The following is a 144179-nucleotide window of genomic DNA, read 5'->3' on the forward strand; positions in this document are numbered from 1 at the left end:
CAGTATCTCCTGCAGTTTCTGTACATAAGAGATAATGAAAGAGATACCTTTGGCCTCTACTTGTAAGAGTGGGTTGTTTGCACAGAATGAGTCATCTGGTGGGTGGCAAACATGGTGTTTCTGGAATTCCCTGTGTGAAGATTTGGAGAGGCATGAGATTCTGGCAGCCATCTACCACCAGGAGAGGGATGACATGGAACACATGGAGAGAACATGGACTTAGATTGCTGGGACATGAGAAAGCAATGGCACCGAAGATGGCATTAGAATAGAAGAAGGTAATGAGACAAGAGATTTTGATGGGAGAGGAGCAGGCTATGGGACAGGAGAAGGCAATGGAACAAGAAATGGCAATAGGAAAGTGTTATGGTTTGGATGTGAGGTGTCCCCCAAAAGCTCATAATGTAATACAATACAAGAAGGTTCAGAGGAGAAATTACTGGGTTGTCAGATTCTTAACCCAATCAATGAGTTAATCTCCTGATTGAGATTGATTGAGTGGTAACTAAAGTGGTAATGTATGGTTGGAGAAAGTGGTTCATTGGGGGGCATAGCTATGGGGTATATATTTTGTATTATGAGAGTGACTGTCTCTCTACTTCAGGATCACCATATAAGATGCTTCCCTCTGCCACATGATTCAGTCATTATTTTCTGCCCCACCTCGAGCCCCAAGGAATGGAGCCAGCCTCCTATGAACTAAGCCCTCTGAAACTGTTATCTGTCAAATAAACTTTTTTCTTCTTTATAATAGTTCTGGTTGAGTCCTTTTGTGTGAAAAAAAAAGATAATTAAAACAGAAAGCCTCATGTTTGATAAAAATATTTTAAAAGCTTCTAGTTAAGTCTTCAATTAGTTCAGCATTTTTAAATTAGTTCTTGACTGATTATCTCAGTCTCATTAACCTATCCATAATTCCATGGAAATGACTTTCCTTCATATTTGAAAGGACAGCAAGGAAATAAACAGGAATAGGTATAGTATTTTTTCTGATATTAAATAAAATAGACACTGTCCACAACATATGAAGTTCATGATTATTATTCATGTTAAACTGTGCTCATAGTTTGGATTGCTAAAATCCAAAAAATTACCTGCAACATGAACTTCCCATCTTGTGATAGCTGTGCTCAGTTCCAGTAGAGCAAGTTTGCTGACATTTTAAAGCAGCTGTCCTGGTCATGAATCATAGCTGATCTCCATTGCCTAAGACATTCCTTTGAAATGATGCCTTTGCCGGGAAGGCCAGCACCTGCTGCAGCTGTGACTCTGAAGTGCTTTCCTTGAAATACTCCTTTAGATAGAAGGGAACAGAAAAAAGCTTAATGGAGCACAAGTTACTGCTGGTAGTTACTTAATTTCAGTTTATTCTATAGGTCTATTTGATGCACCAAGATGCACACTCCAGGGAAAAATCCTCTAGCAGAGGCCTCTGCACCTAGGGCCTGAGGCTCTCCGTGGTGGTTCTGGGTCAGCTGAACACTCATGCCTCATGGTCACACACTCAGGTCCTCACTGTACATGGCCCAGAAGTCAAGGGCAGAGTCTGGGGAAGATGCTGAGTAAATAATAGGAAAAACAATAGCTGCATAGGCATTCTGTAGAGTCATTGAGGGTGAATCTCTGAAGGAACTGGATTTCTCAAACTGTAAAAATGGATTGGAAATAAAATCAAATGACAATAAGGAATAGGATAAAGTTAATTTGCAGAAGATGCAGAAGTTTATCAAAAACCCTGAAGAGCCAGGAACTCTCTATAGGGAACTAAAAATAAACTCAAGGAAACCATGCACAACCTTCCCCACAGAAGGAGTCTGCCAGGCCCCCATGGTGTCCTTGTCTTGATGACCAGGAGCCCTGCAGAGCCACCCTTCCACATCTGGATCTGGGTCCTCAGTTCACAATCCCTCTGGGGCCAACTTTTGACTGTAGGGCTCCTGTGGAGAGAACAGTGCAGTTAGAACATACTGAGCCCCCAGTAGCTTGTGTGCTATGAAAGAGCTGGGCTCGGAGCCAGAGGACTCGGGGCACAGATAAATCCAGGTCATCACTATTCCTTTGTCCCATGACCTGAGCAGTTCAGGGCATAAGGGGAAGCTGGGCAGTGGCCTAGGGCATTTCCCATCAGGACTTGACTCTTGGGATGCATCAAAGGCCTGTGCCAAGGGCTGACTCCCCCCACTTTACCCTGACCTCTGAAGCCTCAATACAGTGACTTCCAGCTATGCCCACTGCCTGCAGGTTCTCTGCACTTGGACTCAGCCACCCTGATCATCCTGCAAAGGGGTGACTGAGACCTCATGGGACAAGCTGGGATCTTCATGGGCTCACTGGGCACAGAAAGCAAGAATGGTCACCATAGCCTCCGAGGACCTAGAGGATGGAGACAGAGAATGGCAGATAGATCTGCCAGCAAAGCTGGGCTCTTCCAGGACACTAGGACCAGGCCCCACTGATCTTGATGACAAACTGGATGCACAATTCCTTCAGTTCCCCAGGCCTCTCTGCCCACACTCTACAGCTACTCAATGGAGTAATATAGTATCCCACAAATTCAGCAGCCTCTGCACAATGGCCTCACAAAATCTCCTGCCTCCAGAAACCAGCATCAGTCCAGGCTGATAGAAGGTTTCTGGGTTCAGGGAAATGACTTATTAAAGTGGTTCTACCTGGTTTCAAAGGACAAATTCAGGTCATCTCTAGCCCCAAGTTCCCACTTCCCATGGAATCCATTCATGCACTCATCAGTCTCTTGTGGTCATATTCCAAGTGCCTTTTTCTGTCACACACATTTCCATGATCCTGTATTTGGGACAGGAAGAACAGACCTGGCCCTCCTGGGGACCATGGGAGATCTGTGGGATGGGCACTCAGGAATAAGCCCATTGAGAAGGGAAGGAGCCCTGTAGCATTGAGGGAAGGGTGGGCATTCTAGGCACAGGGAAATCAAGGAGGGTTTCAGAAAGAAACAACATCCAAAATGGTTCAGGAAAACCCTAGCATGAGTGCCTTGCCATGGGAAAGGGGCATGATGAGAGAAGCCACAGAGGTCCCCAGGGGCCACACGCTGCAGGACTTTGAGGTACTAGGTGAGAACCACGGGAGGATTTTGAGGAAGGCATTGATCACTTGGCTTTCTATGTAGGGATTTTTGGGGTTCTGAACAGGAAAAAAAGGAAGGAGGAGGGAAGGGAAGGATGCTGCCTATTGATGAGGAGAATATTGCAGAGGATCCAGGGGGGTCTCTCTGTCCCAGTTGTATTTCTGACATTCTAATCTGTTTCCAGGTATGGGAGATTGAGCCATGCCCTCTGTCTCCTCAGAAGACTGTGATGTGCTCTAGGGCTGCACCTGTGGGGCACTGTTCTGAAGGATGAGGGCAGAGGGTGAAGTCTCAGTGTAGAGAGGGTCTGACAGTTCTCTTGCTGAAGCCAGTGGTTATGGCCCTTGTTGTAGTTGCAGCTGGATGAGGCTGTGCCTATTTTTGTGTTTTCTGCCCTGCATTATATAATTCATAGCAGCAGAAAATTTTTATCTTTTAATTCACAACTTATTTCACTTTAACTACAGTGCCTCGTGTGTAGCACTTCCTCAACATGGTGTGTGTGTGTGTGTGTGTGTGTGTGTGTGTGTGTGTGTGTGAAAGAGAGAGAGAGACTGCACACTTTCTGTTAGTGGAAGGCTTCCCTTTTTCTTTCCTACTTTCTCACTTTCCTTTTGTAACTCCATAAAGTCTTCTCCATCTTTTCTGCATATTCTGTGTTTGTGTGTGTGGATGGCTAGAAAAATGTGTGGGTGCCCAGCTCCTGGGAGGTGGCGTTTGTCCAGATGCCTCTTTGCTGGTTTATTACATTTCTTTTTTTTTTTTAAGTATTTATTTTTAGTTGTACACAATACCTTTATTTTGTTTATTTAGTTTTATGTGGTGCTGAGGATTGAACCCAAGGTCTCGCATGTGCTAGGCAAGTGCTCTACCACAGAGCCAAAACCCCAGCCCTGGATCATTACATTTCTAGAGTCCTTTTACTGTAGGTATTTATTGTATTTCCAAACTAATCAACTATCCTGAATTCAGTTCTTGTCTCCCATGAGATAAAGAAATGACATTTAAAAATTTGAAAAGTTAACTAAAACTGGGCAAATAAGGAAATATCTGTCACTGGAGGCTGGCAGTGTTTTATTCATGTTTAAAATTTGTGATTCCCTAAACTCTGGGTTAAAGTTGAAGCTAGTGAAAACCTGTAGAAGTAGAAATTTTGCAGGTTTACATTTGGAATCTGTAGTTTTGTTCAGAGGCAATGGCATTAGAAAGTAACAGAATTTCCCAAAGATTTTCCCAAGGAGAGAACACCATTTGGGAGACCATATTTACAGTGTCTCAGTGTCTTGGTATTCTGGGGGCAGGAAAAGGCTAGTGGTGTCCCTCTTGTGCTTCCAGTTGACCAAGTAGTTTCAGAGGAAGGAAGAGTGGATGTGGGGATTCTGTGGAAAGTCTCTGTGAAATGTCTCTATGTTCAGTCCCTGTGGGAACTCTGTGAGGTGCCTGTGTAACATCTTTGTGTGACTCTCTCAGAATTGGTAAAGTATGTATAAAGTCTCTGTGTGAGGACCCTCTATGAAGTCACGTGTTTCTCTGAGATATCTTCATAGTATATCTCTTCATGGTCTCTGTGATAATTCCTCACTAAGAAAATCTGTAGGACATCTCTGTGGAGATGTTTCTCCACGGTCTGAAACTCTGTGGGAGGTCTCAGTGAAAAAATCACTGCATGAGGACCATGTGGCAGTGAAAGGTTGTAGTGGAGGATCTCTGTGTTATGTCTCTGAGGTTTCTCTTGGTACAAGTCTCTGTCAGAGGTCCCTCGGAGAGGTCTGTGCGAGGAGTTCTGTGTGATCTCAATGTGAGGACCCTGAAGTTGGTGTTATTTCTAAGGGAGTTCCTTGTGTTTCTGTGACTGCTGTGTTGGAGGTTCTGTAGTGGTCTCTGTGGGAATCTTTTAGTTGGGTCTCTGAAGAGCTATGTGTCTGTGGGTTTTGTGTCTGACAAAATTCTGTGAAAAGTTTCTGTGAAGAGTCTCTTCATGGGTCTCTGTAGAGTCTCCTGATTGTTGGCATTACTGCTCCTCATAGATGAGAAAGCTGGCAGCAATACAGGGTACAAGAGTTTCTCCCTCATGTTTCTTGCTGTCCATCAGTGTCACTGTCTGTGGCATTATCCACTCTGGATTCCTGGGGTCTCTGTCTAGCTCCTCTGCATGGAGAACCTGCCTCTCTGGGCTCAGATAGGACCCAGCAGGATCAGAGTTAATTACCTGTCTCTCTTCTAGCCCATTCTTCATCTGGGTCTGTTCTTGATGCTAAGCCCATCCTGGGGCGATTATGATCAAGGAAGGGACAGGACCTGGCTCAGGGGTTACACTGGGAGGGACTTCCTAGTTTTACATATGGAGTTCTTTCAGGCATAAGAGCAGGACCACACCTATATCATCTGCATTGGTGGCACCTCCCAGTATGGGACTCTCTGTCAGGAAACAAACAGGGCAGAGGACGCTGGAGTGGTGCTGCTACCTTCCCAGGTGGGCCATAGCTTCAAACACTCTGCAGGCATGGCTTCTCCTCTTCCTTCTGTGGGGCCTGCCTGCTTTCCCATGTGGACCCGCCCTGGGAAGAAGCAGCATGTACTGGAAGCAGAGTGAGATGGAGGAAGTCTCCTTCCTGGTTGTTCCCCCCCCCCCACCATCCAGCTTGCTCCCACGTTTTGGACAAGTCACTGCTCTGATGTGACAAGTTCTAACTGAACCATCTCTTCTCTAGTCTATGGATAAGTTCTGGAAACCTAGAAAAACTTGCTTTGTGACCCCAGGCTACCCCCTGTGGTCTTTTTAGGTCCCATCTTTCCACTGCAGAGGAAGTGATAAAACCATGTATGTGTCTAAATATCACCAAATTGGGAGTCACAGCTAGAGTTCCCTGGTCCTGGCAATTTTGCCAGTTGTTAACTCATCCCTTCTATAAATAGAAAAAGCCACCCAGCCTCATTCAGTTAATGTCAGGAAATGAATCTTCTCTACCAAAGGGTTTGCTTCCTCTCTAGCCTATGTCATTGCTAAAAAGGCTTCTCCAGGCCTGTGGTCTGGGAGCCAGAGCAGGGTGCACAGGGGCGCAACCACGGTGAGTCTGTGATGTGTCCTCCCCCCAGGTTGGTGGCTGGTAGTGGGAGGGTGTGTTCCTCTGCCTCTTTCTTTGTCTCCATTTCAATCCTCCATGTCCCACTCTCTGCCCACAGTGCCCCACTGTCAGATGGTTATTGTGTGCATATTTGTGCAGGCTGGGGGCATTGGAAGGGTGCTATAAATGACACAGCCCTTAGCAGCCAACCTGCAGTTCCTGCCGAGGTACTCCCACCTGGACCTAAAATTTCCATCCTGATTATGGCTCTACAGAGTGATGATGGCAGGAGCAGAAAGAGGTGACATGGCCACATCATGGAGCCAGAGCTAAAAGGAGTTGACAAGACCCATCTCCATGTTAGCCTCCATAAGGCAGGGTTTCTAAGGGCAGGTGTCCCTGTTCCCCACCAAAACATCCAACAGCCAGGACTCTGACTATCTCTGAACTCAGGGCCAGGAAACAACCCTTTCCCCAACTTTCCTGAGCCCATTTTTGGCATAGGAAGCTACTAAGTCCCATGAGAACCCTGTACACCAATCTCTACAGCCTCACAAAACACAGGATGGGGGGAAAGGCTGACTCAGACCTTAGAGTGGGGTCCTTGTGAGGTTGCCTCATCTTGATGAATCCTAAAGGCATTCTATTATTTCTGTAATGATCAAGTCATGAATTCTTAAGGTATATTGATGGGATCTGGCATAAGGGTGGGTACTCAATGTCACCTCCACGGCTGCAGTCTCTTCTAATGAATAACAGACACAACCACCTTCCCTATGACCCAGCACAACACAGACAGAAGCCTGTCTGAGTAAACAATAACAACAACAAAACAGTATCATTAAGCAATTGTCACCTTATTAGGAAAAAAGCCTTTATCAAACAAAGATTAGGCTCACATGGGGACAGTTTTTCTCAGTATGGTTTGAATTATGGGAAAAATTTCTTCTCAGAAGGATAGGAGTGAGAAGCATATTGATATTGACCAGACAACATAGGTCTCTGAAGAGCACAGTGTCTTGGACAGTGGATATTATGGCCTGCTATGCTTGCAACCCGGGGCCTATGCTGGCAGGGGCTGGGCAGAGGTGCAGATTCCTTGGTCAGGAAGGCCTGGCTGTTTTCCTTGTTTCTGATCCACAGGATATCTGTCACCCCTGAGGCTGGCCTGGTGACCATAAGCCTTATGTCCCATAACTCTCCTTTGTTCCATGGAGGAGGGACCCCTGAAATAATGGGATTGCCTACCCCACAGGGGCCTGGGATACCTCTTTGACCATGTTTTTATTTGAGGCAGAATGATCATGATTAAACCTCATTTTCTGCTCTTTGATTCATCCAACAGAGGTCATGGGTGGCTGGGCTTCCAATGCCCTGTTGCCTGTAAATAGTCAGCCTGAGACTGACCCTCAGCTTTAGGTAGAAGTTGATGAGGGTCATGATTTTGGATGGGGAGTTTGTCTGCCCCTTGCCTTTACTGGAGGAAATATACTGTGGAAATTTCTTTATCCGTCCCAAGGTGCCTCTTTGAAGGAGCCTGGGAGAACTTGCCCTGCATAGTGTCTCCTACCTCCATGACTAGGGCAGAGGGGCCCAATTCCCCAGCACAGGATGGCCTTCTCCTGCAAACATTTTTTCCTGTGTTTCTGACCTTGCCCAACTCTGTCTTCTATCTTGGCAATTGACCTGCACTTATTTCTGTTGCTCTTCCATGGATCCTGGAGTTCAAGGATCTTGGGCTCCTGCAGGTCCTCGCTGCTGTCTTCACTAGTTAAGAGTCCATGCAGCCCCCAAGAAGTTGATGCACTGCTGCTGGACATGCTTAGAGAGCTTGAAAATCTCTCCTGGAAAGCTAGGATACCTGTGGCCAAGAGCACCTCAGGGGCAGTCTTGTAGGATGATGCCCTTGGCCATATCTTAAAGCTGGTTCTCTGGATCAGTCTATGTTTTAGGGCATGAGTATCTTTGGCCCTAGGAATTAGAACTTCTATAAGGGAAGGAGTTTTTACTGGTCCCCAGAGATTCTAAGTTCCCCGGATTAATATGTACATTTTGGAAGTTTGATATCTTCCTGATTTCCATGGTGACTCCCCAGTCAGAAGACTTGTCATCCCCTCTCTCTCTAATTTCTCCACCTTTTCAAAATTGGGACCCTACACAAAGTGATGAAATGCTGTGTCATGAGTCTTGTAAGCTCACACCTCCACTCCCCAGTGACTCATATCTTCCCGTATCTAGGTTTAGATTTGGTTCCATGCTCTCTTCCAGCTCTCATGACAGCATTGCTGTGCCAGGTTTTACCCACAAAAATATAAGTGTGGGGCTGAGAGGGCAAGCTGCCTTCTTGTGAAGTTGAAGGAGCATTTCACAAGATGAACTTCTACTCAGGGACTCAAAAGAGGGGCCAGAGAGAGGACTCTTCAGGGTGGGAACTGGAGTTTGTGCTACCTTCTTCAGTCCTGAACTTTCTGGGTGGTTTTTCCCAGGACCTTGGCATCATGGGCATTGGGGTCAGCCCTGGAGCCATAAGAGGCTGAAGAGGGAAGGGCAGGCTGTGGAGGTGGTGAAGCCTCAGAGTTCCTCATCTTCAAGGTATTAACATGCTTGAGGACCCTGAGGGGTAGACCCTACCTGTGCCTCACTCTTAGACTTATAGCATGTGCCTCCAGCACTTGCCGAGTGCCAGCATTAAGGAGGGGGAGCTCCTGGGAGTTGTTCCTGAAGGTTTCCTTACCTTTTATGGATTGTCCCTTCCCAGTTTTCTTGTGGGTGTTTGAATTTCCAGGCAGGGCAGAGACATGATATGTGCCCAGCCCAGAATAGCAAACACCCACAGGAATCATGCCCTCTTGGATTATTTCTCACCTCTCTGAAGCAGTTTCCTGTACAGTAGGGTTTCAGGGACTGGCTTGAACAGGAGTTATGAACACCTCTTTAAGTCCTGAACAAGGAGGTACTGGACTGATATCATACCCATTGCAATTCATGTGCACAACCAGTAGAAGAGGGTGGTGGCTGGGTGGGTGTGCTTTGGGATTCGTGGGTTAGGGAAGAGCCAAGGCCTGCCATATTGACCTCAACCTGGAGTGGCCGTGACTCTCTCCCTAGTTGGATGCCACATGGCCAAGGAAAGGAGTGATCCTCCATAGATGGCAGTGTCCCACCAGATATTGGGAACCCCAAACCCAACCCATTAGCACAGGCTGACCTCTGCCAGAAGCGGTGCTCAGCCAGAGGTGATCATGTCCACTAGCACCACTCTAGTGCTATAAAGCTGTCCCTATAAGACTCACCCAACCCTCCCCTGTGCTTAGGGCTACTTATGGGGCAGCTGTCTTATCCTCTATCTCAGGGGAGCAGGGTGAGATACTAAGGCACCCATATTAGGCAGTGACACCCAGCTCCAACCTTGCTTTTCAAGCAGCTCTACACACTTCTGTGGGCCACTTGTGTTGGGCCAAGGTTCTGCCCTTGCTGCTACTCCACCCAAGTCCCCCTGCCCACCTACCCCAAGTTCTCAGTGCTTGTCTGGGGAAGCTGGCCTAGCCTGCAGTCTGAGCTACAGTCTTAGATTGCTGGATGGTGGCAGAGACAGAGAAGGGAGTGTCTTCTGCATGGAGGGGGATCCAGGGCAGAGTGGGACTTGGGATGGACCGGTGGCCATGAGCAGTCACAGGGGACCCACTGCTGCTGGGTGTCAATTGACCAGGGGAACTTTCTGATTACAGCAATCTCACTTTTTTAGAAACTGAAACTGAAATGGGACTATAGTCACCTGAGAAGGAGGCACAGTTTATAACAACTGCCTTGGGGAGTTTTGCTCATCCTTTGAGACCTGTAGGGGAAGGGACACTGAGGTGGAGGATCTTCCCCAGCTAGAGACAGCACTTCTCCTGTGAGGAGGCCCCCAAATTCTGCAGCCAGTGTGGAGAGAGGCTGCCTCCTGCAGTCCCAGGACCAGGGAAGTTGCAAGGAGTGCTAGAGTCAGGTGGGGAATGCCTTCTAGGCAGATGGGAGCAGGGCAAGCTTGCAGACTCAGCAGGGGCCCAGCTCCTGCTTAAAGTTTCCAGTCTCTTTTCTTTGAGGGAACTGGAATTTAGTCCCTCTTGGGGATGAGAAGCCTCCGGCTGAGCTGAAGGGCCCTGGACATTCCAGAGGATGTCTGGGAAGGTTTCTGAGGCTGCTGGAGGTGGAGGGCTCTGTGGGTTTGCAATGCCCTGGGAGAGGTCCCTGCAGCCTGCCCAGGAGGACAGGAGGGGGCAAGCTGTCAGATGGGCCTTCCCTGCTGATAGTCAGAATAGATCAAGTGCCTCCCCTGCTCCTGTCTTGCTGCCCTAGAGCTCATGGAGCACAGTGCTCCCAGAGGGCAGCACTGCTTTCCCCCAGCCCCAAGGATGCCCTGAGCATCTGGGACTTGTGGACCCTGAGTGGCTGTAGATTCTTTGCCTTGTGAAGATGGAGTTGTGGAATGGTGGAGCCACCTGCCAGGGCTCCCCCCCCCCTGGGTACCAGGAAGAACAAATGCCAGCTGGCACCTTGGGAGGAGAGGGTTTGCAGTCCCAGGGGTTTAAAAAAGCCAAGCTGCTAAGCTGTGACATGCCCAGCATTGTGCTATACATGAAATTATCATAAATCCCTGTCCTACAGATGTTGAGAGTAAAGCACAGAGAAGTTAAGTAACTTTCCCACTTCCTCACAGCTAGTGGCAAGAAGAGACAGGATTTGAAGCCTCTGGAACCCAAGTGCAGGTTGAACTGTGGTTGAGGTCTTGCTGGTCTGGTTTGAGTGCAGAAAAGGGGTCTGAGTGTTGAGCAGCACCAGCCTGTCTTCACAGGCTTGCTGTGAGGCCAGCATTAAAATTAATTATGGAATAAGATAGGGTGGTCCCTGACAGTGGCCAGGAAAGGGCAGGTGGGACAGACACAGCACTCTTAGGGGCTTCATTTAGTCCCCAAACCTTTGGGAAGTGGCAACCCACATTCATCCTGCTGCAGGGCCTCCCTGAAAGGCCACTGCCCTCTGCCCCTCTTTTCATTTTTGGTGAGGGGCTGGGACTGGCCAAGGGCAACAGAACCACTTGCCAGCAGAACCAGGATCTGCCTGAGAACACAACACAGGCATGAGGCCTTTTTACCAAATGCCACTGATTCCTACTGTTGCTGGGAATCAGACAAGAAGCAGGAGGATCAGAGCCTCGGGAACTTTTTTAGAAACTGAAACAGGACACAAGGGGCTTGGCTTCCCAGCAAAGGAAGGCCTCTCCTTTCAGCCACTTGGAGGTTCTCCAGGTGGTTCCACCTGCTGCAGGACCAGGGTAGGAATCCTAGGAATCCATGGGGCCAGCAAGGTCACTGTGTGCTTTGCCAGGAACCCAGGCCTGGAGGTCCCATGGATGAAGGCATGGGGGAGAGGCTGGGATCTCTGCACAGACAGGTGGTTGGGTGAGGGCTTTGAGAGCTGTGGACCACCCATCTCTGCCCTAGGTCCCCCAGGGACCCAGGCGGGCCTCCTGCTGGGAGGTTCCTGGATGAGGCACCAAGGTCCAGGCAGCATGTTTCCTTTTTCTTCTGTTTTCCTGGAGGATGTGTGTCTCTACAATGGAGGAAATAAGTTCAGAGTCTCCAGAGCATCAGGCCTCCTGGGAGGCTGGGAGTGTGCAGCTTGGAGCCTGGATAGTGGGCGCTCCCTGCAGGAGGAGCAGCCTTGCCTCTTGGGCCCAGGGTCAGTGGGGTTCAGCCAACCCCTGGCATGGGTCTGGTCTGTCCCCATAGGAGTCTACAGGCTCCAGGTCCCTGGCCTCCACCTTCCTTTCCCTGCCCTAGACCCAATACGCATGTGTCTCAGGAGCTGTGGCCGGCAAGGTGTGGGTCCCACTCTCCTCGGGGTCTCTGTGTTGATGTACAGGGCTGGGTGCTCCTCCACTGTGCCACAAGACCCATGTGTGAGTGCTTGTTGGTTGGCAGGTGCTTTCAGGTGCTCTTCCTTGGAAGTGAGGCCCGATCAGCTTTTGGGAGGCATTAGACATAGAGGAATTATTCTATGGTCAGGGACTCCCACTGGAGCCCAGGGAGAGCTATGGGAGGGAGCTCCTTGCCAGTGTTCAGGAGCACAGGGCGGCAGGGGAGAGGGGACTCCCTGGCTCAGTTCCAGCTCACAGACACCCAGAGTGTGGTGCCTGCTCCCAGGCTTCCTCCTGGGCAATGCAAGACCTCCTCCACATACATTAGGATGGCTGCAATAAAAACCATCAAATCACAGGTGTCACTGAGGAGGTAGTCTGTGTGCCTGGCTGCTGAGCCTCCCACTAGCCCTGGATCAGCTGGTTGCCCTCATGCTTCTGCTGAAGGGGCTGAGCTGGGCCATTTGTGAGGTGGCAGCACCCACTCAGGTTTTGGGCCTCGTGGCAGGTCATTTGGGGGGGGCACCATCTTTCTGTTCTGTGCTGCACATCCTGCCTGCCCACCCTGACTCCCAGATTTTCTTTCTTGTGAAAGTCTCTCTATTGACATCCACAAGCCACCCAGGGTTCTTCTCACCAGGCAAGTGGCATCCAAGTTGGGTCTGTGCCAATCAGCAGGCTGTTCTTGAGACACTAGTGGTGTGGCGGGCAGCTTGGTGTCTGCTTTTTGGGGTTCACTTTCCAGGGCATTGGTTGGGTGTGTTCCAGGTTCACTATAATACCAGTAGAGAAGCTCGCTCATGTAATGAAGGTGCTGTGAACATGAGGAAAGCAGGGCCGCTTCATCCCTGTAGAGGGATGCTGTCACTCACAAAGGGCTATGGCTGTTCCTGAGTACCATGGTCGCACACTATTTCACATGTGGGTTGGGCTGGGCCCTGGTGAGTTTGGAAACAAGGTGCCTGGTGTGGACCTTCCTCCAGGGCCATGGGTGTGCCAACAGCTCCCTGCTGTGGTGTTGATGGGCATAGCCACATCAAATCAGGTTAGACTTGCCCAGGCCAAAGTGAGCTCTTCATGTCAGCAGCACAGGTGCAGTGGAAGGAACTAGTGTGCCCAGGAGTGAGGGAGGGAGGAGGGGCCAGGCAAGGTTGGGGAAGGGTCCTCAGAGGCCATGGGAGTGGACTGGAAGGACTGGACAGTCCACCTGGGATGCTGTGAGATGCTTGGCTTAGAGGTAGCCTTTCAGGCTGGGGCTTGGTTGCTCTTTTCAGGAGGGTGAGACCAAGGACGGGTTGGCTGCTCCTGGAGAAAAAACAGGTGAACACAGCTCAGAACCCAAAGACCTAAGGAAGCCTGAAGGGAGTGACAAAAATTACACAGCTGCTATGACAAAGGAGAAGGAGCAGAAGAAACAGAAGGCCAGAGCATGGGCTGTCCCCACAAGGTACCAAGTCGCCAGCCCAGGCCCAAGGCACAGGGAGGACATCTGTGCCTGTTGAGGGCCGCTGGGATGAGTTCAGTCCAGGGGTTTCAGGGGAGGCGGGCTGGCTAGGCCAGGGACTCACACCCTACTCTCCACTTCTTGGCCGCTTGTGATGGGCAGCAGCCAGGGGTGATACCAGTAGAGAAAGAGGAGGTGGGCTGGGCCAGGAGCAGTTGGTGACCACAGTGCTTCCTTCTCTCTTCCAGCTGGCTGAAGCCCAAGGAGGGGATCACTGTGCACTTCCATGCCATCATCCCCCAGCATGTCACCTTGGACCCCGAGCTCCACACGGTGTTCATCAGGGGAGGAGAAGAGCTCGGATGGCCCGAGTGGAGAGACGCTTGCAAGATGTACTATGTTGAGTGAGTCCCGCGGCCCCCATCCCTCTGAGAGTGTGTTAGAGTTGATCAGTGAGTTCCCGGTGTGACCCTGATCCCTGGATGAGCGTGTGTTTTATATTCCCAGCATGCATGTCTTCGTTTCGCTTCGCTATGGCTCTTTTTTCTGTTCTAACTGGAAACAAAGCCCTGCCCTGTTCTAGACATGCTGTCTTGGTCAGTGTCTGTTATAATTTTGGGTCTATGTTCCCAGTGTTTGAGACCTAAATCTTCTGATGTAAGACTTCCAGATAACTGGCCAGTGTCTGTTGATTTGCAGGGACTTACATGAGCACGGGTCCCTCATCGAAGGCAGCATTGTCATTCCCAGGCAGAGCCTGGATAGAGCCATCCCTTATAAGTATGTCCTTCACTGTGGCCAAGGTTCCAACTGCACCGTGGAGTATGAGTACATCTACGAGCAGCCACAGAAGGCAGGCGAGCACGTGAACCGCTGCCTGTATGTCAAGTCCTCCCTCCTGTGCTCCGGAGGTAAAGGGCCTTTCCTGTGACACCTGTGTCCTGGCTTGTATGCTGCTGTGTGGAGTAGACTGCCTGGTCTGCATGGGTCCTCTGCTGTGCGCTGCCCCTGCTGTGGTTTAAATTATGCGAGAGAGGAAATGGGAAGGAGAGAGGACAAGCCAGAGGAAGGACTTGGGCAGTAGGAAGAGTGGTCCCCAGGTCCCAGGCAGACTCGGGGACAAAGCAGGGAACAGGGAGCTGCTGGTTGGCCCTTTCTGGAGGCAGCTAGGTGGTGACTGGAAGCAGAACAGGGTGTCGAGAGCTTCCTTGTGGTTCTCTGCTATTTGTCACGTTTTGTTGGTGGCATTTGGTTGGCTTCCACATTTGACTTGCTGAATCCTTGGAAAGAACCTTCTGCACCACTTCAGGCCCTCTAGCAGCTCTTTGTATGTGACCTTTTCTGTAGCTACTGGCTGTCCTGGCCTGCCTGGGCACCCAGTCCTGTCCTCAGCTCCCCCCAGGGCCTAGGATTAAAAAAAATATATATGTTTTTTGGGCTGACCTCAAGCACCTGGGCTCCAGAGGTCCTCCTGCCTCATCCTCTTGAGAGGCTATATGTCCACCATGCCTCCTGGCTATGTACTTAATATTTAATAACAATAGTGTATTCCGAGGACTTCAGCTTTTAGGGGAGACTGGACTTCATCAGATAATTCCACAAGCAAAGATGGAATTTCTGCTCTGACAAGTCCCACAAAGCAAGGGGCTGGAGTAGGGTCAGGAGAAGCTCCAGAGGAGGCCATGCCTGAATCAGCATATGAACCCTGGCCAACTGTCACCTGGCAGGGACAGGGTAGAGCTGGGGTGGCCGGACCAACCAATGGGACAGTAGTGTGCACAGTGCCTGCTTTGGGCCTCAGGAGTCCTGCTCAGCACCTGTCTTAATATTTCACTGCTATTTGTGTGTGTCTTTCTACACATAGGGCTTTTTTTTTTTTTTTTTGGTAGTAGGGATTAAACCCAGGGGCACTTTACCACTGAGCCATGTCCCCAGCTCTTTTTATTTTTTAATTGGCTTAGGGCCTCTGAAGTTGCTAAGGTTGGCCTTGACCTTGCAATCCTTTGCCTCAGCCTCTAGAGTCACCGGGATTACAGGAATGTACCATGGTGCTCAGCTACCTCTGACCACTTTATAAGTTTTCTGTCTTTTTTCTTCTCTTTCTTTTCTTTTTATTTCTTACTTTTTTTTTTTTTTTTGACAATGCTGGGGCCTCATGCATGCTGGATAAATCCTCTACCCCTGAGCTGGATCCCTAGCTCTTTTAAATTTTGAGTCAGGTTTTGCTAAATTACCCAGCTGCCCTCAAAATTTTGATCCTCCCACTTCAGCCTCCTAAATTGCCTGGAGTACAGCCAGGCATCATGGTGCTTGGCTAACTACTTTTGTCTTCTAATATTTTACAGTTGACGTCACTGGATTTTCTAGGTCTATAATTTTGTCTCTTGCAAGCTGGATTTTAGAGCAGACTTGAATTCAGTGCTTGCCCTGTAGTGGGCACCTGCTAGTATCTCTGTGTCTGCTGGGTAATCTTCACTGTCCTCTTTGGAGTGAGTGTTTCTGTTCCCAGTAGGTACTCTGAAGTCATTTACCAGAACAGGACTCACTTGCTAATGAGAGATGCAATTTTGGAATAAATGTTTAACCTGCATGTGGTCATGTTTAAAGCTTTTACCAGGCTTTCTGAACTGCATGTCTAAGCAGAGACTTGGTTTTAAGCTCATCACTGTGGGTTGTCTGGGATTTCTGTCTCTAGGGGCATGGCCATGGTAGTTGATGGAGTGAGTTCTGATTGCCTCAATTTACCAGAATCCTCTTGTTTTCCTTCCGTTCTTTCATCCTCTGACTGTGCTCCCCAGTTTCCTGTCTGTTTATATTTTAGTCAGGGCCTCCCTAAGTTGCTGAGGTTGACCTCCAACCTGTGATCCTCCTGCCTTAGCCTCCTTAGATACTAGCATTAAAGACATGTACCACTGTGCCCAGCTACGCCCCTGTGTTTGTCTTCTGGGATGGTGCCTTGGGCTGGTGGGTTTTGAGATCTTAAATGTGACATTTTTCTTGCTATCACCCATAGACTGGCATCAATATGATGATATAATTTGCACAAAGCCTCCTGGGACATTCCAGAAATTTCAGAACTTCTTCACTAATAATATGAAGAAGGAGGTGGTGAAGGGGAAGAAGATAGCAGCTGAGATCATGCTGGGCCGCGTCTTCAGCCACCTTCAGACCTGGAACCTCGTCAACTTGCAGAAATGCTTCACCCAGTTCCGGCAGTTTTATCATGTTGTCCAAGTGCCTATGATTTACGAAGGGAAAGCACAGCCCTGGCACAGCCCTGGCACAGCCCTGGCACAGCCTGGGCCTCGAAGAGGAAGAGGTATCAGGCTTCCCCTGGTTACCAGCAGCTCTGGTGTGGGTGGGTAGGGTCCCCTGACTACTACCGGTAAGGAGACCCTGTGACTGACTGGGGCAGGTGCTGAGGGGGCAGGAGGACCTTTCCTTTCCTTCTTTTCCTGCTCCACCTCTTGGGAATCCCCTGCCCCCATGTCCCTCCTCCTGATTGCACTTCTGAGCCTCACTCCCAGCACTGATCTTGAGTTCTTTCAAGGCCTAGGCAGAGTTGAAAGAAAGGGTGGAGCCCATCATTGCCCCTTCAGCCACACTGTGGCTTGGAGACAGAGATGGCGCTCTCTCTGAGTTTGACATTGAGCTCTCAGGAGCATCCAGGGGTCTCCCAGACCCACCTCACTGCAGGGTTTGGGACTGAGCATCCCTGTGCTTCTGCTGTTCCAGAACCTCAGCGTGCCTGGGAGTTGGGGAGGCGAGGGAGGTGGGACCCTCCCCAGAGCTCCCCTTCCTCAGGGCCTTGATCCCCTGCCCAAGAATCCTTCAGCCTCCAGGGCATGCACTCCATGGTGCCTCTTTTTTCCCCTGCATCAGGTGAGAAAACACCTATGGGAGTGTTTGAAAAAGCAGATTAAACCGGTTCTGGAAGGAAGAAGTGGGGATGCCCTGCCTGAAGGCTGGCCTGTGAGGAGCAGAATGAGAATAGGCTTGGTCCTCCTTTTCCTGGTGGAAGATACCAAACTTTGCTTATCAGAGGGTGACCTGACCTCACTGTGCTCCATCCTCTGCCCCAGCACCTGCTTTCCAGATGTCCTACACAGTGAACTCCACCACATCCTGGGCACATCTGAGAGGTATCCCATGTTTTTGTTTTTGTTTTTTTGGTCAGAGGTTTCATAGGCATTTATCATGATTTTTATCTGATTACAGAGCTAAGTGCTTGTTAGAGAAAGGCTGTGCACACACTGGGAAAAATAAAACCACAGTCATGTCACCATTTGCTCCTGTCATTTTCCTGGCATTGTTTCATTGCTAGTGTTGTTAAATTCTGTGTTCTCCCAAATATCCTGACTTCAAAAAACTTCACAGAGCCAGGCACCACGGCAACACTGTCATCCCAGATACTTGGGAGGTTGAGGCAGGAGGGTTGCTTGAACCCAAGAGCTTACAGCCAGCCCGGGCAACTGGAAAAAATAAATGAATATAAAATACATGACAAAAGTGTTCCTGGGAGGACCTTCCTCTTCATGCTCAGCATGCCTTAGCACTGGGGCCCAGGCCTGCCTGCAGATGTCACCTAGGAATGCTGCAGAAACCACAGGGTTGCTGTTCCTGCTGTCCCACCTGTGTTGGTAGCTCTGGAAGCATACTGCCCCTGCTGGGTCAGCCACAGCCTTTTATGTGGTTGAGGAGACCTCTTCTGAGCTGCTATGCTCAGACAATCAGGGTCTCCTCTGCTTCTGCTTGGTTTGAGCTTGGGTAAAATCAGACAGCCTTTCCTGAGCTCTTAGTACCTGTTGGTTTCCTAAGTTTTAAAGACCCAGGCAGTTGCTGTGGCCTCTGTGAAAGAGAGACATTGGTTAGGAAATCTACAAACAGCTGTGTGAGGGTGTGAGAGAAGGAAGAAGCATCTATTTCTGTGCCTGTGAGACACACACCATGAATTGTTCCTTTTAAAAAGTGGCTTTGTAGCTGGGCACAGTGGCACATGCCTGTAATCCCAGTGACTCAGGAGGCTGAGTCAGGAGGATTGCAAGTTTGGGACCAGTCTCAGAAACTAAAGAAGACCATGTCTCAAAATAAAAAAGGCTATAAACATAGCTTAGTAGTAGTGTGTCCCTGGGTTCAATTCCCAGTTCAAAACAAAGAAAAAAGTTTGCTTTGTGTTTAGGTTCACCTTTGCCAGACTGCCTGGTTTAAACCCTAGGCCCTGTGTGAATTCTTGGCTGGAAACCAAGGGCCTCAATACCTCAGCTGTTGTGTAGGTGGAAACGACACCCATGGGAGTTTGTTGGGATTCATGACATTCTGGTGCACTGGGATGGGGTCTAGGGAACTTGTCCCCCTTGCCACCCTATGTCTCCTGATCTGGAACTCGGTTCAGGTGCGCCACTTGCTACTTCTGCTGGTTGCTCTCCTGAGACATTGGACCACAGGGCAGGTCAGACACAGCCAACCACAGGTCACATTAGGTCTTGGTTCCCTTCCAGATGGCAAGAGTACTTGGTCAACCTGTGCCAAAGGTGCATAGACGCAAGAGTCGTCCACTGGCTGGGCATCCTCCCTGTCCTGCACTACTGTATGCAGCTGGTTCCTCCAAGAAAGGACTTTGTGAGCCAGCCTGAGGACATCTGGGCTGCCCTTAAGGGAATCTCCTTCTCTCAGTTTCAGGAAAAATGGCTAAATGAGTAAGTTGTAAAGCTGCATTTATATAAGCGCCTCTTGGAATAATGATTCTTTAGCACTTTGCCACTGAGCTACATCCCCAGTCCTTTCTTAAATTTTCAACTTTTGAGACCAGTCTTGCTAAGTTGCCTGGCCTGGCCTGAACTCATGATCTTCCTATCTCTGGAGCAACTGAGATCACCGGTGTGGCTACTGTGCTGGGCAGTCTTTCTCTTATGACTGTATTAATGTGTGTTTACTCATATGTGTGACAGACACTTAGCACCTCTGTGTGTCCCAGGACACAGCCCCCAGTACTGCAAACCTTAGTTCATGATCTTGCCTCTGACCTTGCCTTTTACCTGAGGTGAGGGGTGGTGATTGCATTTTTGCAGGGCTGGAGCAAGATCCTCTTTTTGCTGGCCATAATTCTTAGGCGAAGCAGAGGACTTCCACACTCTCTGCTCTCTAATTGTGAGAATGATGTGCTATCCTGTAGGTGGGAGGCTCAGGCCTCCTGGAGTGTGGAAGTCTTGGTGGGCAAGAGTACAGAGACAATGACCATGGGCTCACTGGGCCCTGCAGTGTGTACAAGACAGTGGCCATCCAGTGGGGAGAGGGACTGAAAATTGGAAAAGTCACTGTTCCTGAGATGTGGATGCACAGAGCTTGCTGAAGGCTGAAGCAGGAGATAGGAGCCACTTTCTGTGGACACTCAGATTCTGGCTTCTGCCTGGGGTACTGTGGCCCTTCTGTCAAAGGATTGAAAACTTTCATGATCTGAGTCTCGCTAAGCTACAGCAAAGCCCTGGCTCCTCTCCCTCATACTGCACAGCCAGGGAGGAAATAGGGGGGTGAAACCCACAGATAGCCCCAAACATGAGGAATTTATTAAAGGACCTTCAGAAAAATTGGAACATGTTCTGAACAGTTGGGAAATTTCAGAAGAGCATTGGAAACCATGGGTATTAAGAAAATTGCCAAGTCGGAAGGCCACAGATGACACCTGGAGGACAGAAGGAGACTCTTCTTGATGGCTCAGCAGCCACCTGGAGACAGCAGCGGGGAAGGGGCCAAGAACCAGAGGACTGGGGACTGGGCAGTAGAAATATCATGCTCACACAGAGAAGGAGCAGAGGGGAGAAAAGTAGAACAGAACTTCTGAGGTCTGTGGGTGAAAACCAGGTGAGAAAAGAGGAGAAAGAGGAGAAAGAGGCCAGAGGAAAGATGGAAAGATTGTGCTGGGTTTCCCAGAACAGAGAGTGCTGCCTAAGACTCCCCATTACCTAAAGACTCCAGGGAGGACAGGGGCAGGCCATTCACATCCAACACAGTCATGGCTGCTGGGCACAAAAGAAAGACTTTCTCCAAGGCAGCTGGAGAAAAGACTCAGTGAATCCAAGGGACTGTGGAAGGGTGAATGGAGGAGGGAGAGGTGGCACTCATACAGAGTGCTTAGCCTTCACATGGAGACAGGTTCAGTCACATGCTGCAGTGCAGACCTGTGCTGAGGACATTGAGCTAATGAACCAAAGCAGACCACAAAAGGACAATTACCATGTGATTCCACCCATGAAGTCCCTAGCATCCTCACACTCAGAGTAGTGTGGCTTGCCAGGGGCCAGGGATGGGGAGTTAGTCTTTAATGGGGATAGAGTTTCAGTTTTGCAAGATGAAAAAAGTTCTAGAGTTTGGTTGTGTGACAATGTGATGTCATTGACACATTGCAAATACTGGAAAATGGTTGAAATGCTAAAATTTAGGTTATGTTTACTAGAATTAAAAAAAAACCTAACTTTTAAGCCAGGTGTGGTGGTACATGCCTGAAATCCCAGAGACTTGGGAGGCCAAGTCAGGAGTATCATAAGTTCAAGGCCAGCCTGAGCAACTTTAAAATCTCAAAATAAGATTTAAAAAAGGGCCATGGATGAGGCTCAGTGGTTGAGTGCACTACTCCCCATTACTAAAATAAATAAATAAATAAATAAATAAATGAATAAATAAATAAATAAAATCATGATGATAATTAATTTTAAAAATCCACTGTCTAACGTAATTCTAGGCATGATTTCTTGACTTTTAGCACTGTTGTATTTTTGGGACGAGGCCATTCTGTGTGGTGGAGGCCATCCTATGCACTGTAGGGTGTCAAGCAGTGTGCCTGGCTCCCACCTGGAAGGTGCTGCTGGTCTTGCCCCCTCCCCAGTTCTTAAAGGCACATGTGTCTCCAGGTATTGCCAGGGCCCCAGGGTGGGCGAGGGAAGGGCTTGAACACCCCTTTCCCCACTTAGAACTGCACTTCAAGAGGCTAAAGGGGACTCAGAGATGCAAAACTCCAAGCTAAATAAATGATAAACTGAAATACTAAGCAATATGCATTCCACCAATTTAAAAAGCTGGCTGAGGCCCTGGGTTCCAACCCTAGCACCACAAAAAATAAAAAAAGTCAGAGCGGGAGTTATAGAGGAATAGGTGGAGAATCAAATCCAGTCCCCAATCAAGAGTCTGAGAGGAGGAACAGGCAGATCTGTACCTCTGTGGAGTTCTGTGCCTCCTTTTCAGGAACTGGTGGAGCAAATGGCTAGAGAATGAATATGGTACAGACACTGGGGAGAAAGCTGCAGAGAAACCAGACCCAGGTGTCACCCAGGGGCTTTAGTGCCCTGCATGACAGGACACATGGCCTTCTCAGGTGTGCCTGTGGAACATGGAGCAAGACAGGCTGCATTCTGAGCTGGACCACTCTCAGTACCCTAAGGTGGTAACTACTCAGTACTCAGCTGTGGTTAGGGTGCAGGTTCCTAACCACAGCTGAGCAGATGGCTCTCTGGAAAATCCTTACATGCCTATGTGTTAATGGCATGCTGCTTCTAAATAACCTCATCTTGAAGTGAGGAAAGGTTTTTCAGAGAAAACATGGAAAGCACAACCTACATAAGAAAAATTGTAGGGGGCTGGGCTGTACTCAGTGGCAGAGGCCTACTAGCAAGGGCGAGGCCCTAGGTTGCCACCTCAACACCACAAAAAAATAATTTAAATCCAATTTAAGAGAGAAGTATAAAACTTAAAACTTAAAATAAATCTGAATTAAGCATGAAAGCAGTCTTTGCACTCATTTCCACCACTGATAACTGCCATGTGTGGAGTGTCCTGTCCCCTTGCCCTCTCCGTCCACTGGGAGCCTGGTGCCATATTTAGGGTTGAAGGCGATAAGCTCAATTGTTCTCATCTCTTCTCTATTTTAGGAACCTTTTGAAATGAAAGCTAAATAGAAATGATTTTTAAAATTTATTTGTTTTTTTTAATTTTATTTATTTTTGTTATTTTTAAATTTATTTATTTATTGGTGCCAGGGATTGAAACCAGGGGTGCTTAACTACTGAGCCACATCCATAGCCCTTTTTTATTTTTTATTCTGAGACAGGGCCTCACTGATTTGCTCAGGCTGGCCTTGAACTTTCAATCCCCCTGTCTCAGCCTCCTGAGTTGCTGGGATCACAGATGTGCCATACACTTGGCTATTCTGTTCAGTTTTCATCTGATTCACTCTGTATGTCTGTTTCCACATGATGATGCATTGATATCATCATTAAAATCTGAGCTTTCTGGACCTTCCCAGCTTTGCTTTTCCTTGTCTTGAGTCTGTTCAGTGCTCTCACTGCTGCCCTGGTCTCTGTCCCGGTTTCTTCATTCAGGAACCAGTTTGTTAACTTCATGGAGAGGAAGAAGCAGTTGCTGAGTATGGATGAGTATCTCTTTCAATCCTGGTTCAGTTTGCTGCCTCTGGAAAGCCTGGTTCCCTATATGGAAAACTCCAATGAATACTTGAGTCTCATGCCTGCTAGCGTCCTGGACTCTTTCCTAGGGACTCACTACAGGCTGCAACGGCTTCAGAAGATCTCTAAGATCTCAGAAGATCTCTTGGAGGTTTGTTTTTGGGGGTAGGGTGTCAGGTCCTTTCTTAGCAAAAGCAGGTTACAACTGAACATTGAGTGCATGTGGGTCTTCTGTCCTGAAGGGCAGATTGGTGGAAGTGCCAAGAAATAATAAGAAAATTATTGAAATAAGAAATCCCTATTTCTTAGGGTGAAAGTTTGACTTTCCAAAGTTGATTCTTGTTTAGTAAATAGAGCACAAGAGAACAGTAGCCATTTGTTAGATATGAGTATTAGAAGGCACTCTGGATGTCACACATTTTATGCTTACTGTCTTTCTTTTTGGGGTAAAGAAAATGAGATAAGCACTGAGATGTAGCTCATGGCAAAGCACTTGCCTTGCAGATGCAAAGCCCTGGGTTTGATACCTGCTTCCAAAAAAAAAAAAAAAAGGAAAATGGCATAAATTTACAGTGTGCATTTCACTGGTTGAAAATGAAGTTTGGTGCTTGAGCCCTTCAAGGCTTGAATACAGGGAGAACAGGATGAGTCCCTGTGCCTTTTTCCCCTTCTTGGCACAGACAGCTGTTTCCTAGTTGGACCTTTCATATTTCCCTTTCTCTTTCCTGCCCTAGCATGTTGAGAATGTTTTCAAAATGCTGATGCACCTCATGGACATCTATCAGGATGTGTAAGTAGAGCAGCTGGTATAGCCCCTTCGCATGGGCTCCTATATGGTGTGGGCTGCCTGCTGTCAAAGTGGGAGGGTGGTACATGAGCAAGTGCCCCAGTGTCTTCTGCAGTTGCCAATCCAGCCATCCATGTTTTCTCCTCCTCCTCCTTCTCTTCCTCCTCCTCCTCTTCTTTCTCTTAAAGGAAATCAACAGGGCTGTGGATGTAGTTCAGGGGATGAGCACTTGCCTAGCATGTGCAAGGCCTGGGTTCAGTCCCCAGTACCAAACAAAAAAACAAACAAAAAAGCAAATAACAGTTCTTGGGTGCTGAGATTTTGCTTCATTCCCATCCGATCTTTTGACCTTTGTGTAGTCACTTATTTTTAAATGATCATTGTCACAGTACAAATGTATGTGTCCTGCATTTTTTAAACATTTAGTTCTACGTTTTTTGTAAGTTGGGCCAATATAAAACAAAAATCAAAGGTGGCCTTGCAGAATCATTTACTCCCACACCTGGAGTGACCTTTGACACCTGGAGGAATAGCATGGGAAACACAGAACAGGAATGTGCACCAGAGACCTGTGTGTTCCTGGAGCCTCTCAGCACTGCTGGTGCTCCCCCCTCCAAGCCCCTGGTGTGTCTGGACATGGGGCATAGCAGAGGGTCCCCCTGTGTGGCAAGCCCCTGTGACTTTGCAGGGTCCTTTCTCATATCACCAGGCTGTCAGTCAGTAAATGTGAAACCTGGTCATGCCAGGTGGAAGAAATTCTGTGCTCAGTGCACATTGTTCTTCTAGCACCCTCCCTCCCTCCCTCTCATGTCCCTCTGAATTTTTCTCCAAGTATATATCATATTTTAATGATTATAAATATTCATCCCTTGAGGTTTTTTGAATAAGGGAATGTATTTGCAAATATTTTATCTTGCTTTTGATAGAGTTCCAACTGCTGAGCTAAGACAAAGGAACTGTGTGTTCCATTTTTATCTTAGTCACAGCTTTAAGACCTATTGTCATGATAGTCTGGGGGAGAACAAGTAAATGCCTTCTTGTAGGTCATTTATTTTAAGTAAATAATTTATTTGCAGTACTGGGGATTGAACCCAGAGGCTCTCTACCACTGAGCCATACTCCCAGCCCTTTTTATTTCTTATTTTGAGATAAGGTCTTGTAATTTGCTGAGGCTGACCTTGAACTTGGCCATCCTCCTGCCTCAGCCTCCTGAGAAGCTGTGAGTACAGGCATACTTGTAGGTCTTTTAAAGGGAAGGGACTGGTAATTGATAATTGGTATTGTTTTCTCATTTCCCAATGACTTAAATGATCTCTCTGGACTCCTGGTGGGTAGGATTCTTGAGAAAACCTCATTTGAGTCCTACTTGACTGTGTGCCTGAAGCTCCATGAAGCTGTCTGCAGGATCATCAAAAGCCTGAGGTTTTACGAAATCCCCGCCTTGTCTGCTGAGATCATTTGCAGAGTCATTGGACTTAGACCTCTGGAGGTGAGTGGGATTTATGGACCAAATGTCATGCACAGGAGAGATCTGGGATTCCACACAGCCCGATTTGGAAGGGAACTAAGGGAGTTCTGGGATGGCTGGATTAGACAGAGTGGTCTAGTCAACTGTCAGGTATTCATTTGGCATTTCCTACCTGCTGGGTTCCACTGTATGCAGACTACACATTTCGCCCCTGGCCTCGCCAAGAAGATGACCCCTCCTTTTTCCTTGATTCTATTATTCACAGAAAACTAGAGCCTCTTTACCCCCCAAAAAACACATTTCTGTGCCTTGTATTCCCCGTCAGACTCTTCCCTTCATGTAGCGACACACCATGGCAGCAGAGTCCATGTCCTGCTGCCTTGCTCAGGCCCCTGTGCCCCTCAGCGTGCAGTCACCCTTGCCCTCATACCCAGAGGGAACCTCACTCTGATTCCTGCCACTGGAGCTCGGCTGCCCCTTGCCTTCACACTCTGTTCTCTCACCCGTGTCTCAGGGCAGCATCCCTGCTGCTGCATCAGGAGCTTTGAGTTGCTGTGCAGCTTCTCTACTGTGGGTCCTGAGCTTCCACTGTGGGTGATGGAGAATGGCATCTGTGGGTGACTCATTTTTTCAAAACCTTTTTGCACATCACCTCAGACCTGTGATGTCAGGGATGGAGATGGTCAAGTCTACATTTTCACCTGATTCCTTTCAGCCTTTCTGCTTTAATATACCACAGACACACTTTAAGAATTTCTTTTTTCAGTACTGGGATTGAACCCAGCAGTGCTTAACCACTGAGCCACATCCCCAGCCTTCTTTTGTATTTTATTTAGAATCAGGGTCTATGCTGAGTTGCTTAGGGCCTTGCAAAGTTTCTGAGGTTGGGTTTGAGGTTTTGATCCTCTTGCCTTGGCCTTCTGAGCTGCTAGTATTACAGGTACTAAGAATGTATTTTATTGATAAGATGTCTGCTTTCTCCTGAGTGGTACTATTTCATCCATCACAGGTTGGTGCCAGATCCCAATAAATGGTGCTTCAAAAGTTTGTCAATTATTTAGGGTTCACTTTTCTGCAGAAGGAAGGGTCCTCATTGTTGGTGGGGTCCCAGATCTGTGGTTACAAATATTCTACCTGTGCTGCAAAAACAAAATTTTTGCTGTGCTAAAACTGACCAAAGCAAAATCATGCCTGGGCATGTGGGAGCCTCCTGTCAGGTGGTCATCTGGGTGGCTGCTGTGAGGGTCAGAGCACAGTTCAGGGCCCTGCCGCTTGTTCAGCCTCAGGGTTGTCCCTGCAGTTCATTTATTGACCACCTCTGCCCAGCCTGGATGACACCTGGATGGGTCAGTGTGTGGCCAGAGCCATTCTTGGAGTTGGTGGAATGCCTGAGGCCCAGTACAAGGGACATACATGTCCTGATGAGGCATTCAGATTGTCCTGGAAGGTAGGAGGTGGCAGACCCAGGTTTTGTGCAGCCCTCAGGGGCTTAGGAGAGGCCTCTCTAAAGTGGGGCCTGATCTGTAGCTGTATGTGCTCCCTGGCACCTCTGGAGTGCAAAGAGAGAGGGGCTGAGGAAGGGTTGGGTCACCAGAGGCCTTGAGCCCCTGAAAGGGAGTGGTTCTGTGGTATGGTGATGGAGGTGGGGAAGAGAGAGACAGTGGCTGTCCCCACAGAGTACTCATGGGGAGAGAACTGGTCTGGCCTCCTGGCCAGGAGAGTGGCTGCTTCATATTCCCAAGGATTAAGGGCTGGGAGTTTGCATGACCTACTGGTTCAGGGTTCTCTGGAAGCTCTCTACTCATGGGTGCATTCTTCTCACCCAATCTGGAGAAAGCACAGGGCTATTGTGTGTGCCTCTGCTGGTGGAGGCTCTTGGTGAGGCAGAGTCTACTCAGGGACCTGAAACACCCGTACCTTCTCCCCTCCTCTCCCATGTTGCCCCTTTCATGGGAGCCCAGGATACTGGGAAAACGACAGTGCTTGTGTCAGGAGGGCTTCCAACAAGCATGGAGCTAGGAGGTGACTCAGGTGTGGGGAGCAGCAGAGTAGAGCTGGTAAACCTTCTCTCATGTGCCCACAGGACGTGACAGAGGACTGGGGAGCCGCAGCCAGGAAGGGCTCACTGGAAGACATCTTCCAGAGTGTCCTGGCCACCACGACATCCTGGCTGCGCACAGTGTTAGCAAAGAGCATGCTCTGGAAGGGTTCAACTGTCCTGTTCACATACCCCGAGGAGATCCAGGTGAGCTTTACCTGAGGCTGCATAGCCTCCAAGGGCAGCAGAGTGGGGAGTCACACAGTTGTGTCCTGTCACCAAGCACCGGACCAACAATGCCTTGATATGGAGGCCCGGGCTCATCCTGAACCTTACCTTGGGCCCTGGTCTCTTCTCTGAGGAAGGAACATTGCCCTTTGCCCAGAAGGGAGTCATTGATTCTGGTAGATTGTGATGGGGTGCAGTCACACTGAGGCAGGGGTTGCCAGGAGAACCTTCAGGCTCTGCTTCAGGTCTGAGGCTGTAAGCCAGCTGTGTGGAACTGGAAACAGAAGACCAAAATGACAGGAAGCACCTTTAGCTGGCAGCTGAGTGAAGTCATTTGACAAGACGGACTCCTCCTCCAAAACCTGGGACATGAGGAGGATTCCATAATAGTCACCCCAGTGCTGGAGAAGACAGCTGAGAGCCGGTGGGATCCAGGAGTCTGAGTCCCTAGAAGGCTACAGGGGGAGGAGGTAAAGTGGGAGGTCCTGCCCACCCCAGGCTTGCTGTCCAGCCTGGCTGCCTTTTCCCTGTCCTGGAAGTGGAAGATTGTCCCCCTTGAGCCACAGTCTTCCAGGGAGACTCTGGAACCTGCTTGGGGTCTTCACACAGAGTTGGTGGCAAGATTTATTGTGATATGAGGCAGGGGTACCCCAACTGTATGGACTAGGGTAGCCAAAGGGCCAGAGGGTTTTTCATTTCAATCAAGGACCAAAAAAATCCTCCCCCAACTGCTTTGTGAAGTTTGATACCAACAGACTGAAATCCCAGAAAAACACAATTGTATTATTAAATATTATTCCAGGATTCTAAGTAGTATAATCCCCAGGTATTAAGCATGAGTGGTGGGTAGCTGAGCAGCCACTGACAAGAAAGAATGATTCTAAGTGCAGTAGTAATGATAAAAACATGAAATTTATTAAACATCTACTCTGAGGTGGTTGCTGTGGTTATTCCTGTTTTTCAAATAAATTTACAAAGGTCTGAGGAGATGAATATGCTGTTGGTATTGTCAGGATAAGGGAGTTAGTGAGTAAGAGGGAGAAGAGCTCTATGGTATAGAAGGAGCTAGAAATAGCAGTAGGAACTCATGATTTAGATAGTTGCCCGCTCAGTCCATCAAGAGTCCTGTGGCAAAGGCACCCTGGGACCATGAGCACTTACGGAAGTAATGACACCCTGGGACCTGAGCACACCCACATCCCATCATGCCTTTTTGGTTTTTTTTGTACTGGGGGCTGACCCAGGAGCACTTTACCACTGAGCTACATCCCCAGCCCTTTTTATTTTTTATTTTGAGGCAGGGTCTTGCTAAGTTTCCAAGAATGGTCTGGAACTTGCGACCCTTCTACCTCAGCTTCGTGAGTAGCAGGGAATATAGGTGTACACAACCCCACATGGCCCAATCATGCCTTCTAACTCCCATTCCCACCACACAATTCTGTTCCTGGAAGAACAGCCTCCTCCATGGGTCAGTGGGGGATGCACAGGTGGGCCAAGAACTTCTTGTGCTGGAATTTCAGGAAGTGCTGAGGCTGCAGGCCCATCACAGGGATAGAGTTAAACTCATGCGGTGATCCAGACTCCTCCTGGGATGGCAAGAGGACTCCATGTGAAGTCTGGGGTTGCCATGGTAATCTGCTGTTGCTAACTTTTAACTTTTGACAACTGAGTGGTAGTCACGTTTATGATGGCAGAAACAGGATCAAGAGAACATAGAAATTATCTGGGCTACCTCTGCAGAATTTTTGTAAGTCTAAAGTTATTCTGTATTTTTTAAGAAAACTGTTGAAGATGCTCATGTTAGCCAAATCTGGTACGATTTGATTATTAAAAGGCAAAATGATAGGAATGGATTAAAATTCATTGATAAACAAAGAAGAAAAAGAGAAATAATGCACTTTTTATTTTTCTTTTGAAGAATGGAGCTAAGAAATATAGAAGAAATAATTGCAATAGAAAACTGTCACTCTGTAATCAAGGTATAGTAACTGATGCAGGCAGGTATCACCCAGGAATCCTGAGATTGGTGGGGGTGCCAGGAGGGCACAGGATTTCCAGTGTCCCACTGTAGAAGCCTTTATAGAGGAGGAAAGATGACTTTCACAGTGAAGAAATCTGGCAGATAAGCCTTAACAAAGGGCCAACCTCTCTGTCATCCCTGGTGGAACCAACAGGTTTCATGGGCCACTTGGTCAGGCTCAAGGTGTTTGGCTGGGCAGCTGTGGCAAGTGCAGATGTTTGGCCACACCTGATCTGAACTGAGTACATTTTTACATGGCTTGGCTTAGTAGTGTCCCAACCAAACCATTGTAATCATGGGAAAACTGTGAGCCAACTGGATCAAGAGACAGTCTACAGAATGACCTGAACTTTTCAAAATTGTCAGCATCAAAAAAGATAAGGCCAGGGAACTTCTCTAGGAAAGAGACATGACCAGTAAATGCATTGTGTGTCCCAAGGTGGACCCTGGATCCAGATGTCAGGTGGACATATGGAGGCATGTGGGCAGGAGCAGATGATCCAGGCTCCTGTCCTCCTAATATTGCCTGTCCTGAGCAGACATGGTAGTGGACAGATGTCTACCTGGGCTTGGAGACTTGTTAGAATGCTGCCTTCAAATGCCTTCAAATGCTTTAACAAAACCTGCTTCTTTTTTTTTTTTTTTTTGTACTGGGGATTAACCCAGGAGCATTCAACCCCTGAGCCACATTCCCAGCCCTTTTCTTCTTTGTTTTTTATTTAAAGACAGGGTCTTGCTGAATTGCTTAGGGCCTCACTAAGTTGCTGAGGCTGGCTTTGAACTCGTGATCCTCCTGCCTTGGCCTCCTGAGCCACAGGTGCCCCCATGCCTGACTGTTGCTCTCTTATCTGCAGGATATCCCTGTGGTGTTTACTTGTCCCTGTGGCTGTCACTTAACATGTGGATTTTGCAGGTCTGGAGGTGGCTGGTGGGAATAAACTTTTCTGCGGAACATGGCTGGAAGGAGTCACTGCTGGGGGACATGGAAGGGAGGCTCAAGCAGGTACCAGACATCAGGACACATTAGCATGGTGATGGATAAGCCCAGATCACTGGCAGCACCCAGGGCTATGAGCAGTGCACAGAGTGCGCAGGCCCTGGAACCTACGCCAGCTTTGTATTTCTGTTTCTGATCAGAACTTTGCAATTTGACTACAGAATGTGACATTCCTGAGAAGAGCTGGGGAATGGGATTGTTCAGTCACTGGGGCCCTAGACATATGTGTCCTCAAGCCCTCCATATACAGGTGCTCCAAGGGACCTGCTGGTGGCAGGGGCCTTATTAAACACAATGACATGGAGAAAACACACACAAAAATGCCCTTCATTTTGAATGAAGCCCTGTAACCGAGGAAAACTGATTTCTCTCTGAATGTTCTATATGGACCTGGTCAAATGGACATTTTAGCAAAACGGAAGCAAAGAAAAATGGCTCATTTTTCAAAATTTGCATGTTTTTGCAAGCTGCTTTTCTGGCTGCTTTTTTTGCAGCATAGGAAGAGTCTAAATTGGTTTCATCTATGCTCCTCTGTGAAGGGCAGGGAGGACATGCTTAGTGTAAGGCAGGGAAGAGGGGAATCAGAACAACCAGGTGTTCATACCCCCACCTGCCTTTGTGTTTGCAGGAGAGGCCCCTTTCCCAGATCTCTGCCTTCTGCAGCCCTCAGTGGGACGCCGCTGGCTTCAAAGACAATGTGGCCAGGAGCTTTGAGAAGTGTGTCATCGAAGCTGTGGGCTCTGCCTGCCAGGTGACCAATCTCTTCTTGAGAAACATTCTTGGGTTCATAGCTGCTTGCTGACATGGCTAGCTCCAGGCCCTAAGTGCCTGCCAGTTCCAAGGCCTGTGCTGACCAGGATTGGGTCCTTGGTGCCCCCTCCCTGGCTTGGGCCTCATGCTGTGATCCAGTGTTCTCTACCCTCTCCTTGACATGCAATTTGGCTTCCTTCTATAGATGCAGCCACACACCCTGTGTAACCACAGCAGTGTTACAAGCCTTGGTGCAGATGATCTGGTGGGCTGGGCCTCCATCTGCCCATTGTGATCCTTGCTGCTGGTTTGTTTATGACCTGTTCATTATTGCCCAGTAGATATATAGGAAAAGACTCCAAAGATTGACAAGGAAAAGACTCCAAAGGTTGACAAGACATCTAGGGAGGCTTATGAAGTTCAATAGACTCCATCCTTGTTGGGGTAGAGCACTTGCCTGGCATGTGCAGAGCCCTGGGTTCTATTCCCAACAAAAGGGGGAAATGTTACTATTGGTTCACTAAGCTTTTTTTCTGCAAAGTGGGAAGATGTTCTGCCCCAGTGCATGTCAAGGGTAGTCCCCATACAGTACCTATGAGGCTCTCAGGGTCCTGCTCTATTTCCTAGTGGACAGTTCACACTCTGTACAGACCTCAGCTTCATTACTGGCCAGTAGATTCCTGAGAATTAGAGGTCTCTTCTTCCAGGGAAACAGGCTCTCATCTTTTTACATAATTAATACTTTTTAAGGCTTTCATTCGTTTTTTTGCTCAGTGCTTTAGTAACATGGTAGCCACATGTCCTGTCACTCATCCCTGGAAGCCACGCTTGGGGGAATGGTGTGTTTCAGGTGTGGGTGCTATCACCACAGTCTACCTGACAACATTCTCATAAGCTCAGAAAGAAAACACAGCCCTTTATCTGCTGTGTCTGCCCTCCACCATGCTGGCCCCAGGCCCCTCCCTAGCAGCACCTAATCTCCCTCCTCCACAGACTACTCAGGCATCTCAGGAATGAAATCACACAGGCTGTGGCCTTGGGTGCCTGGCTTCTTTTGAGTGTTTGTTCAAGGCCATCCATTCTGGGCATCTGTCAGTACTTTGTCCCTTTTCATGGCTACATGTTGCTCATCATATGGATGCAGGGTGCTTTTATGTTCCACTTGTCCTCTGGTGGACATCTGGGCTTTCCCTGACTGATGGCTGTTATCAGTCTGCTGCTGTGATCCTCCACACATGGGTTTGTGTGGATGTGCTGTTCACTCACACTCTCTACACCTATGGTGGAGTGGCTGGATCACTTGGTACCTGTGAGATTTGAAGGACTGTCTGGCCCATTCCCACAGGGGCTGGACCATTTCCATGTCAGCTGCCAGCCTAGGAGGGTCCTGACTTCTCCACACCCCCACAGCCTGTGCTCTCAGACCTGTGACTGAACAGTCTTAGGTATGGGATAGTTTCTCAGGTGACTCTGTTGGCTATGACCTTGGGCACCTTTTCCTATGTTTATTGGTTATTTCTGCTTTCTATGTCTTTGGAGAAATGTCTGTTTAGATCTTTGGCCCATTTTGTTCATTTGGGCTCTATGTCCTTCCTTGATTGTGGCTTATGAGAGTTCTTTGGATAATCAGATGCAAATCTCTGGTCAAATATGTGATCTACCAGTATTTTCTCCTGTTCTCTGGATTTTTTTTCACTCTTGGTGATTTCTTTAGAAGCACAGAGGTTTTTAACTTCTTTTTTTTCTCTCTCTCCTTTTGTGGTAGTAGGGATTAAAACCAGGGATGCTCTACCACTGAACTATATTCCTAATCCTTTTTTTAAATTTTGAATCACAGTCTCACAGAGTTGTCCAGGTTGACCTCAAACTTGCAATCTTCCTGCCCCAGCTTCCTGAGTAGCTGGGATTACAGGTGTGCTCCACCACTTCTGGGAAGGTTTTTACTTTTAGTGAAATTCAATGTTTCTATTTTTTTCTTTGTTGCTAATACTTTTGATATCAAAGAATCTTGTACTAAATCCTGGGTTGTGAAGTTTTACCTGTGTCTTCCTCTAAAATGTTTTTGTTTTGTTTTGTTTTGGGCACTGGGTGTTAAACCTAAGACCATATGCTAAACAAGTGCCCTATCAGAGAGAGAGCCCTTCTGAAAGCTCCAGAGAGACCCCTTCTGAAAGCTCTAGAGAGACCCCTTCTGAAAGCTCTTCTCCATGGTAGGAGGTAGGAGTCCAGGTACATTCTCTTGCATATGGAGATCCAGCTGTCCCAGACCATTTGAGGAAGGCACTATACTTCACCCCTAGAGGGATCTTGGCACTCTTGTCAAAAGTCAGTTGACACAGTCCTGAGGGTTCACCTCACATCCATCCATATCTCCACTGCCATTTCTTTCCAGTAGGTCATAAAATCAAGAAGCATGAGTTCTCCTGATTTTTTCTCCTCTTTTGGCATTGTTTGCTCTTCTGTATCTCTTGGGATTCCATATGTATTTTAGAATCAGTTTGTCAATTTCTATAAGGAAAACATCTGGGATTCTGACAGGGATGGCTTTGAATCTATAGGTTAGTTTGGGGAGTGTTGACCTCTTAACAATGTCACATCTCATGGTCTCTGAACCTGGAATGTCTTCTCATTTATTTTGGTTTTTAATTCTTTTCAACAATGGTTTGCAGTTTTTATTTATTTTTTCTTTTTTTATTGATTTATTTTTATTTGATACATTATGGTTGTACATAAAAGTAGAATTCATTGTGATATAGTCAGATATGCACAGGACAGAGTTTGGTTAATTTCATGTTGTTGTTCTTCCCCTTTCCCATCCTTCCTACTCTTTCCTCTCATTCCTTTTCTTCTAATATTCTCCTATTTTTCAAAAGATCAACCCTTTTAATTTCTTATTTCTCTCTTATTTCATTTTATAATTAGGTTAAAATTACAAAACTAAATCACTATGACAGCTTTAGAATGGCCACAAATTCTTTGCAACTCTTTTCACTAAGAGGATGAATTGCTTTCCCCAACCCTTGAATCTGGATTGACATTAACACTTTGATTTGACTGAATGAGGAGGAAATATCTGTGAATTCCAAACCTAGGCAACCAGAGACCTTATGAACAGACCAAAAAAGGAGATAAGAAAACATGTGGAGATCCCTAAATTGGGAGATGTTGCATAGAAGGAGGTAAACTATACATCACTCAAGTTGCCTTTTATTTAGTTTGGCACAAGACTGTGATCTTCCATCAAAAAAATATTTAGCATACTTATATATGTAGCCATATATACATATATGGTCTATACAGATCTATGACATAAATATACAGATATATGTTACCAAATTTTTAGGCAAAGTAAGTTTCCAAACACTTTGGAGTAATTCTAATAGCAAGAATTTGGCTAATCCAAGATTATTCTTCTCCAGGTTAAAAAATTCAAGTAGTTTATAAAATATTCCTCCAAATGTAAGGCCATTTTCAAAATTCTTGCTACTCTTTTTTGCATCATGTACAGAGAATTTCACTTATGTTTTATGTTTCCAGTTCTATTCTCCTGAGTGAGTTAACTGAAAGGTTTGCAGTTTTTAAATGTAAGGTTTGCATTTCTTTTGTGAAGTTTACTCCTAAGTGCTTTATTCCTTTGCTATTGTAACAAATTATTTTCTCAATTCTGTTGTTGAATTGTTCATCACTAGCATATGGAAATAGGGCTGTACCTTATCTCTGTGTCCTGCAACTTTGCAGGCTTGTTTGATGACTCTAGTGGAGCATACATGGGAGAGTGTGTCTTCTTTGAGTTTTCTATATAGATGACTGTGTTATCTGCCTACGAGGATAGTACTCCTTTTCAATCCCAACACCTTTTTTTTTATCATTTCCCAACCTAATTACCCTGGATAGCAACTCTGGGACTGTGAAAGTGGCGAAATTGGCCATCCTGTGTTGTTCTTGGAATTTTGTCTGATACTTATTCTGTGTGTATTAAAATGGCTATTATTTTGTTCTACTGGTAGGATGTGTTAACATTTTTGTGTGTGTATGTGGTACTGAGGATTAAACCTATGTGTACTTTATCTCTTTATCCCAGCCCTTTTTATTTTCATTTTGAGACAGAGCTCACTAAGTTGTTGAATCAGGTCTCCAACCTGTGATCCTCCTGCCTCAGCCTCACAAGTTGCTGGGATTATAAGCATGTGCCACCACACCCAGCTTATTAACTGATTTTTTATTTTAAAACATCCTTTTTACTAGTTCCCGGTAGGTCTTGAACAACCAATAATAATAAAATAAATAAATAAATAAATAAATAAATAAATAAATAAATAAAAATCGGATTAATTAAAAAAAAACATCCTTTTTATACATGGGATAAATCTGCTTCATAACTTTTTATGTGTGGCTAGTTAATGATTTTTCTATTTTTTCATGTCAAAAAAGTATCGGTTGTTAGTTTACCCTGTGTTTTTTTCTGACTACTGAACATTTTTTTGCAAAATTGTGAACCCAAAGAAGAAATGCATTTTGTTTCTTGGAGAAGCATCAGAAGGAGAATTGGATTGTCTATGGTGCTTGAGGGTAGTCTTTATGAGAGTCACAGCTCAGGACATAAAATACATGATATAGTAAAAATGATACATGATACATTTAAAATAGTCATGTTTTAAAATGTTGCCCTCTAGTATTAAAAGTTTTCCTCATCTTGTTTTTGGTATTTTTAATGACAGGCAAGTCTAAGAGAAATGCAGATGTTGGCAGTGAGCTGAATTGGTGTATGACTTGGGGTTGTGGGGGTGTGTGTTCATGCGTGTGTAAGCATCTTCAAATCTCTGTCACTTCACATAAGAAGCCAGGCCACAAGGAAATGGAATCACTCTAGGAAATTTTAAGCATTTTATGTTTTTTCTTTCTTTTCTTTTTGCAGTACTGGGGATGAAATCCAGAGAATCCAATAGGCTAAGCTCCTCACTTACTAGGGGGTAGCCCAAACTCTCTTCTGTATTATTATTTTTTTGAGGCACTATAAAACTAGCTTCAGTAGATTTCTGAAATGTTCTTGGGTGCTAACTTGTGTCACTAAAAACAAATCAGTAAAATCTTCTAAAGTCCTCCCTTTTCAATTCATTTTCTTTTAGTCTCAGACCAGTGTCCTGGAGGGAGTCTCTTGTCATGATTTGCAGAAATTTGGCAGCCTCATGTCTGCTATGATCACCAAGTCCTGGCCCAGGAACAACAGAGAGGCTGTTGAAGGCCTGGATGAGATTCTTGAACACCTGCTCATGGGGCCAGATATGAAGCAGCTCTTCAAGTTGTACAGTGTGTATACGGCTGGTTGGGGTTGCTGTCCTTCCTCAGGCAGAACATGGCAAGGTACTTGACCTGATCCTCAGCCTGCATGTGCTGAGATTTGGTAAAGGCAGGAGGACAGAGGTGCCCAGGCAGGTGCTAGGCATCTCGTGTAATTAAGAACATCTAACAGCAGAACCAGAGTCTGCTGAATGCCTGCTGGACATGTGCTCCTGGGGGGACACACTTGAAGAAGCCCCTCTGAAAAGTCCCCAAGCCCCTTGATTTCCAGATGAGAGAATAGAAGTGCCCAGGACACGTTGCTTACCCAGGGTGTTGAAGACTTACTGTCTCCAAGATAACAAATGATTAGAAATCAAGTCCAAGCCCAGCTTGCCTCCCTGTGAAGCTCACATTTTGAGACCAATATTGATAACTAACAAAACATGAAGTGACTCTTCAGCTATCATCTTCCCAAGTGTCATGCATTGCCCTGGAAATGATGGTGCAGGTTTATATGTAAATTGCTAGATTCATATCCTGTAGTGGGAAAGCACTGGGTGTGGCAATAAAAACCCAGGGCCAATGATTGTCTCAGCCAAACCAGCTGCTCTGTTCTACACCAGGACATAGGCAGGAGTAGTGTGTGGTCCTGAACCGGCCACAGTAGCCTGCTGTATTACACTCTACATACTTGGCAACATTCAGTTAAGACTCCTCCTTGTCTTTTCCTGGTTCATGGCTCTGTTCCTTTTATCACTGAGAAAAGTCCCCTTGTCTGGATGTTCTTGAGTTGGTCAATTCTCCCACTGAAGGTCATATCAGCTGCATTGTGTGTGTGTGTGTGTGTGTGTGTGTGTGTGTGTGTGATGCTGGGGATGAACCAGGATCTGGTGCTTGCTAGCCTAGCACACTACCACCAAGATGCACCCCAGCCCCCTGCTATCTTTGTTTTTAATGGTAAAGATAAACTTGGTCTTCTTATAATACTATACGAGCCTCATATTACTGTGAGATAAATAATCTGACAGTAAAAACAGTCATGTTTTAAAATATTGTCCTCTAGTTGCTCCAAAAGCTCATGTTCCAGGTTTTGATCCAGAGACAAGATAGGCAGAGCATGAAGCTGCAGCATGGATCTGCCTTTTTCTGGGTGTTGTGCAGATGCTTCCCTGCACCCATGGAGTGGCCTCTGATGTGAGCTTGTCCTGTTGCAGTTTATTTTTGTACTACTGCAGGGTTTCTCAGGACAGGTGAATTTCAAAAGATATCATGTGTAGTTCAAGAACTACGTTCACTGTAATGTGGGCTCAGGCCTTCAACCCTGAGCACTGTGGTTCTTCCAGCTGATTCTGTCCATTGGAAGGGTCTCCTCCTCCCAGACAGGAGATGCACTAGGGTAAAACTTTAACCTCACAGGTACAGGCATAGCTGAGAGGGGTGACTGCACATCTAGAAACACCACTGACTGCTACAGGCACCCTGTGGGAATGGGGCTGGTGAGAGGTTCTAGCTGCAAAGAGGTGAGAGGGGCAGGGACTCACCGCTCTCCTTACCTAATTAGGAACAGAGGAGAAGCTGTTAGCCAACAACACAGAGGATGCCAAGAGGTTGATGGCTGCCGCAAGCTCTGTCTTCATGAAGGTTGCTGGTGACATCCTGGATGGGTCCATATTGGTCAGACGGTTGGAGCTGATCCTGAAGCACAAAAGTCAGTTTCTGGACCTGTGGCAGTTAGGTGAGCTGTGGCCAGGCTGGTAAGAAGACTGTGTTCACTTGTGTGCTGGCTGTCCTCCTCTATGCCACCAAGTGGAGGCCTTCTTGTCCTTCGGGTGGTGACTATGGGGCACTCCCAGAGAGAGAAAGGGATGCTGTGAAGTGTGTTTCCTTTGGCTGACTTTGTCATTGTTTTCTAGAGACAGAAAGTTCTTCTGTCATGGAAGAGACACTGAACTGGAGGATGGATGAAGTCGTGTTTCTGAAGAGAGAGAAGAGACAGGTGGACAGCCTCCTGAGGCTGTGTGGGAAGGTGAAGCACCTCATCCAAGGTACTGCTCCCGCAGTTGCGCTGGGAACCCTTGAGAGCTGTCACAGGGATGAAGCAGGCCACAAATAGTGGGGCCTTTTTTTTCAGGGAGAAGCTTTTAAAAAATATTCTTGACCCAGTATTCAATGTGTTTGCCCAGGGAAGCAGCTTCCCCTTGTACATTCTTGTTTGTGTGCCTCTACACCCGTCGATGTCCCTGATTTCCCAGTGTCAGTGTCCTATGCTGGCTTCCCAAGGAGGGGAGGTGTCGATCTTTCTCCAGTCTGTGCCCTGCACATGAGGCTGCTTGCTGCTCTGTCACTCCCAGGGTGTCCTGAGTTACTGGTACCTTCTTCAGGGTAGAGCCTTCGCCATGGTGTGAACACAGGATTCACAAGCGAGCCGTGTGGTGGACCACGGCCACTCCATGGTTCTGGCACAAAGTTTCTGTAGCTGGTGGAATTGCATTTCTTGCCTTGGTACTTCCTTTTCCCCTTTTTCATTGTGTTTATTTCAAATTCAACCCCAAACTGTACCAGCTATCTGAGTGGATGTCTCTGAAGAGTCTCCCAGGACAGAGGGCTTATTTTCCCTAGCGGGGATGTGGCCCTCAATCTCCCCTCGTCTCCCAGGTTTCCTTGGCTCTGGCCTGTGCTTGACTCCTGTTTGACAGAGAGTGGCATCTACTGCTTGCTGGGACAGGGACACAGGAGGCCAGATACAGAACTGTGCCCCTGCTGTAGGTTGATCATTGGGCCAGGGGCAGAGTTTCCTTCAGAGTGCTGCCTGAGTGCTGCATTGGGATGTCAGGTGCATTCTCGCTATTGATCCTCTGTATGGAGCTTGTTGTCCTTCTCTGGATGCTCTTGCAAGCTGTGTGGCCCTGGTATTCTGAGGTTAACATTAATCTGTGCCTGGCCTTGGGTCTCTTTTCCATCTCTAGGATGAAGCACTGACAGGTCTCAGCTGGAGATTTAGTCTTAGAGCTCTAGGGCGTTCTCCTGAATTGGTTCATTGTGCTTTCCCTCTTGCAGGGTGCACATCAACAGCTTCTGGGCTCCTAGCATGGTTGCCTGACTTCCATGACATCTCTCCTGCTTGGGCTTCGCTTCCTGAGCCTCCTAACCTCCTCCTGCAGCCTGGACATTAACTTTTCATGTCAGCTCCCACATACACTGAATTTAAAGGCACTCCCTTTTTCCTTGAAAGATCTGTCCATTTATGTACCATGCTGTTCTCATGGCTCATGATTACAGTATGTTTTATTTCAGAGGTTATTGATATTTTTAAAGGTTTTCTTTTTCTTGCATATTTTCCAGTTTCATCCAAGTTGCTTTTTTCTGTTAGTTTGTTTTTCTTTCTTTCTTACTTTTCTTTTCTTTTTTGTATGCTTGGGATGGAATGAAGGCTTTCCTTTTCTTTTTTTTTACGTGGTGCTAAGGATCAAACCCAATGCCTCACATGTGCTAAGCAAGCAGTCACCAGTGAGCTACAATCCCAGCCCAAACCTAGGCTCTGTGCTTGCCAGGTAACCACTCTGCCACTGAGCTATCCCAGCCCTGTTGAGGTTTTGGTATCTATTTCCCGCTTTAAAGCTTTTCCTATTCTAGTTGGAGATTTTTGTTTGTCTGTGTCTATGAAGGCAGTCCCCACAAATGGATTGATAGGTTGAGTGCTTCTGGGCCAAGGCCCTTGGGGTTCTGTGGTTGCCCCTAAATTTACCTGGTCCTTGAGGGATGATTATATTTGCAGCCCCTACCTGCCGCCAGGTTTCTGGAGCCAAGAGGGAGAGGAGGAGGTGGAGTCTCTGCTTTACTTCTGCTTTCCTGCCTTGGTGGCTATGTCATCCTCTTGGTCCTTAGATTGAATAATCCCTGTCCTCTGGAGCTGCCCAAGACAGGTGTGTGTTTAGAAGTAGCCTCCAGGCCTAAGAGCCCTGCAGGTGGTCCTTTCTGCCCCTTGCCAGGTAGAGAGCAGCCCCCATCTGCCTGCATGGTGGAGGTGGACTCTCACCAACTGCTTCTTAAACAGACTTGGAACCCAATTCCAGTTCCCTCTCTGCCTTTCCCAGTCTAGGGTGCTAGGCCTGGCTGAGCTTATGTCTGCTCTGGCCTCAGGTTCTGTATTCTCAGGCCCCAAGTGTCTTTTGCCACCGGTGTGGCTGTCTTTCCACTTCCCAGCTTGTGTTGCTATCAGTCTCCTTTTCTACTCTTCTTGTTCCTGCTGATTCTGATTTTTCAAAAGTAATTTCTAATCTACCACAGGAGTGGGATTTGGGGGTGGGGGATAAATGTGTGTTTCCAACTGTCCCCTCCATACAAGAGCTTACAGTCTATTTTTAATTATTAAAACTGATGAGCAAACCCAAGGCAAGATGGAGGGGAGGAGGGATGAATTCTTACTGAAACAAAAATCCCAGCAATGGTATTCACTTAAAGAAATGGTTTTCTTAAAGAAATGATTAGAAATTCTAGGAAAGTAAAATAAGATGACTAGCAGTTTAACTTCCATGTTTCCTATGGTTTCCCAAGTGGACTTTGGAGAGATTGAAGCAAGACATTCAGAAGATTTGAACCACAAAAGACTGAATGAAGCCATGAGGGTGAGCCAGCCAGCATCCTCAGCCTGCAAGCAGATGACACACTATAACATGGACTGTGAGGTCCAGGAAATGGCTGCAAGGATAGACTCCCTGATGGACAGCCACATCTTCCAGATCTTCTGGGAAGAAGCTGCAGAGTCATTAAGCTATCCCCAAGGAGAATCTGAAAGGTGAACCCTTGAGCTTATAGAGGCCTTTGAGTACTTGTACTCGCCTTGTTACCAAAAGTTCATGAAATTGTATCAGGATCTGAAGTCAGGAGAGGTCACCATTGGAGAAATCAATGTCATCTTCAAGGACTTTGTAGATAAATACAATGATCTGACTTTAGACCTTCAGATCATGTGTAAAGTAGACCCCTAGGCCCAGAGGGGCTGGATCTCAGAATGTGTTGAACAGATCAAGGAGTACCATAGCCTGCACCAGGCAATCAGCTCGGCCAAGGTCATCTTGCAAGTCAAAAACAATTTTGGATTGACTGGTGACTTCAGTGTTATTTACACTTTAATAAACTTTGTAAGTTATTTTCTGGGGACTCCCGGGAGGTAGGGGCCTACCTCAGACTCCTTGGAAGCCCCAGGGCTTCTAGGAAGGTCAGTGAGGCAGCCCCCTCCAAGGACTCTCATCTGTGCTGCACTAAGTCTGGAATATTCCAAGCCCTGGGTTTTTACCTTTGCTTGAGACAGTGTGACTGTTCCTTAGCTAGTAAATTTTCTTGAGTTGATATGAAAACCCAAAATTTGGGATAGAGAAACCATCCTTTTTCTAAAGGAATCTCATCTTTTTAGGTTGTAAAAGCACAAAAGAAAATATTTTGTCAGCTGTCCAGGTACCTCTCTCTAGTTCTGGTGGAAATGCCAAATGGTACCTTGTTCCTGTTGTAACTCAGGCCTGAGTCTCTTCTTCCTATTTCTTAGCCTCAGGTTTCTAAGACATTTAGCCCATTTTTTCAGTAGAGACGGGTGTGATAATGCTTAGAATTTAGCACAGAGTATGGAAGTGTCCATACCTAAACTTGAACCCTTTGGTACATATGTGAGTAACTCCCCAAAACAGAGAAGCCAACGACATGGACCTGGCAGGGCTATTGTGAGGAGTAGGTTTCAAAGTCCAAGTAAGCTTCCCCATAGGACCTTGGGTACCAGTGACAGTAGCTACTGCTGCCCAGCAGGGAGGGCTGTGGAGGTCATGCTGTCCTTGGTGCAAGAGTGTGTCATGCTGTTGCCGTAGCAGCTGCTGGTCCAGGCATGTGGGGGCGGGGCAGGCATGGGTAGTCTCTGGTGCAGCCCACAGCAGAGCTTCATCTTGCAGATTGATGACTTCGAGGCCTCCCTCCTTGAGACACTGGACCAGATCAGCCCACAGCATATCTGGGCTAAGAAGCTGCTGCAGGACATCAGCGAGCCCTGCTGCCAGTGTCTGGAGGAACTGGCCCTGCAGAAGGCCCTGGGAGGTATGGGGGGGACTTGACTTCAGTTGTTTGCCAAGTGGGGTTTCTGAGCTTGAGGTTACTGTGACTCATTCCTGTGTGTGCTTTAAGTGGGGAACAGTGTCTGCTTCCAGGCCCACAGTGCAGTCTGCATCAGGACAGCTTTTCAGGGTTCTGGTTAAAACTGTTTGCTTTGCTGCTCTCTCCATCTGTGTTCGTAAGCATCTGGATTTCCTTTGCTCCTTCTAACTCATTCTGCCAGAGGCCTAGGTAAGCTCTTGCATGCAGGAGGGCATTGCTGCTCTAAGCTTGTAGAAAATGTGCATTTCTCTTCCAGCCTAGCGCTAGGCAGCCTGCATGGTTGTGTGGACTAGATAGAGGCAGGGGAGGAGAGGTAAGAAAGAAAGTTCAAAGAGGTGGAGCAGGGGCAGAGCCTAGAAGACCACCTCCTGCTGCCACTAAGGCTGTGCTGGCTCCAACTCTCATACAGAGCTGTGCTGCTTCCACCTTGTATTCCTGAGTCTGCTTTGATGTACATCCTTTGATTAGTAATTAACCCTGGGGGAATTATCTCAGTTTTTTTAAATAAGTAATTGTCCACATATTATTAACCAACTGACTCTGAATTGTTTAAGTGATGATGTTTGTGGATTAAAGGAAATAAGTTACACACAAGCCAAGAACAGTGCCTGAGACATTGTTTGGTAAAGATTAGATGTTGGTCAGTGGTGTCATCATATGCTGCTAAAGAAAAGGTGCCCTGGTGTCCTAACTGAAGGCAGGAAGTATCACACATCCTAGGTGTTTACTTAGTGTCTATTGATGGCCTCACGAAGGATCGTGCTCCAGGTGAGAGTTGTGCAGAATCTTGGAGTGGTCCTGTGCTGACCTGTTCTCTGCCCCATGCATCACCGAGCTCCAGGTGTTTGTGGACCTGGCCTCCATCTCAACTGGAGACAGTGACATTGACGTGGACCTGGTGGCCTGCTTCCATGATGCTGTGCAGGGCTATGCATCCCTGCTGTATAAGCTGGACAAGAAGGCAGGCTTCAGCGAGTTCATGGAACAGTTGAGAGAACTCTGGAAGGCTCTGCAAAATGACCCCCATCTGTCCCGTAAATTGGTGAGTCTTGTGCCTGGTTCCAAGGCATGGAGGTCTTGCAGCCCTGGGGAGCAGCTGTGCTTTGAGGGCACGTGGGCATGGAGGAATGTAGGCAGCCATTTAAACTAATGTTTAAAACCAGCTTTTCTTCACATATGGAAATGCTTTCTTTGTCTTGGGTTGGAATGGAGCTACAGAACTGCATGTCCAGAGCAGTCTCCACCCTACAGGACAAGTGTGGAAAGAACATGGTAGGAAGTGTGCAAAAGGGTGTGCAGCAGTTTTCTCTGAATGGTAGTAATTTTGTTTGGTTACTTTTGAGTATTTTTCACAATTAATTTTTGATTTTTTTATCAGGAAAAAAAAAACACTTCAGTAAACTACCTGTACCAGCATCTGAGTAAATGTACACTCATAACTCGCCGAACGAGAAGAGATGTCCAGAGGCCTGCATCAGCCTTGGGACAATCCTGTGTGTGGTTGGAGGGTGAGGAGATGGACAGAGAGAGCAATTTGCAGGTTAGTTTTTCTGCTAGAAGCTGGCGTTCTGTTGCAATTTTTCAAGTTCTTCGGGTCATGCTCAGGGACCATGGCAGGACATTAAGATTTTAGGGCTCCTGTTCAGTCAGGCATCTCTCCTCAGAGGGCCTTTGTTCTGGGTATGTAACAGGATGGTGGCATTTCACTTGGGAGTGTGGCCTGTGGCCATCCACCCAATCATCCATAAGTGCAGGCTACGTGCACTCCAAGTGTCAGCTAGGAATCAGGCACCAGCGCAGCCACACTGAGTGGCCAGGGTCCTTGGGGACCAGGCAGGGTCCTGAGGGACCGTCAGAGGCACCTGAGTCAGCCTTAGGCACTGGGTGAGCAGCTACACCCAGAGCCCTGGAGGAGAGTGGCTGGAGTTTGCCCAGCAAGGGCAGAGGCAGGAGGAGGACATCCAGGAAGACATTCGAACTCTGGCCAATGTTCTCTGCTTTTATCCCAACAGCGAAATTCTGCCAGGAACTTGGAGTGGCTGAAGACAGTGAAGGAAAGCCATGGATCCATTGAGCTCTCATCCCTGTCTGTGGCCACAGCAATCAACAGCAGAGGCATCTATGAGATCAGGGCACCCACAGGTGACCAGAAGGTGAGCCCTCCCAGATTCTAGGTGCAGTGTTGGTGGCATGCGCTGGCCTGCTGCAGAGTCAGGGTTTCAGCCACCAGAAAATGGCCTCTAAACATGTTGTGCCTCCCAGATCTCACCAGATGCCATCCTGAGCCTGATCCTCCCTGGGGGTCACAGTGGCCTGGAACCAGAGCGCTCCTACACTTTGGAAGAGCTGAAGGATCTTTTAAACAAGCTGATGCTGATGTCTGGCAAGAAAGACCACAAGAGTATGGAAGTGGAGAGGTTTTCTGAGGTGAGCAGGTGCCCTGTTGCCTCAGGCTGGGCATGCTCACTGCCCTGCTGCTTGCAAAGGGGAAGGGGCAGGGGTTGGCCTCCGGTGGACAGAGTGGCTCTAGAGAGTGGATCTTGTGGGTCTGAAGGGTGCACCTTGCCTGGAGCCACATCTGAAGTGGGACAGGCCCTGGAGGCCCTGGAGGCATCCTTAAGATCTGTCACCACTGGTGGTTAATCAGCTGCATTTAGCAGGAGGTGACCAAGTAGATAGATCTTAAAAAGAAGCACAAATGTCTTTGTTTACTCTGTCAAACACCACAAGATTCAAATGGGCACTCTTCTTCAAAACTAAAGTAATCAAGCCAGGTGTGGTGGCACATGCCTGTAACATCAGTGACTCAGGAGGGAGTCAGGAAGATTGCAAGTTAGAGGCCAGCCTCAGCAACCTAGTGAGATTCTGTCTTAAAATAAAAAGGGCTGGGGACATAGCTCAATGGTAGAACACCCTGAGTTCAATCCCTAGTACCAAGAAAAAAAAAACCCTGAAATAATTGTTGACACAGGTTGTTGGTTTTTGTAAAAATCTCTCTCTCTCTCTCTAACACACACTCTATCTCTCTCTCTCTCATATATATATGAGAGAGAGAGAGAGAGAGAGATAGATATATAGATATATAGATATAGATATCTCCTGTTATAGGTTCTTTCCTTACAGTTTGTTTGTACTTCACAATTGACATTTTTTCCTCCAGTGCAGCCATAGAGCCAGGTCCTGGCACATACTAGGCAAGTGCTCTACCACTGAGCGCAGTCCAGCGCACATCAACATTCTTATCTGCCACCTGATCTCTTCCTGAAGGTAGCTGCCCTCTCTCTAGGCTTTTCGTGTTTCCCAGTGACCCTATGGGAGGAGTGAACCCAAGTCCCTTTACTTAGAACCCGTGTGTGTCTAGATTAGCATGTTCCCCTGCAGTAGCTCACTGGGAAATCTGCCTTATGCCCTTGTTTCCCCCAGTTAATCTGCTATGTGCATCGGCTCATGCAAGCCTTCCTGAACCTGTACTCTACGGGAAACATGCTGTTCCAGTCCTGGACTGCCGAGGTCTCCTGCTGCCCCAGGAATGGCGTCTCCATCCACATGGACTTCCACTTGGAGTTGGTAAGCCAGCTGACAGAGAGTGGGGACATCACCCAGCTCCTGGAAGCCCTCTGCAGGCAGATGGAGCACTTCCTGGATGACTGGAAGGAGCTGGTGAGCAGAAAGCGCAGGGAGCACTTCTACCTCAACTTCTACACGGCCAAGCAGCTGGTCCTCCTGAGCACCGAGCTCAGGAAGCAGCGTCCCAGCGAAGCTGCCCTCATGATGCTGTCCTTCATCAAAGACAACTCCACCCCAGCTGACGTCTTAAGGGCCACCGAGGGGTTCAATGAGGCCCCCAGACACCATGTAAGGACAGTGATGGAAAAATTACCTCCATTGCAATCCGCTGAGATCAACCTGGTGACCAAGCTGAGGGCCATCATGGAACAGTCGCGGGAGAGCATGAGTGTCTTTCTGCCTGGCTGCCTGGACCTGGAGGCCCTGGGCCATTGTCTGGCTCACCTGGCTAGGATGGGCAGGTCTCCTGTGGAACGGTCACTCTCCTTGGGCCTGCAGGTTGGCCAGCCCAACCTGGTTATGTGTGGCCACTCTGAGGTGCTGTTGGCTGCCCTGGCCATCTACCTGCAGGCCCCAGGTCAGCCCCTGCCCACCTTCGATGAGGTGCTACTCTGTACCCCAGGGACCACATTTGAGGAGGTGGCCCTGTTCCTGCATCGCTGCCTGGCCCCAGTTTCCCAGGGACATAAGGTCTACAGCCTGCTGTTTGCGGATCAGCTAAGCTACGAGGTAGCCTGCCAGGCAGAGGCCCTGTTCCGCAGCCTGTGCACACAGTGTCCCTGGGAGGACTACCAGCTGGTGGTGGTCTGTGATACGGCACAGGAATGCTGCTACCTGCCCTCAGCCTTCAGCCAGCACAAAGTCCACCTCGTCCCCCAGGTACCCCTCCATGCCATCCAGGACTACCTGGCACATCACTACCAGGTCCAAGCACAGACCCTGTCTGCAGCAGCTGTGTTCAGAGACCGGATGTGTGTGGGGATGGTGGCCTCGGAGAGAGCGGGAGTTGGTAATGAGAACACTGGGGTGGGCAGGCAGTCTCTCAGGGTTTCCCAATGACCCCTGCCTCTGCAGCAGTGGGCACCTCAGATGACACCCCTGTGCAGGTGGGAAAGTGAGTCTCAGGAGGGTCTGACTGCCTACAGTCAGTACTTCCTCTAGAAGGGGCCCCATTTCCACCCAGGCTGCAGTTCCCAGGAGCCCAGCTCCTCCTTGGATGGACTTCTCTGCAGGTCACTTTTTTCTTGTGTAAACCCTTGACCTTTTCTGGGTTGCATTAGTGTGAGCAGAGGAGGCACAGCTGCTCTGGCTCCAGAAGAAGAGTGCTTCGCACCCTCCCTTCAGTCACTGACATGTGTCCTTGGAAAGAAGTGGTGACTTCCATTCTGTTTATTTCATCCCATTGGCATCACTGTGCCCTGTCAGGACAAAACCTGCCCTCCCCTACCCACCCAGGACATGCCTCTGCTTTTACATTATTACACTTTCACTGCTGTCATCATGGAGAATGCCAGGATGCTGAGTGGGTGACAGCTGGGGACTCTGACTTCATGGTGGAGTTGTACTCTATTCTGATATTCCCTTGCATCACTTTTGAATTTTACACAGAGAAATAACTGTTTTTATTATTTTTAAACTGGATTTGCCCCAGGGGTGCCCTACCACTGAGCCACATCCCCAACCATTTTTATTTTTTGTTTTGAGACATGGTCTCACTAAGTTGTTTAGGGCCTCAGTAAATTGCTGATTCTGGTCTTGAACTTGCAATCCTCTTGCCACAGCCTCCCACGTAGGTGGGATTACACGCAGGTGCCACTGCTCTTGCCTGAGACATAATTTCTAATCTCTCTGGATTCTCTTTCTCTTGGTCCATAGGCTTGGGATCTCATTTCCTTATTTTAACATTTCAGGGAAATCTCTCTATGTGAAGAGATTGCATGAAAAACTGAAAAATAAGTTAAACAGTGAAAAGATCCCTTTAAAGATTGTTCAGTTGACTGACACTCGGGTGGATGAGGGCCGCGTCCTGGGCTCCCTCCTGTCTTTCTGGGATTCTCAGTATGGGAAAAAGCCCATGATATTCCACTTTTATGTGACTGCTTCAGTAAGTTCCCATATGGCAACCAAATGGCCACATCAGAAGGTGTAATTCCAAGGGACCCACCTGCTTCTCCCTGTATGAAGAGTCTCTTCTTTCTACACCTACCTGTGGTCGATACCCTTCTCTCAAGGAAAAAGACAGGAGGGTCCTGGGGGTTGGGAGAGATGGTTGGCAATTGTTTATTTTTAAACCCATGCTTCTCTGTCTTTAGGTACAGTCTGGAACTAGGGTCTTTCTTTTCAACTCCTCATTTTACAATACCTAATGGATACAAGTGGGAAAATGTGGCTTTGGAATCCGTGCCATTTATATATCATTGAAATTACAGAAAGAAATTTAGTGCAGTCAAGGAGGTCTTCAAAGCAGGTATGTACAAGGGCATTTGCAGGTGGTCATGGTACACTTTTGATTCTGTGGCCTGTGGCTTGGGGTGACACATCTTAGTTGTTTCCCACTTTTGCCTTAGAGGAGCAGCATGTACAGTGGCAGGGGAAATGCATGCTTGGACTTAAAATTCAATGATGTCTGGAATGAGAATGCTCTTGTGTTGATTGGCAGCATCTTGGATTTGTCTGGATCTGTCAGATTGGTGCTGTGTGTCTGGGTTGAGTCCCAGCCATGCTGAGTGATGGGAGATTCCTCTGTTGACAGACACTGTCTCCTATATTCTCTTCCAGTGAACATGGCAGGGACACTTCACGCATAGAAACCCATTAGCTGGTGGGAATTCTGTTGTCACACACCGTTTGTGCTTAGTGGAGAGATGGAGCCGCAGGATTGGAAATGGTTTCCTGGTTCAAGATACAGCTGCCATAGTTGAGCTTTTGTAGTACCCTAACATGCAGATGCCAGCCTCTGTGAACAATAGACTGCAGATAGCCACATGCATTCAAGTGATTTTTTTTTTCATAAAGTCCCATCCAGGGTAGACTGCATGGAAGGTGTCTGCCAGGAAATCAAGTTCTAACTTCTACTTATGTCTCTTCTTTGCAGAATCCCCATGTCCCCCAGTTCACTTTTCTTTATATCTTCCCCAAAGTCACCTGCAAACCTCCCAGTGAAGTGATAGCCATGGAGCTGAGCCCTGAGAGGAGCGTCATAGAGCCTGGAATGGATGAGAGAGAGTTCCAAAGTGCCACTTTCCAAAGACCTTACCAATATTTAAAATGATTCCATCAAAAAGAAAACCTAGACACATTTCACTATCAAGAAGGCTCTGTTGAAGGTACCCCAGGGGAGTGCATCCAGCACCTACTCATATACTGCGGGGTCATCAACCCCTCCTGGTCAGAACTCTGGAATTTTGCTCGGTTCCTCAACTGTCAGCTCAAGGACTGTGAGGCCTCTCCATTCTGCAATCCAGGATGTACTGAAGACGCACTATGGGGCTTCAAGAACTTTGTGGTCACCTTCATGATCTTCATGGCAAGAGACTTTGCCACACCAACACTTCATACCTCTGACCAGAGCCCTGGGAAGCACACGGTCACCACGGATGGTGTCAATGAAGAAGAGCTCGCCCCCTTCACTCTCCGGAGGAGGTGGGAGTCAGAGTCTCACCCATATGTGTTCTTCAATGGTGACCATGAGACCGTGACATTCATAGGCTTCCATTCTCTGGCCCAATGAGAATGGCAGTGTTGATGCCATCAACCATCTCAATAGGAAGATAATCAAGAAAGATGTCATAACAGAAGAACTGTACATAAGGCTGTTTCTTCAAGGCGTGTCCTTCAATGTTGACTTTGATAACCTGCCCAGACACGAGAAAATCTTGAGACTCTGCCAGCCACTAGGAATTTCTTGGGCCCTGGACCCTGATGTAACATATGAGCTTACAACAGACAACATGCTCAAGATTCTGGCCATTGAGATGCGGTTCCGCTGTGGGATCCCAGTTATCATCATGGGAGAAACCGGCTGTGGGAAAACCAGGCTCATTAAATTCCTTAGTGATCTGTGGCGTGCTGGTACCCAGGCTGAGACCATGAAGTTGGTCAAGGTTCATGGAGGAATAACTGCAGCCATGATCTACTCCAAAGTCTTGGAGGCTGAGAAAACTGCCTTATCCAATAAGGACCAACACCAGTTGGACACTATCTTGTTCTTTGACGAAGCCAACACAACAGAAGCCATAAGCTGTATCAAGGAAGTCTTGTGTGACCAGACCGTGGATGGCCAGCCCCTGGAGGAGGACTCAGGCTTGCACATCATAGCTGCCTGCAACCCTTACAGAAAGCACTCCTAGGAGGCCATCTGTTGTTTGGAGTCAGCTGGTGCAGAGGAAACAGCAGACAGGCTGGGCTCCATTCCCCTCAGGCAGCTGGTGTACCGGGTCCACACCCTGCCCCCGAGCCTGATTCCTCTGGTGTGGGACTTTGGGCAACTGAATGACACTGCTGAAAAGCTCTACATCTAGCAGATTGTGCAGAGACTGGTGGACCATGTCAGGATCAGCGAGAACAAGACTCACGTAATCACGGAAGTGCTCTCTGCCTCTCAGAGGTTCATGAGGAACACTGAAAGTGAGTGCAGTTTCGTCAGCCTCCGGGATGTGGAGCGCTGTGTGAAGGTGTTCACATGGTTTCATGGCTACAGCGAAATGCTCTTGGTGAAGCTAAACACCTTTCTCTGTGAGACCAGTGTCAGCAAAAATAACTTCAGGAGAGACCCGGTCCTCTGGTCCCTGTTGATGGCTGTGGGGGTCTATTACCATGCCTCCCTAAAGAAGAAGGAATCCTACCGCAGAGCCATTTGCAGGTATTTTCCAGGACCATATGACAACAGCGGGGTCATCCTGGACGAGATCACACACGCACAGGATCTTTTCCTGAGTGGGGTGCCTCTGAGGAAAACCATAGCCAGGAACTTGGCTCTGAAGGAGAATGTCTTCATGATGATCATCTGCATTGAGCTGAAGATACCCCTTTTCCTTGTGGGAAAGCTCCGAACCTCCAAATCTCTCGCCAAGACCATTGTGGCAGATGCCATGCAGGGCCAGGCCGCACACTCCACTCTCTTTTGCAGCCTAAAGCAGGTCCACCTGGTGTCATTCCAGTGTAGCCCCCACTGCACCCCACAGGGCATCATAAACACCTTCAAGCAGTTTGCTCACTTCCAGCAGGGGAAGGACCTGCAGTAGTACATGTCTGTGGTGGTGTTGGATGAGGTTGGCTTGGCAGAGGATTCCCTCAAAATGCCCCTGAAGGCTCTGCACCCACTGCTGGAAGACGGGTGCATTGAAGGTGATCCTTCCCCCCACCAAAAAGTCGGCTTCATAGGTATTTCCAACTGGGCCCTCGACCCTGCCAAGATGAACCGGGGCATCTTTGTGTCCTGCGGCAGCCCCAGTGAGAAGGAGCTCATAGAGAGTGCCAGAGGGATCTACTCTTCAGACAGCCTGGTGCAGGACAGGGTCCGAGGGTATTTCGCTCCTTTTGCCAAGGCCTATAAAACAGTGTGCAGCAGGCAGAACAAGGAATTATTCGGGCTTCGCGACTACTATAGCCTCATCAAGATGGTCTTTGCCACCACCAGAGCATCTAACAAGAAGTCTTCTCCACAGGATATTGCACAGGCAGTCCTTCGGAACTTCAGTGGCAAAGATGACATTCCTGCTTTGGATATCTTCATGGCCAGTTTACCTGAGGTCAGGTACATAGGAGAGCTCAGGACCCTGGAGCTCATCAAGCAGAACATTTTCAGGGATATGAAGACGGCAGCAGTGGGGGAGCTATAAGGAGCTGAATCCCGCTACTTGCTTGTGCTGATGAAAAACTACATGGCCCTGCAGATTCTGCAGCAGTTATTCTTCGGTGAGGACCAGCAGCCTGAGATCATCTTTGGTTCCAGTTTTCCCCGGGACCAGGAGTACACCCAGATCTGCAGAAACATCAACCGAGTGAAGATCTGCATGGAGACTGGCAAGATGGTGGTGCTGCTGAACCTGCAGCACCTCTATGAGAGCCTATACGATGCACTCAACCAGTACTACATCTACCTTGGGGGCCAGAAGTACGTGGACCTAGGGCTCAGCACCCATCGCGTCTAGTGTCGGTTCTACCCTGACTTCCACCTGATTGTCATCGAGGAGAAAAATGTGGTGTACGAGCAGTTCCCCGTGCCCCTTATTAACCGGCTGGAGAAGCACTACCTGGACCTCAGCTTGGTGCTGCAGGGGTGGCAGAAGAGCATCATGCAGGAGCTCACGCAGTGGGCAGAGGACTTCGCTGACGTGAAGGCCCATCAGTTCCGGGATGGGCACAAGTACAGGCCTGCTGACGTCTTCATCGGCTACCACTCTGATGCCTGTGCCTCTGTGGTACTGCAGGCTATGGAGAGGCAGGGCCCCAGGGACCTGACACAGGAGCCATATCTCAGAGTATCTGAGGAGGCCAAGCTGATCCTGCTGGACTGTGCCACACCAGATGCTGTGGTGCGGCTGAGCACCTCCATGCTGGGCTCATTTGCTGCACAGACACTGTCTCAGGAATACTGGAACAAGCAGCAGCATCACTCCTTTGCAGATTTCCTCCAGACCCAACTTTGCAATGCAGACTCAGAGCGCCACGCTATCTTTACAGAGGTGACTGCCCCCACAGTCTTTCCCTTTCCTCTTTTACCCAGGAGCCAGGAGGTCTCCACTCCGTTTAAGGCACCATTCACTCTGGGAAATGGATGTGTCCCCTTCATGTTAGGATCAAGGAGGATAAGTTCAGTTAGGTTCTCTTGCCTGTTTGTGAGCAGAGCTCTGTTCTGAGAGTAGCACCAGGCACAACGTTCACTTCCCCAGAGTGCCAGCAGACCCCAGATGTAAGTGATTGGCCTACTTGTCATCCTTGGAGTGTAAGAGTAATGGACTCTGATGCCTCCCAAGCTGGTGCCCTTAGTGTTATAGTGAAAATTGTGCAGCCAGGCAGGGGCATGGATCATAGGTGGTGTTAGTAGAAAAGAACCTGGCTGGTTGCAAACTTCACACATCAGCTAAGCTCTCTATTCAGGAATGAAGTTTCATTTAGGAATGGGGTGATGCCTCTGATGGATCCACTCTGCTGGAGGAAAATAAGCCATCAGCCAAAGGGGAAGTTTGCACTTATATAGGTTATACTGAGAGGTAACCTAATTATTGTAGAGTGTGTCTAATGGAGGGTCCGGGGTCAGCGGTCAGAGGACCAGATGGAGGGTCTAGTGTCGAGGTCAGTATTCATCTCTTTCCCTCCATGGTCTCATTGTACTATCATTGAGAAAGGACTTATTTGGGGAAGGGTCAATACTTTGGCTTCTTCCCAGAGACTGCTAGTCTAGGCTTGGATGAGTATTTCCTCCCCAGGGCTGGTCTTGTCACCAGTAAAGATTCTTTCAGGGGAAGGATCAATGCTATCAATGTATGGCTTTTTTTTATTCCCTTCTCCCAGGCTGCACTATTTTTGTGTTTTTCATTTTCTATATCCAACAGCCAGTTCTTCTTAAGAGAGGCAACTTGGGCTGGTCATGAGGGCTGCCTGGGCAGGCATCAAAGGCAGAGGGCTCCTTGGGGCACAGATATTGAATCTGAGTCTGCATCTGTGCAGGAGACCAGGAAGGGACTGCTGACAGTGCATGAAGTTCAGGCTTCATGAGTGCTGGATCATGGGTTAGGATAGGTGGAGAGACATGGGGAGGGCCTTGCAGCTTTAAGCTTGGTCTTGCTTGTGCAGAGAGGAGCTATGTAGGAAAGTGTACATGATGGACACACCCCACTGTAAGGTAATGGGAAAGCAGTGACAAGAGACTGACATTGAGAGGATACACCAGTCAGGAGGCTGCTGTCATGGTGAAAATTGCAAATGGTTAGCAGACAGCATGGCTGGGCTAATCACCGACTCCATGGAAGGGAGGCAGAGGAAGAGGATAGCCTTCCTGAACTCATTGCAGCTTTGTGCAGTCACCATGAGAATCCAGGGAGGAGCAATGGGTTTGGGAGCCAGTGGTGACATCTGTTTGGGATAGGTTTGGATGTCTTCTGTGTAAGTTGGATGTAGGAATTGGAAGCTTGTTAGTAATGACAGGGTCAGAGAAAGGGTCTGGAGCCAGGTGCAATAATACATCCCCATGATCCCAGTGGCTTGGGAGACTGAGGCAGGAGGATCTCAAGTTCAAAGCCAGCCTCAGCAACTTGTAGAGGCCCTTAGCAAGACCCTGTCTCAAAATAAAAAAAGGACTAAGGATGTCACTCAGTGATTAAACAGTCTTGCATTCAATCCCTGGGACCAAAAAAAAAAAAAAAAAAGAAGTGTTCTGAAGAGCTGAGGTCCTATGTGCCTAAAATGACTGGGTTTGCACTGTGGAGTATGGTCCATAGCAGAGAATTGAGGACTACTGAGGGGAGAGAGAGTTGCCAGTGACTAACTCCATCAGATAGCAGGAAGCCAGATTACAAGAAGAAATGGCATTGTGCTGAGTCCTAAAGGATCAGAAGGCTCTCAGGTAGGGAAGAAAGCAGAAAGAGAGATATTGGCATTTCAGAAGGAGACCAAGGCAGCTTTGGGTCAGGGCAAGTCTTCTCTCTGACATCTGTTGACCCTGAGGTTCTGCTTGACTCAGCCACTCTTTGTATGTAAAAGCTGCTCTGGGTTGGGCTTCTTTATGTCTGAGTGCCCACTGGCCCCGAGTTCTGACCAGTTCTCTGCGCCCTTGCTTAAATCTGGCTGATGGCTTGTGTGCCCATGTTGCAGGTCACCACCTTCTCCAGACTGCTGACCAACTGTGACTGCGAAGCTCTAGGGGCAGAGGTGAAGGGCTTGGCCCCTAAGCCTGTGATCCTGTCACTGCAGCAGTTTGACACTGAGTACTCATTCCTCAAGGAAGTCCAGTGAGGCGCCCTGCCTGCCCATCACCCTTGGCCCCTGCCCTGGGAACATGGTATCGCATGCCAAGGTGTGGTAACCACTTGTAAGGAACTCTGAGTACTATGGAGGCTCATTGCTCAGCCTCCTGGTATGCCTCTCTGGCCCCAGTTGTAAGACAGCTGTGTCCGTCTGTCTCCTGAGCACTGTGTGGCCCTTTTCTTCTCCAGTGGATTGTATCCTCACCTTGTGGAGGGAGACCCCACCTGGATGCTGGGTTCTGCATGGCCTGTGTTTCCCTTCACTTTGTGGAGTGTTATGATCCATCTTTTTGTTTTTTTTTGTGTGTGTGTGTGGGTTTTTTTTTCTTGTGCTGGGGATTGAACCCAGGGCTGCTCTACCACTGAGCCACATCCCCAGCCCTAATTTTTATTATTATTAATTCTGAGATAGGGTCTGGCTGTGTTGCTGAGGCTAGCCTGGAACTGGTGACCCTCCTACCTTAGCCTCCTGAGCTCTGGCTGCCCATGTTTTAGGACAGAGGACTCACTGGGGTGATTCTCTTTTTCTTTCAGAAGCAGCTTAATGAAGACAGCCAGATGTAAAATCCTCATTGTCCAGATAGATTTTGATGATGGAGCTCACAGTGCTCAGCTCATTGTATCAGCTAAGTATGTTCTCAGTAGTTTTCTAGGAAAACATAGGAAGCCAAAATCTCCCCAGGACATCCTGAAGAATTTTTTCCATGAAAACAGTGTGGAAATAAGAATGACTCTCCCTCCCAGCTCCTGACATGGGCTAGAGAAGCTAGAAAGTAAAGGATGAAGGAAAAGGCCTGTAATGGCACAGAAATTGTGGAATGAAAGATGCATCAATAATGGAATTTTTGTAGTGTTTAGGAGGATGTGTTAAAGCTGCATTTGCAGTCATTTACAGTCCTTTTTTGATCATTTTGATTTTGAATCGCATAATTAAAATTAAAGTTCAGTCTGGGATTTAGCTTGGTGGTACAGCACTTGCCTAGCATGTCTGAGGCCCTAGGTTTGATCCCCAGTACTGCCTAAAAAAAAAAAAAAAAAAGAACTTATCATAAGTTTAAGGGCAGTAAGATTATATAAATAAATTAATATTTATTGAACATTTTTGTGGTGTCCATAAATCTGAAAATTTCAGAATTATCTATGTTCTGTTAACTCATGTAATTAAGAGTGACATCTGCTCCTTTAAAGCACTGGGTGCCTAGGATAAGTTAAGACCCAGCCAGATGCTATGGGGAGGTGGTCTGTAGCCACTGGGTGTGCAAGGCACACTGTACCACACAACATTGTCTTGAAATTGGAAGGCCAGCAAGCCCTACCCTCTGAACACGGGGCTGCTGAGAAGGACAGTGTAGTGTCCTAGGGACAGAAAAGTGAAATCACAGAAAAGGAAAACAGGAAGCAACCAGCTTCACAGTGAAAAGCTTTTGCTGTAATCAATCAATCCCCCTGAACCCCTAGTTCAGGCAGTTTTAGAACTTTATATCTAGTGTATAGTGGGAGGGACTCAGAGGTTCACATTCTACAGAAGTTCCCATGACAACAAGGTTTTCTTTCACTGTTCTGGGCCAATTAATCCCTCAAAGATACTTTTTGCAAGAATTAGCACTGGAGAAAGGGAGAGCACTCACCCCCACCTCCAGCTGTTTCCATGGAACCCAATTAGTAACACTTTCCCTATTTTTGATTTATATTTTATTTTTTATTGATTTTTTAAATGACAGTGGAATGCTTTACAACACTTGTTACATATATAGAGCACAATTTTTCATATCTCTGGTTGTATATAAAGTATGTTCACATCAATTCATATCTTCATACATGACTTTGGATAATGATGTCCATCACATTCCACCGTCCTTATTAAGCCCCTGCCCCTCCCTTTCTTTCCCAGCCCTCTGCCCTATCTATAGTTCCTCTATTCCTCCCATGTTCCCCCTCCCTACCCTACTATGAGTCAGTCACCTTATATCAGAGAAAACATTCATCCTTTTTTTATTTGAAATTGGCTAACTTTGCTTAGCATTATCTTTTTCAACTGCATCCATTAACCTGCAAATACCATGATTTTATTCTCTTTTGTTACTGAGTAATATTCCCTTGTGTATATATAACACATTTTTTTTATCCATTCACCTACTAAAGGGTATTGAGATTGGCTCCACAGTTTAGCTATTGTGAATTGTGCTGCTATAAACATTGATGTGGCTGTGTCCCTATAGTATACTGTTTTTAAGTTCTTTGGGTATAGATTGAGGAGTCCTGGGTCAAATGGTGGTTCCATTCACATATTTCCAAGGAATCTCTATACTGCTTTCCATATTGGCTACACCAATTTGCAGTCCCACCAGCAATGTATGAGAGTACTTTTTTCCCCACATCCTCGCCAACACTTGCTGTTGTTTATCTTCATAATAGTTGCCATTCTGACTGGAGTGAGATGATATCTTAGAGTAGTTTTGATTTGCATTTCTCTAATTGCTAGAGATGATGAGCTTTTTTTCATATATTTGTTGTTTAATGTATATCCTCTTCTGAGAAGTGTCTGTTCAGGTCCTTGGCCCATTTGTTGATTGAATTATTTGTTATTTTGGTATTTAGCTTTGTTTTTATATCTTTATATACCCTAGAGATTAGTGCTCTATCTGATGTGTGAAGGGTAAAAGTTTGTTCCCAAGATGTAAGCTCTTTATTCATCTCACTGATTGTTTCTTTTGCTGAGAAGAAACTTTTTTGTTTGATTCCATCCCATTTATTGATTCTTGGTTTTAATTCTTGCACTATAGGAGTCTTAATAAGGAAGTTGGGGCTTATTCCCACATGATGAAGATTAGGGACTACTTTTTCTTCTATTAGAGGCAGTGTCTCTGATTTAATGCCAAGTCCTTGATCCACTTTGAGTTGAGTTTTGTGCATGGTGAAAGATGGGGGTTCAATTTTATTTTGTCACATATGGATTTCCAGTTTTCCAGCACCATTTGTTGAAGAGGCTATCTTTTCTCCAATGCATGTTTTTGACACCTTTGTCTAATATAAGATAATTGTAATTTTGTGGTTTAGTCTCTGTGTCCTATATTTTGTACTATTAGTCTACCAGTCTGTTTTGGTGCCAATACTGTGCTGTTTTTGTTACTACTACTCTGTAGTATAGTTTAAGGTCTGGTATAGTGATACCACCTGCTTCAATTTTCCTGATAAAGATTGCTTTAGCTATTCTGGGTCTCTTATTTTTCCAGATGAATTTCATGATTGCTTTTTCTATTTCTATGAGGAATGTCATTGGGATCTTGATTGGAATTGCATTAAATCTGTATAGTGCTTTTGGTAGTATGGTGTTTTTGATAATATTATTTCTGCCTATCCAAGAGCAAAGTAGATTTTTCCATCTTCTAAGGTCTTTGTTGATTACTTTCTTTAGGATTCTGTAGATTACATTGTACAGATCTTTCACCTGTTTCATTAAGTTGATTCCCAATTATTTTTTTTTCTTTTGAGGTTATTGTAAAGGGGTAGTTTTCCTCATTTCCATCTCAGAGGGTTTGTCACTGATATACAGAAATGCCTTTGATTTATGGGTGTTGATTTTACATCCTGTTATTTTGCCAAATTACTAGTTCTAGAAGTTTTCTGGTGGAGTTTTTTGGGTCTTCTAGGTATAGAATCATATCAACAGCAAATAGTGCTAATTTAAATTCTTCTTTTCCTATACATAGCCCTTTGATTTCTTTCATCTGTCTACTGCTCTGGCCAGTGTTTCAATAACTATGTTAAATAAAAGTGGTGAAAGAGAACATCCATGTCTTGTTCCAGTTTTTAGAGGGAATGTCTTCAATTTTCTTCGGTTTAGAATGATGTTGACCTGGGCTTAGCGAATATAGCCTTTACGATGTTGAGATATGTACCTGTTATTCCTAGTTTTTCTAGTGTTTTGAACATAAAAGGGTGTTGTATTTTGTCAAATGCTTCTTCTGTGTCTATTGAGATGATCATATGATTCTTATCTTTGAGTATATTGATGTGATGAATTACATTTATTGATTTCCATATGTTAAACCAACCTTGCATCCCTGTGATGAACACCACTTGATCATGGTGCACTATCTTTTTGATATGTTTTTGTATTCGATTTGTCAGAATTTTATTGAAGATTTTTGCATATATGTTTATTAGAGATTTTGATCTGAAGTTTTCTTTCTTTGATGTGTCTTTGCCTGGTTTTGGGATCAGGGTGATATTGGCCTCATAGAATGAGTTTAGAAATGCTGTGTCTTTTTCTATTTCCTGAAATAAATTATAGAATATTGACATTAGTTCTTCTTTGAAGGTCTTGTAGAATTTGGCTGTGTATCTACCTGGTCCTGGGATTTTCTTGGTTGGTAGTCTTCTGAAGGCATCTTCTATTTCTTCAGTTGATATTGGTCTATTTAAATTGTGTATATTATCCTGAGTCAATCTGGGCAAATCATATGACTTAAAAAATTTGTCGATGCCTTCAATATCTTCTATTTTATTGGAGTATAAGTTTTCAAAATAATTTCTAATTATCCTCTATATTCCTGTAATGTCTATTGTGGAATTACCTTTTTCATCATGTATGCTGGTAATTTGAGTTTTCTCTCCGTCTCTTTGTTAGCATAGTTAAGGGTCTGTCAATTTTATTTATTTTTTTCAAAGACCAATTTTTTGTTTTGTCAATTTTTTCAATTGTTTCTTTTGTTTCAATTTCATTAATTTCAGCTCTAATGTTAATTATTACTTGCCTTCTACAGCTTTTCCTTTTGTTCTGATTTTTCTAGGGCTTTGAAATGTATTGTGAGGTCATTTATTTGTTGACTTTTTCTTCTTTTAAGGAGTGAACTCCATGCAATAAATTTTCCTCTTAGTACTGCTTTCATAGTGTCCCGAGATTTCGGTATGTTGTGTCTATGTTCTCATTTACCTCTAAGAATTTATTAATACCCTCCTTGATGTCTTCTGTAACCCATTGATCATTGAGTAACATATTGTTTAGTCTCCAAGTGTTGGATTAATTTTTATTTTTTATTTTGTCATTGATTTCCAAATTCATTCCATTATGATCTAACAAATTGCATGGTAGTATCTCTACTTTTTTATGTTCGCTTAGAGTTGATTTGTGGCATAGGATGTGGTCTATTTTAGAGAAGAATCCATGTGCTGCTGAGAAGAAAGTGTATCCACTTGATAACAGATTGAAATATTTTATATATGTCAAAGTTATTAATTGTATTATTGAGATCTATAGTTTCTTTATTCAACTATTGTTTGGAAGATCTATCCAGTGGTGAGAGATGTGTGTTAAAGTCATCCAAGATTATTATGTTATGGTCAATTTGACTCTTGAACTTGAGAAGGGTTTGATTGATGAACATAGCTACTCCATTGTTTGGGGCATATATATTTATGATTGTTATTTTAAAAGTTTTAAATTTGTTTTAATTACTTATACATGACTGTATAATGCACTTATATACTTTGATACATCATACATAGATGGGATATAATTTCTCATTTTTCTGAGTATATATATTGTAGAATCATATTGGCCATACATTCACATATATACCTAAAGTAATAATATCTATTTTATTCTACTATCTTTCTTATCCCTACATCCCCTCCTTTCACTTCCTTCTATTTAATCTATGGTAATGCTATACTTTTTTTTGCCTTTATGCATATTCTTTGTTGGGTTTTTTGCATTACAATTCTTAATACACATATATACCACAATTTTTGTAACTCTGTTTGTAGATAAAGTATGTTGAAACCCAATTAAAGTCTTCATACATGTGTTTTGTATGGTAATGTCTGTCACATTCCACCATTGTTCCTAATCTCCTGTCCCCTCTCTTTCCCTCCCACCCCTCTTCCCTATCTAGAATTCGTCTATTCCTCCTATGCTCTCCCTCCCTACCCCACTATGAGTCAGCCTCCATATATCAGAGAAAACATTTGCCATTTGTTTTTTTGGGGAATTGGCTGACTTCACTTAGCATTATCTTCTCCAGTGCCATCCATTTACCTGCAAATGCCATGATTTTATTCTCTTTTATTGCTGAGTAAAATTTTCATTGTGTACATATGCCATATTTTTTTATCCATTCATCCACTGAAGGGCATCAAGTTTGGCTCCACAGTTTAGCTATTGTGAATTGTGCTGCTATAAACATTGATGTGGCTGTGTCCTTGTAGTATGCTGTTTTTAAGTCCTTTGGGTATAGTTTGAAGAGATCTGGGTCAAATGGTGGTTCCATTTCCAGATTTCCAAGGAATATCCATACTGCTTTCCAAATTGGCTGCACCAATTTGCAGTTCCATGAGAAATATATGAGTGTACCTTTTTCCTATATCCTCACCAACACCTATTGTTGTTTGTCTTCATAATACCTGTCATTCTGATTTGAGTGAGATGATATCTTAGAGTGGTTTTTATTTGCATTTCTCTGATTGCTAGAGATGATGAGAATTTTTTCATATATTGTTGATTGAATGTATATCCTCTTCTGAGAAGTGTCTGTTCAGGTCCTTGGCCCATTTGTTGATTGGGTTATTTGTTTTTTAAGTGTTTAGCTTTTTGAGTTCTTTATATATTCTAGAGATTAGTGCTCTATCTGATGTGTGAAGGGTAAAAGTTTGTTCCCAAGATGTAGGCTCTTTATTCATCTCACTGATTGTTTCTTTTGCTGAGAAGAAACTTTTTAGTTTGATTCCATTCCATTTATTGATTCTTGGTTTTAAGTCTTGCACTATAGGAGTCTTAATAAGGAAGTTGGGGCCTAATCCCACATGATGAAGATTTGGGCCCACTTTTTCTTCTATTAGACACAGAGTCTTTGGTTTAATTCCTAGGTTCTTGATCCATTTTGAGTTGAGTTTTGTGCATGGTGAAAGATGAAGTTTAATTTCATTTTGTTGTATATGGATTTCCAGTTTTCCCATCACCATTTGTTGAAAATGCTATCTTTTCTCCAGTGCATTGTTTTGGCACCTTTGTCTAATATAAGATAATTGTAATTTTGTGGGTGAGTCGCTGTGTCCTCTATTCTTGAATGTTCTGTTCATGGTTTCTTACCATTATTACTGTGTGGTCTATGTTTCTTTCAAGATCATATATTTTGTATTCATAAATGTGCAGTCTGGATAATCAGATACTTCCCCAGGGTGCTCATGGGAAAACTTTCAGGTCATTTCACCTACTTGCTGAGGTGTAGGTCCTGAGCTGGTACCCAGCAGCCCTGCCAGAGTGCCCCAGGCTGTCTGTGTCCCAGGAAGGCAAAGCCCTGGCCGGCTGCCCACCCAACTCCACACCAACACCCACTCTACTTTCTGGCATTCCCATGAAAGCCCAAACTGGCAATACTGTAGCTGACCCCACCAGATGCCTTCCCAACTTCTTCCAGATGTTTCTCTACCAGACCTCCATCAGGACCATGGGTCAGGGAAATAAAAAGCCCAGGGTTGAAGCTGAGCATAGCTCTCTGGGATCTGACTGCCTCTCTCTAATGCCCTGGGCACAACTCAGACATCAGGTTGGAACAATACCTGTTCCACCTTCCCTGAGATTACAAAGACCCCAGGTGGTAAGGGTTGGCTCAGGCCTGGCACAGTGAGGAAGGCTGTTGTCTGGAGAAGTAAAGACCACAGAGCCAGGGGTGATAGCTATCTATCCAGCAGGCCACAGGTAGGGACAGTTGGGTAGACAGACCCTTCTCTCAGGGTTGTGGGATCTGTGCTCAAGGGTGCAAACTAAAGGAGCAGGGTGTACGGGTGGGGTGCACAGGACTGGCTGGGCCTGGGGCTGGGAGGACAGTCAGAAACAAGGCCTGAATAGAGGGGTGGGTGGGGGTGGGGGCTAATTGTAGTGGCACCTCAGCTCCTTCCTGCAGAACCTAATAAATAGACCATGGTGATGTCCATATCTGCAGATCACAACTTCTCAGGACTAAGAATATTCTTGAACCTCTTAATAATTCAAGTCACATCCAAATCCAATTTCCAGTTCCCCTACCAGCCTCTGTGCTCCTTCCCAGCCCCCCAACTTGCCTAGCGTCTGGGAGGCACTGGCTTCCAGTGGTCTTACACAGGACCCCTCAGGGCTCTCACAGCCAGGGCTGGGTGGCCTGTATGACCTGTCCAAGGCCAGCCTCAATCCAATCCACACCTACTCAGACACTGGGCTGCTTGAGGGGGTGGAGCTGAGCCACATGGCCCCTTCCTCAACATCTCTCTAGAGCCACAGGCCTCTTGGGACCAACCCTTTGGGCTCCAGGTTCAACTCAGGCTGTAAAGGAGCCCCTTTGATCCCTAGCTTCTGTGCACTCAAAGTTGTCCTTGTGCCTCCTCAGATGAGGGCCTGAAGGGCTTTGCCTGGAGCTCTCTGTCCTGGTGGGGACACCTGGGTTCCAACTCAGGTTTCTGCCCTGTGTGCTGGGGTAAGTGACTTCACCTCTCTGTGCCTCTTTCCCCATCAGTGGGCTGGTAGGATCAATGTCTCCAGAATAAGCTGTGAAATTTTGGGGGGCAAGAGGGGGTGTCTGCACCCTCCTCTCCAGGTGCAGTTCCCAGCTGCAGACACCCCTTTCTTTCCCAAAGCAGCTCAATCTCTGGTCCCTCAGAGAGGTGAGGAACTTGAGGTGCCACCAGGAGCCTGTGTGAGGTGGGGGCTCCCCAGCCTGCTCCACCTGCCCCATCAGCAACCCAAGCCCACTGCACTCCCCTGGCCAGGCAACTTGTGGAGTTTTGCCAATGCTAATGACAGCAGAGGTGGCTGCACTGGCATGCAGGTGAGTGGCAGGCAGGTGGTGGGAAAGGAGCATGGAAGGATGATACTGCCTGTTCTGCCCCAACCCAGCCAGGGGACCAAGCCCCTCAGCCTCCGATACCAGAGGCCAGTGCAGGAAGGTGGTGAGACCCTGCAGAGGGCAACCAGAGGTGGTGGCAGGCCAGATGCACAAGCTGAGGGCCAGGATAGAGCAGAAAGACCCAGGATACCTTCAGGAGGGGAAGGAGGACACTGGGGGTCCCAGACCCAGGAAGAGGCCCGGCTGCCTGGGTTTCTGCCCGGTTGCAGGGAGATAGGTGTGGGGAGTAGCTTGGGTGCTTTTGGTTTTGTTTTTGGTGATTTAAATTTCATTTTTTCCTAAACAAAGTCATAAATGCCCAGTCTGGATTATCAGATAGTTTTGAGGGGTTTGGGATGAAATCCAGTCCCTCTTGCATGGCTCCCTGCTTTCCCTATCCTCCTGGATGGTTCTTTTGGTATTTACTTCTGAATAGCAATGTTGCCGCTGCTTTTTCCTTTTCAGATTTAGAAATTGCTCGTTGACATCCTGCTCTGGGGAGTCAAACTTTGTCCTCTCATGGAGCCCAGATGCTCACATGCACACGTGTGTGCACACATAGCACACTCATCCTGCTTCCTCCCATCCCCCTGAATAAGGGTTAAGTGTGTCCAAGATGTTTCCTTGCATACACTGGTTGCTGCTGAGTAACGTGTTTTAATTACATTTCTGTAATTTTTTTTTGGACTTAATAATTGCCTCACTTGGAGTATGGTATTTTCTATGTGCCCATTACTTATCCCCAAACTCTGCCATGGAATGAAATGGAATATGAATCTCTTTTTGATACTGAAAACATCAGGCCATCTATGTGCTTAATTTTTCCTGGAGCCTGTGGTAGCTGGCCTCCAAGATAGCCTAGTAATTTGCCCTCCTGATGGTGTCCTTGTCCTGCTGCATGGCACAGGGTGGGTGTGTATGAAAAACAGAAGATGGCAGAAGCCATGGCTCTCTCCCTGGCTCCAGGTTTAGGTTACAGAACACACTATGGCTCTTGTGTTGGTGTGGTCTCTATCTATCAATCTATCTATCTATCTATCTATCTATCTATCTATCTATCTATCTATCTATCTATCTATCTCCCCTCTTTATTGCTGCTGCCACTCTCTCCCTGTTTCCATTTCTTCCTCTCTCTCCCCACCTTTCCTCTTCCTCTCTGCTTTGCTCTCTCTCCTTCTCATTTTCTTCCTTTCTCTCCACTTTTCTCTCTCCTTCTACCTGTCTTTCTCTACCTCTCCCTTTCCCCCTGTTTCTACCACTTTTATTCTTCCTCTTGGCCTCCTTCTCCTTCTTTTGGCATTGTTTTGAGGGAGGTCCCCTGCCCCATCAGAAATCTCTCTGTGAATGGGTCCTATTGGCTACTATTAGCCATGGAAAGACATCATTTTGGAAGTAGTCCTCCATCCCCACACTTGGGAGGAAGGTGCCCTGGCTGTCCTCTTGGCTGCAAGCCACCTCATGACACCTATAACCTGAGTCCTCCACCATTCTGCTTCCAGATTCCTGTCTCCCAGAAACTGTGTGATAATAAATATTTGCTCTTGGATAACTTGATATACAGTAATACAGAGCCATTTTTCCTCAGATATGCATCTGTCAAGGTCACCTTCATACCTGTGCACCATTTATCATCAGGGACTTCCCTCCACTCCAGCCTGGGAAGTTCTTCTGTCTGCTTCTGAGTGGCATCCTTCCCACATCCCCCACAACCTATATTTTGGACAACTTCCTGGTTTAATACTGAGTGGCAAGAGTACCAGCCCATCTTGCCCCTGCTTCACCCCAGCCAGCACCCCAGCCCTGATCTTCCAGCAGGAAGCCTGAGAGTGGAGCTTTTTTGTTAACTTGCCTGAGACTTCAGGTAGATAAGAACTGCCCTGTTGGATGTCACCATGTTAAAGCCCATCTGCCTGGAGGGCCTGCTGGCTCCTCATCTGGACCACAGTTCTGTGTGGGTTAAGCCCATCTGTGTTAGCCAGCTTTCTGTTATTGTAATAAAATACCTGAGAAAATTGCCTTAAAAAGAGGGAACGTTCATGTTTCCAGAGTTTTCAGTTCATGGTCACCTGGTCCCATTACTTTTGGACATGTGGCAGGACAGCATATCGTGGCAGGAGTGAAGCTGCTCATCTCATTGCAGCCAGAAAGAAAATAAGAAGAGACCAGGGGCTCACTCTCTCCTGAAGCACAATCCCAGCAACCTAGGACTGCCCACTAGGCCCACCTTCTACAGGTTCCAGCACCTGCAGGGCCCAGTGGACAGGGCCATGGTCTGGGGACTAAGCCTAACACATGGACCTCTCAGGAACATTCAAGGTCCAAACAATGGCACCACTGGACTGGGCTGTCTGGTTTCCTGGGTGCTGGGGACCCTCCTTCAGCTTCACTGCTTATCAGCTTTGGCCAGTTTCCCCTATCCATAGCCCCCAATATGGGCAACAGACACCTGAGGGAGGAGTGGATCCATCCTCAAGCATACGCTGCTCCAATCCTGGACTTTGACCAGGCTGTCATCCTCCCTGGGGACCCTGACTGGCCTTCAGGTGGGTGAATCCTAGAGCAAGAGTGTGCAGGTGTACAAACCAAGTCATCCTGTGTGTGATCAGAACTACAGGTCACGTGTGAAAGAAACCACCTGAAGCAAAACTGGGTCATATGTGTTGACTCCAAGGTGAATCAACACTGCACAGCCTTGCTGCCTCCTGGCTCTCCATCAGCCCTGCCCAGTGGGGGCTCAGAAGCAGCCCCAGATTTCCTCACTCCTGCATCTAGTGACTCCATGCATGGGGATGCTCTACCTGAGTGGCTCCAGGAGAAACCCCAGGTGGTGCAACTTGGCTGACCCAGACTGTCACAGGCCTTTCCCTGAGCATGTAACTGTGGCTCAGGGTTGCCAGAGCCAGGGGCAGAGCCAGCCTCCACCCACCTATGGAGAAAAGATTTCTCAGTGGAAAGTCAAGGCACTGTTGTCAGAGGAAAACACCAGCTGGGAAAACTGAGGCTGGGGCCTTCTGCAGAAATGTAGAAGCTCCAGGGACTCATAGAGTTTCATTCACTCCAAGTCCCTAGGAAGACACTGTCTCTTCCTACTACTGCCCTGTCCCATCTCCTAGTAATTCTCTTTCAATGCCAACAGGGAACAATGTGATTAAGGGCCCATTATAAACTTGCTGATCTTGATTCTGAGGCATAGACATGAAAGGATTAGGGGATCCACTTGGCATATAATGAGGTATCCATGACACATTACTTGGGTATCAATTAACTATATGGGGAAATTTCAGGAAGGATCCTTCCTGCTGGCAGGGAGAGAGCCAATAAACCTGGAGCATCAGTTGGATCTGGATTCAGCCTCTAGCAGGGAAGGGGAAGAGGGAAGGGCCTGAAGGGCCCAGTGCAGCTGGGCCTCACTCCTCCTCTACCACTGCCACAAACCCTGGGCATATGCTGTGGCCTTTGCTACCTCAGTCCTTTTATTCACTCCTCAGTTATCTGCCAAAATGAGTGGTGGTCAAGAGGGGACTGACAAGGGACAGGGTAGTGCTGAGGAGAGACTGTTGTGCAGGCAGGTGGCATTTGCAGCTCTGTGGGAATCAAGGGTGACAAACAGCATCTTCAGGGCAGGGAGGAGGGCAGGGCAGGAGTACATCACAGAGCAGGAGGAAAGGAGGGGTTGGGCCCAGAGACAGGGTGGCATGGGGGTGGGTAGGTCATGAGATGCAGAGCAGCCCTGGCTTGGCTCAGAGACAGGCTGCCTTGGGCACTGTGCCTGAACCAGGTGTCATGCACTGGAAGACCAGAGCAGATCTGTCCCCTGCTGCTGGAGAGCTGTAAGACTGAGTAAGACTCTGAAAATCTTTAAGAGTCTCATTTTCTCCTGTTAGAATGGGGATACTAAGCCCAGCTCCCAGGAGTGGGCCTGCTACCCCCACAGGCACTTACTGAACTTGGTTCCCTCTGGTGTGGAACATTCCCAGGTCAGAACCAGGGGCCAGGGTGCATTTCTGATAGCGTCCTAGAGGAAGTAATGTGGGCTGGTCAGCTGGCACTTGGTGGGCAGAGACCAAGTGCCAGGATCAACCCTTGCCCTTGGGCCAGCAACACTCATGATCTGGGTGCCTCTGTTGGATGTGTCCCACAGATGAGGACCAGTGACTATACCCTCACATGCCTACCCCTGGCTTTGCTCATGGTGGAGCCCCAGCATGCCCTTTGGTGCAGTAGATGTCCCCACCCTGGTCTACTCAGAAACTGATTGGCAGCTGCCACTTCTCAACCCTCCAGCCTCATGTCTTTTCATGACACTGACATATGACATCTCTGGGGTTGGGGGTAGGGTTCCAAGGAAGCTGCCAATTGTGAGTGCAGCATGTCCCCATTTGTCTCAGGGCAGATGGCTGCCAGTGAGTTAAGTGTGTGCAGGGGAAGGGGTACCACAGGAACCCCTTCCTGCATGGAGTGTGTGGAAGAAGGGGCAGGCACCCACTGGTAGAGGAGCAGGGACCACATCAGAAGGAGGGGTCTGGGACCACATGGGCTCCAGAGTTGGGGCAGGACCTAGGAGCCAGATCTTGAACACAGGGCTCAGGGAGCTTGGGCCCAGCCTCAGAGAGGGTGCAGGACCCTGTAGTTCAGGGTTGGCATGCCCCTGTCATGCCTAGCTGGGTAGCCATAGGCAAATCCCTTCTCTCCCAGTTCCTCAGGGCCTGAAAGAGTGTTTACTGTCTTCAGGCACCTTCATTTTCTGAGCCATGAGCTCTGCAGGTGAGGAACTTCCTCAGCACACAGAGGCCTGCTATCTGCAGGGTTCTCTTGCCAGGAGGTGATGGGGTTCCAGCACACCCTACTAGACTCCCCCCAGGGTGAACAGGCAGGGACTCCATGCTGCACTCGGAAGCTGAGGCTCCAACAGAGCTTGGGATGGCTCTTTGAAGTCCCCTTGGGGAGCAAGACCACTTACCAGCTTTCCACAGCCACCTAGGATGCAGCAGGAGCCACACATTGAGGGGTCTGGCAAGGCTGCTGGGCAGGAAGCTGACTGAAGTAGGAGACCCTGCCTGCCTTGGCTGCCTCCAGAGCCCAGTCCACTGGACCCAGAACACCTCAGAGACACTGGGCCCCAAGGAAGGAGGAGGTTTGAAATATCACTGAAGAAATAACCCCATCACCAAAGCCTTGCTTTGGTTGGGAGGGCCTGGCAATGGAAGGAAGGCCCCATGAGCACCCCCAGAGTCTCTGATCTTGAGTAGTGCCCACCCAGGCCATGAGGGCTTCTCCTTGGTGACAGAATACAGAGCAGCATAACCTGTACTCAGTCCTAGTGTACTGGACTTGGATTCCCAGGCTCTCAGCCTCCTGTAACCAGCACACAAGAGTAGGAGCAGCCCCTGTCACAAAAGACATGATACTGAGGTGAAGAAAGACTGAGTGGCTGGCCCAGGCCTTGGGGATGCTTAGTGCTGAGCTATGCTGTGAACCCAGGTTCTGGTCAGCTTCTGGGCAGCCCGAGGTACATAGACCTGAAACACCTGGCTACAGGAGCCCACGTTCTCTGGAGGGTCAGCATCCTACCTCCAGGGGAGCATGGAAGGTGGATCCCTGTCTCCTCTCCCCATCCTCTTATCCTAAGGCTGGCTCCCACCCTGAACCATTGACCATGTGCAGAGCTCAGCACTAAGCATCCCCAAGGTCTGGGCCAGCCACTCAGGGTTTCTTCACCTTAGTCTCCTGTCTGTTGTGACAGGGGCTGCTCCTACTGTTGTGTGCTGCTTACAGGAGGCTGAGAGCCTGGGACTCCACAACGGGTACACTAGGACTGAGTACAGGTTATGCTGCTGTGTATTCTGTCACCAAGGAGAAGCCCTCATGGCCTGGGTGGGCACTACTCAAGCAGAGATTCTGGGGGTGCTCATGGGGCCTTCCTTCCAGCCCCAGACCCTCCCAAACAAAGCAAGGCTTTGGTGACTGGGTTATTTCTTCAGTGACATTCCACACCTCCTTCTTCCTTGGGGCCCAGTGTCAGATGCCTCTGCCTGCTGTGACTTAGCCCAGCTGTTACTCAGCCTCCTGTTTGCTGGTTGTTGTCTTTTTTTTTTTTTTTTTAATTTTCCAAAGTATGACATGGCCTCTGAGCCATGGCAGGGTATTCCTGTTGCACTGTTAGGGGACTCCGCTCAGGCCTAAGTCCGTGAGTGCCCAGGGGGGTCCGTGGCTTGTTCTGGCTATGTGGCTGATAATTAGATGCTGGGATGAAGCATCCTTGGACTCTGGTCCTGGACAGACTCTGTCACCTCCAGGGCCAGCAGTCTGCACCTCAGTTCCACCTGACTCAGACACGAAGTTGGGACACCTGACCAAAGTCACCCTCCCAAACTGCTTCCCAAATCAAGGGGCCAATGTCCTTGATACTGTAGATTAGGGACCTAGAGGCTAGAAACCCTCCAAGGGAGGGGCGTCCCAGAGCCCTGCTTCTTAAGGAAGGAGTAAGAAATGGAGATATGTCCTAGGAAGATTCAGGACGTGGGTCAGTGCCACGCATGGCTGCTGTTTTCCTAGGCACTGAGCCTGGTCTGTAGGAGCCAAGCAGAGAAGGACAGCCCTGATGCGGATCCTTCTCAGGATTAGGCCCAGGTTTAGTTTGTGTGAATTCATTTAGGATTTCTCTGTCTCCTCATCCTGAAATGGAGTTAGCACCCCCTTTGAGGGCAGTGCTCTGGTGCCAAAGAGATGAAATGGGAGCCACCAAGTGTAGACCCAAGTTCTGACCCCTCCATTTGGAAGGTTCTCTGTCTGTGAAAAGGTTCATTACCCAGAGGAGCCTGCTGCAAAGCAGTGGCCTACACACCACAGGAAATCTGGGAGGACAAAAAGAAGTGCTTCATGATAAGCACTGAGGGATTCACTGTCTATGTTTTAAATAAAAAATCCCAATGAGACGCAAATAATGCACAGGAAATAAACCTGGACATGACAAAAGTAAACAAATAAAAATATATTTGTTTTGCAAATATCTTCTCCCATTCTGTGGTTTGTTTCTTCATTCTCTTAACATTTTCTTTTTCAGATCCTAAGTTATTGATGGATTGACTGATACATTATTTGGGATCAGATCTCACTATGTTGCCCAGGCTTTCTTAAACTCCTGAACTTATGTGCCCAGTGTCCCAGGTTCTTAAAAGTTTTAAATTTTATCAAAGTCCCAACTTACCAGTATTTTCTTTCATGGATTTTGAGATTCAATGAAAAGAACAGCATCAAATGCAAGATTATCTAAATACTTTCTCATGTTATTTTATAAATGTCAGAGTTATATGCTTAAATTTAGGTATTCAAGTTTAACACGTAGAAGTAGAGAGTAAAATTATTGTTACCAGATTCTGACCTTAAAACAGACACATCCACCAGTGGAATATCATAGAAAATGCAGAGATAAATCCACACATGTATAATCATCTGGTCCTTGACAAGATGTCAAAAACATATGTTGAAGAAAAATTATCCTTTAAACAAATGCTGTTGAGAAAACTGAGTAACATGTATGAAATAATAAAATGAGACTCTTATTATATATATCAAAATAAAAGTGATTTTAAAATGTGTCATCACAAAAATAACATGGATCAGGAAAGACTAGATAGATATGTTAATGAGCTTGACTTTTTAATAATTCTGCATTATATACATATATTAAAAAATCACATGGTACCCCATAAATATTCATAATTCTGACTGCTCAGTTCAAAACAATGTTAACAATGTAATAAAAATTAGACCTAGCAATGGAAGTGAAACTGATGTGAATCTGCAATCTGTATAAGGGGCAATATGGGAGTGCATAACCCACTTGAATCAAAATGTGAAAAATGATATATCAAGAAATATGTAATGGAGGGGTAAGACAAGATAATACAAATGGAAGAAATGATTTACAGTAGAAGGGGTAGAGAGAAAAGGGGAGGGGAGGGGAGGGGAGGGAGGATAGTAGAAAATACGACTGACAGCAGAATACATCAGACACTAGAAAGGCAATATGTCAATCAATGGAAGGGTAACTGATGTGATACAGCAATCTGTATACGGGGTAAAGTTGGGAGTTCATAACCCGCTTGAATCAAACTGTGAAATATGATGTATTAAGAACTGTGTAAGGTTTTGAACGACCAACAATAAAAAAATAAAATTAAAAAAAAAATAAAAATAAAAAAAATAAATTGACACATTTAAAAAAAAAAAAAAAATTAGACCTAAGATGCAGGTTGAGAAAATACTCATTGAAAGGAGCAAGTCTCTAATCTATTCCATAGATCAATTTGCAAGTCCTACAACCTTTTTTCTCCTTCTCCAGTACTGTTGACTAGTATGGGTCTTTTTCCTTTCTATATAAACTTTAGATTAAGTTTGCATCTATACAACATCTCATCCAACAACAGCACAATTCACATTATTCTTAAGTGCACTTGGAACTCCAATCAAGATAGATCACATACTAGGATACAAAACATAACTGAACAAATTAAAAGAATAATTATCATAGAAAATATGCCCTTAGACAACATGGAATAAAGTAGAAACAAATAACAGAATAATACATAAAAATTACCAAAATTGAACAATATACTTATAAATAGCACATGAGCCAGTCTCAAGAGAAATTCAGAATCATTGAAATTAAAACAAAATTTAAGGGATGTAGAGAAAGTAGGCTTATTTTTTTTAAGAGAATGCAGACTTATAAGGAAGATTTTTGCACTGGTTGCGTACATTTAAAAAAGAAAGTTATAACATCAATTATTTAAGCATCCACCTTAGGAAAATAGAGAAAGAGTCTAAATAAAGCAGACAAATTAAATAAAAATTACAATTAAAATTAATGAAGTTTTAAAAAAGAAATAAACACCAAAAAGTCAATGAAATCCAAAGTAATTTTTTGAAAAGATGAATACAATTAATAAAACCCAAACCAAGGTAATAGAGAAAAAGAAACAGGAAAAAGAAAAACTGAGGTAGAGAAGGAGGAAAGAGGAAAAGTGAGGAAACAGACATAAAAGATTTAAAAAATTACTAATATCAGAAATAACAGAAGTTTATCATCACTGATGTCATGGGCATGAAAAGGTTAACAAAAGAATATTAGGAAAAACATGTATGCTTATTTTTTATTTATTCAGGCAAAATTTAATACAATCCTCCCTTGTTTAATAATACACACATGAACTTCCACAGCATTCCTAGATTCTTCTCAGAACCCAGAGGATACTTTACACCAAATTTGCATGACCAGCAAAGATTTTTTATCTACAGAAGGCTTATTATTTGAAAATGAACATATTCTTTGCAATATGCAAACTACCAGAACTCAATATCGTAATATATTCATGCTGCTCTAACAGAATACCATGAACCAACTGGATTTATATTATTTTGAATTGACACAGAAATTTATTTCTCATACTTCTGGAGATTGAGGAGGTTCAAGATTAATTCAAGATGTCAGCAGTTTCAGTGTCTCCCAAGGACCCACTTCCTGGAATATAAGGATTTCTTCTTGCTGTGTTCTCACATGGCAGAAGCAGGAAAGGATACCATAGCTTCTTTAATCAAAGCCTTAAACCAATTCATGAGGCTCCATCTTCAGAATATAATCATCTCTCAAAAGTCCCACCTCTTAATACCATTACATAGGAGATTATGGTCCAACTAATATATCTTGAAGGGATATAAATTCAGTCTATAGCATTCATAAAAGCAGAAATAGATACTCTTGAGTAGGTGTATATCTAGAATGGAAACAGGTGAATAAAACAGTCTTCCAATGAAGAAAGCACCAGACAAAAAAAAAATCATTGTGAATTCTACCAAAAAAATAATAAAGAATAACAGTTATTTGAATACAGGACATTTCCCAAATCATTCCATGGGGCTATAATGCCTAATAAGATAAAGACATAAACAGAAAAAAATATCTGCCAACAAGTATCTTTTATGAACATAGATTCAAAAACTTCCTCAACAAAGTATTAGCAAACAGAATCTAGCAATACATAATAGCAATTCTACACCAAGACCAAATGATATTTATTCCAGGTGTGCAAACATGGATGGGACCAAGGAAAGCAAGAATGAAATCTGGCTGGGCAAACAAGTCCTGTAGCTCTATGTTCAGCGAAGCACATTGCACCCGATGTTCTGTCCAAGGAGATTGTGTAGCTCCATCTCTGTGGCATTACTGGTTGCAGTTCACATAGTCTCTCTTGTCTTCCCTCTCAATTCCTGCAGCTTTCCTTTGTAGATATTCCATGTTACTGGCATCTCTTAATCTTGGAGGTCTCATTTGAGCTCTAGCTTCCTTCATGCATCATCCTCTCAGGAGCTCTCTGCAGGGATTTCAACCCTTCTACACTTTGCCTGGTCTCTCAGACCTTCCTTTGAAATCTCAGTGGAAGCCTCCCTGATCCCCAAATTCCAGCATCCTGCAGACCTGCAAAACCAACACTGTGTGTTTGATACCAAGGTCTGCCACCATCTTGAGCAGTAGCCAAGGCTCCTGGGCCATGGTTGCAGCCATCTCTAAGTGTCTGGGCAGCTTAGCACAGTGAAAAACTTCTTAGATCCCCCTGTGAGAGCAGGGTTCACCCATGGTGTTGAGGCCCAATCTCCTGAAGTCATGGGTAGTGTACCCTGAAGAATCTGAATGCAGAGATACTCCAAGGAGGCTGGAATGCTGAACAGGGCAGGATAGCAATAACTCCTCATACTAGGCTAATTCTTATTGGGCACAGTGACCCTGAATAAAGAGAAAAATAAGTCTCCAATTATCCTACCTAATATGTATTTTAGGTGTATGTTTCCTAGCATTTTATGAGAACATACCCTGTTTTGTCATGGGGAAAATGTTTTCTAGCAATCAATTAGTTGTTTTCGGTATGTTGTGCCACAGTTAAATATTTAACCTCACACTGTGCTATAAAAGATGTTCTGTGCAAGTACAAAGTAGTCTAAAGCTTTGGAGGCTCCCCGACTCCCTCCAATAAACAAATTGTCAATTTTAGGACTCAGAGGCTTCATGCATAATTATGGGACAAAATGCTCGAAGTAGTTTACTTGCAGCAAAGGATTTTTACTTTTACATGCTTGAACCTGAGATATGTATGGTCTTGAAAATTCCTGGTATGTTTTCAGGCCATCTTTTTTATTGTTTCTAGTTAAAGTACTTAGCTTCTCTTTAGTATCTCTTTAAACCACTACCTCCTTAGGTCCAGTTTTACTGTCCCTTTTCTGGCCACACTGCAACTTTTTCAAATCTTTCTTCTCTGTTTTCTGCTCCTGATTAGCATAGTAAACTTGGCTAAAAGTCACTGGCAACATATATGCTTCTGCCTCAATGTTGTGCTGCCTTGAAATTTCCTTCACAGATTAATTCATCCAACAGCTTTAAATTCAGGACATAGGCAAGCTGTAGACAAATTCTTTTTCAAAAAGTCATTTAATATAAACTCCAAAGTCATACCTGAAATGACCTTCCTCCAGATTCACCCTTACTGGCTTCAGTTAACATCCTGTTCACCCTTATTTGTGGATTAATCTACTAATTATTCTAAAGATCTCATTATCTAATCAATGCATCTTTGAAAATTCTTGCATTGCACATTGGGGAGGCACCTCATATCTAAACCATAACAATATGGTACTATTTGGTTCAATACTAGTTTTGTCAATTACTCACAAAGTATGTTGAGTTTTCCAAGTAAAATAATAGACTCCCCTATTTCTGCTTGCAATTATATAAGTTTTTCCTTACACATTCTAATGCCTTGATGTTAGATGCATAAGTATAAATAGATTAGTGTTAACATGGTACACGCACACGTGTGTACACACACACAATTCAAAATCCACTTTCAGTGGATTTTATCTTCATGATATGTGCAGTTACCTTGTAACAGATTATTTCCAGTTTCTTTCTTTCATATTTTACAACATTGATGTCATTCATTTCACTTATCCTTGTATTATTATTGCCCAATGCAATTCAATTACTATTCTTATATTTGATTGTATAGAATAAGAAAAATGAAGATTTTATTTTACCTTTATTTATTATTTATCTGATGTAAATAGATAACTAATCCCTTATTTATGTTTATATTAGTAAGTTTCTTACTTATTAATTTTCTTTCCTTTCAAAAAATCTCTTAAAATTTCTTGCAAAGTAGAGCTATGACAAATTTTCTCAATTTATGTTTCAATAAGTCTTTATTTTTTCCTCATTTTAAAAGGATAATTTTCACTAGATTCATAATTATTGATTGATTTTTTAACACTGTAGATATTTCCCTCCAACTTTTTATTTCCTTTTTATTTAGTTCTTTTAAAATGGCTTAAAATTTTGTTTGAATTAGGTATACATACAGTAGAATGCATTTTGACACATCATACATAAATGGAGTACAACTTCTCATTCTTTTAGTTGTACATGATGCAGAATCACACCAGTCATATAATTATATATGCATATAGGGTAATAATGTCTAATTCATTCTATTATCCCCATGTCCCCTTCCCTCCCTTCACTCCCCTCTGTCTAATCCAAAGTACCTCTATTCTTCCTTAGCCCACACCCCCTTATTGTGAATTAGCATTCTCATATCAGAGAAAATATTTGGCCTTTTGGCAGGTGGGGGATTAGGCTTGTTTCACTAACCATGATATTCTCCAGCCCCATTAATTTACCTTCAATGCCATAATTTCATTTTTTAAGGCTGAGTGTATATACACCACATTTTCTTTATCAATTCATCTTTTGAAGGACATCTATGTTGCTTTCATACCTTGGCTATTGTGAATTGTCCTTCTGTCTTTTTGATTGCATAGTATCTGACAAGAAGTTTGATATAAGTCTCATCCTGGTTCATTTTTAAAGTTTTGTTCCCCTTCTCTAGATTTTAACAGTTTTTTCATTGTCTCTGGTTTTTTGAAGTTTGAGTATGAGTTGCCCCATGTGTGGATTTTTGTTTTTAGTACTTTTTTGGTTTTCATGATTTGTCACTTGATATCTGTCATTAGTGTTAAAAAACTCTTCAGTCAATAAATTGCTTTAAAATTTATCTGTTCCTTTTTATCTTTCTTCAATCTCTAGAATTCCCATTTTGCATGTTACATCTTTTTCTGTCATGAAGTTCTTGGAAATTATATTTATTTTTTTCTCTTTGCAATTTAGATTGAGGTGCTTCTATTCACCTCTTCAAGATTATTGATCCTGTCCTTACTGTGTCAAATTTACAGATAAACTAATCAAGGACATTCTTGTTTTCCTGTAATATTTTTGATTTCCATAATTTTCAGTCTTTATTAGAATCATTCACTTTTCTGCTTGCATTACCCCTCTATTGTCTCATTCTTTCCACTATTTCCAGTAGACTTTTGCCATAGTAATCATAGTTATTTTAAATTCCTTGTCTTTTAATTCTCACAACTCTACCTTATTTGATTCTTGTTTTCATGCTTCTTTGATTCCCCATATTGTTTTTTTTTCTTTTAGCATTCTTTGTAATTTTTCTCCAAGAGTCAGACATAATATATCCAATTCTGAACTAAGGTATAGTGGTTCCTCTCTATCCATGATTTCACTTTCTATAGTTTTATTTACTAGAATTCAAATATGGTATGAAAACACTAAATGGAAAATTCTAGAAATAAGCAGTTCATAAATTTTTAATTGTGTACTGTACTGAGTAATGTGATGAAATATCACGGAATCCTGGTCTGCCCTGCTTAGTATGTGAATCATCCCTGTGGCAAGCATATCCAACTACACACCCAACACTATGAAGATTTGATGATCCAGGGTCACTCAAAATCCACAATGCTCCTTCTCATGTACTGTCAGGTCAATAGAAGCCTAATTCTGCCTCACAATGCCTGCATCATTCACCCACAGCATCTCATCACATAGGCCTGTCATCACCTCACATCATCATCATCATCATCATAAGAATGAATGAGTAGAGTACTCTAAGATATTTTGAGAGAGACTATCTTAATTTTTATTGTAGGATAGTTTTAGTTGTTCTACTTTATTGTAGTTATTGTTGTTAATCTTTTACTGCATTTAATTTATAAGCTAAAGTTTATCATATGTATGTATGTAGAGGAAAAACCATGACATACACATATAGGGTTTGGTACTTCTTGTGATTTCTACCATCCACTGTTAATCTTGGGCATATCTTCCATGAATAAAAGACAAAGACTAAATAAGCTGTCAGGGCAAGGATTTATCAGCAGTCAGGTTATGCTTTCTGTTTACATTAGCTCTCTATGTGAGAGGATAAAATTTCCTCTAGTATTTTTGTTTTTTCTTTTATCTCCTCTGTTTTTTTTAATTTCATTAGAAATGACCTCATATATAAAATCCAAATCTTGAAGTTCTTCCAGGTATAATCCCACGATTATTATATAGCAGCCTTATTCATGCAGTGTGGAAAGAAGAGATGCATCTGGAATCCTCTGAGTCTCAGTATTTTAGCAGTCCTGGGCCTCTGGGTTGCGCCAGTTGCAGGTGCTTCTTAGATTTACTGCCCTTCTTAAGTGAGACAGGTTAGATATGGAGGGGTAGAATGGGGTAATTTCCTTTTCACCAAGTTGGATACGGCTTTGGCGAAGTCTTTCCCTTCTAGGATATTTGTGTGTGTGTGTGTGTGTGTGTGTGTGTGTGTGTGTGTGTGTGTAGAATACTCTTGGCTTAATTTAATACATTACTTTTCCCCTCCCTCTTGAAAAAAACATTAGATTTTAGAACTTCACGTTAAGAATCTGGCAAGCCTTCAAGAAGTAAAAGCCATAAAATCTTAGGGCCCTCCTCAGACTAAATCCCCCATATAATTCTCAAGTTAGTTAACATTCAGTTTAATAAGCTTTTTTTTAATGAAAAGGGAAAGGTAAATAAAATCTGTTTACCTAGAACATTGTGGGGATAAGTGCATGGAGCACTGTATACATCACATACATTAAGGGCATCTGAGTGGCAAACCACTCCCCTGTGCTAAGCATGTGACTGGCAAACCGCTAACCCCACAGGCACAGCCCTGGGCATAAGGCCTTGTTGCAGTCCCTGCACTTGCTCCATGGCCTGCTTCTCAATTGGTCGCTGCAAGGAAAGTTAGCCAGAAATTGCATTGGTGGCTGCCTTTACTCTGCTTAGCTACTGCCTGGAAAAAAAAAAAAAAATATATATATATATATATATATATATATATATATATATATACACACACACACACATACATACATGGCAACTGCACAATAAAATCAGACCTGCTTTCGTGCTTGGTCTCTGGAGGTCTTGAATAGTGACTCTGCATCCACAGTCTCCTCTAACCTGTGCCATGGACCTCCTCACGGGACAAAAGACAGCGCATGTAGAACATGTTGCAAGTGAAGAACAAGAAAAAAGAAATAAAAAGTTTCATAAATAATGAAATTTGGACATGAGATTGACTTGTAGTCTGTCAAAAAGAGTCAATTTTTATTCTAGGGAATTCTCACTCCAAAGGCAAACTGGAAACCAATGAAGACTCTGTAACAAATTTAACTAGGAAACAGTTTGCTCCTCTGGGAAAGCAGCTGTCTTCTTGTGGGATTGGCTTAGGCACTGGCAAATGGTTCACTCATCTACAAGTTCTTTCAAGACAGACTTTAAGGGTTTTGCCTTGCTGTGCCCTAAACCAAAACTATTTCAATACATTTATTATAATTATTAGCGCATGTGAATCACAAAAAAATTGGTTTCAGTATAAAATTTTCATACATGCATTCAACATACTTTGATTCTATCTACTCTCTTTTTTATTTTAGAGAGAGAGAGAGAGAGAAAGAGAGAGAATTTTTTTTAATATTTATTTTTTAGTTTTTGGCAGACACAACAACTTTGTTTGTATGTGGTGCTGAGGATCAAGCCCAGGCCGCACGCATGCCAGGAGAGCACGCTACCACTTGAGCCACATCCCCAGCCCTCTATCTACTCTCTTAACCTCTACTTAACCTCCCTTGTCTCTTTTTCTTTCCTGACAGTCTTCTTCCTACTTTCATGTCATCTTCTTTCCTTCCTATATTCTACATGTGGAGAGAACACATGCAATACTTGTCTTTCTGAGTCTGGCCTATGTCACTTAACATGATCATCTACAGTTCCATCCATCTTCCTGCAAATGACATAGTCATCTGTTTATGGGTTCCTAGACTGATTCCATAACTTCACTGTTTTTAATTGTGCTGAAATAATTATGGGTATACATGCATATCTTAAGTATGCTAATTTTATTTCTGTTGTATAAATTCTGAGAAGTAGTATACTGATTTCCATAAATGCTGTACTAATTTACATTCCAACTAGCAGTGTATAAGAATTCCTCCCTGATATCCTCACCATCATTTATTGTTATTTGTATTCTAGATGATTGCCATTCTAACTGGAGTTAGAATGAATCTCAATGTAGTTTTGATTTCAATTTCCTAATGCCTAAAATTGATAACATTACTTTCTATAATTGCTGCCTATTTGTACTTTTTTCAAGGAGTGTCTGCTCATTTTATTTGCCCATTTACTATATTGATTGTGTGTGTGTTTGTGTGTGTGTGAGTGTGTGCTTTGAGATTTTTGAGTTCTTTATATAATTTAGATATTAATCCTCTTTTGGAAGAGTAGCTGACAAAGATTTTCTCCCATTCTGTAGGTTCTCTTTTCATGCTTGTTCTTTCTTCGTGTGGTTTCCTTTGCTGTACATAAACTTTTAAATTTTATGCAAGTTAATTATCAATTAATGGTAATATTTCCTAAGTTTTAGGAGTCCTACTGAGGAAGTCACTACATGCAACTATATGTTGGAGTGTTGCCCCTATGTTTGCTTGTGGGAATTGCAAAATTTCTGGTCTAATTCCTAGTTCTTGGTTCCACTTTGACTTGACTTTTGTATAGGGTGAGAAATAGTGATCCAGTTTCATTCTTCCATATATGGCTTCCTCCTTTTCCCAGCACCTTTTATTAAATAGTCTATCTTTTCCCATTTGTATTTTTTGGCACATTTTCAAGGATCAAATGGCTTTAGTTCTGTTTCCTATTCTGTTCTATTGGTTTACATGTCATTTATATGCCAGTACTGCACTATTTTTCACACTAAGTCTCTGTAGTATAATTAGAAATTTGGTATTCTGATGCCTCCAACAGTGCTGTTTGTGATCAGGATTGTTCTTGCTATTCTAGATCTTTGTCATTTTTTCCATATAAATTTTAGTGTTTTTTTTCTGGTTCTGTGAAAAATGTCATTAGTATGTTCGTGAGGATTTCTTTGAATTTGTAGATCACTATTGGTAGTAAGGTTACTTAACAGTATCAATTGTTAAAATTGTTAAAATGAAGATGGGAGGTCTTTTCATCTTCTAGCATCTTCGTTTTCTTTCATCAAATTTATGTGATTTTCTTTGCACATGTCTGTTATTTCCTTGGTTAGATTTGTCCATAGGGTTTTGTTTTTTATTTTTGTTTTAAGCTATTGTGAATAAATGTGTTTTCCTGAATTCTTTCTTAGTGGGTTCATTATTGGTGCATAAAAAAACCTAATAAATTTGTTGAATTTAGTTTATGTTGACCAAACCAGAACTGTAAAAGTCATAGGCTTAAGCAAAATCCAGTCAAATTTCTTTTTGAAGAAGCCATTTTAGTGCCCTGGTGTTCCTATTAAATCTCTATAATTGTATAATGATTCAAGAGGAAACTTGCCTCTGGCCGTTGCAAAGATTCAAAATGGTAGTTTGCTTTCCTGGTGAAAGTTACATTAACTTAAATGCACTTTATTTAAAAAAAAACCACCAATCAACAACTTGTAATACTTTATGACAACTTCCTTATTCCCAATAATAATAACTTTTAAGGAATTTGTTTAGATGGTACGTGCTATTTGATTCATCGTTTAAAAAAATTTTCTTACTGAACTTGGGTTCATGGATCTAGAATAAAAGAAATGAATAACAGACATGAAAATAATTTAGACATATGTAAAACTGTATTTAGAAACATCTATTGATCCAGAAGAGAGACAACATACTGTGGGCAGAAATTCCAGGTTGACTCAAAACAAAGGACAAATATGCACAACTTTCATGGCATCTATGTGTCAGTAGAAACACCATCTTTTGATGTCTTCACATATAGAGGTGGGACTTTATAAAATACAGAAGAGCTTATTCATATTAAAGTGTGGACACCAGGATTTATAGAGCTCTGATGAATAACTGAGCTCCATCATGTTGTCTCCTGGTTTGCTGAACTCTGCAGAACATCTCCTTACACAGGCCCATAGGAAATTTCAGCTTGTCCTAAAATGCTGAGAGCCATTGCCAAGTAGGAATGACACATCGTAATCCTTGCCAGGGTACCCCATGTTAATTTGCTGTGACCTTGCTTCTGTGTTTGAGAAAGGTGACCCTGCTCAATGACCAGGGTGGATCTAGGATTAGGGTGTATCCTGCAGGAAGTATCCCCGTCCTTGGATTTAGGGCGTGACAATAGGAGTTTTAGAGAAGTTGGAGGTTGAAGATTATTCCTGATGGGAGTAGGGCGTGCCTGCTGCCTGAGTTCCCGCTGAGTTCTCCTGGGAGAGAAAGTATTTAGGATGTGAATTGTGCAGGGGGGGGGTTGGGATTGCCCCTGAACCTGTGTGTAGGCGGCATGAGATCGGGAATAAAGAATTGCAGTAGGAATATTCTGAAATCATCCTCACACTGTCAATCATTAGGAGCAAAGTTGACGAGTTCTGGAAGCTAAAAGCAAGCATGAAAGAACCAAGCTTTTTTTGTTTGCTTTTTTTTAATCTGAAAATTAAATGAACACATCTTATAAATAGATTGAAAGTAAAATTGTCTCCCCTGTACCTGTTGCTTGCAGACTATGGTTTGAAAACTTGTATTGCTGTGTGAACTTTGTCTTGTCTTTGGCAGCTGCCTCATCTCAGCTGTGTAGGATGACTTTGCTCCCCTGACCTGCCATCTAGCCACCGTGTGCGGTCAGCCAAGGGCAGCAAGCTCTGTTATTCTGGATTAAAATCCTATCTTCAGCTGGGCATGGTGGTGCAGGCCAGTAATCCCAGTAGCTTGGGAGGTAGAGGCAGAAAGATCATGAGTTCAAAGCCATCCTCAGCAAATTAGTGAGGCCTTAAGCAACTCAGTGAGACCCTGTCTCTAAATTAAATTCAAAAAGGGCTGAGGATGTGACTCAGTGGCCAAGTGCCCCAGAGTTCAATCCCTGGTACAAAACAACAACAACAACAACAACAAATTCTCTATCTTCTAGCTTAATGCTTACTTTTGGCTACCAGTTGGCACATTAATTATGGAATTATATACTGAAAGAATGATCAAGGCTTGCCATTCGAGAAAATTCCCATTTATTGAGGAACAGCTCTGCTTATGTATAGAGCTGGGGGTCGTTTGACAGTTATGACAGTTTAATGGTTGAACTGTTTGACAGTTGGCATAGGGTGCTTTCTGATTGGTGGATAAGGATCATGTGAGCCAGGAGGGCTAGTCTGATTGGTGGGTAAGGATCATGTGAGCCAGCAGGGCTAATCTGATTGGTGGGTAAGGATCATGTGAGGCAACAGGGCTCACCATTGGATGGCTGTTCTTGGGGGATGGGGAAGTTAGTCTTTGGAGCCTAGGCAACTCCAAACATTGACTAGCTCTATAATTTCTTTATTCTCCAGAACTATCATCATCCATAGGAAAGTTGAACAATTACTTCCTTGGCAACTTAGAGGTACTTCTGGTAGCAAATATTGAGCTGAAGATTAGAAGATTTTGTTAGTGGGTATATTTAATTCTTCGAATCTTTCATGATCTTTCATTATATCATACTTTTCATTGTCTTTAAAAATGAAAATCTGCCTTGAGATTATCTAAAATTTTGAAACACAATGTCACCATATATAAAATTTTCTCAAAGTTTTCAACTTTTTAAAAGTAGCATTATTGTGGGATGGCATCAAACTATGATGCTTCTTCACAGCAAAAGAAACAATCAAGAACATGAAGAGAGAGCCTAAAGAATGAGATAAAATCCTTTTCCACCTGCCTCTCAGATAAAGCATTAATTTCCAGGATATATTAAAAAGCTAAAAAAATTAATACCCAAAACTTCACAAATAACCCAATCAATAAATGGACAAAGGAATTGAAGAGATAGTTCTCAGAAGAAGAAATACAGAGACAGGGGTCCTTGTGTTTCTCCTTTGCAGGCAAAGCAATAAACTTTCTTTTTTTTCTTTTTCTCAAAATCTTATTCTCATTATTTGATTGACATTGGGAACAAGGTCTGAATTTTTGGTACAAATTTGGTATCCTGGGTGGGACACAAGAGAAGCTCCTGCTCTACAATTCTTGGGCAGGTCTGGCTCTCCAAGGAACCCATTTCCATGCTGAGGATGAAGGGTGGCTGGCAAACTTGTTGAGAGCCAACTGCAGTAGAGTAAGGAGACAGGTGAGTTTGTCTCAGGTGAAAACAGAGAAGCTATTCCTGTGAGAAAAGGGAGTGACTGAGAGACTATCCCAGCAGCTGCTGAACTCCTGTTGCTTTGGGAAACTCCCACCTTTTTCCCCTGAATTGTGCACATTGCTCCATCATGGTCCACTTTGAGAAAAGGGAAACTGAACTCAGTAAATTCACAACACCCTTTTCATCTGGTAAGTTCCACAGTGTGCATGTCAAGACCCTTGATTGCACATATATAGTCCTTCATTGTGAGCACACCTGTAGTGCCTTTGGTGTACAGTCATGATTAAGGGGGCAACTCAATAACAGAAATATTTCTGTTCTAAGTTATCACCTATTTGTTGGCATTGGCTTTGGGAATTCCCCCTGGTTGTCTGTCTGTGCTATTGTTTTGTTTGTATCTGTTACTACCACTTTTAAGGCATGGCCAACATTGCATTGATCTATATGTAGTCTCTTGGGAAAGATCTTGGCTTATCTATTTAAATATTCCTGTCTGTCAGCCATTGTTTTGGGGTTCCTCTCTGGTTGTCTCTCTGTTTCTTTTTAGTGAAATCTTACAATTTGAGTTTGTCTGTCAGAGGTAAAATAAGTTGAAGAAAGGGCCACCTACTGATACAAGAGTGTCTAAGATAATATTTTACTGTAATGATCTGGCTTTTTGAATACTTTCTGGATTATTACACAATCTTGAAGTTGGAGTTGGTCCATCAAAGGTAAAATAAATTGAAGAAATTTGTATGTGCAGGTCTGTTTTAAAGGTTTCTATCTGTTAGCCCTGGTTTCAGTAATCCTCTCTTGTCTTTGCTTTTTTTTGTATTATGTTACTGGCCCTTAAAGACATGGGCCAAGCTGCATTGATCTTACCAGTAGTCTCTTGAGAAGACAGATCTTGGCTAAAAGGGCCACCTATATGTATAAGCCTATCTAAGAGAAAGATCTTTACTGTAACACAATTTGGTCTTTGAATATTTTTTCTGGATTATTATATGATCTTGCAGTTGATGTTGGTCTGTCAGAGGTAAAGTATATAAAATAGATTCTGTATACACAAACACATATGCAGGTACATTATAAGCGGTCTGAACAATCAGGAACAAAGTTGAAGGTGCCTAAAAGCACTGCCTCTGGTGTTCAAGGATAGCAGGACACCAGAAGAAATGGTTAAATACTTTTAACCCAGGGCAGGCCCTCCAAGGCCTTCAGCCTGGCCCCAAGCAGTCACAGACCATCTCACTGTGGGTCAAGGATACCAGCTCTAATCTGGAAAAAATATCCAGAAAAATTGCCTGGGCTATAGAAAAATAGACAAAGAGAACCTGTCCTCTGCCCTATCTTCCAGCCTCTTTTGCCAATGGAGGGTGGAGGGGGTAAAGGTTGATGGCCATAAAGAATGTGGCAATGGGTTTCATCATTGTCAGCTTATAACCAGGGGACAGAAATAGTCTCCCCTTTTAAGATCTGACAAGGCACCCTTTGGCCAGGGGATATTCATTTCCGGGCAAAGCAATTCTTCCTATAATTTTATCCCATAAAACTAAAAGCTACAGAATCCACAAACTCCCAGACCCATGAATGAACAAGAGGAACAAGTGTGGTCCAACTGATGAGAGGGCTGTGTGAGGCCCATGTCAGGCATGAGAAAGAAAGGGTTGAAGTAGGAAACCCCTCCCTTGCTGAAGATATGGGTGCCCCTACCCAGGTCAGAGAGGTAGGAGACAGCACAGACAAGTCCTACCAGGCTCCTTCCAGAGCAATGATGAGTTCCTTTAGAGAGGTACTTCAGGAACAGAATAAGAAATTTTCTGCAGGGCATACTCCTCAATAAAGGCAGAGAGATGGTATATTCTTGCAAAAAGTCAAGCCCCCATCATTTTCCAAACTAGCATTATTAGCAAGCACACAGTACCTGAATAAAACACTGATAGTTGCTTGCACTGAGATATGCACAGTATTCCCACTGCACATTCCTAGTCATGAGATGGAAGATTCTTTGAGGCCATGTGTTTGATAACTTAAAGCATTTTCCTCAAAGTAATAACAACCATAATGTTGGCTTGTGCTCCTAATTATTATAGTGAAAGTAGGGAAAGGAAAGAATGAACTGAGAGATTTATATTCCCAGCTCAATTCTGACATAAATGACCAGAAATGTTCTATATTTGCTCAGGAAGAAACTCTCATCCCCTATAACCAGAGCTGAGGTTCCTAAAAACCAAACCCAGAATCACATCATGTGAGTGGCTAAATTAAAATGCACATTGAATTCCCAACATTGCAGAGTGTCTGCTGTGAGGGCATTGATTGGGGCCAGAGGGAGGGTTCTATAAACTGAAATGGGCACTGTTTGCAAGATCTTGATGAAGTTTGAAATGTGGAACCCCTCAACTCACAGTTCTCTTTGCCAGTAAAATAAGCTTCTCCATCCCCATGTGAATTAACCCACTTTGCCTGGAGAAACTCCAGTGGCCTCCCCTGAGGCAGCTTGTACACAAAATACTGCTTATGCTCCTCAGGACTCACTCTCAGCACCCTCCTTTTCTTCTAGGCTTACAATTATGCTCAAGTTCAAGCAGGCCTTACAGGTGTAGTACAAAGTGGAACCTTGAAGAAATATACTCTGAAATGGTTACATGACTTTTTTAAATATACAGATATAAGAATGAGGAAATGTGTGTGGCAGAGGACTTCTATTGTGAGACAATGGAGGAAGAAGCACAAACATGTATCATGTCAAATGTACTGATGTGAGGCCCTCTAAGTAGAGATTCTACTTTTAGCATTTCAGCTCAGTACCAGAAAAAGGTCTATTATTTGGTTTGTTGGCTGAAATGTGGACCAAAAGGTGACCTAAATTCAATTATTACCAGCACTGCCTTGGAATGACAGAGAGGGAATAATCCAAAGGTTAAGGAAGATGGAAATTATACTGATCTTGTCCTTAGTATCTGTTCACTTACACTAAAAAAAAAAGTCTAGAGAACATGTCTTTCACAATGATATTGAGAAATAAACTTGTAGAGAGTCCCAGGATCCTTAAAAATGCCATTGTTCAATTTTACTGCAGGTCAGAGTTTTAAATGGGAACTGCTGCCACTGAACTGGAAAACTTAAAGCATGTAGTAGGAAAAAGTTGATTGTGGGATGGTAGGGGCCAAATGGCAGCACTCAGTAACCAAAGAAAAGGTGATTTTGATTACCACATGGAGGCTAGGGTCAAAGGAGCAGTTACAGTAATCTGACCTGCAGAGATCTATAGCACTGGTTACTATCACTGGGTTTCTACAAATTAAATAGATGGGAGTTCTCCCATAGGGAAGAGAGATGGGAGGAAAAGGGAAGGAGAAGAGGAATTTCATGGAAGAGGAAAGGAGATCCCCTTTGTTATACAGAATACAGGTATGATGATATGAGGGAAAAAGAAAAGAATTGTGTCACATTAGATTGGGTACAGAGAAGTGATGGGAGGGGAGGGGAGGGGAAGGGGGGAATGGCAGGACAGAAGAATAAAATAGATATTATTATTGCTGTGGATATATATGTGACTGCATGACCAATGTAATTCTGCAATGCTATACACTCAGAAAAATGAGAAATTATATCCCATCTGATTAAAAATAAATAATTAAATAGATGGGAAGTCTACTAAATTTTTACTGGATCTGCATAAGCAGAAGAGTTCCAGATCAAGTGAGCAGAAGTCAAACTTGAATTACAAGAAGAGTCAAAGACTCTTAAATGCCTTCTTCTCCCATCTATTTAAGAGTCAAAGACCTTCCTTCAATAAATTCCCAGACTGGAACCAATTTGCAGAACCAGAAGCCCTTGAATGAAGGGGAGACTGGGTACCTTTGTGGAAAGACCCTCTGCACTGCCAACATATAAACTATTAATCTTTCTCCTAGGCTTATTCCAAGAAATCTATCACTTCTTACCAGGATGACTGCACTGAGGAAAAGGAAATAATCAGGTATTAGGGAGATTATGAGATAGCCTCTGAACTGACACTGATTTCAGTAAACCCAAACAAAACACTGCTATGGCCCACCAGGTAGGGACTGGTTGATGGAGGTCACATGATCAATGGAATTTTAGTTTAAGTTCATCTCAAAGTTGGCTCAGAGGTCCTTGATCCCCTCTGTTGTTAGTTCACCAATTATTTAATGCATCACTAAAATAAATATACTTAGAAGCTTCAGACTCCCTACATTGACCCATGGAGTCGGGGCTATTATGGTTGGAAAGGTAAAATGTAAGATACTAAAACTCTCTATCCAGAAAAATAATAAATCAAAAGCAATATTGCATTCCTGGAGGGACTGCAAAAATTAATGCTACCATAAAGAACTTGAAGGGCATAGGGGGCATGATTCTCAGTGTATCCCCATTCAACATTCCTATGCAGCTTGTGCAGAAAACAGATGGATCATGGAGAATGACAGTGGATTACCATAAGCTTAAGTAGTGACTTAAATTATAACTATTGTATCAGATACATGAGTATATTAACACATCCCTGGGTACCTGGAATCAGCAGGCAAGGCCAACAATATGCTTTCATCATCTTACCTCAGCAGCATTATGTCATAATATCAACTCATAAGGATCCTTATATATTTTCTTTCCCACAAGACATAACACTGTCCATAAAATAGTTAACATTATGCTGATTAGACATAATGAATAAAACATAGCCATTACACTACTTTCTTTGGTAAGATTGTCATGGATTTGAGCAGAGCATGAATGGAAAATTGTTGATGAGGAAAAATGAGGGATAAATATGTGGATAGGCTTCTCTGAATGGTTAAACAGCATGAAGATATTTGTATGCCATGTGAATGCTCACCAAAGGGTGACCCCAGTAGAACATGAATTTTAATAATCTGTAGATGCCAGTTAGCTTCTCTTCCCAGTCACCTCTGTCATTTCAGAGTAGGCCCATAAACAGAGTGGCACAGTGGGAATAATGAACTTGGTGACAAAGACTTCTACTCAGAAAGGCTGAGCTAATTTCAGCCACTACTGAGTGCCTAATTTGCCACCAGAGACCAACACTGAGCCCACAATATGGCATTCTTGTCCCGTGTGATCAGACAACTACTTGGTGGCAGGTTGATTACACTGAGCCACTTCTGTCTTGGAAGGGGCAGTGTTATTAATAAAACACAAATTAATTCTAGATATGGAAATGCCTTCTTCCATAAACATAATGCTTGTGCCAAAACTAATGTCTGTGGATTCAGAGAATGCTTTTTCCACCATCATGGTATTCCACACAACATTGATGCTAAGCAATATGCCCATGGCTATGAAATTCGCTGGCCAATTCATGACAGGCTGACACAAAAAAAAGAATGAAGAATGATAGAATGGGGTTGCACAGTGATGTAAAATTAAAAGCCTCTGGGTTTTCAAAATGATAATATGGAAAATGGAGAAGAGCCCAATCTCTTTGGAATCTTTTCAAAATTTGGAATTTATATGCAAAGCAATGTATTACTCATTGGATTCCCTCAGAGTATTTACATAAAGCATGAAAACAGGCAGGGACAGTTAAAAAGTGGGTATACGAAGGACTTGACCTTAAGAAAACCACAAGTGCTTCAGGGTCATCTGGCATTACAGATTTCAAAACATCACTGATTGTAGAAATTTGGTACCATGAGCTTCTATTCTTTTTATCAATAAAGTTAAGGGCAAATTCACTAACTCGGATTCACTTTCTCTAACCAGTTTATGGATGTGCACACAGCTTAAATTGATTAGTTAATTGTACATTTTTTTCTCTTGAGAGCAATAACCTCACTGTGAAGAGTTTAGAAAACATTTTCAGTTTCTATTGTTATGTTATCTCCTAGGGATAACAAAGCACTCAGCTTAGGTGTGACACATAGTGGCTAATCAATACATCTCTATGTTGAGTGAGGAAGGAAGATCCTCTTGAGCTCTAGAGAAGAGCATATTTGTTCATGTGAATAATTTTTCTAAAAAATAAGTATGATTAAAAAACCAGCAAGTATTTTTAAATTCTATTTCCCAATTCTAAAAATAATGTAGCAATAAAATGGATTTATTGTCACTTTATGCATCAGACCTTTGAAAACTCACAATCTGTGTTCTGTGCCTTCCAAAAAAGGACAAATGCCACCTGGTTAACATAGAATGTGACCAAAAATTACACAATTTCATAGTTAACTATACATTTGAAAACATGACAAATGAGTGGATATGTAACTGAAGTCACTAAAGTTAGGTGAGTTAGTCTGGGTAAATTTCTCCCTAGAACTGTACTGTGAGGAAAATTTCCTGTAATTTAACATAAGTATGAACTGAGAAGGAAGTATGGGCAATTATCTGTTCCAGCCTCAAACAAATACAAATTGGTGGCTGCCAAGGAAAATCCAGGTGTCAGTTCTTTTAGATATCAGAATCTCCAAATGCGTTAATTTTTTTAATATTTATTTTTTAGTTGTAGTTGACACAATATCTTTCTTTTATTTATTTTTATGTGGTGCTGAGGATTGAACCCAGGCCTCACATGTGCTAGGTGAGTACTCTACTGCGAAGCCACAAACCCAGCCCAAAATATGTTAATTTAATAAAATGTTTTATCTATCTGATAATATGTCTCATGTTCTAGTAAATTCTTCCTCTCCATCTAGTTAAATTTGCTTTTTCCTCAAAGATGAAAAAAAAAATACTCAATTTTGTTCTTATAAAATTTTCTTGTTACATATTGAGTGACCCCACCATTACTTTGCCCCTTCCCATCCTGGAACCAAAGGTTAACAATATTAATGGTCTTTATTTCCATACAACTTCAATACTATCAAAACCTACATATAAGCATATTATAAAATTCAATAATTACTCCTAGAATATTCGGGAATAGATTAAATCTGTTCACACCTCACCAGTGTATATGAGATACCTGTTATTCTATACCATTTACCACCACTTTGTTTTAAATTTAGACTGACAAAACTGAGGACTGAAAAATACATTACTACTGTTCTTTTAATGGATCCAACTTGCTCTGTTTATAACAACTCTATGTACACAGAAAAATCAATAAAACTTTATTAATCAAATGAAACTAAAAGGATGTAGAATATGTGCAGAAGAAATATTTTGTGTAAAGACTGACCAAAAACGTGTACAAGGGTTGTGGCTCAAGAGGTAGAGTGCTTGCCTAGCATGTGCGAGGCACTGGGTTCAATTCTCAGCACCACACAATAATAAAAAAATAAATATTTCTGTAGTGGACTCCTCATGGTGCCCAAGAAGAAGAAGCAGAGCTCTGCATCCATCACTTACTCTCAATGTGGAGGTCCCTAGTAATTCCAGAGCAGGAAAAAGAGCTGGAAGATGTTCTACTCACTGAAGCAGAAATGTTCTTTTGTTATAAAAACAATCTCCTTTATTTACTTTGAAATCTAATATTTGGAAATAAGATAATGAAAATAATACAACATATTTTTCAAAAGAATTTAAGCAGTCAATCTAACATGAGAATACATAAACAATCATAATGATTTTAATATTAAACATGTATTAATTTTAAACCCTATTCAAATTGTCAATGTTGAAGCATAAGTTAACTATTGCTGCTTAACACACACAGTTACTTTAAACACTATCATTTTATGGCTTATGGTTCTCTGGTTGGTTATACTTGAGTTAATTTTATATCTGGTTGGATATACTTGAGTTAATTTTCCCTGAGCCATTCGTGATTCTGCAATCAATTGATGAGTTGGCTGAACCAAGAGAGTCTAAAATAGCTTCACCCTCATATCTGGAATCTTGGAAGGGTAAGTAGAAGGTTATTTATTCTCCAGTCGGTCAGAATTAAGTTCCACAGACAACAGTAGTTTCTAAGAAAGCAAGCCCAACATGTAAACTCTTTTCTAGCCTCTCTTACATCAACCCAATAAAGGCCCATTTGCCAAAGCAAATCATATGACCAAGCCTGAAGTCATTGAAACAAGGAACTACACAAGTGTGTGGGCATTTACTGGGAGATGTGATTCACTGGGGGGTCATCAGTGTAGCAGTCTACTACAATCCCCTCATATGAGCCAGATATGCCTAAGAGGATCAGGGCCATAGTGGAAGATGGAATAAACAATGCAAAAATCAGGTTAGGAGCAACTCTTTTCAGTCAATCATGTAAGGATCTTAAAAATCACCACTCTCTCCCCATAACATATACAAAGCTGAACAAACTGAAAAATCGACAATTCTTAGATTTATCAATGTAATTGGATCCCAGGACCAACCCCAATCCCCCAAAATTGGTGAAAGAGAAAGACATACACAGAGACTCATAACTTCCTGGAGTGGAAACTCACTAGCAGAAACTTCTTTCGGAAGCAGTATTGGACTACAAAAACCTGAAATAGAATTGAACAATAGCTGGAAGCTCAGTGAGGACAAGGCTGATGCAGTCATTCAAGGATCCTCATACTTTGATGAGTTTTACCTCCAGGATCTCAGTCAAATTCTCACAGCGTAAATAAAGCATTTGTTCTTCTTGAGAAGTTTCAATTTTAGGGGAAACTATTTTAAAAAGCATAGCCTACTGAAATTTTGTCAGACCTTAAATGACCCAAGGTAAGGGCACTACTGCACTCAGTCCTGCTCTAGTCCTCCAATTGGAAGAAGAGACACATTCAACACCAGATCCCATGACTCTTCCATATGAGAGGGAACTATCCAACTAAAGCTGCCTGCAGACATCTTGTCCCATTAGTGGGGAAAATGAGGAATCTGATGAAGCTCTTTCAGGAGTCCAGGATCACTGTAAGACTGAGATCCAATCATAGGGATGGTAACATCTTCCCTCACTAAGCAAAGCAGACTAATCAACACAAACAAAAAACACAGGTGTTATATTCAAACTGCAGAATTCAAAAGGTGTGGATATCATTTTTTAAAAATCCAGTAAAGAATGGTGATTATCGTGGTTTGGATGTAGAAATATCCTCCCAAAAGCATATGTGTTGGGTAACACAGAAATATTCAGAAATGAAAAGATTGTATTAAGAGATATGCAACCTTATATGTGGATGAATTAATAATCTGAATTAACCACTGAGTGCTAACTGTAGACAGGTGGTTATGGCTGGAGAAAGTAGGTCACAGGAGGTGTGCCTTTTGAGGGAATAATGTAACATTAATAAACATTGTGTCAGGCCTCAGGCTGGCTTTCTCTCTCTCTCTCTCTCTCTCTCTCTCTCTCTCTCTCTCTCTCTCTCTCTCTCCTCTCTTTAATTTCTTTCTTTATTTTTTTTTTTATGTTCCAGGCATAGCTAAGTTGCTTAGGGCCCTGCTAAGTTGCTCAGGCTGGCTTCAAAATTGCAATCCTCCTGCTCTCCTGCATCAGCCTCTGGAGATGCTGGGATTACAGTCATGTACCACAACATCAGGTTCTCTATGCTTCTTGTCTGCCATAAGCTGAGCAGATTTTCTCCGCCATGCCTTTCCACCATGATGTTTTACCTCACTTGGGGCTCAGTGGAGATGTTTTACCTCACCCAGGGCCCAGTGAAGGAGATGGAAGAACCCAAAATAAACTTTTCTTTAAGTTGTTCTTGTCAGATATTTCATTCAGAGATAAAAAGTTGCTTAATATAGGGACTATAGTAATATTGTGTTGTATATTTAAAATTGCTAAAAAGTAGAGTTTAAATTTTCTCACAACAAAGAGATAATATGTGAAATAATGAGTAGAATACAGTAATTCACTTAACATAATGTATCATTACATTACATTTTGCCCATTATACCTATAAGTATGTGTGATTATTATTTGTTAATTTAAAATCACAATAATCAATGAGCCTCTAGATAATATATCAAAGAAAAAAAGACATAAATGATAAAGATCAGAAATTAAAAGGGCGACATCAACATAGTATCCATAGACATTTAAAAAAAGATAGTAAAAGAATAACACAACTCAATCTTCTTAAATTCAAGAAACTACATGAAATGTACTGATTTCTTGCAAGACAAATATGCTAGATTTAACACAAAAATAAATGATCAATCTGAATAGAACTATAACTCATCAAAGGTACTGAATCACTAAGACCATCTCCCCAGTTCAAGATAAGTTCCCAGTGAATCCTAACAAACACTTAAGAAAGAAATAATAGCAATTCTCTAAAATCTCTTCCAGAAGATAAAGAGCAAAGGAGCTACCTTCTAACTCCTTTTATCGGACCAGAAGTAATATAATTCAATATCAGACAAAGATTAAAAGGAAACTATAGATCAATATCTGTCATGAAAGAAGAAAACATGCAATAGGTAATTATCAAATATTTCCCAGAAAAAGACTATATAGCCAACCTGTGTATAGTAAAGGAGCAGAGGCAACACAACAAAATGGAGTAGAGATCCTTCCAACAAGCGGTGCTGCATGACCTGGACATCCCCAGCAGCACGCTACTGACACATGTGGAAGACTCAGAGAAAAAGAAGCAAGAAAGGGGGAAAAAAAACTCTTTGTAAAATAAGGGCTGGAGATGTACTGAATTTGATATAAAACACAGACCTCTGGATTCAATGTTTCCCAATTAGTAAAAAAAAAAAAAAAAAAAAAAACAGCAATTCCAGGCATAATGCCCCAGCAGCTCAGGAGGCTGAGCTAGGAGGATCTTGAGTTCAAAGCCAGCCTCAGCAAAAGTGAGGTACTAAGCAACTCAGTGAGACCTTGTCTCTAAATAAAATACAAAATAGAGCTGGGGATGTGGTTCAGTGGCAAAGTGCCCCTGAGTTCAATCTCCGGTACCATCCCCCCAAAAATCCACCACCACCACCACCACCACTGAACTGACATTCCTACATACATCACACAATGCATAATTGGCATGAATATCACATAGGAATATTTGAGTTTGTGTCTGGGTCTTTATCTCTGTTCTCTCTCTCTCTCTCTCTCTCTCTCTCTCTCTCTCTCTCTCTCTCTCTCTTTTTCTCCCTGTGTGTGTGTGTGTGTGTGTGTGTGTGTGTTTATGTACAGAAATTCCCAAAATTTTCTTCTGCAATTGAAAATTCTTTTATTTTGGAAGAAAAATATAGAAACAACCAAAACTGTACATGAAGTATTTTTATTTTCTATATGCTTTCTTATGAATTTTTAATGATAATGTTTTTAAAATATTTTAGTTGTAGTTGAACACAATACTTTTATTTTATTTATTTATTTTTATGTGGTGTTGAGGATAAAACCCAGGGCCTCACACATGCAAGGCAAACACTGTACCACTGAGCTACAGCCCCAGCCCCATGATAGTGTTTTTGATTCAGTTATTTTTGTTGTTGTTCAAGACCTCTCTAACTTAAGATAATAAAATTAACTAAAGGGCTGAGGTGAGTGGGGCACTGGGTTCAAATCTCAGCACCACATAAATATAAATAAGTAAAGGTATTGTGTTCATCTACAACAAAAATATATTTTTAAAAAATTAGTTACAAAAAATCATGAAGAAATGTTACTCAAAATTCACAAAACTCAATAAGTATAGAACATATTTCTATTCTATGTCTGTCTGAATTAATTCAAAGAAAGAAAATATTACTTTGGGAAGCTGTAACTGCAGAGAGATGAGAAACTGAAAATAATAATCACTGTGAAAAAACAATTACAGAAGCAAACCAATTTCCAAAAAGTGTGGTATTGATGGAGATAAGCAGAGATGTACAAGAAAGCAGGTTATGTCTGGGTACTAGGCAGAGACAACAGGAAATTAATTAAGGTCTCCTCTGGCGGGGTGAGCAGGTGGAGTTAGAAGGAAGGATCTATAAGGCCCAAGAGGGTAAAGGACATGTTGGCCTGGAGGCTGGAGTAGGAGTGTCGTGCTGCCTCTTCTTTTTACCCCACCCCTACTCTCAAGATTCCTTTGTGATGAGAGGGAAAAGCCTTGTGACCAAGGCCTAGGACCTACACCTCAGTCCTGAAATAAACTTTCAGAACTCATTTGTCTAAACTGGACAGTGTGATTTAGATGGTGGAGAATTCTCTCTTTCCTCTGAATAACGTTAGTGCCACATGGCTGAATCTCAGCCATGGGAATAAGAGTGGCTGAAAGGTAAGGCCCTGCAATGAATATGATCCTTGCCTGTGTGTGGACTGGGGCTCTTCTCCTCTTATTTCCCTTCTTCCAGGGTAATCCATCCTTCTCACCGCCAAGGAGAAAGAGAAAATTCAGAAAGGGAAGAAACCCATATGCCACACTCAACAAGGAAAAAAAATCTTTTTTGTCTCATTTTTTCCCCTCAAATAAGTAGAGACACTTCAAAAAAGAGAAATCTCAGGACAGAACAGAGCATCATCCTGGGACAGGCAGGCCCTGGCAGGGAGACGGTGTGTACTAGGATTTCTCCAATCTGAAGCTCTAAGACCATCCATGTGGTGAGCTGCAGGTCCCAGAATAAAACACACACACTGTGACTCAGTGGCAAGGTCTGGACTCCTGAGAGAGTTGGGAACCTCTGGAGGAGGACAAGCCTTGAGCATTACTCCATCAGTGACCTCCTGGCAGGTGCCTGTGGAACAAGCCTTTCCTCTGTGTTGGGCTGAGGTGAGGGCTGTGCTGAGGCCTAAGGGCCTCCATCACCTGCTGGAGACACTTCTGGCCTCAGGGAGCAGAACCCTGCTGGACAGCTGAGAAGAGCCTGTGGAAATGAGTATGTTCCTGAGCCAAGGATCAGTGACTGAGAATATGCATGGTGTAGTTTATGTAGAAAATCCCTTTTGAGGTTTTCTAAGGAAGAAAAATAAAGTATTTTGCCACTTTAACAATTCTCTCTGAATAAAAGGGTCTCCACTAGCTAATTTAAGAAAGTTAAGCTGTTCAGAAACATGGAATGTCTTTAGCTGGTCTAAGAATGAGAACAGGGTTTATATATATGTTGTAGATGGACACAATACCTTTATTTTATTTTTACCCAGTGCTGAGGATTAAATTTATTGCCTCCCACATGCCAGGCAAGCACTGTGCCACTGAGTCCCAGCCCCAGCCTCCTCTTTTTCTTTCATGTTGGTCAATATCCAAAGGTGAAGAAGGGACAGAGCAAAAACTGGAAGAAGAGTGGCACTCTGAAAGGTAAGGTCTTGCCTTCCACCCAAGCATGACTTCTTCTCCCTTGTCCCCAAGAGCCCAGAGTCATGGCCCAGAGAATGTCAGTTGCAGAGTCCAGACAGGGAGGATCCTGGTAAATCATCATATCAGAGACCCTTCTCAGGTTCTGTGCACAGACTGCAGCTGGGGTGGATGATGTCCAGTAGGGCTGTGTGGGCCCTAATGCAGCCATGCTGACTATGATACTGCCAGTGTTGAAAATCAAGCAGGGCTGGGTTCTGTTTCTCCAGGAGTGAAGACTGAACACCCAAGAAATATTTAGGCAAACATAGACAGCAAGTTTTATTTTATTTTATTTTTTAGAGAGAGAGGAGAGAGAGAGAGAGAGAGAGAGAGAGAGAGAGAGAGAGAGAGAGAGAGAGGGGGGGGGGAGAGAGAGAAAGAGAATTTTTTTTTAATATTTATAGTTTTCAGTGGACACAACATCTTTGTTTGTATGTGGTGCTGAGGATCCAACCCGGGCCGCACGCATGCCAGGCAAGTGCGCTACCGCTTGAGCCACATCCCCAGCCCAAAAAGCAAGTTTTATTTAAAGGATAGTAGAGAGAAAGACTTCTCTGCAGAAAAGGGATCCCAGAGCTGAGTAATCAAGAAGAATGGGTGTCCTGTCCCTTTTATAAATTTTAGAATTCTCTGTTATCATTCCTTGATTCCCCCTTATCTTGCCCCTCTCCTCTCCTATTCTTCATACTTGACTCAAAGTTGGGCTAAATGGTGGAGTGATCCAGGCAGGAAGGTAGCAGCCCAGGAGGCATTAATTAACAACTCCTATATCTCCCTGCAAGGAGGAACAATTCCTGGGGCAGGTTACTTTAGCAAGAGGTTGGAGGAGAAGGTAAAAGGGAACATTGGAGAAGGAAGGAGAAAGAGCATTTGATTTCCTTTCCTTTTCATCCAGCCCCCATCTTCCTGACTGGACCCTATTGTTTATTATCTACTGACTTTATTTTGTCTCCATTTAATCTGATATGGAGGTGGGACTTCCTGGTCAAAGTGTGGACAAACTCTCACTTCCCTGAGACCTATTCTTCTTTGAAATGGTCCAATCTTCTCCCCACACTGCACTGTGGTTATGAGTAAAATAGAGGCTAGTGTTGGGGCTGGGGATGTGGCTCAAGCGGTAGCACGCTCACCTGGTATGCACGGGGCACTGGGTTTGATCCTCAACACCACATAAAAATAAATAATAAAGATATTGTGTCCACATAAAAAAACCCTAATAAATAAATAAATATTTTAAAATAGAGGCTAGTAAAGGTGGAAGTAAATGACAAAGTGTTGCCCCTCCATGTGGCCTGTTATCTTTGTAACCTGTCAGGTAGCCTTGGACATTGATTCAGCCCCATGTGGACACTTCACTTACCCTCCCTCCTCCACAATAACCCAGTGTCCATTTTCAGATTATAGTGATTTATGGAAGAAAGAGGAAGAGACTGAAGATCTGGTTTCACTTCTACAAAGGTGAGTCACTTTCTACTTCTTCCTGTGTCCTTCCTGCTATTTCCTATATATGATCCGACAACACAAAACTCTCATGGGGTGGGGGGAGCCCTTGGTTGTAGTAGGACTTTCCTAAAGCTCTGGGGTATGGGAGAACAAGGGCTTTTTAAACTTGGGCTGTGGGGCAGTGAGGGGCCATGGACCACAGATGCCTACAATGTCCTACCTCCTGGCTTCATTTGCTTCTGGCTGTAGACTGTGCCTCCAATCTCTTGCAGTCAACCTAGGAAGCTCCATGATGACAGCACCTTTCACCATTACTTAGGAGGAGATTGCCCAGATGAGATGTGCAAACCAGAGTCAGATGGAGTCCACTAATCATGTTCACTGCCTGTGCAGGATGCTTTGATGACTGCCTTCTTCTCTTCTGCTTTCCTGACTTCTTTGAGCAAGTACCCTCTGCTTCTGAGCTCTACTTCATCACCAGACATAATGACTTCCTCAGTTTCTGTTGATAGGTAGGAGGTAGGAGACACTATGGGGGACAAGTTCTTCCAGGTTCCTTCTGGTGACTGAGAGGCACTCTTCCTTGAGTGCCTCTCAGTCACCAGAGTCTGTGATTCTTCTAGAATGACATTCACCTCAGCCACATGAAATTTCCTTGCCCCACCATCTCATCTTCCTTATTCCATGGCCCACCCTCCATCTCTGCCAGGCTCCAGCCTGGTTCTTCCCCATTGTAACTCAATGACATTCTCACTGGGAATCAACCCACAGAACTCCTCTCCACCCAATAATACTGGTTGACATCTCCTGTCCTATCATCTTCTCCTGACACATTGCCTTTTCCTGGCCTTTTGCCTTGTCCTATCTCATCACCTCATCCTGTGCCATTGCCTCCTCCTGTCCCTTTACCATTTCCAGTTTCCTCAATCTCAGGCCATGTTCTCTCCACCTATCCCATTTCATCCCTTTCCTGGTAACTGATGGCTGCCATATTCTGGGTTCTCTCCCACTCACCACACAGTGAATACAAGAGCAAGCGGGCAAACCACCCACTCTTGCAGGTAGAGGCTGAAGAACCTCTTTCATTAAACCTGATGTCCAGAAACTGGAGAAACTGATCAGCAAGAGCTCAGACCTGAAAATTTGTAATGTGAAGACAAAAGCCAAATCAGACTACTCCCTGAATTCTCTGGAAAGCACAGTGAAGTCACTTGGCAAGGAGAAGGACACCACCATCTCACAACGATTCTGGAACACAAAAGGCAGCACAAAGCAGCTTTCTGTTTCTCAGCAGCCCTTTTCCACCAAGGTCGTGGAGGACCATTTACAGTGGAAATGCAGGCAGCTTTTTTGGGACCTCCCCATTCTGCACAGTGAGTCCCTGGTGGCTATTATCATCACATCTGGGCCCTCAGCAGAATTTTTCTCCATAAGATTTAATTAAGTGCCTGATTACATACTAGGGCAGGTGCAGGCAGCACCTGAGCCACTCTTTGCCTCCCAGTTGTCAACCCACCTTGTTGTCCAAGTCCAGCCTGTGACTCCAATCTTGTACTGGTCCGAGTCCCCATCACTGGCTCATACTCACCATCAGGACCATCTCCCATCATCTCTCCCAAGCCTGCCATGACATGTTTTGCTGAAAACTCTCTGTGGATTTCCGTGCTCCACAAGCCAAGATGGGACCCAGCAGCTTTCTCTTTCCACTCGTCACCACCTAGAATACCACCTTTCGAAGAAACAAGTAGAAAGTACTTTATTTTGTCCTAAAGTCTCATAATGTTTTCAGCTATCTCACTTCTGAAAACAGAGCCTCCTCTGACCATCAACAAGCCCCCAGGGTATTTAATCAGCATAGAGCTACAGGAGAAACTGGAGCAACATTTACACAAGAAGTTCATGCAACACCAGTGTGGACTACCACCCAATATCTATCTGTTTCTGATTCTGAAGGAGTCCTGGGACAAAGTCCCAGGAAAGATCCAGCAAAGGACAATTATGAATCTTTCTGGACCTCAGTGTTTCCACATGACAGCAGCCCGGCTGTACAGAAGACTGATTTAGAGAGGCCAGAAATAATCCAAGATGGAATGTTTCCTGTGGGTGTTTATCATTCTAGGCTTGGAACATATTATGTCTCTGCCCTGCTAGGAAATTCAAATATCCACAAGGAAACTATGGATTAACCATCTTTAATAGGGGGGAAGCCTTTAGGAACATTTTTTAGGAATTCCCTTTCCTTGATGCTAACACTTGGCAGGTCCTGGAGGCACATGTTACAAGTCTAAGAGTGAGGCACAGGTGGGATCTACCCTTCAAGGTCCTCAAGCACATAAATATCTTGAAGATGAAAAACTCTGAGACTTCACCAGTTCCACATCCCACCCTTCCCTCCTCATCCTCCTCTGACTCCAGGGCTGACTCCCTTGCCCATGATCTCAAGGTCCTGGTAAAACCCACTCAGAAAGGCCCAGGATTGAAGGAGGTAGCACTAACTTCATTTTCCTCCCTGAAGAGTCCTCTCTTTGGCCCCTCATTTGAGTCCCTGAGCCAAACTCCATCTGGTGACAACTGTGGGCTCTCAGATGCTCCTTCAACTACAGACAAGGACAGCCTTCCTTCTCAGCCCCACACTTAATTTTTTGTGGGGAGACCCCTGGCATAGCATTGCTGTCCTGGAAACTGGAAGAGATAATGTGGACCAAATCTAAACCTAGAAATTGGCAGACATGAGCCATTGGACAGTGGAGGTGTGAGCTCAAAAGTCTCACACCACAGCATGTCATCACTTCAGGTAGGGGCCCCATTTTGAAAAGGTGAAGAAATCAAAAAAGATAGAAGATGATGAGAAGCGTTCTGACTGATGGAAATCAGGAAGATGTCAAACTTCCAAAATGCACATATTAATCAGGGGAACTTAGAATCTATGGGGACCAATAAAATATCCTCCCCTTCTACAAGTTCTAATTCCCAGGGCCAAGGATACTCATGCCTTAAAGCACAGACTGAGCCAGAGATATGGGCCTCATGATATGGCTTAAGGGTGGCATCCTGAAAACATCTACTGACAGTTCCTGCAGGACTGTGATCCTGAGGTGCTCTTGTCTGCAAATATCCTGGCTTCCCAGGAGAGACAGTCCAGCTCCCTAAGCATGTCCAGTAGCAGTGCATCAACTTCTCATGGGGTGTATGGATCCTTATCCAGTGACAAGAGCAGCCAGGAGCTGCAGGAGCCCAAGATTCCTGAAGTCCATGATCCATGGAAGAGAAGGAGAAATAAGTTTAGGCCAGCTGCCAAGAGAGAGAACAGGGTTTGGCACAAGTCAGAAGTCAAATGGAGAAAGACCTGCAGCAGGGAGGCCCTCTGGTGCTAGGGAAATGGGCCCCTCTGTCCCAGTCATGGAGGTAGGACATATTATGGGAAACAAGTCCTTCCAGGCTCCTTCAAATAGGGACTTTGGGAACAGAATAAAGAACTTTCTGCAGAATATTTCCTCCAGTAAAGGCAAAGGGCAGACAAACTCCCCGCTCAAAATCATGACCCCATTAACTTCTACCCAAAGCTGAGGGTCAGTCACAGGTTCACTGCTTATAGATAATAGGGATTTGGAAGCCCAGGTACCCATAACTTCTGTTGGATCATCATAGAGCAGAAAATAAGGTTTCATCATGATTATTCTGCCTCAAAAAAAAAAAAAACATGGTCAAAGAGGGACTCCACCTAGGCCCCTGTTGATAGGCAATCCCATTATTCCTGGGGTCCCTCCTCCAGGAAAAAAATGAAAGTGATGGGAGCTAAGGCTTGTGGTCTCCACCCCAGCCCCAGTGGCCACAGCCATCCTGTGAACAGATGGATCAGAAACAAGGACTACAATTAGGCCTTACTGCCAAAGGAGTCTGAACCTCTGCCCAGCCCCTGCCAGCATAAAGTGGCACATATCTCAGACCACAGTATTCACTGTTCAAGGCACTGTGCTCTTCAGAGATGTATGGTCAACATCAATATGGTTCCCACTCCTGTCCTGCTGGGAAGAGGTTTTTTTCCATAATTCAAAACATACTGAAAAAAAAACTGTCCCTATGTGAGCCCAAACTTTACTTGACAATGGCTTTTTCCTAATGAGGTTATTATTGCTTAATAATACTGTTTTTTAATAAGAGAGGCTCCTGTATTTGTTGTTCTGGGTCATAGAAAAGGGGTTGCATCTGTTGTTTATTAGAATGGATTCTAGAAGAGACTGGACATTCAAGGAGGTAACAGTGGCATTGAGTATCCACCCTTATGCTAGATTCCATCATTATACCTTAAGAATGCATGATGTGATTGTTACAGGAATAATAGAATGACTTTGGGACTTATCAAGATGGGAAAAACCCATAGAGACTCCACTCTAAGGTATGGATCAGCCTTTCCCTCTATCCTGAACTTTGTGAGCTATAGGGATTGGTGTACAGGGATGTCATAGGAATTAGTACTTTCCCATGCCACAAAATTGACTCTGGAGTATTGATAAAACGGGTAGTTTCCTGGCCCTGAGTTCAGAGATGGTCAAAGTGGATGTTGAATGTCTTGGTAGGGAACAGAGGACACCTGCCCTTGGAATCCCTGCCTTATGGAGGCAAACATTGAGATGGGCCTCACAAGGTCCTTTTAGCTCAGGCTGGATAATGTTGCCAATGTCACCTCTTTCTGATCCTGCCTTCTTCATTCTCTATAGCAGTAATCAGGGTGGAAATTACAGGTCTGTGTGTGAGTATCTGGGCAAGAACTACAGGTTAGCTGTTAAAGGCTGTGTCACATGCAGCACTCCCAAAGCCCCCAGTATGAACAAATATGCACAAAATAACAATCTGACAGTGGGGCACTGTGGGCCCTGAGGGTGGGATGTGGAGGACTGAAATGGAGCCAAAGAAAGAGGCAGAGTAACATGGGGATAAAATAGTGTTGTGGATGGGAAGTCTCTGCCCTCCCAGTACCAGCTACCAACCTAGGGGGAGGAGGCATCACAGACTTACCCTGGCTCCACCCCTGTGGACTCTATTCTGGCTCCCAGACCACAGGCCTGGAGAAGCCTCTTTAGCAATGACACAGGCTAGAGAGGAAGCAAACCTTTGGTAGAGAAGATTTGTTTCCTGATATTATATTGAATAAGACTGCATGTCTTTGCCTCTTTACTTATAGAAGGGATGAGTTAACAACAACTGGAGTAGCCAGGACTAGGTTACTCTAACTGTGATATCTGTGACTCCCAGTTTGGTGACCTTTAGACACACACACACACACACACACACACACACACACACACACACATGGTTCTAGCACTTCTTCTGCAGTGGAAAGATGGGGACCTAAAAAGATCAAAGTGGTAGGTTGGGGTCACAAAGTAAGTTTCTCCAGGCCTCCAGAACTTTCCCATAGACGAGAGAAGAACAGGTGGTTAAGTTAGAACTTGTCAAATCAGAAAAAGTGACTTGTCTGAAATGTGGGAGCAAGCTGGGTGGGCGAAATTCAGAAAGAAGTCTTCGCCAATCTCTCTCTGCTTCCAGTACAGGTTTCTATTTCCCAGGGTCTGCCCACATGGCAGGCAACACAGAAGGAAGAAAAGAAGCCATGTCTGCAGAGTGTTTGATGCTATGGCCCACATGGGAAGGCAGCAGCATCACTCCAGCACCCTCTGCCCTGTTTGTTCCCTGATAGAGAGTCCTATAACAGGAGGTGCAACCAAGGCAGATGGCATAGGTACAGTCCTGCCCTAATGCCTGAAAGAACTCTGTATGTAAAACCAGGCAGTTCTTCCCAGTGTAAGCACAGGTCCTATAGGTCACCATTGAGCCAGATTATGTTCTTTCATTGATCATAGCAGACCCCAGGGTGGGCCTAGAATCAAAAACAGACAACAGAGACAGAATGGGCTAGAACAGAAACAGGTCCTTAAGTCTGATCCTGCTGTGTTCTATCATAGCATAGAAAGGCAGATCCTCCAGGCAGAAGAGCTAAACATGGACCCCAGGGATCCAAAGGGAATAATACCACAGACAGTGACACTGATGGACAGCCAGAAGTATGAAGGAGGAAGTCCTATACCCTCTGCTGCTGCCAGATTTGTCATCCATGAGGGGCAGTAAGGACAACAACCAGGAAATTCTACAGAGACCCACAATGAGACTCCCCACAGAATCTTCTGTCAGACACAAGACCCACACACACATAGCCCTTCAGAGACCCAACTAAAAGATTCCCAGAGAGACCACCATAGAACCTCCAACACAGCAGTCTCAGAAACACAAGAACCTCCATTAGAAATAACACCAACTTCAGGGACCTCACATTGAGATTTCACAGAACTCCTGACACAGACCTTCCAGAGGGACCTCTGACAGAGACTTGTACAAAGAGAAACCTCAGAGACATAACACTGAGATCTTCCACAACAACCTTTCACTGCCACATGGTCCTCATGCAGTGATCTTTCACAGAGACCTCCCACAGAGTTTCAGACCTTGGAGAAACATCTCCACAGAGATGTCCTACAGATTTTCTCAGTGAGAACTTTTCACACACACACCACCAAGAGGTATATTATGGACACATCTCAGAGAAATACAGTGACTTCACGGAGGGTCCTCACACAGAAATCTCATACAGACTTTACACAGATTTTGAGAGACCCACACAGAGATGCCACACAAGCACCTCACAGAGTTCTCATGGGAACTGAACACAGACATTTCACAGAGACTTCCCACAGAATTCCACACCCATACTTCCTTCCTCTGACACTGGAAACACAAGAGTAACACCACCATCCTCGTTCTGCCCCCAGAACCCCGAGACACTGAGACACTGTCAATGTGGCCTCCCAAATTGTGTTCTCTCCTTGAGAAAATTTTCTGTTCCTTTGTAATGCCATTGCCTCTGAACAGAAGAACTGCCAATTCCAAGTGTAAACCTGCACAATTTCTTCCTCTACAGGTATTCACTAGCCTCAGCTCTGACCCACAATTAAGAGAATCACAATTTTTTTTAAGAGAGAGAGAGAGAGAGAGAGAGAGAGAGAGAGAGAGAGAGAGAGAGAGAGAGAGAGAGAGAGAATTTTTTAATATTTATTTTTTAGTTTTCGGTGGACACAACATCTTTGTTTGTATGTATGTGGTGCTGAGGATCGAACCCAGGCTGCATGCATGCCCGGCGAACGTGCTACCGCTTGAGCCACATACCCAGCCCGAGAATCACAAATTTTAAACATGAATAAAATGCTTTCAATATCCAGTGACAGATATTTCCTTATTTGCCCAGTTTTAACTATTATCTTCTCAAATGTATAAATGTCACTTCTTAATTTCACTGAAAATAAGAACTGAAATCACGATGGTTGACTACTTTGGATATATGATAAATACCTATAGCAGATGGACTCTAGGAATGAAATGAACCAGCAAAGAGGCATTTGGACTCACTCCATCTCCCAGGGCCTGGGCACTCACACATTTTCCTAGCCATCCACACAAACACAAAGTGTGCAGAAAAGATGGAGAGGAATTTACGGAGTTATGAAAGTAAAGTGATAAAGTAGGAAAGAAAAGGAAGCTTAGAGGATAGGAAAGGTAGCAGAATACAACAGTTACTAATATGGCATTATGTAAAAATGTGGATGTGTAACTGATGTGATTCTGCAATCTGTATTTGGGGTAAAAATGGGAGTTCAAAACCCACTTGAATCTAATATTTGAAATATGATATGTCAAGAGCTCTGTAATATTTTGAGCAACCAGTAAAAATAATAATAATAAATAAAAAATAAAAATAATAGTTCATATTGATACTAGACCTTGTTTATGAATAAAAAATACTCAAATTAAGAAATCTAAAAAAAAAGAAGCTTACACTAACAGAAAATGCACAGTATCTCTCTCTGTCCCTCTTTCTCTCTCTCTCTTTCTCTCTCTTTCTCTCTCTCTCTTTCTCTCTCTCTCTCTCTCTCTCTCTCTCTCTCTCTCTCACACACACACACACACACACACACAGTTGAGAAACTCTAGGCACTCCAGTTAAAGTGGAATAAGTTGTGAATTAAAAGAGAAGTAATTTTTTGCTGCTGTGAATTATATAGTGCAGGGCAGAAAACACAAAAATAGGAATAGCCCTGCAGCCTTCCAGCTGCAACTACAACTAAGGCCCATAACCACTGGCTTCAGTAAGGGAACTGTCAAACCCTCTCTGAACTGAGACTTTGCCCTTTGCTCTCATCCTTCAGAACAGTGCTCCACATATGTGGGATAGAGAGAGATAAAGAGAGAGAGAGAGAGAGAGAGAGAGAGAGAGAGAGAGAGAGAGAGAGAGAGAGAGAGAGACTGTACACTTTCTTTTTCTTTCCTACTTTCTCACTTTACTTTCATAACTCCATAAAGACTAGAGCACATTACAGTCTTCTGGGGAGACAGAGGGCATGACTCAGTCTCCCACATATGGAAACAGATTGGAAAGTCAGGAACACAAGCAGGAGAGAAAGACCCCCTTGGATCCCCTGCAATACCCTCCTCCTCAATAGCTCAGCATCCTTCCCCTCCCTCCCCCTTTCTTCCTTTCCTATTCAGAACCCCAAAAATCCCTACAGAGAAAGCTAAGTGAGCTATGCCTTCCTCAAAATCCTCCTGTGCATTCCACCTGGTTAGAAAAACCTCAGGTTCTCACCCACTGCCTCAAAGTCCTGCAGGGTGTGGCCCCTGGAGGCTTCTGTGGCCTCACTCTCACCATTCCCCTCCCTCATGACACTCCACCCATGCAGGGTTTTCCCTGATCCATTCTGGATGCTTTTCCTTCCCAGAAACCCTGCTTGATTTCCCTGTCCTTGGAATGCCCACCCCCAAATGCTACAGGGCTCCTTCCCTTCTCAATGAATCCTGAGTCCCCATCCCAAAGATCTCCCATAGTATCCAGGAGGGACAGGTCTCTTCTTCCTAGTCAATGCCACTGCCTGGACCACTGCTATCTACAGTATTTAAGTATTTATTCATTGTCACACTCATCTCCCCCAAGTATAAGATCATGGGAATCTGTGTGCCAGAACCAGATTGGAATTACTTGGAACATGGCCACAAGTAACTCATGAGCGCAAGAATGGATTCCATGGGCAGTGGGAACTTAAGGCCAGATATGACTGAATTTGTCCTTTGAAAGCAGGTAGAAACACTTATTTCCATGAGCCCAGAAATGGCCTGGTGCTGGGCCCTGGAGGCAGGAGGGTGATGACTTCTTCAGTAGATTTTGAGGGGCCACTATGCAGAGGCTGCTGAACTTGTGGGATCCTGTATTACTCCAGTGAGTAGTTACAGAGTGTGAGTGGAGAGGCCTGGGGAACTGAAGAAACTGTGTATCTGGTTTGTCATCAAGATCAGTGGGGCCTGATCCTGGCAGAGCCCAGATTTGCTGACTGAGACCCACTGCCTATCTGCCAATCTCTGTCTCCATCCTCTGGGCTCTTGGAGGCGGTGATGACCATTCTTGCTTTCTGTGTCCAGTGAGTGCACAAAGATCCCAGCTAGTCCCGTGAGGTCTTAGTCATCACTTTTCCAGCTGCTCATGGTGGCTTAGATCAGATGCAGGGTACTTGTAGGAGGTGGGTATAGCTGGGAGCCATGAAATTGAGTCCTCCATGGTGGAATCAGCCCTTGGCATAGGGCTTTGATGCACCCCAAAAGCCACATTCAGGCAGGCCATGACCTATGCCACTGCCCAGCTCCTCTTGCTCTGACCTGCTTCAGTCAGAGAACAAAGGAATGGTGATGACCTGGATTTATCTGTGCCCTAAGTCCTCTTGTTCTGCACCAAGCTCTACTGTAATCACATAATCTATCTGGCTCAGTAGGTTCTAACTACACTGTTCTTTCCCCAGGGGCCCTAGTGTCAAAAGTTGGCCTCAGAGGGATTATGAACTGAGGACCCAGATCCAGGATGTGGGAGGGTGGGTGAAGACAAGGGCACCATGGGAACATGGCAGACCCCTACTATGTGGAAGGTTGTGCATGGTTTCCTTCTAGTTAACCTTAGAGAGCTCCTATTTTCTTTGTTTTTTTTATACACCTGTGCAAGTTAACTTTATCTTATTCCCTATTGTCATTTGACTTTATTTCCAATCCATATTTTAAAAATATTTTTTAGTTGTAGTTGGACACAATGCCTTTATTTATTTTTATGTGGTGCTGAGGATCGAACCCAGCACCTGGCATGTGCTAGATGAGTGTTCTACCACTGAACCACAACCCCAGCCCCTACTTCCAATCCATTTTTACAGTTTGAGAAACCCAGTGCCTTCAAAGATGCACATGCAATGACTCTACAATTACCATTTTCCCCTCTACAGAATGCCTATGTATTCCAGCTATTGTTTTCTTTATTATTTACTCAAAATACTCCCCAGACTCTTTCCTTGGCTCCTGGCCCATGGGCAGTGAGAACCTGAGTGTGTGACCATGAGGCATGAGTGTTCAGCCCAAAGTATGATCACATTTTAACATGTATTAAGAACAGGGGTATCTGTTTTATTTGGTATCATAAACAAATACTGTACCAATTCCTGCATATTTCCTCAGTGTCATTTCAACCATGAAATAAAGTCATGTCCATGGAATTATGGATAAGGTTAATAAGACTGTGTAATTAGTCAAAAACTAACTTTTTTTAATTGGTTGTTCAAAACATTACAAAGCTCATGATATATCATCTTCCATACATTTGATTCAAGTGGGTTATGAACTCCCATTTTTTACCCCAAATACAAGTTAAATAATACCATATTAATGACTGTTGTATTTTGCTACCTTTCCTATCCCCTACTATCCTCCCTCCCCTTCCCTCTCATTTTCCCTCCCTACCCTATCTGCTGTTGTTTAATTCTCTCCCTTGTTTTTCCCCCCTTTCCCCTCACAAACTCTTATATATTACGCAGCACTAAAAAATGACAAAATCATGGATTTTGCAGGGAAATGGATGGCATTAGAGCAGATAATGCTAAGTGAAGCTAGCCAATCCTTAAAAAACAAATGCCAAATGTCTTCTTTGATATAAAGAGAGCAACTAAGATCAGAACACAGAAGAAGAGCATGAGGAAAAGACTAACGTTAAACAGGGATGAGTGGGGTGGGAGAAAGGGAGAGAGAAGGGAAACTGTATGGAAATGGAAGGAGACCCTCAAAAACTAACTTGAATGAAAAAAAATGCTGAACTAATTGAAGACTTAACTTGAAGCTCTTAAAATATTTTATGAAACACTTTCTATGTTATTCAGCCTTTTCACTGCTATGCCTAAAGGACCTAATTAGAACAATTGTAAAGGAAAAAAAAATGTTTATTTGAGGAATAACAGTTTCAGAGGTCTTAGTCCATAGAAGGCTGGCTCTATTCCTTAGGACTCAAGATAGGACAGAAAATCTGAATGAAGAGTGTGGCAGAGGGAAACAGATCACATGGTGACCTCAAAGCAGAGAGAGTGTCCACTCTAGATACAAAATATATACCCCATAGCTATGTCCCTAATAAACCACTCCTTCCACCCACATATACAACTTCTGTTGCCACTGTTAATCCCTATCAGAGGATTAATTCACTGATTGCATTAAGAATCGCACAACCCAATCATTTCTCCTCTGAACCTTCTTGCATTGTCTCACACATGAGCTTTTGAGGGACACCTAACATCCAAACCATACACTTCCCTATTGACATCTCTTGTCCAACTGCCTTCTCCAGTCCCATCACCATTTCCTGTCTTATCACCTTCTGTTCCATTGCCATCTACTGTCCCATTGCCTTCTACTGTCCCAGCAATCTCAGTCCATGTTCTCTCAGGCCTGTCCACATCTAATTTTTCTCCTGGTGACAGATGGCTGCCAGAGTCTCATGCCTCTCCAACTCCTTACACAAAGAATCCCAGAGAAATCATATTTCCCACCCACCAGAGGAATCATCCTGTGCAAACCAACCATTCTTACAGGTAGAGGCTGAAGGTCCTCTTTCATTAACTCTCATGTGCAGACACTGCAGAAGATACTGGTCAGCAAGAGAGCAGAACTGAAAATTTGTAACTTGTGAGCAAAACAGGAATCAGATGACCCCCTTCATTTTCTAGGGAACACAGTAAAGTCACTGAGCAATGATCAGGACACTACCATCCCACAATCCTTCTCAAACTCAAAAGTCAAGCCAGAGCAGCTTTCTGTTACTCAGGAGCTTTTCTACCTCAAGGTCTTGGGAGAACCCTTACAGCAGAAATGCAGCCAGCTTTTGTCAGACCTTCTAAACAGCAAGGCTCTGGTGTCTACTATAGCGACCTCTGCTAGGCATTCCTCCATGTTATTCAATGGACTCTAATTTGATACCAGTACAAGTTCAGACTAAATAACCTGCATGACATTTTTCTCCCAGCCCACGCTCCTCCACATTGTCAGACTTCAAACTTTGACTCCAACAGTATGGTGATCTCAGTCCTCACTACTAGCTCATATTCAGAACCAGGGCCAACTAACATTGTCTCTCCAAATCCTGTCAGTCATTCACCTCTGAATAGTGCCTGTTGCATTTTGTGCCCTACAACCCAAGATATGGATGCAATATTCTGTTGTAACTCCCTTTTAACACTTAGAACATTGTCTTTTAGAAAAGTAACTAAAAAGTATGGGGGCTTCACCCTATGTGGTCAAAACATCTCAGGAAATCTTTAGATATCTCAGAGCCAGCACATGGTCTCCTGAAAACACAGTTCACTGCTAGATTGCCAAGTTATTTTATTAGCAATGAGCTTATTAGCAATGAGTACCAGAAGATGCTAGAGTAAAAGGTAAGAAGATACTTTGAAAAATGTTCACTCAGCACTGGTGTCGAGTATTCCACAAGTTCCAGTTATCTCCAGACCCCACTGAGCCCAGGGTAAAATTTTCAAGCACAGATATAGCAAAGGAAAATTATCCATCTTTCTTCAGCACCACAATTCTAGATGATAGCAGACAGAAGGCAAGGGACAAGAAATAGTTCCTGGTCAGGAAGCACTCAAGCAATGATCTGGTGCATAGTCTAAGGACGATCCTAAAAGAGATTCCCAATGAAGGTTCTAGAAGACATCTCTGAGACAAAGTCAGGAAGAGACTTGATGAGATCCTCAAGAAGTGTCTCAGCAAATGATTCATCAAGAGACCTAGACAAGGAGCATACAGATCACTTGCAAGTTCATTCAATAAGGAAGCTGGAGGAGATTAAAGAGGGCATGATTCCTGTCAGTGGTTTTCATTCCACACTTGCCATATATCATGTCTCTGCCCTGTCTGACATGGAAACTGGGGATGGGCCATCCTTGAAAGGTTGGGAAACCTGCAGGAACACCTCCTAGGTGCTCTCTCTCCCAGATATTTGCACTCAGCAAGTGCTGGAAGCACACATTAAAAGCCTCCATGTGAGGCACAGGTGAGGCCTATCCCTCAAGGTAGTATGGAGATTCCTCAGAAAACTTGGGATGGATCCACCATTTGACCCAGCTATCCCACTCCTTGAACCAAAGGTCTTACTCAGCATATTACAGTGATGCAGCCACATCAATGTTTTTAGCAGCTCAACTCACAATAGCTAAACTATGGAACCAACTAGATACCATTAAACAGATGAATTGGTAAAGAAAATGCAGTATATATACACACACAGATTATTCAACCTCAGAGAAGAATGGAAATATAGCATTTGCCAATAAATAGATGGGGCTGGAGAATATCATGCTAAGCAAAATAAGCCAATCTCCAAAAAAAAAAAAAAAAGCACAAATATTTTCTCTCTATGTGGATGCTAATTCACAATGCAGGAGTGGCTATTGAAGAATAGAGTTACTTTAGATTAGGTAGAAGGGAGTGAAGGGAGGGGAGGAGGTATATGGGTAGGGCGGCAAGTAGAATGAGTCAGACATTATTACCCAATGTACATGTAGAACTATATGACCTGTGGGATTCTACATCATGTATAACCAGAGGAATGAGAAATAATACACTACCTAGATATGATGTTTCAAAGTGCATTCTAATGTCATATATAACTAATTAGAACAATTTTGTTAAAAAAGAAAATCAAACAAAGTCAACAAGAAAACACCTTAGATGAATAAGTAATTATACTCAAATTGCAAGACAGAAGATTAATATAGAAACACCTATTTCTTCCTCACATATAAGCAATGAACAAGTAGAATATAAATTTTTTAAAAAAATTATTATTTTCATTAGTCCCAAAATTAATTATTCAGAAAGAAAACTAACAAAATATTTATAGGATCTGTATGAGGAAAACTTTAAAACTGTGATGGAATAAATCAAAAAAGATCTAAATGAATGAGAAGTATTTGATGATAACATGCACAGAAAAACTAAATATTATTAAAATATAAGTTCCTCCCAATTTGCTCTATATATTGAATGTGATCCAAACTTCCAATGAGTCAATCTGTGGAGACTGAAAACCTGATTTTAATGTTTATAATAAAAGACAAAATCCAAGAATAGTTAAAACAATACTGGCAATGAGCAGAGTTGGAAGGCTGATATTACCTGACTGCAAGACCTACTGTGGAGCAACAGCTACCAGGAGAGTAGAATACTGGAGAAATAATGACAATTAGGCCAGTGGAACAGAAAGAAGAGCCCAGAAACAGACCTGAATCAGTACAGCCAAGTCTCCATAGTAAAGGAGCAGAGGCAACACAGCAACTCAGAGCAGAGATCCTTCCAGCAAGTGGTGCTGCATGGCCTGGACATCCCCATTAACAAGGCTACTGATACATGTGGAAGGAGAGACTCAAAAAGGAGGTAGAAGGGGAATAAAAAATACTTGTAGAAATAAGGGCTAGAGGGGCTGGGGTTGTGGCTCAGTGGTAGAGTGCTCACCTAGCACATGTAAGGCACTGGATTTGAGTCTCAACACCACATAAAAATAAATAAATAGATAAATAAATAAATAAATGTTTTTAAAAAAGAAATAAGGGCTAGAAACTTACTGAAATTGATATAAAACATAGACCTCTGTATTCAATGCTTCCCTTTTGTAAAATAAAAACAAACATATCCATTCCTAGACACATCACAGTCAAACTGTGAAAAAGCAGACAGAATCTTAGAAGCAACAGATAAAAACTTCTCCTCATGCACAAAGGGTCCCCAGTGAGATTATTAGTTGTCTTCTAACCAGAAACAATGGAAGAAAGCTGTGAGGTGGCATATTCCAAGAGTGTAAGGGAAGATGACCTGAAGGGTCTATTTCCAGCAAATCTGTCCTTTAATAATAAAGAAAAATATACTGACAGGTAAAGACAGCCTGAGAAAATTTGTTGCCAGCAAAGTAAACCGTCTAGATGAAGATAGTAAAATACAATTGAGAAAAATTTAGTTAAAATTAACATAAATAAATAAGCATAAAAGAAATTTGAGTTTTATGCTGAGTTGATTCAAAGCAGGAAGAATTGAAATTTCAGAAATCATAAAAGAAATAATTCCTGAGAAATGAAAATTCCAGAGATAATAAGAATTTTCAAAAAACTTATGAAATTTCAAAAAAACTCTAAGCAGAGATCTACAAGGAAATAAATAATGTTTGGGATCCAGGGGGAAAGAATACTGAAAAGACTAAGGTCTCTTCTGACAGGGTGAGCAGGTGGAGTTGGAAGGAAGAATGTAGAAGCCCCAGGAAGGTGGAGGACATGCTGGTTGGAGGATGGGGCAAGGGTGTGGTGCAGCCTCCTCTTCTTGCCCCTCCTCTGCTGTCAGGATCCCTTTGTGATGAGAGGGCACAGGTCTGTGACACAGGCCTGTGCCCTACTCCCCATTCCTGAAGATAACTCTTGTCTGAACAAGACAGTGCAATTTTGACAATGGAGAATCCTCTTTCCTCTAAATAGCATTAGTGCTAGATGGCTGAACCCAAGCTTCACCACCTGGGCAATGGATATGATCCGTGCCTGTTTGTGTGTGGACTGGGGCTCTTCCTTCTTTTATTGTCTTACCTCCAGGGTAATCCATATTTCCCAGCACCAAGGAGAAAGGGAAAACTTAAGAAGGTAAGAAACCCTCAGGCCACACCCAACAAGAACAAGACCAGATATTCTCTTTTGTCTATTCTTATAACAGTGATCTACTTTATGCTTTGAATATAACCCCTGCTTCTCTACCACTGCAATTTATTTCTAGAATGGACATGTTTCTCTTCCCCTTTCCCTGCTCCTCCCTAATCTGTGGGGAAACAGGATTAACTTTCTTCCCCATTTTAGGCAGATTTATCTGTCCTGAGTACACGCTCCATAGAAACAAAGTAACCCAGACTTTGAGGATGGTACCAGAAGATCTCAGAAATGACTATCTCCCAAATTAACAAGTGAATTACAACTCTAGCAGAGGACACATATGGAGTGTAAACTTTGAATCACCTTTTTAAAAGCCTCCGTTCCTGATGATGGACAGAATCACAGCCTCTGAAAAATGAGTCCCCTGTGTTTCTCCTTTGCTAGCAAAGCAATAAGCCTTCTTTTTCGTTTTCCTCAAAAACTGTCCTCATTACTAGATTGGCATTGGGGACAAAGACTGAGCTTTCAGCAACATAATTCTTTCCACTTTTCCAAAATAACTAGAGATACTTCAAAAAGAGAAATCTCAGGACAGAACAAAACATCATTCTGGGACAGGCAGGCAAGGGCAGGGAGACAGTGTGCACTAGGACTTCTCTGATATAAAGCTCTAAGATCATCCATGTGGTGAGCTGCAAGTCCCAGAGCAAAACACAAAACTGTGACTCTGTGGCTGAAGTCTGGACTCTGGAGGGAGTTGGGAACCTCTGGAGAAGGACAGGCCTTGAACACTGTTTCATCAGTCACCTTCTCCTCGTTTGTGTCTCTGGAACAAACCTTTTCTCTGTGTTGGGCTGATGTGAAGACTGTTATGAGCTCTTAAGGATTCAGGCTGGAGTTGCCTCTGGCCTCAGGAAGCAGGATGCTGCCTGGCAGCTGAGAAGAGCCTGTGGAAATGAGTCTGTTCCTGAGCAGAGGACCAGTGACTGAAGATATGCATGGGATAATTTATGTAGAAAGCAACTTTGGGGGTTTTCTAAGGAAGAAAAATGAAGTATTATACCACTTTAAAACTGTTCTCTGAATAAAAGGGTCTCCACTAGCTAACTGTAGAAAGTTAAGCTGTCCCGAAACATGGAATGTCTGTAGTTTCTCTAAAAGAGCAAAGAGAGAAAAGGGCCCTAGTTTCTTTTTCTTTTTTGTCTGTCAGCATCTGAAGGTGAAGAAGGTGCTGTACAAGAGTAGGAAGAAGAGAGGCACTCTGAAAGGTAAGGCCTTGCCCTTCCACCCCAGAGGTGACTTGCAGTCTGCTGTCCCCAAGAGACCAGAGCCAAGTTCCAGAGAACATCAATTTCAGAGACCTAAGAGGGAGGATCCTGGGAAGGAAACCATCATACCAAAGACATGTCTCAGATTCTGTGCTCAGAATGAAGCTGTGGTGGGCCAGGAGTGGATGATGTCCAGGAGGGTGGTGTGGGTAATAATTGGAGCCCAATACTGGACTGAAACCAGTATTTCACACAGATGGTATCTGTGGTGCCGTCTGTGATGAGAAGATTGCACACCTGAGAAACGCCAAGGCAAGCATAGAAAGCAAATTTATTTAAAGATAGAATACAGACTTTGCTGCAGGAAATGGGTCCCAGAGATGGGTATCCAAAGCAATGAGGTATTCTGTCCCTTTTATACATTCTAGAACTCCTTTGTTCTCATTATTACCTTATCTTGACCTACTCCTCTCTGCATTCTGTGTACATGACCAAATTGTGGGGGAAATGTGGAGTGCTACAGGCAGGAAAGTTGCAGGACAGGAAGCAATAATTAACAACTCCTACAACTCCCTGCAGGGAGAAACTCCTGGGGCAGGTTACCTTTGCAACATATTAGAAGGGAAGGGCTTTGGAGATGTCAGCATTTGATTTTCTTTTCTTTACAACCAGCCCATATCTTTCTGATCTTACAGTGACTGCCTTTTGTCATAGCTGTGTGTTGTGTCTCTCCACCCCTTCAACTATATATGCAGGTGAAACTTCCTGGTCAAAGTGTGGACAAGCCCTCACTTCTCTAAGACACATTCTCCTTTGAGATGACCCAATCTTTCTCCCTGCAGCATGGTTAGGAGTATAATGGGGGCTAGTGGAGGTGGAAGTAAATGACAAAATGCTGCTCCTCCATGTGGATTGCTATCCCTGTCACCTGTCATGTGGCTTTGAATACTGGTGCTTGCCCTCCAGAGTCTACTGTCCCAGTCTCCCTCATGTGGACATACCTCTCATGGTGAGGAGAGGCACTCACCTCCCTTTTCCACAATAACCCCATCTCCATTTTCAAATTATAGTGATTGCTGGAAGAAAGTGGAAGAGACTGAAGACTTGGTTTCACTTTTACAAAGGTAAGTAACTTTACACTTCTTCCTGTCCTTCTTACCCCTGTCTATGATATGACTCAACAACACAAAGCTCTTATGGGGCAGGAGGGGAGCTCTGAGTTCAAGTAGGATTGAATTAAAGCTGTATGGTTTGGATAGCAAGTGCTTTGTAAACTGGGGTGTGGGGCAACAAGGGGCAATGGACCACAGATGCCCTATTTCCTGTCCCCATTTGCTCTTGGCTGCAGCCTGTGACTCCTATCTCTTCCACCCACCTTGGGAAGCTCCATGATGATAGCAGCTTTTACCAGCTCTTAAAAGGAGAAGTCCCAGATAAGATGTGCTAACCAAAGTCAGCTAGAATCCACCAATCACATACATTACCTATGGAGAATGCTCTAGCCACTGCCTTCTTCCCTTTGGCTTCCTTGACTTCTTTTAGAAAGAAGTCTTTTGACTTCTTTTGACCTCTACTTACTCACCAGACATAATGACTTTCTGAGTTTCTGTTGGGTCACCTCATCCCTGAGTGTTCTCAGTCACCAGAATCTTTGATTCTTTTGAAGGAAATTTAGACTTTCCTCTCTCCCATCTTATCCTCCTGATCCAATGGCCTGCCCTCTATCTCTGCCAGGACATGGCCTGACTCCTCCTCGATGTGACTTAATGACACTCACACTGTGAACTAACCCACAGAGCTCCTCTCCACCCAACAACTGTTGGTTGCCTTCTCCCATACCTATCCCATCTCTTGTCCCACTGCCTTCTCCAGGCCCATCACCACCTCCTGGCCTACTGGAACCCAAATAAAGTTGTTATGGTCATTAATCAAAATAATATAAAATTTCCATAGCTTACTGAGTTGTGGTGGTGACTATGCGTGTGAGCAAAGGGAACATTCTGATGTCTTTATCTTGTTAACCTTACTAAAATTCATTAATAAAATAATAATGGGAAAATGCAATCAATCTAAATATATCTTTTCCTACTTCATTAATCTTTACTTAATAATGCCAATGGGATTCAACTCTTAATTCCATTTTACTAAATATTTCACCAAAATATTCCCTGAAATAATATTAGTAACTCATTATTGAACTTTTATATGCATATGAAGATGATTTTCTTAGAATTTTCTTCCAATAATGCATTGTGTGCTCATGTTCTCCAGCCAAAAATTCTCAGAATTATGCATATGTAAGGCATATTTTCTTGTTAAAAAGATAATCTGTCCTGCACTCTTCCTCTTCTTTTAGTAGTGCCATAGATTTCAGGTTTATTGAAAAATATTTTTTTTCCTTTATAAGAAAGGATAGTTGAACCCCACAGCCTAGTGAAACAGCAGTTTCTCCCTTCTGGCTTCTATCATCAGATGCACCTAAGGATAGCAGTAGTACTGGCACCTCCTTGGGTATGTATGACACACTCCAACATTACCCAAGGGCAAGAGTGAGTCCTTGCACACTGCCCCTTTGCATGAGGGCCTTTTATGTTAAGATGTTAACAACAAGGTGATAAAAGTTCTCTTAAAATGTCTACTTCTCTTTGTTAATTAATACTGTTCACAAGGACAACTAGAGATTTCTTATGCTTTGCTAAATAGAAAACCAGGCATCTCTCCACTTTAGACTCTATGTGGTCCCAACAACTAGAAGCCTTGTCCTTTCCACAGGGAACTCTGGATTACCCCATGGAAGGTGGAGAACAACTAACTACTATCTAACCCAGGAGATCCTCCCTGGGTGAGCAAAGGTGATTAACAACTTTCTGCATGTCAAGTCAGTAGGGAATCACTAGACCTTGACAAGAGCCTCATGAGTGTATTTGTATGGTCAGGAGTCCTGGCCACACTCCCAGAGGGTCCCATAAACCCATAGTGAGTGTGGAGAAGAGGCCATGCTGGCAGGTTTGAGCATCCTCCATTACCCTTCCCCTAAATCTATTGTATGATTCAGGGCAAGCCTCTTATTTCCACACCTGAATCCAAGGACATGGCAATTTACTTAGTTCATGCAAAATGATGGGAATTGTGTCTGATTGGTGATACTTTTGGGCTCTAATTTATCACCTCAGCCCCAGGCCTCACTATCTGTAAATCAGTTACAGATATGCCAGTCAGGCCTCCTCTCCCAGGTATATTCCAGTGCACTCTGTGCATCCATCCCCCTGAGAGAGGGGACCTCCAAGCAGTTCAGAATTTTGTCTCAATCACTGCCTCAAGCATCCAATTCAGGATGCTTGGAGTCCAAGTGCCACAGTCACAGTACAGAATGAGTGTTCCCAGTGTGTAGCTCTTCAGATGCTCTGGAAGGCCTCAGGCCCTGCCCCCTCAAGTCTCCTATGGCTTGGGGTTCAGGTAAATAGTTGTTATACAGTACTGTTTAGGGAATAATAACAAGGGGAAAAGTCATCATGTGTACAATACAAATTATTCTTTCTTAATATTTGATTTGAGGTTAGTTGAATCCATTGATGAAGATGGCAGATAAAGGTTAACAATATATAGTATGTAAACAAAAGCACATTATACAAAAGGGACTGCTAAGTATTTAAAACAAATAAAAGTCTCTATTCCTAATGGTTCTGTTATGACCCTCAGAGCAAGTTCCTTGCTACTGGTGGGATAATAAATGCATTTCCAAGGTCCTCTTGGCAATGCTTTATTTCTTGCAGTTGTGATTAGTTTACCATTGGTTTCACTAATGACCATGAGGTCATTTAGTCAATTGGCATATGAATTTCTCTTGAAAAAAGCACAACCCTTCATGAATCTGCTTGTTCCCATTACAGTCTGTAGTTTCTTGGCAGGAATCTTCTTAAGCTGCAAGGCCCTTCTAAATAGAAAATGTCATTGGCAAGTCCTGTAAAGAGGCATCCACAATTGGGACCAAAACTCTCTACTTAGAATAATTGACAGAGGACCCCTTCAGACCTTCTGTATGCAGGATGCTCCTCTTCACTATGAACCCTAGGATCCAACAGGGACTTGGACTGTCAAGGGCCAGGGAGGTGCCCCTACCACTTGCTCACTAACAATGAGCTAGACAAGGATGCCTCTTCTCCTTGATTTGCACACACAGGATCCAACACTTTCTTGCCCACCCAAGGTGCCTATACTACAGGACTCCTGGAGCTGCCCAGGGGCCCAGAAAATGATGCTTTACAGGAAATATCTTAAACTTTATACATTTTTGGAGCCTCTAAATTAAAAAAAGAAACACTTGATATTCCCAAATCAAGGTATGATGTATTTTCTTTCTTTTGCCTTGGCCAAGAAAAGAAGTAAAAATATTTAAAATAAAAAATAAGTTAAAACCTTCAAACTTATTTTATGACTTTGCTTTCTTAAAAGTAAGTAAAGTTTCATAGAAAATTTAAGAAGTATATAATCTCAGAATTGAAGACAGCACTTTTAATTGGACACATTTTACTTAAGACAAATCTATCACAACATTCTTGCTGCTCTCATTCCCCACACACCTGGATGCACATTGATCTTGGCTTCTTTCTAGGCCAACTGGTAGAAAAATGCAAAATAAACCAATTTTATTCACAGTGTTGACAAGACACACTGAAGCTCTATCATATCCTTTTGGTATGACTGACATTAGCTGGCATGGTCTAATGTAAAGAGATAGGAAGCAATGTGTGTTTAAGCTTCTACTCATGTCTCCAAACTGGTCACATATTTAAAATATTAAATTACCTTCAAAATGTCACTATAAACATGAGAATGGCCTCATGGAATAATTAAATCAGTATTTTACCTTCAAGGAGTGACATCACACTAGTTTTGTTTTCTAGGTTATGTCACTTGGATTTATAATATTCTAAACATCCACTTTAGATTGTTAGATTTATAGTCTGTGTATGACAGGTGTACAACACTGTTCATTATTATCAAGTAATCAACCACTTGACAAGTCTCAAAGAACCTGGGTGTGCTTGGGCTGTTTACTAACTGACTCATGCATGAGGTCATTTATTGTCACTTGCTGGGAAAACAATGGCAGAACTTCGCCAGCCATGTGACTCCACCATCATCACAGGCCCCATTAGCATCACTGCTAAAAACACTGTGGTGGCCCTGAGATCCATGAGGAGCTCACCAGTGACAACGAAACTCTCCATACCTGCCTATTATGGTTGAGTTTTGTGCTCTCAAATTCATATGTGGTCTCAATTGCCAGTACTTTGGAATGTGATATTATTTGGCAATAAGACATTTTAAAAAATAATGTCCTTATGATTGTCTATAATCCATTCTGAGTGGTGATCATTAAAAAGAAGAAAGTAGCCTGGGTAAAGAAGTGGAGTGCCAAACAAGACTACTATAACCAGCAGAATTAGTTTTCAAGAAAAGAAGAAGAGATAAAGACCTCAGATAAGAATAAATTAAGGGAAGGCATGACCATTAGACCAGTATCACTGAAGATACTTGTTATGGTTTATATCCAGCATGTCCCCCAAAAGACTCATACTCTGATGGCTTGACACCCAATGCAGTATTATTCAGAAAAGGGGCTTTTAGAAAGTGATTGAATCATGAGGACTCTGACCTCATTACTGGATTAATCCACTGATGGCTTTATAATATGAATAGATTACAAGGATGTGTTAAAAACTGTAGATAGTGGGTTCTAGTTAAAGAGGGCAGGCCCTTGGGGACTATAATCTTGTTACCAGACCCTAACTGTCCCTCTCTCTCATTCCCAGATTCCAGGAGGTGAGTAACATTTCTCTGCCAAGAGAACATGATGTCCTGCCTCACCTTAGGCACAAAGAAATGGAGCTGGCCAATCACTGAAAAAAAAAATTCTCTAACCATGAGGCAAAATAAGGGTTTTTCTCAGGTATTTTATCACAGTAATGAAAATGTAAGATAATACAAAGGAAATACTATACCCAGAAAAGGAAAAGCAAATCATCAGCAAATGTGAAAAAGTAAATCCCAATAGAGGAGGAGACATGTAAGTGAGAAAATAGTAAAGAATCGTAACATTATCAATACAGCAACTATCAAAATTCTAAGGTGAATAAAAACAGAAAGTAAAAACACAGAATATTCAAAACCACCAGAAGAAAAAAAGGAAGATGACAGGAAGGAATAAGTACATACCTTTTAATAATCACACTGAATGCAAATATTTTTAATTTTACATATAAAAGATGCAGATTGGCTGAATGGATTAAAAATAAAACCTAATGATATGCTGCCTACAAGAAACTTAACTCATGTTCAGAGATTTACACACAATGATACTGAAGGAATGGAAAATGCACCAAGCAAAGGTCATACAAAAGCAAAAAGAAGTAGCTATATTTATAAGTGACAAGACAGAATTTAAAGACAAAATTGGAAGAGAAAAGAAAGTCACTATGTATTGACAAGGAAATAATTCATCCTAAAGATATAATTTTTATAAATACATAAGCAATAAATATTGGTGCACCCAATTTTATAAAACAATCACTATTAGAGATAAATGGAAAGATAGGCCACAATAAATATATCATCCAGACCAAAATAGAAAAATCAACAAAGAAACATCAAGTTTACATTATACTATAGATCAAAAGGATTTAACAAACATCTAAAATATAATCCATCCAACAGTTGTAAAATACACCTTATTTTCTTCAATCACAAAAAAAGGGTTTCCCAAATACACCAAATATTAGGCATTGGAGCAAGCCCTTCCAACTTTATGTGTATATATATATATATATATATATATATATATATATATATATATATACACACACACACACACACACACACATATATATATTTTAGTTGGACACAATATCATCTTTATTTTATTTATTTATTTTTATGTGGTGCAGAGGAGGAAACCCAGGGCCTAGCACCTGCTAGGCAAGCACTCTACTGCTAAGCCACAACCCTAGTCCTCCAATTTTTTTTAATGAAATAATTTCTTGTATTTTATCTGATCACCATGAAAAGAAACTAGAAATAACAGCAGAATTACAAATCACATGGAGACTAAGCATCATAGTACTAAAAGAACAGTAAGGGACTAGGGATATAGCTTAGTTGCTAGAGTATCTGTGTTGCATGAACAAGGTCCTGTGTTCAATCCCCAGCACCACAAAAACAAAACAAACAAAAACAACAAAAATAAATCTAAAGTGAAATTTTACAATTCCTTGAATCAAATGAAACAGAACCACAAAATAACAGAACAGGGTAAGCAGTTCTAAGAGGAAAGTTTACAGCAATGAATGTGTATACCAAAAAACAAAAAAGAAACTCAAATCAGTATCACAATTCATCATAGTATTGCGAAATTTCACAAAAACAAGAACAAACCAAATCCAAAATCATGGAAGGAAAAAACCAGTAAAGTTCAGAGAAGAAATAAATGAATTAGATATTAGATTAATATAAAATAAATGAATTTTATATTAGATATAAAATAATAATACAAAGCATAAATGAAACAAAGAGTTGGTTCTTTGAAGCAATAATATTGACAAATGCTTAAACTGACAAAAAGAAAAAAAGGGAAGCCCCCCCAAAATAATGAAATTAAACTTATAAAAGGAGTCTGAACAAATGATACAGTGAAATTAAAAGAACCATTAGGAAAAATTTTGAAAAAGTTATGCTTAATAAATTAGAAAATTAAAGTAGGAAGTCAAATTATTTTGGTTTGCTGCTGATATGATTATATACCTAGAACATTGGGGGGAAATCCATCAAAATACTTTTAGAACTGATAAATTCTGCATAAAACTCAAATTTCTGTTATGCTCAATACAAGCATGCAAAAATCAGTCATGTTAGTATACACTAATAATGAGTTATCTGAGAAAGAACTTAGGAAAGTAAACTTATTCACAACAAAGAATATAAGTAGAAGGAGGAGGGGAAAAGGAAGGAGAAGGAAAAGAAGGAGAAAGAAAAGAAGAAGAAATACCTCAGAATAAACCTATCAGTATGTGAAAGGTTGCTACAGTGCAAATTACAAAATAGTGAAAAAAGATGTTGAAGAACACACTAGAAGTTGGAAACAACTACTATGTTCATGAATCAGGAGTATCATAATTCATAAAATGGTCATAGTACCCAAAGTAATCTACAATCCACAGCAATCTCCAACAAAATAACAATGACATTCTTTGTAAAACTATAAAAGCCAATTCTAAAATTCATACATAAGCAAAAAAAGATCCAGAATAGCTAAAGCAATTTTGAGCAAAAAGAGTAATGCTAAAAGCACCACAATACTTGATTTCAAATTATACTTGATAGTCACAGTAACAGAAACAGTATAGTATTGGCATAAAAAAAGGCAGGTAGAGCAATGTAAGAGGACAGAGAACCCAGAAATAAATACACACTGGGACCAGTTATCAACAATGGTACCCAAATACTGGAGAAAGAACAGCTTCTTCAACAAATGGTGCTGGGAAAACTGGACATTCACATGTAGAAAATGGAAACAAGATCCCGATATCTCACTCTGCACAAAAATCTAGTCAAGATTAAAGACCTTTATGTAAAACAGGATCCTTTGAAACTACTAGAGAGAATATAGGAGAAACAATTCACTGTGGCATAAGCCCCCAGTTTGTGGTATTTTACGATGGCCACCCAAGGAAACTAGTACACTGCTCTTATTGAAAATGAGTCATGGCTAACATGCAAAGTAACACTCATTTGCCACTTTAGCTTGTTAGTTCTGAAATACCTTTTCTGTCATTTTATTCTGATCGAGGGAGGAAGGCTTCTCTCCAGGACAGAAGTGTTGAATTAATAGTTAAGTTACTGGTGAAAGCTTAGTCTTCAGCTGTCATTGGCACAATGAAGGACCATGTGTTAATAACAAGCCTAGGAAGAAGATTAAATTTAGATGCTAAAATCAATCTTTTAAATAGAGATCATGGTTTGGAGAAAGAGAGTGTATTCTGACCCATTACATATTGTCTGCACCACCAGTTACCTCCAGCAGGTGTCATTGCACACACTGTGTAATCTCTGGCATAATAGAGTGGCCAGAGAAGACTCTCCAGATGCTTGCAGCTGGATGCCAGGAATAGACTCAAGAAAGTTGGAAAAATCATTTAACTTGCTTTGTCAGATTCAGCCATCACAAATGAAGAAAAACACTGGGGCTCAGCACATTCTTACCGACTCATTAGTAGACAAGAGCTGGTGGCAGGGACTGGGAATTAGAAACTTGCATAAAGTTTGAAAAGATTCTCTTTTTTTTAGGAAAATGCCAAGGGCTATGTGGATTACCAAGTTTATATTCCTTTTATTATTATTATTACTATTTTTTTCATTTATAAACATACAGATACTAGTTGATTAAGACTTTATATTCAAATTCTGTAAGGCTTCATATAAAGTGGTTTGATACTAGGAAAACATGTAACCTGATACCATGCAGTGTGTTCACAATGTGTAACATAAAAATGCAAGTGTCATTAAAAAGAATAGTAGAGAGAAAATAGAACATTAATATAAGGCCATCACAGTATACTGCCACCATGTTAATAGTGTGCAGAATAAAGCTGAGACTGTTTGAAAAGAGCCATTCAGTGAGATGATCTTTGTTATAAAGCCCTTATATGTGGAAATGTTCCATTGTAAACAATGCCTTACAGATCTTTAGTCATGTAACTTTGGTCATAATTAAAACTATATTCACTTTAAATCTCTTTACCTGTGCACAGCATCCAGAATATGAAGAAAAGTAAAAGTCATCATGGGGGTAGAAAAACAAACAGCAATAATGAAATAATGAACACAGAAAAATATATAAGAAAATAAAAATCAGAAACTAGTCCACTTCCGGTCTCTTCAAATTGAAAAGAAAAATTGAAGGCATTCCCTCTAAAATCTGGAACAAGACAGGGATGCCCTCTATCACCACTTCTATTCAATTTAGTTCTTGAAATACTAGCCAGAGCAATTAGACAGACAAAAGAAATTAAAGGCATAAAAATAGGAAAAGAAGAACTTAAATTATCACTATTTTCAGATGACATGATAATATATTTAACAGACCCAAAAGGGTCTATAAAGAAACTGCTAGAGTTAATAAATGAATTCAGCAAAGTGGCAGGATATAAAATCAACATGCATAAATCAAAGGCATTCCTGTATATCAGCAACAAAACTTCTGAAATGGAAATGAGAAAAAACACTCCATTCACAATATCCTCAAAGAAAATAAGATACTTGGGAATCAACCTAACAAAAGAGGTGAAAGATTTATACAATGAAAACTACAGAACCCTAAAGAGAGAGATAGAAGAAGATCTTAGAAGATGGAAAAATGTACCCTGTTCATGGATAGGCAGAACTAACATCATCAAAATGGCGATATTACCCAAAGTTCTCTACAGGTTTAATGCCATGCCAATTAAAATCCCAATGGCATTTCTTGTAGAAATAGATAAAGCAATCATGAAATTCATATGGAAAAACAAAAGACCCAGAATAGCAAAAGCAATTCTAAGCAGGAAGTGTGAATCTGGAGGTATAGCAATACCAGAGTTCAAACTGTACTACAAAGCAATTGTAACAAAAACAGCATGGTACTGGTACCAAACCAGGCAGGTGGACCAATGGTACAGAATAGAGGACACAGAAACCAATCCACAAAAGTACAACTTTCTTATATTTGATAAAGGGGCTAAAAGCATGCAATGGAGGAAGGATAGCATCTTCAACAAATGGTGCTGGGAAAATTGGAAATCCATATGCAACAAAATGAAACTGAATCCCTTTCTCTTGCCATGCACAAAAGTTAACTCAAAATGGATCAAGGACCTAGATATCAAATCAGAGACACTGCATCTGATAGAAGGAAAATTTGGCTACGATCTACATACTGTGGGGTCGGGCTCCAAATTCCTTAATAGGACACCCATAGCCAAAGAGTTAATAACAAGAATCAACAAATGGGACTTACTTAAACTAAAAAGATTTTCTCAGCAAGAGAAACAATAAGAGAGGTAAATAGAGAGCCTACATCCTGGGAACAAATTTTTACTCCTCACACTTCAGATAGAGCCCTAATATCCAGAATATACAAAGAACTCAAAAAATTAAAAAATAAGATAACAAATAACCCAATCAACAAATGGGCCAAGGACCTTAACAGACACTTCACAGAGGAGGACATACAATCAATCAACAAGTACATGAAAAAATGCTCACTATCTCTAGCAGTCAGAGAAATGCACATCAAAACCACCCTAAGATACCATCTCACTCCAGTAAGGTTGGCAGCCATTATGAAGTCAAACAACAATAAGTGTTGGCGAGGATGTGGGGAAAAGGGTACACTTGTACACTGCTGGTGGGACTGCAAATTGGTGCAGCCAATTTGGAAAGCAGTATTGAGATTCCTGGGAAAGCTGGGAATGGATCCACCATTTGACCCAGCTATTGCCCTTCTCGGACTATTCCCTGAGGATCTTAAAAGAGCATACTATAGGGATACTGCCACATCAATGATCATAGCATAGCGACACAATTCACAATAGCTAGACTGTGGAACCAACCTAGATGCCCTTCAATAGATGACTGGATAAAAAAAAATGTGGCATCTATACACAATGGAGTATTACGCAGCACTAAAAATGACAAAATCATAGAATTTGCAGGGAAATGGATGGCATTAGAAAAGATTATGCTAAGCGAAGCTAGCCAATCCTTAAAAAACAAATGCCAAATGTCTTCTTTGATATAAAGAGAGCAACTAAGAACAGAACAGGGAGGAAGAGCATGAGGAAAAGATTAACATTAAACAGAGATGAGTGAGGGGAGAGAAAGGGAGAGAAGGGAAAGCATATGGAAATGGTAGAAGACCCTCAATGTTACACAAAATTACATATAAGAGGTTGTGAGGGGAAAGGGGGGGAAACAAGGGAGAGAATTGAACAACAGCAGATGAGGTAGAGAGGGAAGATGGGAGGGGAGGTGAGCGGGGATAGTAGGGGATAGGAAAGGCAGCAGAATACAACAGTCACTAATATGGCATTATGTAAAAATTGCGAATGTGTAACTGATGTGATTCTGTAATTTGTATTTGAGGTAAAAATGGGAGTTCATAACTCACTTGAATCAAATGTATGAAATATAATATGTCATGAGCTTTGTTATGTTTTGAACAACCAATAAAAAATAAAAATAAAAAAAAGCCTAAGTGTTAAATATCAGAGAAATTTAAATAGCCAGAAATATTTTGAAAAATCTCACAGAGTTGTTTTTTGCTTTTTTGGGTAATGATTTCCTTATCTATAAAATTTGATCATATAAAAAAAACAAATTGAAAACTTAAGAGATTTCATTACGATATGAGAAATGGATTGTCAGATGGGTAAAACCTATTTTACTATTATCAATACATTAGGAGATTTGATATCTAAGAGAGACAAACTGATACCTGAATTTTCCTTGCAGCCATTAATTTATTTGGATTTGTTTGGGGCTGCAGCAGATAATTGCCCAATCTTCTTTCTTAGTTGATGCTTATGTTCAATCCCAGAAAAACTTCCTTCAAAGTGCAGTTCTATGGACAAACTTGATCCACAGTAACTTGCCTGATTTTAGTGACTTCAGTTATATCTCCATTCACTTGTCTCAGGGTTTCTACATGTATGGTATATTATGATATTAGTGGCTTTTTTAGTCACATTCTATTTGATCATAATGATATTTGTCCTTTTTGGGGGACAGTATGAAACATAGATTTTGTTTTCACAGGTTTGATGCATAAAGTGAGAATAAATCCATGTTAGTGTCATATTCTATCCTTTTGAGAAGTGGGCGATGGAACTATAAAGGGACCTATTCCCCTAATCTTATTTAATTTTTAGAACAATTATTAATATGAGCAAATAATTACTTCTCTAGGCCTCTGAGAGGCTCTTTCTAGCTCATTTAACAGAGATGTATTCATCAGTCACTATGTGTCACACCTAAGATAGTGTTGTGTTGTCCCCTGTAGTAGGACACAACATCAGAAACAGAAATAACATTTAAACTCATCCAAGAAAGCTCATTTATATTATTGCTTTCATGGGGGAAGAAAACTACAATTATCTAAGCAATTCTGAGCTAAAGACATCTCCTCAATTGATTAGAGTAAGACCAAACCACTGAGATTGCTGCCTAGCTGTGTTTACATTTGTGTCTTATTTCTACCAAGATGTATCAGACTTATTCAGTATCTAAACAATTTTACTGGTGTCAATTTTAAGATGAAAAACCCATGCATATGTAAAAAAACAGGCAAAGGACAGGAGGCCTAGTTTCCACTTATCTGCACCCTGCAGATTTCTTAAGACCCTTTATCTAATGCTAATGGCTGTATCAGGTTAAAGAATCAACTTCAGACTCTTAGGTTTTGTTAGAGAAGTTTGTCTCAAAATTCCAAATGTTTGGGTGTACTTGTGTCACTTTATTTTGTTTTCTGTTTCTTAATGCTTCCTTGCTGCATTCTTTGTTTTCTGTGTTCACCATCTGGTTGGATTTGGTGGTACAAACATTAATATAGCAAGGTAGCATGATTCTTTAGGAGGTCATTTCTTGCTCTACTTTCTAGGCATTAAATTAAAAATTCCATTTGTTGAAATAATGGAAGATATACAAACACATTTGTCTGACTTGAGAAAAAAATTTTTTTTGGATTAGACATTTAGAAATGTAATTTCTAGAGAGTAAGATATGCACATGTATATTTTTAATAAACATTCCTTGATTGACTTCCAAAGGAACAACGTATAATAGTTTCTGTATCTCTATTAACCAGTGAAAGTGTTGATATTATTGAAGGTTAAAAATATCAATTTTTAATAAAAATTTCATCTCATGCAATTTAGCTTGATTTTCCTGATTAGTAAGTAATTGAAAACATTACTTTGGGATGATTAAACATATTTGTCATATGCTGATTGAGTGCTTAAGTTAAAGTTCACATACCTGATCAGTGTGGGAAGAGCCAGCAGGCAACCTTGACATGAAGGTTTAGAAACTAAAGGCTGTCATAAACCAACCCAAGATGAGGACAATAGCCCTAATAAAGCAAAAGATCTTGAGGATACAACCTACAGAGGTTTTCTTCTGGAATAAAAGCTGGTTTCATGCAGTGTTACTTTTTATGGAAAAAGGAAGTTATCTACAAATTCACTCTAGTTCTGTTGGATATATAATTAATTTTATATAATTAAATTATTAATTAGAATATACTAGAAAACCAAATCAGTTATTCAAATGCAACTTCACATTTAGGCTAAATGTTAAAGTGTAATTTTGTGTTTAGCATAACTGTTAATATTCATCTAATATTCCCATACAATTATAAATTCACTTACACATCAAGATCTTCCCCAAAATCATCAGCTGGAAGTGGGTACAGTATTCACTCCAAAATCTAATAATCCATTTCTGAATGCCAGTGACTTTTGTTAAAACCTATGAAGAAAATGATAGTTATAGTCCCAGTCCTAGCTTTGAGTTTTTAATAACTTGTCAGCCTATGAATCCTCAAATACACCATAAACATACCAGGTGTGAAATCAAACCCATGGTCCCACACCTGGTCCCTTGGATTTAGGGTATTATTATCTCACCAGTTGTTCAAGGAAGACCCAGTAGAATCCCTGACATCTTTGTGTCCCAATAGCCAGTCATTCTGGTTCTCTTCTAAGGCTGCTTCTAATCCAGCCATGTAAATATTTTTCCTCCAGCATCATCCAAATCCAAGTGACCTGTTTTTGACCTCAGTAGAAGACACCAGCATCCACCCTTGATGCCACCCACTCTCCTTAGGCAACCAGGGTAGCCCCCTCAAAATGTGTATCAAATTTGTTATCTATTGTTTAGTGCTGCTGCAGGAACCAGGGAGATCACAGCAAACACTTCCAGACTGTCCTGGCCAACTCCTATCATGTGGCCAAGGGTGCACCTGACAAAAAGTCATTGAAAAAGAGACAAAGAAGATTGCATCCAAGGGCACTGAGATCAGAAATTTGGAATGAAGTGCAACTCACTTTCCCTTTGAGTCTGGTGGCTTTCACAATCAGCTGAGGAGGGTTGAATTCAAGGATGAAGCCTTTGAAGGCCATAGTTGATGGTGGAATACACAAGAACCTCTGCGCCCCCTCCACCCAGGGCAGTTGGTTTCTCTGCCCTACAAGTAGAATTCTAGGAGTCACCTGATATCCAGATGCCCAGCAGAGATAAGCATCTGGGGTTGTGTTCACCTAATTTCTATCCAGTAGACTCCACCCAACAAAGTTACACAGAGTTAGACCTCAGCCATCAGAACTTTCCATTCAGAACTCAACCTGGGGATGCATCCATCTAGTTTTTTCAACCCAAACTTCAGGAGACAGTACTTCCCATTCCATCCTACCTTGTACCAGTATGTAGGGAGCAGAAAACCAGCTTTGAACCTAGGCCTCTGCAGCTAGCAGCTTGTTGAACAACACAAGAGTAAGTGCTGAATCACCCCAAACATTGCTCTCTCTAAGGGGTACATATCTCAAGATAAAAATGGAAAGAAGGACAGTTTGGCATAGGTAATAAATATCTGTCCTTGTTCACAGTTTTGACCACCTCAGTAGAGAAAATTCTTTCATTTTTTATTAAGAACTTTTTGTTTGGGGGCTGGGGTTATAACTCAGTGATAGAGAACTTGCCTAGCATGTGTGAGGCACTAGGTTCAATACTCAGCACCACCTTAAAAATAATAATAATAAAGGTATTGTGTCCATCTGCAAATAAAAAGAGTTTAAGAAATAATTTTTTGTTTTTGTTGTATATGTTGATTCATTCATGTTATACATATATAAAGAGAATTTATCATGTTTCTCTTTTTATTTTCCTTTTACTATTTTGTTTTGTTTGTGGATGCTTTTTCTTTTTTACTTTTGGTTAATTTTCTCAGCTTTTCCCTCTAATAGTTAAATTCTCTTGTTCTCCATCAACCTGCCAATCTACTTTGTTTCATTTTTTAAATTTTGATATTTTCTTCCCTTCATTATGGATTTCACTTTCTGCCTCTGTTCTATGTTATCTTTTTCACCTTTGGAATATTTTAACCATTCTTTTGTCTTCCTTTCCATTTTCTTCCTTCTTAATGAACTGTATTTTTGCCATCTTTTAAAACTAGTTTATATAATTCTTGATCCCACCATTCATGTTTTTGCAGTTACTAGTACTGTGGATGTAGTAGCTGACATTCAATGTTTACTTTAATTCTAAATCTAGTTCACTGCTGCTTATGTTGCTGTTTTAATTTCTGACACCATCATTTATTTTTTTTTGATTATTAGTATTGTAGATATCATAATTGAAACCTGGTATTTACTTGAATGTTGTAGATTGTTCCTGTTATTGTTGCTGTTCTTCATTTTCCCTTTTCCATAGTTGCTGGGCATCAAATGTGTCACTTTAAATTGTTGGGGCATATGTTCTGCTCCTGAGTTATTCCCCCAATCCAGCTAAGAGATTGTGTACCTAATTCCACACATAACAACTATGCTCAAACTTCAGCAATAATTTAACACAAAGAATAGTGGGTACCCCAAACTGCCAACCATGGCCTAAGTTAGAGAGAAGGCTCAACTTACCCATGGACATCTGCTTCTACAGAAACAGTAGACAGAAATAACACAAAAACCTCAACATACGTTACTCTTATACACTCTTAGAATATACAGAGTTACCAAATATAGAATATCAACCATGGGGGGTATGTATATACAGTGATATAGGCAACACAATTATCGATCTACTAGAAAGATCCTGTGAAATCTACAGATAAAGTGGAATCCTCAAGCTCTGATATACTATACAACTTGGAATGTTTGCTTTGATCACTAGTCACAACCAAAAACATTAGTAGAGTAAATATACTACAAAAACCACTGGGAAATATTTTCAACAATTCACAACAACCTGATACCTCAGAACACTTTGCTAAGAGAAGGCTGTTCCCTAAAAATACCCTCACATAAAAGTGGAAAAGAGGTGGCTGGAGTTGTGGCTCAACATTACAGCACTTGCCTAGTATGTGTGAGGCCCTGGGTTTGATTTTCAATACCAATATAAAATAAAATGAAGGTACATCTACTATATATATCAACAGATATGCAAATCTTAACATAAGAATATAAGTGATATGAAAAATTGTAATAAGATACCTCTTAAGGTCTGTAATTCATCAACAACAGACTTCAAAAATATTCAAATACTGGGTTCAAAATTTTTTTTAAAAAATGATCATTTAAAAAATATAGGATTATCAGATGATGCAAAAAAATCTCAATAAATTAAGGAAGTCAGTACAGGATATAAATGCTAAATTCAATGAAGAGATAGACATATTAAAAAAACTAACAGAAATTTTGAAAATGACAATCAAATCAAAAATTGAATTGGATATGTTTTTCTAATACATTAGATTAAGCAGAGGACAGAATTTTAGAGCTTGAAGATAAGGTGGACATCCTTGAATATTCAGACAGTATTTAAAAAAGTAAGAAACTACAAATCTAATAAGAATTGAGAAAATATTAAGGGACCCAACTTAATGTTCACAGACATTAAAGAAGGATCAGAGATACAGGATCATGGCAGTGATATAATTATAATTATCATTATAATTATAATGATATAATTCTTGAAGACTTGGGAATGAGATGAACATCCTGATACTGGAAGCATTTAGAACCTCAAATAGACCAGGCCAGAAGAAAAAAATTAAAAAAAACTTCTTCACATCTTATCATAATTACAATGCCAAAATTTCAGTTCAAAGAAAGTATTTTAAAAGCCAGGTCACATTAAGAGAAAAATATATCAGATTAACATCCAATTTCTTAACAGAAACCCTAATGTCTAGGATGGCTTAGAACAATGTATTTCAAGTCCTGAAAAAAAATAGCAGCCAACCAAGATCATTCTATACAATAAACCATCAGAATTTTACTATCAGAATTGAAGAAAAAAATAAAAACCTATCAAGATGAGCATAAATGAAAGGAGTTCATTATTACTATTCCAGCATTGCAGCAAATACACATAGAAAAAGAATATAAACCACAAAGAGATCTTACAAAGAATAAATTGCATTACAACTGCGGGTGAACATATACCAATCAGGATAGAAGCAAATATTAAATGTAAATAAAATAGATAAGAAGTAACACATTCCTCTCTAATGACACTGAATATAAATGGTCTCATTTTTCCAAATAATAAACATAGATCATAACACTGGACAAAAATTAAAAGTCTCAATTATTTTTGCCTTAAAGAAATATATCTATGGTCAAAGATATTCACAGGCTAAAAGAATTTTAAAAGTGACATTTCATGTAAATGAAACTTGAAAGTATGCAGAAATACCTATTTATACCTAACAAAGCAGATTCAAGCAAAATTAGAGGAGAAAGTACAGGTCACCATATCTTGGTAAGGGAACAATCCAAAAAGAAGATATAAAGATAGTAAACATTTAGGCCCCAAACATTGGTGCATCTGATGACATAAAACACAATGCAACATAAAGGTTCACATAGGACCCAATATAATAATATCAGGTGTTTGCAATATACCTCTCTGATAGATCATCCACATACAAAATTAACCAGGATACTACAGAGTTAAACTGTAAATCAAATAAATTTAATAGATATTATAGAGTATTTCATCCAACACAGCTGAATACACTTTTTTCCAGCTTTCTACAAAATAGATCATCTTTTAGTAAAAAAAGTAATCATTAGCAAATATTAAAAAATTGAAATGATTCCACATATCCTGTTTCAATAGTAATGGAATAAAATTAAAAATCAGCAGCAACAAGAAAACCACATACACAAAGACATGGAGATTAAACAATATACACTGTAATGATAAGTGGATCATCAAAGACATCTGACAAGAAACTAAAAAATTCTAAGACTCAACAAGATTAGAAGTACAACATACTGGGGCCAAGAAGCTACTGCTGCAGCCACTGTTTAAAATCCTGTGTCTCTGAGGGCCAAGGGATCTGCTGGTGGGTGAAAACCAGAGAAAGTGTTGTGGCTTCAACATATCGCAGAACTCAACTCCTCTCCTCAGATGCACTGAGTCCACCATGGGAGCACATTTAGCTGCTAGTGTGGTCTCCAGCTGTGGAGGTCCTGGGTTCCAGGTAGCAATGAGGGGGTAGCAGTGCCTTGCTGCTTAGTTCCTTCCTGCCCCCTGTCTGCCTAGGCACAAAGGAGGGTCAGAGGAAGGCCTTGCAGTGTGCCTGCCTCTATGCCTTACAGCTTCCCACCCCAGGGTCACTGCCTAGGGGTGCCTGCTACCCAAGCCTTTGTACTACAGCTGTGCAGGGTGCCTTCAGCTGCCACCTGCCACCCTGAGGCAACCACCCTCCACTCAAGCTGACACTGCTGGTGTTCTTGGCCATGCTGCTGATCATCCTGCTGATGATGATATGTAGAACTGGCCTTAACACAATTAAGGCTATAAACAATAAATACAGTGTCAACATTGTATGGAATAGGGAAAACCTGAAAGGATTTCCTTTAAAATCAAGAACAAGACAAGGGTGTCCACTCTCACCACTCTTATTCAATATATTTTTTGAAACTCTAGCCACAGCAATTAGGTAAGAAAGGGAAATAAAAGGGATTCATATAGAAAAGTCAAATTATCTCTGTTTGCAGATGATATTATCCTGAACTTAGATGATCCAAAAAGCTCCACCAGTACACTTCTAATGATGATAAACAAAGTCAGCAATGTAGCAGGATACAAAAACAACATATAGAAACAATCACTTTCCTATACACTACTGATGTATCTGTTGAGAAAGAAATTAGAGAAAAAAATTATCAACAATAGCTTCTAAGAACTTAAAACAGAAACAAATTTAACCAAAAAGGTGAAAGACTTCTATAAGGAAAATTTACAAAACATGAAAAAAAAATAAATTGAAGAAGACAACAAAAGATGGAAAGACCACAAATGTTCATGGTAGGAAGATTTAATATTGTTAAAATGACCATACTACCAAAATCAATCTGCAGATCTAATGTAATCTTCCATGGAAATACCAATGATATTCTTTTCAAAACCATAAAAAACAAATCCCAAGATTTATATAGAAGAACAAAAGACGCTGGATTGTCAAAACAAATCTGAGTAAAAAGATTAAAGCTGGACGTATCACAATGCCTGACTTTGAATTATACTACAGAGTCATAGTAATGAAATCAGCTTGGTACTAGCAGTTGATCAATGGAACAGAATGAAGACACAGAAAAAAACCTATTAAGGTGCCAAAAAGTTACACTGGAAACAAGACAGCCTCCTTAACAAGTGATGATGGGAAAAACAGGATATCCATAAGATTAAACAGGATATCCATAAGATTAAAAATAGGTACATATCTATCACTCTGTAACAAAAGTCAACTCAATTGGACCAAAAACCTAGGAAAAAGCCCTTAAACTTCACAACTGATAGAGGAGAAAAAAGGAAAAGCTCCAACATTTAAGTATAGACAATGACTTCCTTGATAGGATTTCTCCAACTTAGTAAATATTAAGGACTTCTCCAACTCAGTAAATAAGAGCAATAAGTTAGAAGGCATCAGATTAAAAAATTTCTTCACAGAAAAGCACAAGAACACAATCTATAGAATGGGAGAAAAATCCTTGCCAGCTATTCTTCTGGCAGAGGATTAATATCTAGAATATTAAAAGAACTAAAAAACCTCAATATAAAAAAAATTCCATAAATGGGCAAAAAAGTTAAACAGACATTTCTTAAAAGAAGAAGCACAAACAGCCAAAAAATATTTTAAAATGTTTGACAACTAGAGTCATCAGGAGAATGGAAATCAAAACTACACTGAGATTTCATTTCAGTCCACTTAAATTGACAGCCATTAAAAATACAAATAACAATAAATGCTGGCAGAACAGGGTGGGGAAGTACCACCCACATCATTTCTAGGAATCTATATTAGTACAGCTAATATTGAAATCATTATGGAGATCCCCCCCCCACACCAAGACTAGGAATGGATCCTGTAAAAGAACACCTGTGTGGGAGAATTTTGGAGGAGGCACACAAAGGACCGACACAGAAACACAGGGAAGGGTGCAAATAGACAGAAGGATGGCAGACAAAAGGAATGCCTACCCCTCTCTGCCATCATCTTTAATAACCCAAAAAGTTACATATTACACACTACCAGTGATTACACTTTGACCAGTATTCCTTTAACCCTAGGTGCTAGCTAACTAAGATAAGGTCCAGGTTAATGCAAACACATAGCCTCTCTCCTTCAAAGGATGTCACTATGTAAGCCAGGTAGTGCATCAGCATAGTTATCTTAATAGCCTCAGCAGGGAATTTCTGGGCATTCCAATCATGGAAATCAGGGCACCAGTTATGCCCCCCCCACCCAGGGAGTTTGCTCACTGGGGGACTGCTTCCCTATTTCCACTGTCAGAAATACCTACAGGAACCACCATAACATTAAGTAAACCATTTACTCCTCAGTATTTATCCAAAGAACTAACGTCAGCATACAACTGTGACACATGACACAGAACTATCTGCTGGAGTCACTCAAGCGACTGGACGAGATGTTTCTAACCAGTGCAGGCAGTGCACATAGTGAAACCAAGGCTTCAGAGAAGGATGCCAACATAGGAAACAACCAAATCTCTCATTCATCCTAAGGGGCTCCCAAGCCTTGAGCTGAGACTTAGCTCCTAAGGTGATCCTGAAAGGACTAAAAGGTGGGATTAGAGTCAGGTCAGATAAAGAACATTCATCCAAAAATCCCAGTTGGGCTGTGGATAGGATCAAGGGAGGTGGTCTGTTGGTAAGAGCCCAGGTATCTTGGACAGGAAATTGGTATGAAAAAGTATGGCTTGAGGAGCAGAGCCCTACCCTTTAGGGAGTCTGGGCAGCAGTGGGCTCTTAGGGGCAGAGATTTCTGCTTTTTGCTAATAGCTGGAGGACATTGTTAACAAATCAGAGGTTCTACTGAAGAGCTGGTGAGCCTCATTCCAGAATCTCCTACCCCAGAAAAAGGTGCTGGAAGGAGGTCCCAGTGGGCTTTTTGAACCCTTTCCATTCTTGGGCAAGGAGAGGCCCTTGTGGAACACAGCACATCTTGCAGAACTTGAATCCAGGCTGCACGTCACAGCCTTGTTGCTATTTGTCCTATTTATTTATGTTTGCTGTAATTAAATTTGAAAGTTAAAAAAAATGCAAGGCAGACCAAGGTGAATGCCCAGAGTTAGTTTCAGAGGCTGTGGGTGGTCAGTGAAGTCAGAGAAAATATTCCCACTTCTGTTTAACTCCACTACCTTAATCTGCTTCAGTTGATCTGATTCCCTTGTTTCCAAGCATCTCAAGACTCACCACTTTTCTGCCCAGCCTACATTCCAGCAGTCTTCAGTTCCTCTAAATCTTCAACTTCCTAATTTTTCATCTTTTAAATTGTGTCCTCTTTGCTAGATTTCAAGGAAAGACTATTCCAAACTTTCAGTGCCTCAATTCCTAAAATTTGGTATTCTTTATGAAAAATCCCACGTAAGTGTAGGAAACAAATCTAAGATCTGTGATCTAATATCTTAGGAAAACCCATCAACCCTTCCTGTCCTCAGCAAGTCACTACCTCTCCTTCTCTTCAGCAACTGTCCAGAACTTCTAAGATTCTCTGTCAACCCACCATTCATTGATCGCTATCATCAGATACTGCTGAAAAACAGTGAAAATCAAGGTCAGAGTGTGAACTCCTTCAAGGTTTGTTTCTCCTACTGACACAGGGATTTTTCTTGTACCATCCTATCTAAATCTTCATTGCTCAAAAGCACAATTTGTTTCCTCAAAGACTGTCCCCTTCATTCCTTTAATCTTCAAATTGTTCTTCTCCACTGGCTCTTTTCCATTCAGCCTATATGTGTAAATCTCTCCTTCTTTGCAAGTATCCCTTCTGGAATTCTTTGTGCCCCTCCATCTCATGCTATCACTTAATTGATGTGAGTTACTATTTTTTATTATAAAGCTTCATTACAGATTAGTGGAAAAATGAAGAAATGTACAATTAAATGAAGTTGTTCTAATTCCATGATCTACAAGGGATCTTTTTGTTTAACTTTAAAAATATCACTGTATTCCTTATAGTATTCTATTTTATTCAATTCTACTCTGCTCTATTCAGTTGTATCTATAGGCTGCTTTATTTCATAACAAAATCTGAACTCAAAATAATTTGAATCCTAAAGTTTGCATTTTACAATATGAAGAACATTACCTTTTATCACCAAGTATTTCTCAAAAAATATATTTAAGGGCTGGGGATGTGGCTCAAGCAGTAGCGCACTTGCCTGGCATGCATGCGGCCCAGGTTCGATCCTCAGCCCCACATAAAAAAAAGATGTTGTGTCTGCCAAAAACTAAAAAATAAATATTAAAAAATTTTTTCTCTCTCTCACTCTCTCTTTAATAAATATATATATATATATATATATATGTTCAATCACTCCACATTAGTCCATTGATCTCTGTAGCTTACACTATTTCTATTTTTCACAAACTGTGGTCAGGTCATAGAATATTTTACAGTTTAAAAAGTATATATATATATACGTTTGGATCAGTTTGGTCATTAGAAATTTGGACATCATATTATCTATGTCTTCTGTTTTGTTATCTTTTTATGAAGTATATGTTGATATTCTTGCCCATTTCCATTTATTTATAAGTCTACCTGTATAAACTAAGAGTATTCACACTTTTTCATATGTGTAGCAGTAAATTTCTGTCTTTGCTATGTGTCCCTTAATTCTAATATTTTATACAATGTTTTTCAATTTAGACTGACAATTATTTAGACTTTTTCAGTTGCTTTACCCACCGTGAATCATCCTTCAAAAAATTTACATTGTTTCTTTTTTTATATAGGCTTCAGTTTTTTTCATTTAACTATGTCATACCCATGTAATTTATTCTAGTCTGTAAAAAAACATGAAAACCAATTGAACCTTATATGCATTATAGTTAACAACAATTCCAGCCACTTTTACTGTTCCTCTCATCTCCCCTGATTTTCTGTTATCACATATTCTGTAGTTCATCCATTGGTCCATTCTTGACCTTCTGCTGCTTTGCTGCTGTCTTAAGGAGGTTGACCTATAAAGACTGTTTTCCATGCTGCCTTATTAAACTGTTTCCAGCACTTCCAGGAGGAGGCACTGGTGTGAGAGAGAAAAACATCCACCCTCATGCTCTCTCAGGTGATGTCTTAGGCAGAGGTTACATTTTTCGCTGGCTCCTGTACCTGCTTAGACATTCTACCTTCTACCTGGTTCCTCTACCCTTAGACTCTGGCATTCCCACCCCAGCTTAGGGGCATAGTAGCTGCCTTCTGTTCAACATCAGGAACTTCTCAGGGTCTTCTAACCAGAGTCATCTTCCCTGTGCTTTAAATACTCAACTTAATTTCAATTTTTCTGTTTGAAACATCATCTTTCCTATTTAGTGACATATGCTCTCTTCTATATCAGGGCTATAATTTTAAATGATTATAGTTTTTATAAAGTAATTTTATTCATCTTTTATAAAATGTTATTAACTAATTTTGTTTCCGGAAAAAATCTTTCTCTAAGTGAACTTTAAAAGTATTTTTTCAATCTTTACACATTTTATCTCAATAATATACTTATAGATACACTTACATGAATAAACAAAAGTCTATACACATCTAAATATTTTTACTGGAAAGCTATTTATACTAATAAAAGTGGACAAAAATCAACATGAAATAAATTATGATATCTCAATATAAAGGAAATCTGTAAGCCTTTAAAACTATGTAGTAATACACTATTATGAGAGCATAAATTGCTATGATTATTCCAAAACCCTTTCTGGAAATCTATACTAAAATTAAATATATGGATACTCCACTACCCATAAATTCCATATCTAGGTGTAGACCCAACAGAAATATGTAAGTATGTTCTCAAAAAGACAAGTCCCAGAATGTTCCCAGAAACCATTTCATGATATTTTCAGTCTGAATACAACTCTAATATCTTCTAAAAGAGACATGTACATTCTGTATGCATTTACAAAATAATGTGATATCAATTTGAATGAGAAAAACCAAACTAATAAATGACATGTACGCATGTAATGTTGAATATGAGAGCAGACACAAAAATAACATCCTGCAGGATTCCCATTTGTGTAAAGTTTAAAAATGGGAAATACTAATTGAGGCATAAAAAACCAGTGGTGGTTTGGGGATTAAGATTACAAGGTAGGGGGTGATTTCTACACTCTTTAATTCTTATGATATACTTTTTTTTAGAAGTTTAAAAATGTTTACAGTAGATCCATGTGTATTGATATAGAAAGATATCCAAGTTATGCTGCTAAGTAATATGGTTGCTGAATGGTATGTAAAGAAAGAGTCCATATGTGTAAAAAAAGCCATATATGAGTTTGTATAAATATATAGAGTGTGAATGCACACACATACAAGAAAAGAGATTGTGAAATTATAGGTAAAGAAAATATAACCTCACTTATATTGATTTATATGAAGAAGCACACATACCTCAGGGTAGTAAAAGTTGAGTTTTCTCCTTGTCTTGTCGGGTGGGTTTCTAGGAAGTGGCAGGCCTCTGCATCCAAGCTGATCTTAATAGGAGACTCTGCCCAGCAGAATTCCAGCGACTGCAGAAGCTCACCACCGATTTTCTTTCACAGGGCTCCTGGCTTCTGATTTCCAAAGAGGAAAACTACCTAAAAACATCCCCCACCACCTCTCTCTCCAGTTGAGAGCGCTCAGCTAGCGGTATATATACCTCTTGGGTCAACGCTATTGGTTCACATTTATGCTGATAAGGGTTTGGAAAAAGCAGCAACCCCTGGTTCAAATTTATGAATTGCTCCTGCCACCACGCCCCCTGAGGGGAAAACGGAAGTGAGGGTAGAGCACTTGCTCTTTACCCATGGCGTCCTAGGCCCTAGCTGTCGTCAGAGCTCAGGAGCCAACGTGGCATTGTTGCCTCCAGAGTGTTGGAGCCAACTTCTTCCTCGCTGCCTCCAGAACTCAGTAGCCTGCACTGCTGTTACCACCACAGCACCCGTAACCGCTGGAGCGCAGGAGCCACTGCAGCCTCCAGAGCACAGGAGATGCAGGATCCGAGGAGCTTCTCCTACCCAATTAAGTGTGAGCCAAAGCCACAGGTGCCACGATTTCAGGACGCCAGAGCGCCGCTGCCACCGCCGCCAAGCTCAGGAGCCAATGCCGACACAGTCCCCGTGTCTACAACGCAGGACCCACCGCCACCGCCTCCAGACCACAGGAGCAGCAGGAGTGCAGGAGTCAATACTGTTGCAGCTGGAATGCAGGAGCCTGTGCCACTAAAGCTCAGAGCCATCCACTAAGGGACCCAAACCAAAAGAGGTAGGTGCCGGGAGCCTCTCAGGGAGGGTGAAGTCGCCTTGGGTTGGGGGACAGCGGCTTCTGGAGAGGACTGTTTGGCAACGGGAATCACCACATAAGAGGCAGGCTCACCCAGGGTGGGCATCTTCCTCTTTATGGCTGGAGGTGTGGCCTGTGAGTTTTGCGGTTGTGGGGCTGGAGGTAAGGAGATACCTCTTGTATCTTTACCGTGTGTGCAGGGGCGGATGCAGCATGAGGATCCTCCAGGTGGGGGTTATAACTTGAGGTGTCTGGGTGGGATCTCATTTCGTGGAGGAAGAGGTATGTGGGTCTCAGTGAGGAGATCTTGAAGGAAAGACAAGCTCCTGGAGATGAGGAGACCTGTTGGCGGGGTGGATGTAAAAAAGGATGCCAAAGGGGGCCTAGCTTTCAGTAAAGGGGAGGGGTTCAGTTTGGGGCCATAAAGATTTCCTTCCATGCCCTAATATTCTCTAGGAGCTAGGAGGCCCCCTCACTGAAGGTTCCAGTTTAAAGTGTGTGCACTGCTCATTTGGCAAGTAGGGTCTCCTTGCCCCTAGCTTCCTGTGACAGGAAGATGACAGAATTCGGCTGGCCTTCTGCCTTTTCATTTTCTCTTGGGTAATCCTGGAGCTTAGTCTGGCCTCTGAATTTATAACCAACAACTATCCAGGTTCCTGTAGAGGTTGGGAACGTTTACAGTTGTGGAGACTAAGGTTAGCATTTTCATGTCTGGACTGGGAGAATGTGCATGCACAAATATGGCTATGTGTGCTTGAGGACATGTAGCTGGAGTATGCTTATATGAGAATGCATCTGCAGCTCCTGTACATTTTGGAGATGTTCGAGTATATATTTAGGTATTGTATGTATGTGTATCTGTGTTCATGAACTGTTTTTGTGACTCTGTATGTGATGTGTGAATTAGTGGGAATGAATAAGGTTATGATTGTGTGTGTGCTTGTGTGGTGTGTGTGTATTACCCTTCCCTTTTCAGGGACTCTATCACTCACCCTGGCACCACATTGCAGTTATCTTGAGAG

At 42.9% G+C, this 144179-nt stretch overlaps 1 protein-coding gene across 1 annotated transcript; it reads left to right on the plus strand.

Annotated features, from left to right (window-relative positions):
* The first annotated feature begins 12506 nt into the window (after positions 1 to 12506).
* Positions 12507 to 66078, plus strand: LOC110597411 (E3 ubiquitin-protein ligase RNF213). The gene is given in 27 exon segments (XM_078029831.1): positions 12507 to 13514; positions 13760 to 13915; positions 14211 to 14422; positions 16525 to 16865; positions 17394 to 17653; positions 19010 to 19207; positions 22880 to 23111; positions 23695 to 23750; positions 25083 to 25236; positions 27299 to 27460; positions 30415 to 30504; positions 31127 to 31249; positions 36375 to 36609; positions 38090 to 38263; positions 38442 to 38573; positions 41083 to 41669; positions 42465 to 42606; positions 43437 to 43705; positions 44676 to 44816; positions 44926 to 45090; positions 46087 to 47239; positions 48141 to 48334; positions 48543 to 48570; positions 48573 to 48697; positions 49325 to 49945; positions 49947 to 52916; positions 55045 to 66078. Coding segments are annotated over 27 exon segments (9120 nt in total). The 5' UTR covers positions 12507 to 13455; the 3' UTR covers positions 55186 to 66078.
* The last annotated feature ends 78101 nt before the right edge of the window (positions 66079 to 144179 follow it).

Source organism: Ictidomys tridecemlineatus, chromosome 13 (genome assembly GCF_052094955.1).
Source record: "Ictidomys tridecemlineatus isolate mIctTri1 chromosome 13, mIctTri1.hap1, whole genome shotgun sequence".
In the NCBI taxonomy this organism is placed as follows: Eukaryota; Metazoa; Chordata; class Mammalia; order Rodentia; family Sciuridae; genus Ictidomys; species Ictidomys tridecemlineatus.